Source organism: Sinohyriopsis cumingii, chromosome 14 (assembly GCF_028554795.1).
Source record: "Sinohyriopsis cumingii isolate HCF-2022 chromosome 14, ASM2855479v2, whole genome shotgun sequence".
NCBI classification, from domain to species: Eukaryota; Metazoa; Mollusca; class Bivalvia; order Unionida; family Unionidae; genus Sinohyriopsis; species Sinohyriopsis cumingii.
In genome coordinates, this window is record NC_142974.1 from 67,330,755 (window position 1) to 67,474,933 (window position 144,179).

At 35.4% G+C, this 144,179-nt stretch overlaps 1 protein-coding gene across 4 annotated transcripts; it reads left to right on the top strand.

Annotated features, from left to right (window-relative positions):
* The first annotated feature begins 15,316 nt into the window (after positions 1–15,316).
* On the top strand, positions 15,317–83,176 carry LOC149784054 (uncharacterized). 4 transcript variants are annotated; one of them, XM_089932150.1, is made up of 8 exons: positions 15,317–15,419; positions 49,427–49,502; positions 51,044–51,125; positions 56,223–56,314; positions 57,063–57,265; positions 69,980–70,045; positions 71,421–71,496; positions 79,137–83,176. In XM_089932150.1, the coding sequence occupies exons 2-8, from the start codon at positions 49,467–49,469 to the stop codon at positions 79,362–79,364; spliced, it is 783 nt and encodes a 260-aa protein (XP_089788276.1). In that variant the 5' UTR covers positions 15,317–15,419; positions 49,427–49,466; the 3' UTR covers positions 79,365–83,176. The 4 variants fall into 4 exon arrangements, with proteins under 4 accessions (XP_089788276.1, XP_089788277.1, XP_089788275.1 ...); XM_089932151.1 differs by lacking the exon at positions 15,317–15,419 and adding an exon at positions 37,800–37,912; XM_089932149.1 differs by lacking the exon at positions 15,317–15,419 and adding an exon at positions 37,825–37,975.
* The last annotated feature ends 61,003 nt before the right edge of the window (positions 83,177–144,179 follow it).

The following is a 144,179-nucleotide window of genomic DNA, read 5'->3' on the forward strand; positions in this document are numbered from 1 at the left end:
AACTATGTATCGTACACTTTGATCTACTCAGGTATCTTGCGAAAGTATATTTTTGTCAAGGCCCTTTGATGTTGTTATTGTTGTTGGTGGTGGTGGTGGTGCTGCTGCTGCTCTCTCTCTCTCTGTGTATTTGATGGCGCGTGTGATTTAATTATAAGGACGATACGTCAATGGCTTTTTTTACCAGTAAGAATTTATATTTAACAACGTTCGTTTTTGTATGACAAACAATCATTATATATCACATTTCTGTTTTTTTTTGAACGTGCTACCTGAACCGGGTATGGAGGCCGTATTGGGACAACCAAATTTTGTATCAAAATAATACAATGTGTCAGTAATCCTATCCGTGTTTAAATAGCCAACATGGACTAGAATCTTCCAACACACAAGTGCAGTGATGAGGTTTCTAACAAATACATCGATAATTTGATATGATATTGTTTTGTTGTCTTGTACTAAACCATCGCAGGAGATGACCGAAATAAATATTAGTTCATTCTCCTCCTGAAGGCTTAGTTTGCTGAACATCATATATAAATACACACGTGCAGTCAGTTTGCCTACTAATTTCAGACATAAGTGACATGATAAGTGACTTAAGTAATTCTTTGTAAGGTGAAGCTTGTCTAAGAAAATGTGGTCTCAGCTGGGTAGTACTTGCTTTTACAACAAACTCAATGAGACAAACTACTTGCTTATTCTCAGCATGTCGTGTCCTATATATGTTCACTTCTATTTTTTTATATATTTATCATCCGTATGTATGTTCGTCCGTCCATCCGTTCATCCATCCATCCATCTAGACAATTGCTTGCCTACATACCCACGTCTGTCCAGAATATATCAAATACTCTTCATAAAGTATCTTTTTAAACAAATTGTTTTTAATCACCTGAACAAATGCGTGCGTGATATAAAAATGTTATATTATTATACCAGATTATATATATATATATATATATATATATATATATATATATATATATATATATATATATATATATATATATATATATATATGTATGTGTGTGTGTGTGTGTGTGTGTGTTGAGATAGATATATAGATACTTTTAGCTTTGTATCACTACGATTGAGGCCATCATAAATAGCTATATAGTTTATGGACTCTTCATTAAAAATGGAGGGGTCTATTTATTCACGGTACACTTCCTTAAATTTGTCTTAGTGAGTATCTTCAAATAGTGACCAGCAGAGACTGGAATGAATACGGGCGTTTAAAAGCTAATCGATTTTTATTAGCAAATATAACCACTCTACCAAGTTGATCGTATATTCTCTTTTCCATTTTTTCTCATGAGATTTATTGGCAAGGCCATTTTTTAAATACTGGGGGTTTGCCATTCTCTCGCAAAGGTACTGTTATATATGACGTGTAGCCAGCACTTCTACTATATCATTGCGGAAAAAAGCGCAGTTACTCGTATTGGCCGATTGTCCACCGGTGTACATTAAGCGGTGAGAAAGCGCCGACAGCCGAACTGAACAATCAGAAGTTGTCTTTCTGTGTCGAAACGCTGTCGTACAAAATTTTTGTTCGAGTAAAAAAGTCCGCGATGCTTTTGTAAATTTTCAGATAAGTTTTGTATTTTTATGTTCAAACTTTATTTTAAACTTGCTCATCTCAATTTTTTTTTATTTCTATTTCTGTTTTTTTTTTTTTAAATTTCTATGTTGAAGCTTTCTTTTATGACTCCTATCTTAGGACTGTATATGAAGCTATATACACAGCGACATTTGTCTTTCTGTGTATCACGGCTGCAAAAAAAGAGGTCGCGAGTTCGAAACTATTATTATTTTTACTGTTTTTTAAAATTATTTTGTTTAAGCTTATTCAGGCTTTATTTTAAAGTCGCTGATCCCAATTTATTAATCATTTTTAAAAGTTTCGTTTTCATTTCCATCAAGGGACGGGTAATTAACCTACCCATATGTATCTTCCTTTCTATGTGTTCCAGCTTCCAAATAAGATATCGCAAATTCGAAACTCGCTGAGGCATCCCAATATCTTTTAATCCCTTTTGTATTTCTTTGATCAAACTTTCTTTTAAACTCGTTAGGTTGAATTGTTTAATTGTTTTTTACTATGTTCATTCCCGTCCATGAATAAATGCCCTGGTAAATGTAATAATAAACAACATTTATACATATATGCAGTAATGATTAATCGAAAGGCTCAGGTTTTTACCTGGCTAATGGGGTGCGTATTCGGAGGTCCGTTTACTTCAGCAGGTATGAATTAACACATATCAGTTAATCTTTACACCCCGATACATACCGTGAATGAGCAATTTCGAAACAGATCAACCATCTCAAATGACAGGTTCTCTCCTTTAATTTAAGACTGCTTTTTTTTGTAATGCATTTAATACCAACGCTCTTTTTCTGTAAAATAAAACATACAAATCGTCAAATATACACGTTACACCACATTGTAATTTTTAAGCTGATTATTGTTTCTGCTTATTTAAAGATTAACGGAATTATTTAAACGAGAAATGCCTACGGATTGAACGATAATGCAAATTAAAGATCTTAATTAGCTCTTTTAAATTAGTCAAAATATCAGTTATTTGGTGGTTATCTATGATTTTATTCACAGACGTCTTTATACTCCAACAGTTAGGACACTTTTCGTAGCAACAAAACAGCAAATCAATCGGGTGAATACTGTTCTAATCGTTTGATGACCAATTTACCCAACTTGCGTCATCGCCAAATGTGACGATATGACTTCACACTAGGAGAAACAGGGCCAATTAAGTTCGTTTAGGAGTCATTTTGAGTAAATCTGAGCATTAATGAAACGCAGAGAAATCTGAACAAATTATGTGGATGCACACACGAAGTTTCATCCCCATACATGCAACAGTGAATATGAAATTGTCTTTATTACACTGAATGGCCGCTTCTAGTTTAAACTAGTCTCATTTGAGATTACGTCAGCCCAAGAGTTTGTTAGAACAAGCTGACAGAGCAGCTCACAGGTGTCACGGATTGTATATGAGTTATATCAATACGTATATGTTGTCAACAATGTACTCGGTTTTCGTTGCCGTGTACAGCGTCACCCGAGCTTGGTATATTTCTTCGGCTGTAATTATTTCGAAATACTGAGCGAAACTAAAAAAAAAAAATCCATGCTGCACGTACAAATTGCCTCCAGCGGAAAGAAACCTAAGTACCTAGCTGCGCATATCTTTCACAGTTAGTGTACATATAGAGCAAATTCTCTATAAACGAATTACATTACGACGAGTCTTGTCAGGAAGCTTACTCCTTTACGGGAGCAAATCTCCAGCTGTAGAGGTAATGAAATTTAAGTATTCTTTATTACTATTCGTTTTTATATAATAATAATAATAATAATAATGAGGACTTCGTATAGCGCCTAATCTTTATAAGCCCTAAGCGCTTTATAACATTAGACAACACCTATAAGATGAAAAATGATATAATGATATGATTACAGAAACAAACACCATCAAATTAGAAAACATTAAAAAAACATGCTGAGAATATTGAAGGTAGGAAACATTATTAGGTCTTTAAAGGAGACTAGAAATCAAAATTTTCCTTCTACGTATGTAATTCTCTACAGATTTTAATTTGACTGACATGTTTATAAATTAAATATCGTAAGCGGGTAGTGATTTTATTGCATGGAAGATACCACGATTCCGTAAATTGCCGAGTTTTTCCGAGTTTTAATGAGACGACAGATCACGTGGTACCGTGACGCAATACTAGCCAGTCCTCGAATACAAACATAAACATTGGCGAGCGAGGCAGACGGAAGGAGACCACATTAGGGTTGCACATTCAAACCTTGAATCTGCAGTCTGATATAATAGTTTATGTACTGTACTGGTCAGTGTTAAAAGAATTTTTTTAGGCACAGGCCCCGGGCTGGTGACTTAAATAAACTCAAGCCCTGACTGAAATTCCACAAGCCCGGACAGTTCATACCTGTCAACTCTCAAGCCGGGAGAAAAACCTCCTGATTTTGGGGGTATTTCCTCATCTACATCCCGATCTCGTAATATCTCTAAATTTTTCGCAGCGAAGTCCCGATAATTACATTATGTCTGTCAATTTTCATTTGTCAGAAGAAGAAAAAACCAACCCCAAACCGTTTATAAATAGATATAACGTACGCAATCCACAGTCTAAGCTGCCACACTGCAGACATCGTAGTGATATGACTGAAAAATTGTTAAAGCTACATTAAAAATTCAAATCACACGTACACACGTCTAAATCCGGCACTGGACGAAATAATTAATATCACACAACAGTTTTTTTCTTCTTTTTTTTCTTCTTCAGTAAATAGAACGTGAAAATTAAACATTGTTAAAGTAAATTTCAGATGTTTTTAAACAACTACAACAGTACTATAGTATAACAAAATTAAAAGAATACAATTGTCACCAATTAGCTTAAATGAATGATCACTGTGAAATTTTCTCTGCAAACAGAAATCGCATCTCCATTTCCGCCAAAGAAACTCGGCCAGTTAACACCTGACATTCCTCGACCGTATATGTAAAGTTTAATTACCATAATTAAATTAAAAGGAATAAAACAAAATATACCATGCAGTATATGTGGCCCTAAAGAACTAATTCTGAATAAATATTTTGTTCAGCAAACAGTGTTAGATGCATTAAGACTTAAACCTGAAGTCCATGGCATCGTAAGTAACAACAAAATAGGCATCGTTTATTTTGGCAATCAATTGCTGGTGCTTACACACACACACACACTGTCGAACAGGGTTTCTTTGAAGTATGTCCGAAGGGCAGTCCTTTTCACAAGATCAATGCAAGGATGGAGTATGTTCATCAGTCACATCGGCTTTATTGTGATGTGATGTGATTTTGATTTTTAACGTAGCTTTAACAATTTTTCAGTCATATCGCTACGATGTCTGCAATGTGGCAGTTTATAGTGATGTCTAGCACTGGGGCATCATGCCACAGACATGTAGCATGATGTCCCACCCAGTCACATTATCCTGACACCAGGCCGACCAGTCCTAACACTAACCTCTTAATGCTGAACGCCAAGCGAGGCAGCTGTTAGTACCATTTTTAAAGTCTTTCGTATGACTCGGCCGGGGATCGAACCCACGATCTCCCGCATCTGAGGCGGACGCTCTAACCACTAGGCCACCGGAACGGTCACATCGGCTTTATTGTTTGCGTACTTAAATCAAAACTTTAGCTATTTTGCAATTTAGCCAGAGCTGACCAGAATATGCAAAATGGGCTTGTCCTGGGGGAATAATAAGGCGTATCACATGGAGAAAAGGTACGTCCCATGGGCGCTCGCACATTGGGGCAAGGGGTTGGGTCAATAGTCCCCCCCCAGTTTCTATTGTCAGCCATTTAATGTGAAACTTTGACCTCTTTTCTTTTAATCGCTGTTATTTAAACTGCCCAAGGAATAATTTTATATCAGTTCCAATCATTACAGATCACCGTTTATACATACTACATGTATACAATGATTTTTTTTTTAAATTTGTAATTTTTATAAGATTACTGAAAATTGTGTTTTCTCGAAACACGACAGGTTTAGGATATTATTTCTGGCAAGGCCTCCATTTGATTAAAATCAAATCTAAATTTCACCTTGGACAGTAGTGATTTGATTTAGATTGTGCCGTGTTAAGGCATGCATGTCAACATCTTGAAAATACATTTACTAATTTCACCAGCGCGATCAAAGTTTCCTCAGGCAAACAATTTTTGTTTCGACAAGCCTAACGGGCACCTCATTTTGAATACAGGATGGGCCGGAACTAAAACCAGAGGGACCCAGGGTGTCGGGCTATCCGATTTATTTTTAGCACTGCTGGTGTAAATAAAAGATCTGTGAATTGATTGTTGCATTTTGTGGTCACTTACTCGGCCTTCGGCCTATTTTCGTAACTCACACATTTAACACTTTTCCCAGGATTTAAAATATTCAACGTTATGTCTGGAACAGAGCCAACTTTTTGTCTAAGCCTAGCATTTGCGTATCCTTGAGCTGCCATTTTTTCAGAATCCCTCTCGTAACAGTTCTTTGAGAAATGTAACGAGCACATAGGGCTGTATGGTGTTGCTTTGAAATCGACTCGTTTGTAATAATGTATCCATTCTTTCAGTATGCCTTTATCTTTCGGAAAAGAAAAAAAAATGTTGTCCACTGGCTTTTCTTAATGTTTTATTACACCCGTAAGCAACGCAAAACGGTATTGTCTTTTACTCTGGCAACTCCCACTTGGGCTGCTGGAGTCGCTACTATGACGTCACATCCCGAAAGTAACCGAATAGGCGCGTAAATTTTGCATACGAGGTCACGGAAATTCAGCTCCTAGAAGATAGGCCAATATTTTAATATTGGCATTTCGGTCGCAAATGATACTTCAGAATAAGGTTTACTGCTATAGTACCTTTATTATTATCCAATATTTCCATTGGTTTCTGGTCTCCTTTAAGTTTGTTCTTGCAGTCGAAATAAGAGAGTTTTGAGAACCCTCTTGAATATGATCACTGTGTTTTAAGTTCAGTGGGCAATTCATTCCACGTCGCTGGGCCCTGGTATACAAAAGAACTTTGTTTTCATAGTGGGAATAATGAGTATACGATAGTCAGAAGAGGAGCGTAAGTATCTGCTGGTGTATACACATGGGTGAGATCGGATAGGTAAGTTGGACTAAGTGTCCAACAGTGCAACGTAGCACAGAGAAAAAACGTTTTGTTTGATTCTGGATCGATGGATAGCCAGTGTAGGGTACAGAGCAGTGAGGAGGCGTGCTCTGATCGTGATACTCTAAGTATGATCCGAAGCATCTGTGTTTTGAACTATCTGAAGTTTCTGGAGCGGATATTGTGATGAACCAGACATAATTGAGTTACAATAGTCCAGTCCTGAATGTACTAATGAACACACAAGTGTTTTAGTGGCATCAGCTTAAAGACATTTGCGAATTGAGCTAATGCGTCTCAGCTCAAGATATGCAGCCTTGCATATATTTATGAGGTGTTGGTGCAATGTGAGAGTACTGTCCAGAGTAACACCAAGGTTTCGTACTGAATGTGTGAATTAAATGTTGGTGTTGCTGATATTTATTGTTCGAGGTAAAGGATGTGAATGAGAGTCTGTGTTGTGATCAGACTGGCCTCAGTTTTATCATCATTCACCTGCAGCTTGTTACATGTCATCCATGATTTCGCATCAGAAATGCACCTCTCTACATCTTGGATGGTAGCGTCAACGTTAGTCGGGTGGCTAGATTTGTATATTTGAGTGTCATCAGCGTACATTTGGTGAGACACTGGATGATGATCTATGACACTTGAGAGTAATTTATCATGGTCTATTATGTCAAATGCTGCAGACAAATCAAGGAGGGTGAGGCCTGTAATCTTTCCGCTATCCAACGCAGAGAGAATGTCATTAACTACTTTTAGAAAAGTAGTTTCACTACTGTGGCAAGGGCGATAAGCAGATTGTAAATTGCTAATAAGACGTTTTGAATTTAGATGAGATACAATCTGGGATAGAACAACCTTTCCTAAGATTTTTTATATGAATGGGAGATTAGAAACTGGGCGGTAGTTCTTTAAATCGTTATGGTCTAGTTTTGGTTTCTTCAGCAGAGGCTTTACAATGGCAGTTTTGAAAAATGATGGAAAATTCCCTGGATGAGAGGCAGGTATTAATAACATCAGTTAGTGAAGGCAATACTGGATCTAAGTACTCAGATCTAAGCACTCTTCATCACCATTGTACGTACAAAATCCATAGAGACAGGTTCAAGTGCTGCTAATGGTTGCCGCTCAAATTCTTTATCCAAACTGTATGGTGACGACGAGTCAATTGAAATTGTGGTGTCAAGCTTATCTCTAATGGTTTGTACTTTGTCACGAAAGAAATCTGCAAACATGTCCGGAAGGTCGACTGGAGAGAAGGTAGTTGGAAGTGGTCTAGATTTGTTCATTGACATTAGCTTGTTAGTAATCTCGAACAGCTCTTTGCAGCTGAAACTTTCCATGATCATAGTAGTATAGTGGGCTGATTTCGCTGCAATGACTATATTTGACATTTTTCTTAACGGCTTCATAGATTTGCTTATTAAGAGTGAGTCTGGTGGAAAGCCAAAGCCTTTCAGCTTTACGGCGGTCTCTTTTATCAGTGCGAATCTGGTACCTAACACTGCTATACCAAGGAGAACACCTTTGAATTGATTTTCTGCACTTGGTAACTGGGGCATGTTTGTCAAGCAATGAATGCAAGCAGTTATCGAGTTGTTCTGCGGTAAGAGGTAAACAAGTTGCTAGGTTAGCTTGGATGTCGTGCATTAGTTTGGTTCTTTTTATCATACGGAGATTTCTCTTAGTAGCAGATAAAGGTAGAGGGTTAGGGACTGATACGTCCAGATGGCATATAATGCAGAGGTGATCTGATGCAAGGTCATGGGATACTAGGGAGGACCGTATAATGTTATCATCAGGTCTATGAAGAATCCAGTTTAAAATATGACCATGTTTATGGGTGGGTTGGTTAACGGACTATTTGAGGTTGAAAACATTAATGGAATCTATGAGTTTTGATGTATTTGAGTTTTCGGAACAAAGTGAAAGTTGAAATCTCCTAGAATAATCAGGTTGCCACCTATCGAATTTCCATAGTTCAGGAGATTCGGAAACTGCTCCAAAAAGAGAGATATGTCAGCCATATTGTTTTTCTACTAGGAGGAAGGCGGTATCGGCAGACTAAATGGACTGACCTTTGCTCAAGTGTGAGTGTGGTTTTTATTTGTTCAAACGATGTGTGGTCGAAATTGAATGTTGTGGTGTGGTTAAGACTTTTTGTCATGGAATTCCACCTCCTCGAGAATTACGGGGTGGGGGGGACGACTTGATGGAGTAACCAGTGGGTGTTAGATCCACACACTTGGGCTCATCCCTGATGTTTTTAGCCATGTTTCTGTCAGGAAAAAGACGTCAGTATTCTGGTCGTTGATAAAATTAACTATTCCTGTACACTTTTCCGGTGGTCCTACTGAATGGACATTGAATAATGCAATACGTAGAGGTATCTCTTGGATGGTTGACATAAAGGTTAACGAATTAATTGGGATTTGAATTAGGTTATCTAAATTAACGATCGAACATTTTTTTAAATTACTGAGCCGAAATAAGGGAGATAACTAGAATTATTCTTCCTGTTCTACGCCTGCCAACTTTGAAACAACGTTTCTTTTTTCGCTTCTCTTTACATTTACGTAATGATGACTGTAGTCCCAGTTAATTTAGTCTAGAACACAATGTAGTGTGGAGAGCCAAGGAGTGAAAATTTAGAGCAATTTATGAGGGTCCATCGTAGCATATATGGGTTGACTGGCGAGTATCACGTGATGGCGGTTTGTTCAAAAATAGTGGAGCAAGACAGCTGAGAGAAAATCTTAATTTTTCTCATTTCCAAAACAAGGAGATACAGAAACACATACGAATTTAACAGCCAATACATAATGAACACAATAACGTAGATGAAAACAGGCAAAAAGCACATCTAGCATGAAAACGGCACTAAAAAACGGAACCGCTGTTTCAAGCCGGTTAAGCGATAGTGACCATCTTGTTTGTACACCTAATGACAGAATTGTTTTATACTTTAGATGTTTTAGAATTTATTTTAAATTTTACAGAGAGTCAATACCTAGGTTATACAACACCATATTAGAAATACTATAGTCTGGTTCGAGTTAGCTATTTGTTGTAACTGAACAGACAAATTGAATTTAATTGTACGCTGCATGCATTGAGCGATTAATGTAATGGGTAACGAATTCATGTGCGCGCATGCGCAACATATAAAAATGCAGAAGTACTTGTACCGTGTCATATGTACTACACGGTTTAGTTATAATTTTAGCCGCCTTATACATGGTTTGATGTGGAGTCACAGAACTCTTTTGTGGTTTCTCGTGACGTATACGCTGTGTTTGGTGACGTTGGTTCGGAAGGATGTACTGGTTTTCTCGATGCGAGAGACCAGAGCTTCGCGACCATCGGGTCTGTGTTAAATTTGAGGGCTCTCGAGGGATCCTTCAACAGACCGAGAGAGGCGGACCGTGCGTGGGCGCTTTTCTGGCCATTGACTAGAACGAGTAGAACGGGAGTTACATCTTGGACGTCAAATGGGCGCCACGATAGTTAAATATATTGTGTTCCATGTTGTTATTTTCACTATTGTTATCTGAGCAAATTTACATACATTTCAATATCGTTATATGAACGATACATTCAAATTTACATGTATTTCGATATCGTTATATGATCGATAAATTCAAATTTACATGCATGTCAATATCATTATATGAAGCATACATTCAAGGCTTTGTTTATAATGGAGTGTAAATCATATACATTTATTTTGTTGATCGGTGATAGGACTTAGTTTACATTTGTTTGAAATTCCTTTTGTTAAATTCATGTTTTGAGTTTTCTCGTTGAGTTACTTGTTGTTGATAGTTACATGTTAGGAACTTTAAAATTTTCCTTATCTTTTTTGTTTATAATGGTGTCAGATTTGTTCATATTTAATTTGCGTTTATAAATAAACATCTTATTAACGCAGTTGCTTTACTAATCCAGTCCCAACCCGGCTTCATCTTGTGACAAAAGGCAATGAAGAAACACGTTTTTGTTTAATGGAAGATATATTCATTTATAGCACAATCATGGATGAGCAATACATGGCCCTAAATTTGGTAATGGGGAAGCTCAGTGGGAATGGTCATATGTACCATAAAGGAAAAATGTGAGTTTATGGAGAATAAACTGGAGAACTTCTGTAACGTGATCAGCTCAGATGGCATACTCATCAGTTCAGTATAGATCTCAGCAGTGACAGGGCTACTTGCTCCATCAAATACCAATGAGTATTGTTGCACCGTGAGTATGACCAGCTATCTTGGTAGATTCATCTCATATTTCTTCAATAATGCGAGCAATTATGGACCTGCTGAAATCAGACTCTGCCTGACATTGGGGTCCATACCAGGATCATAATATCAAGAAAGGCAAGGATCAGCTGAATCTACTCCAGCTTTAGCGTTGTACGACCATAGACGGCTGACAGTTGTGAACGCTGATGCTATCAGTTATAGTGCTGGTGATGTGATGTGATGTGATTTTGATTTTTAACGTAGCTTTAATAATTTTTCAGTCATATCGCTACGATGTCTGCAGTGTGACAGTTTACAGTGATGTCTAGCACTTGGGCGTCATGCCGCAGACATATAGCATGATGTCCCACCCAGTCACATTATCCTGATACCAGGCCGACCAGTCCTAACACTAACCTCTTTATGCTGAACGCCACGCGAGGCAGCTGTTAGTACCATTTTTTAAGTCTCTGGTATGACTCGGCCGGGGATCGAACCCACGACCTCCCGCATCCGAGGCGGACGCTCTAACCACTAGGCCACCGGGGCGGTAGTTATAGTGCTGGTAATGCATTATTCGAACAACATGACGACAAAACTCGAGCCTATATATTTTGTTCAGAAATACTCACACCTGGCGAAGTTTAATATGCACATGATAGAGACGGAGTGTTTCATGCGTGTGTGGGCCTCTGATATACTTTCACTATATTGTTCGACTTGATGTGCTCAGATTGCATGCAAACCATAAACATAAGCGCTGCTGATCAACATATATGTTTTAGAGATGATGTTTATGCGTTAGAGACTCTTGAACGCGAAGCCAGATTACGTAGTCGTGAAGCTGTTAGTGGTTCCAGATACCCTTTCTCTCAGACCTCTCCAAGGTCAGTAAGTCACACGTGAGGAGGAAATATAAGTTTATTGAAAAGATGGGAGTCATGCAGGTCAATTTCCAAACGGACGTCAGAGCAAATAAAAAAGGGTATATTAGTAATAACTGTCTGCAGACTGTAATGGCTTTCACCAGAAAGGGATTGCCAAATAAGACAAATAGCTGTGTTCCCTCCCCCAAACAACGTTCATATTTTGATGTTCAGTGATCTCTCCATTCAAAACAAGACAAAATAGAGATCTGTATATTTGGCCAGAGTAGTACGTCAGCACAGATGAATGAAGCTGTGAAGGAAATAAACCTCGTTGCCAGAAAGTCGATGGCAGTAAATTGTAAGAGAAGTTTAAGAAGTAAAAGAAGAAAGGTATCTGGCAGCAAAATGGCTACTTCTTATACTATTTAGAAATAATGCATCGAACACAAATAACCTCCCAACAAGTAACTGGAAAGCTTAAGGGCACGTTTTCATGATGGGGAAGCCTAGAAATCGTAGTAAACAATGGTTCCAATTCGCTTTTTCAGGTTTCAAGGACGTTGCTGACAAATACAACTTAAAACAAGCATTTATCAGTCCCTACAATCCATAAATAAACCGTACAGCAGAAAGTGGTGCCGAAATCGCAAACACAATACTTAAAGGAACGAAGCATTCTTGTTTGGATGTCTTATAGTTATAAGTAAAGCCCTGCTTACGAACAGCGTTCATGCTAGATTACGACCACGTTGCACATTATTGGAAAGAAATTAAACCCCAAGTGGTCAAACCGCAAACTCGTCAGACAGATAGACCTTAAGACAAAAGGGAGATATAAATTTCTTTAATAACAGTCGTCACTCCGTACATAGGCTACCAGGCTATTGTGAGGGAGACCGTATCAGAATCAAAATTCATGGGGATGATTGCGAGTAATATTAGTACCCCTACTGAGGGTACTTACAAGAGCTTGCGGGTATGAACAGAGCAGCCAAGCTTGATTTACATCCGGCGCATTTAGCTTTTTTCTAGCCTACTATAAAATTGTTTTCAACATGTTGTTTCCATATACTGAAAGAAATTAAATTGTCCTCTAGTCGATTAACATAATTGTTGCATATATATAAAAAGGTACACAAAGGGAGCCCCGAGTGGCCGAGTGGTCCAAAGCGCTCAACTTTACGGATCACGGCCATCTCACCTCTGTTTGTGAGAAAGCTTGTCAGTAGCCTCTTGTCGGTCGGTGGTTCTTTCCGGGGTTTTCCCAGGTTATTCCTCCACCATTAATACTGGCCGAGTGTGTGTGTGTGTGTGTTTAAATAGATATATAGATAATTTTAGCTTTGTATAACTGCGATAGAGGCCATTATAAATAGCTATATAGTTTATGGACTCTTCATTAAAAATGGAGGGGTCTATTTATTCACAGTACACTTCCTTAAATTTGTCTTAGTGAGTATCTTCAAATAGTGACCAGCAGAGACTGGAATGAATACGGGCGTTTAAAAGCTAATCGATTTTTATTAGCAAATATAACCACTCTACCAAGTTGATCGTATATTCTCTTTTCCATTTTTTCTCATGAGATTTATTGGTAAGGCCATTTTTTAAATACTGGAGGTTTGCCATTCTCTCGCAAAGGTACTGTTATATATGACGTGTAGCCAGCACTTCTACTATATCATTGCGGAAAAAAGCGCAGTTACTCGTATTCGCCGATTGTCGACCGGTGTACATTAAGCGGTGAGAAAGCGCCGACAGCCGAACTGAACAATCAGAAGTTGTCTTTCTGTGTCGAAACGCTATCGTACAAAATTTTTGTTCGAGTAAAAAAGTCCGCGATGCTCTTGTAAATTTTCAGATAAGTTTTGTATTTTTATGTTCAAACTTTCTTTTAAACTTGCTCATCTCAATTTTTTTATTTCTATTTCTGTTTTTTAAAAATTTCTATGTTGAACCTTTCTTTTATGACTCCTATCTTTGGACTGTATATGAAGCTATATAAACACCGACATTTGTCTTTCTGTGTATCACGGCTGGAAAAAAAGAGGTCGCGAGTTCGAAACTACTATTTATTTTTACTGTTTTTTAAAATTATTTTGTTTAAGCTTATTCAGGCTTTATTTTAAAGTCGCTGATCCCAATTTATTAATCATTTTTAAAAGTTTCGTTTTCATTTCCATCAAGGGACGGGTAATTAACCTACCCATATGTATCTTCCTTTCTATGTGTTCCAGTTTCCAAACAAGATGTCGCAAATTCGAAACTCGCTGAGGCATCCCAATATCTTATAATCCCTTTTGTATTTCTTTGATCAAACTTTCTTTTAAACTCGTTAGGTTGAATTGTTTACTTGTTTTTTACTATGTTCATTCCCGTCCATGAATAAATGTCCTGGTAAATGTAATAATAAACAACATATATACATATATGCAGTAATGATTAATCGAAAGGCTCAGGTTTTTACCTGGCTAATGGGGTGCGTATTCGGAGGTCCGTTTACTTTAGCAGGTATGAAATAACACATATCAGTTAATCTTTACACCCCGATACATACCGTGAATGAGCAATTTCGAAACAGATCAACCATCTCAAATGACAGGTTCTCTCCTTTAATTTAAGACTGCTTTTTTGTAATGCATTTAATACCAACGCTCTTTTTCTGTAAAATAAAACATATAAATCGTAAAATATACACGTTACACCACATTGTAATTTTTAAGCTGATTATTGTTTCTGCTTATTTAAAGATTAACGGAATTATTTAAACGAGAAATGCCTACGGATTGAACGATAATGCAAATTAAAGATCTTAATTAGCTCTTTTAAATTAGTCAAAATATCAGTTATTTGGTGGTTATCTATGATTTTATTCACAGACGTCTTTATACTCCAACAGTTAGGACACTTTTCGTAGCAACAAAACAGCAAATCAATCGGGTGAATACTGTTCTAATCGTTTGATGACCAATTTCCCAACTTGCGTCTTCGCCAAATGTGATGATATGACTTCACACTAGGAGAAACAGGGCCAATTAAGTTCGTTTAGGAGTCATTTTGAGCAAATCTGAGCATTAATGAAACGCAGAGAAATCTGAACAAATTATGTGGATGCACACACGAAGTTTCATCCCCATACATGCAACAGTGAATATGAAATTGTCTTTATTACACTGAATGGCCGCTTCTAGTTTAAACTAGTCTCATTTGAGATTACGTCAGCCCAAGAGTTTGTTAGAACAAGCTGACAGAGCAGCTCACAGGTGTCACGGATTGTATATGAGTTATATCAATACGTATATGTTGTCAACAATGTACTCGGTTTTCGTTGCCGTGTACAGCGTCACCCGAGCTTGGTATATTTCTTCGGCTGTAATTATTTCGAAATACTGAGCGAAACTGAAAAAAAAAATCCATGCTGCACGTACAAATTGCCTCCAGCGGAAAGAAACCTAAGTACCTAGCTGCGCATATCTTTCACAGTTAGTGTACATATAGAGCAAATTCTCTATAAACGAATTACATTACGACGAGTCTTGTCAGGAAGCTTACTCCTTTACGGGAGCAAATCTCCAGCTGTAGAGGTAATGAAATTTAAGTATTCTTTATTACTATTTGTTTTTATATAATAATAATAATAATAATGAGGACTTCGTATAGCGCCTAATCTTTATAAGCCCTAAGCGCTTTATAACATTAGACAACACCTATAAGATGAAAAATGATATAATGATATGATTACAGAAACAAACACCATCAAATTAGAAAACATTAAAAAAACATGCTGAGAATATTGAAGGTAGGAAACATTATTAGGTCTTTAAGTTTGTTCTTGCAGTCGAAATAAGAGAGTTTTGAGAACCCTCTTGAATATGATCACTGTGTTTTAAGTTCAGTGGGCAATTCATTCCACGTCGCTGGGCCCTGGTATACAAAAGAACTTTGTTTTCATAGTGGGAATAATGAGTATACGATAGTCAGAAGAGGAGCGTAAGTATCTGCTGGTGTATACACATGGGTGAGATCGGATAGGTAAGTTGGACTAAGTGTCCAACAGTGCAACGTAGCACAGAGAAAAAACGTTTTGTTTGATTCTGGATCGATGGATAGCCAGTGTAGGGTACAGAGCAGTGAGGAGGCTGCTCTGATCGTGATACTCTAAGTATGATCCGAAGCATCTGTGTTTTGAACTATCTGAAGTTTCTGGAGCGGATATTGTGATGAACCAGACATAATTGAGTTACAATAGTCCAGTCTTGAATGTACTAATGAACACACAAGTGTTTTAGTGGCATCAGCTTAAAGACATTTGCGAATTGAGCTAATGCGTCTCAGCTCAAGATATGCAGCCTTGCATATATTTATGAGGTGTTGGTACAATGTGAGAGTACTGTCCAGAGTAACACCAAGGTTTCGTACTGAATGTGTGAATTAAATGTTGGTGTTGCTGATATTTATTGTTCGAGGTAAAGGATGTGAATGAGAGTCTGTGTTGTGATCAGACTGGCCTCAGTTTTATCATCATTCACCTGCAGCTTGTTACATGTCATCCATGATTTCACATCAGAAATGCACCTCTCTACATCTTGGATGGTAGCGTCAACGTTAGTCGGGTGGCTAGATTTGTATATTTGAGTGTCATCAGCGTACATTTGGTGAGACACTGGATGATGATCTATGACACTTGAGAGTAATTTATCATGGTCTATTATGTCAAATGCTGCAGACAAATCAAGGAGGGTGAGGCCTGTAATCTTTCCGCTATCCAACGCAGAGAGAATGTCATTAACTACTTTTAGAAAAGTAGTTTCACTACTGTGGCAAGGGCGATAAGCAGATTGTAAATTGCTAATAAGACGTTTTGAATTTAGATGAGATACAATCTGGGATAGAACAACCTTTTCTAAGATTTTTTATATGAATGGGAGATTAGAAACTGGGCGGTAGTTCTTTAAATCGTTATGGTCTAGTGTTGGTTTCTTCAGCAGAGGCTTTACAATGGCAGTTTTGAAAATTGATGGAAAATTCCCTGGATGAGAGGCAGGTATTAATAACATCAGTTAGTGAAGGCAATACTGGATCTAAGTACTCAGATCTAAGCACTCTTCATCACCATTGTACGTACAAAATCCATAGAGACAGGTTCAAGTGCTGCTAATGGTTGCCGCTCAAATTCTGTATCCAAACTGTATGGTGACGACGAGTCAATTGAAATTGTGGTGTCAAGCTTATCTCTAATGGTTTGTACTTTGTCACGAAAGAAATCTGCAAACATGTCCGGAAGGTCGACTGGAGAGAAAGTAGTTGGAAGTGGTCTAGATTTGTTCATTGACATTAGCTTGTTAGTAATCTCGAACAGCTCTTTGCAGCTGAAACTTTCCATGATCATAGTAGTATAGTGGGCTGATTTCGCTGCAATGACTATATTTGACATTTTTCTTAACGGCTTCATAGATTTGCTTATTAAGAGTGAGTCTGGTGGAAAGCCAAAGCCTTTCAGCTTTACGGCGGTCTCTTTTATCAGTGCGAATCTGGTACCTAACACTGCTATACCAAGGAGAACACCTTTGAATTGATTTTCTGCACTTGGTAACTGGGGCATGTTTGTCAAGCAATGAATGCAGGCAGTTATCGAGTTGTTCTGCGGTAAGAGGTAAACAAGTTGCTAGGTTAGCTTGGATGTCGTGCATTAGTTTGGTTCTTTTTATCATACGGAGATTTCTCTTAGTAGCAGATAAAGGTAGAGGGTTAGGGACTGATACGTCCAGATGGCATATAATGCAGAGGTGATCTGATGCAAGGTCATGGGATACTAGGGAGGACCGTATAATGTTATCATCAGGTCTATGAAGAATCCAGTTTAAAATATGACCATGTTTATGGGTGGGTTGGTTAACGGACTATTTGAGGTTGAAAACATTAATGGAATCTATGAGTTTTGATGTATTTGAGTTTTCGGAACAAAGTGAAAGTTGAAATCTTCTAGAATAATCAGGTTGCCACCTATCGAATTTCCATAGTCCAGGAGATTCGGAAACTGCTCCAAAAAGAGAGATATGTCAGCCATATTGTTTTTCTACTAGGAGGAAGGCGGTATCGGCAGACTAAATGGACTGACCTTTGCTCAAGTGTGAGTGTGGTTTTTATTTGTTCAAACGATGTGTGGTCGAAATTGAATGTTGTGGTGTGGTTAAGACTTTTTGTCATGGAATTCCACCTCCGCGAGAATTACGGGGGTGGGGGGGACGACTTGATGGAGTAACCAGTGGGTGTTAGATCCACACACTTGGGCTCATCCCTGATGTTTTTAGCCATGTTTCTGTCAGGAAAAAGACGTCAGTATTCTGGTCGTTGAAAAAATTAACTATTCCTGTACACTTTTCCGGTGGTCCTACTGAATGGACATTGAATAATGCAATACGTAGAGGTATCTCTTGGATAGTTGACATAAAGGTTAACGAATTAATTGGGATTTGAATTAGGTTATCTAAATTAACGATCGAACATTTTTTTAAATTACTGAGCCGAAATAAGGGAGATAACTAGAATTATTCTTCCTGTTCTACGCCTGCCAACTTTGAAACAACGTTTCTTTTTTCGCTTCTCTTTACATTTACGTAATGATGACTGTAGTCCCAGTTAATTTAGTCTAGAACACAATGTAGTGTGGAGAGCCAAGGAGTGAAAATTTAGAGCAATTTATGAGGGTCCATCGTAGCATATATGGGTTGACTGGCGAGTATCACGTGATGGCGGTTTGTTCAAAAATAGTGGAGCAAGACAGCTGAGAGAAAATCTTAATTTTTCTCATTTCCAAAACAAGGAGATACAGAAACACATACGAATTTAACAGCCAATACATAATGAACACAATAACGTAGATGAAAACAGGCAAAAAGCACATCTAGCATGAAAACGGCACTAAAAAACGGAACCGCTGTTTCAAGCCGGTTAAGCGATAGTGACCATCTTGTTTGTACACCTAATGACAGAATTGTTTTATACTTTAGATGTTTTAGAATTTATTTTAAATTTTACAGAGAGTCAATACCTAGGTTATACAACACCATATTAGAAATACTATAGTCTGGTTCGAGTTAGCTATTTGTTGTAACTGAACAGACAAATTGAATTTAATTGTACGCTGCATGCATTGAGCGATTAATGTAATGGGTAACGAATTCATGTGCGCGCATGCGCAACATATAAAAATGCAGAAGTACTTGTACCGTGTCATATGTACTACACGGTTTAGTTATAATTTTAGCCGCCTTATACATGGTTTGATGTGGAGTCACAGAACTCTTTTGTGGTTTCTCGTGACGTATACGCTGTGTTTGGTGACGTTGGTTCGGAAGGATGTACTGGTTTTCTCGATGCGAGAGACCAGAGCTTCGCGACCATCGGGTCTGTGTTAAATTTGAGGGCTCTCGAGGGATCCTTCAACAGACCGAGAGAGGCGGACCGTGCGTGGGCGCTTTTCTGGCCATTGACTAGAACGAGTAGAACGGGAGTTACATCTTGGACGTCAAATGGGCGCCACGATAGTTAAATATATTGTGTTCCATGTTGTTATTTTCACTATTGTTATCTGAGCAAATTTACATACATTTCAATATCGTTATATGAACGATACATTCAAATTTACATGTATTTCGATATCGTTATATGATCGATAAATTCAAATTTACATGCATGTCAATATCATTATATGAAGCATACATTCAAGGCTTTGTTTATAATGGAGTGTAAATCATATACATTTATTTTGTTGATCGGTGATAGGACTTAGTTTACATTTGTTTGAAATTCCTTTTGTTAAATTCATGTTTTGAGTTTTCTCGTTGAGTTACTTGTTGTTGATAGTTACATGTTAGGAACTTTAAAATTTTCCTTATCTTTTTTGTTTATAATGGTGTCAGATTTGTTCATATTTAATTTGCGTTTATAAATAAACATCTTATTAACGCAATTGCTTTACTAATCCAGTCGCAACCCGGCTTCATCTTGTGACAACAGGCAATGAAGAAACACGTTTTTGTTTAATGGAAGATATATTCATTTATAGCACAATCATGGATGAGCAATACATGGCCCTAAATTTGGTAATGGGGAAGCTCAGTGGGAATGGTCATATGTACCATAAAGGAAAAATGTGAGTTTATGGAGAATAAACTGGAGAACTTCTGTAACGTGATCAGCTCAGATGGCATACTCATCAGTTCAGTATAGATCTCAGCAGTGACAGAGCTACTTGCTCCATCAAATACCAATGAGTATTGTTGCACCGTGAGTATGACCAGCTATCTTGGTAGATTCATCTCATATTTCTTCAATAATGCGAGCAATTATGAACCTGCTGAAATCAGACTCTGCCTGACATTGGGGTCCATACCAGGATCATAATATCAAGAAAGGCAAGGATCAGCTGAATCTACTCCAGCTTTAGCGTTGTACGACCATAGACGGCTGACAGTTGTGAACGCTGATGCTATCAGTTATAGTGCTGGTGATGTGATGTGATGTGATTTTGATTTTTAACGTAGCTTTAATAATTTTTCAGTCATATCGCTACGATGTCTGCAGTGTGACAGTTTACAGTGATGTCTAGCACTTGGGCGTCATGCCGCAGACATATAGCATGATGTCCCACCCAGTCACATTATCCTGATACCAGGCCGACCAGTCCTAACACTAACCTCTTTATGCTGAACGCCAAGCGAGGCAGCTGTTAGTACCATTTTTTAAATCTCTGGTATGAGTCGGCCGGAGATTGAACCCACGACCTCCCGCATCCGAGGCGGACGCTCTAACCACTAGGCCACCGGGGCGGTAGTTATAGTGCTGGTAATGCATTATTCGAACAACATGACGACAAAACTCGAGCCTATATATTTTGTTCAGAAATACTCACACCTGGCGAAGTTTAATATGCACATGATAGAGACGGAGTGTTTCATGCGTGTGTGGGCCTCTGATATACTTTCACTATATTGTTCGACTTGATGTGCTCAGATTGCATGCAAACCATAAACATAAGCGCCACTGATCAACATATATGTTTTAGAGATGATGTTTATGCGTTAGAGACTCTTGAACGCGAAGCCAGATTACGTATCCGTTAAGCTGTTAGTGGTTCCAGATACCCTTTCTCTCAGACCTCTCCAAGGTCAGTAAGTCACACGTGAGGAGGAAATATAAGTTTATTGAAAAGATGGGAGTCATGCAGGTCAATTTCCAAACGGACGTCAGAGCAAATAAAAAAGGGTATATTAGTAATAACTGTCTGCAGACTGTAATGGCTTTCACCAGAAAGGAATTGCCAAATAAGACAAATAGCTGTGTTCCCTCCCCCAAACAACGTTCATATTTTGATGTACAGTGATCTCTCCATTTAAAACAAGACAAAATAGAGATCTGTATATTTGGTCAGAGTAGTACGTCAGCATAGATGAATGAAGCTGTGAAGAAAATAAACCTCGTTGCCAGAAAGTCGATGGCAGTAAATTGTAAGAGAAGTTTAAGAAGTAAAAGAGGAAAGGTATCTGGCAGCAAAATGGCTACTTCTTACACTATTTGGAAATAATGCATCGAACACAAATAACCTCCCAACAAGTAACTGGAAAGCTTAAGGGCACGTTTTCATGATGGGGAAGCCTAGAAATCGTAGTAAACAATGGTTCCAATTCGCTTTTTCAGGTTTCAAGGACGTTGCTGACAAATACAACTTAAAACAAGCATTTATCAGTCCCTACAATCCATAAATAAACCGTACAGCAGAAAGTGGTGCCGAAATCGCAAACACAATACTTAAAGGAACGAAGCATTCTTGTTTGGATGTCTTATAGTTATAAGTAAAGCCCTGCTTACGAACAGCGTTCATGCTAGATTACGACCACGTTGCACATTATTGGAAAGAAATTAAACCCCAAGTGGTCAAACCGCAAACTCGTCAGACAGATAGACCTTAAGACAAAAGGGAGATATAAATTTCTTTAATAACAGTCGTCACTCCGTACATAGGCTACCAGGCTATGGTGAGGGAGACCGTATCAGAATCAAAATTCATGGGGATGATTGGGAGTAATATTAGTACCCCTACTGAGGGTACTTACAAGAGCTTGCGGGTATGAACAGAGCAGCCAAGCTTGATTTACATCCGGCGCATTTTGCTTTTTTCTAGCCTACTATAAAATTGTTTTCAACATGTTGTTTCCATATACTGAAAGAAATTAAATTGTCCTCTAGTCGATTAACATAATTGTTGCATATATATATAAAGGTACACAAAGGGAGCCCCGAGTGGCCGAGTGGTCCAAAGCGCTCTCCTTTACGGATCACGGCCATCTCACCTCTGTTTGTGAGAAAGCTTGTCAGTAGCCTCTTGTCGGTCGGTGGTTCTTTCCGGGGTTTTCCCAGGTTATTCCTCCACCATTAATACTGGCCGAGTGTGTGTGTGTGTTTAAATAGATATATAGATAATTTTAGCTTTGTATAACTGCGATAGAGGCCATTATAAATAGCTATATAGTTTATGGACTCTTCATTAAAAATGGAGGGGTCTATTTATTCACGGTACACTTCCTTAAATTTGTCTTAGTGAGTATCTTCAAATATTGACCAGCAGAGACTGGAATGAATAGGTGCGTTTAAGAACTAATCGATTTTATTAGCAAATATAACCACTCTACCAAGTTGATCGTCTATTGTCTTTTCCATTTTCTTCTCATCAGATTTATTGGTAAGGCCATTTTTTAAATACTGGAGGTTTGCCATTCTCTTGCAAAGGCACTGTTATCTATGACGTCTAGTCACCACTTCTACTATATTATTGCCGAAAAAGCGCAGTTACTTGCATTGACCGATTGTTCTGCCATTGTGGTTGTGTCAACACACTGGTGTACATTAAGCGGAGAGAAATCGTCCACATTCGAACTGAACAATCAGATGCCGTTTGTCTGTGTCGAAACGCTATCGTACAAATTTTTTTGTGTATTAATATTTTGATACGTTTTCTTATTTTTTATTTTTATGTTTAAACTTTCTTTTAAAGTTGCTCATTCCAATTTTTAAAATTACTTTTATTCTTTTTTGTATTTCTTTGTTGAAACGTTCTTGTATGACTCCCATCCTAGGACGGGCTATGAAGCTATATAAACACCCACATTTGTCTTTCCGTGTATCACGGCTGCAAAAAAAGAGGTCGCGAGTTCGAAACTATTATTGTTTTTTACTTTTTGTATTATTTTTGTTTAAGTTTATTCAAACTTTCTTTTTTAGCTAGCTGATCCCAATTCTTTAATTACTTTTAATATTTTCCTTTTAATTTCCGTCATGGGACGGGTAATTAACCTACCCATATTTATCATTCTTTCTTTGTGTTCCAGCTTCCAAACAAGAGCTCGCAAATTCGAAACACGCTGTGGCATCCCAATTGATTTTAATCCTTTTTTTATTTCTACGTTCAAACTTTCTTTAAACTTATTCAGTTGAACTGTTTAATTTTTTTTATATACTTTTTTCATTCCCGTCCTAGGCAAATGTCCTAGTAAATGTAATAATAAACAACATATATACATATATGCAATAATGATTTATCGAAAGACTCAGGCTTTTAACTGGCTATAGAGGTGAGTATTAGGAGTTCGGTGTACTTCAGCAGGTATGAAGTAACATATATCAATTAATCTTTACACCCCAACATATGCCGTGAATGACAAATTTCGAAACAGGTCAACCATTTCAAATGACAGGTTCTCTCTTTTAATTTAAGACTGCTTTTTTATAATGCAGTTAATACCAGCGCTCGTTTTCTGTAAAATAAAACATACAAATAATCAAATATACACTTGCACCACATTGTAATTTTAAGTTGATTATTCGTTTCCGCTTATCTAAAGATTAACGGAATTATTTAAACGAGGAAAGCCTGCGCATTGAACGATAATGCAAATTAAAGATCCTAATTAGCTTTTTTTAAATAATTAAACTAAACCTCAGTTATTCTATGGTTATCTATGATTTTATTCATAGCCGTCTTTACTCCAATAGTTAGGACACGTTTCATAGCAACAAAACAGCAAATCGAATACCGTTTTAATCGATTGATAACCAATATATGCTAGAAATCGTTGTGGTAAACAATTGGTCCAATTTGCTTCTTCCGGCTTCAAGGACGTTGCTGACAAATACAACTTAAAGCAAGCATTTACCAGTCCCTACAATCCACAAATAAACCGTACAGCAGAAAGTGGTGCCGAAATCGCAAACACAATACTTAAACGGAACAAAGCATTCTTGTTTGGATGTCTTATAGTTATAAGTAACGCCCTACTTACGAACAGCGTCCATGCTAGATTACGACCACCTTGCACATTACTGGAAAGAAATTAAACCCCAAGTGGTCAAACCTCAAACTCGTGAGACAGATAGACCTTAAGACAAAAGGGAGATGTAAATTCCTTTAACAACAGTCGTCACTCCGTACATAAGCCACCAGGCTATGTTGAAGGAGACCGTATCAGAATCACAAATCATCATCATCATCTGTCTCATGACCAAGTGTGGTCGTCGAGGCACTGTGCTGCTGAACATCTGACCAGTTCCCTCCACTTGTCTCGATCATGTGCCAATGCCTGTGTCTCTGCAAAACTTTTCCTGGTCCATTCTGTGATGTTGTCAGTCCACTTTTTTATCTGTCTACCTCTCCTTCTGCCACCCTGGACGCTGAACTGTTGTGGATAGACTGTTGGCTCTAGTAACATGGTCATACCATTTCAGCTTTCTCTTTTGACGGTAGTGAGGAGGTCCTCATATTGGCCTACTTCGCGCCTGATGGTGTTACGCACTTCTTCATTTGTGATGTGGTCCATGTAAGAGATGCCAAGGATGGTTCTGTACCATCTCATTTCAAGTGACTGGATTCTTCGTTGTAATTATGCTGCCAGGGTCCAGGCCTCACACGAGTACAAAAAGACTGAGATGACTAGAGCTCGCAATAGTCTGATTTTAGTTTTCAGACAGATATATTTGTCTCTCCAGATGGGTCTTAGCTTTGACATAGCTGCCATTGTTTGTGCTGCTCTTGACAGAATTTCTACTCTTGATCCCTCTTCAGTGATTATGGAACCAAGATATTTGAACTGGCTCACTGTTTCCAGTTCATGTCCTCTGACTTTAATCTTGGCTGAGATTTGTTTGCCACTATTTGTCATCAACTTTGTCTTCTCAGCGCTTATCTCCTTATAAAATCTGGAAGATGTTTCATCCAGGTTATTCACTAAGGTGGCAAGCTAGTCTTCACTGTCTGCCAGCCCATCAATGTCGTTTGCAAAGAGGAGGTTGGTGATGTTAAGCCCTCGAATGCTGACTGTCTCACAGTGGTTTTCCAGGGCTTCGCTCATGATGCGCTCTAAGTAGATGTTGAAAAGCGTGGGTGACAGGAAACAGCCTTGAAGCACTCCCACTGTTGTCTGGAACCAGTCCCCCACATAACCTTGGGCAATTACTGCACTGGTAGACTAGGCATACAGCTGCTTGATGGTATTGGTTAACTTTTGACCCATGTTATACTTCTTCAATGTGGCCCACAATGCCTCATGCCACACTCTGTCAAAGGCCTTTTTGAAATCTATGAACACATGATAGATGTCTTGTTGGTGTTGCGAGTCCTTTTCGCACAGAACCCTGAGATTGAATATTTGTTTTGTTGTGCTTCTTCCACTCCGGAACCCGGCGTTTTCTTCAGCGATTATTTCTTCTGCTTGTGGTTTCAGTCTGTTTAAGATGATCTTCAGCATTACCTTACTAGCATGGCTGATCAAACTGATAGTTCTGTAATTTTGGCACAGCTGGAGATTGCCTTTTTTGGGAAGTGTTATAATCAGTGAAGTGTTATAATCAGTGACTGGGTCCACTGTGTTGGCCATTCACCTGTCTGCCAGATCTTGTTGCAGATTTTTGTTAGTAGCTCTATCACTGATTCTCCCCCATTCTTGATAAGTTCAGCTGGGATGTTGTCTACTCCAGCTGCCTTTCCATTCTTCAGTGATCTTATTGCTGACTCCGCCTCTTCTTTGAGAATGGGGAAGTCATCATCATTTGTTTGGAACTCCAAACACCTCTGAGTCTCCTGTGGACTGATGGTTGTAGAGTTCTTTGCAATACTCAGTCCATCTTTCTGCAATGTCACTCGCTTCAGTGAGGCATTTTCCATCTTTGTCTTGAATGGTACTGACTCTTGGTTGTTTCTGTCTGGTGAGGTCTTTCACAATTTGGAACGCCTTTTTGCTGTTATTCTTTATCAAATTGTTCTACATTTCTGTGCACTTATGTCCAATTCAGTTTTATTTTGCTTTGCTCAAGTTTTGTTCTGATATTCTTGTTTATTTCTCGGTACTCCATTGCCCCTGTTGTATGTCTGGTGTTTTTGAGTTCTCTTCGGGCATCATACAACTTCAGAATCTCTTCTGTAACCCAGGGTTTTTTCTTCGGGCGATGGATGCCAATGATGTCCTTGGCAGCTGCTGTCATGACTGTGTTGAAGGTGTATGTCATCTCATTGACATCACCATCCATCACAAGAAGTGGAGCAAATTTTCTCCAATTGTGGCTTGGAATGACTTGCAGATGATAATGTCTTTCAGTTGTTCAGGGTTGAATTTGAGCCTGATGTTCTTTGGCTTGTTAATTTTCGTCAGCCTCACTCGGAAGTTCATAATCACGAGGCCGTGATCACTTCCAACATCAGCACCTGGGAATGTCCTTGTTTTTACTCTGTTGATGCCAGATCGGTAACGGTTTTGAACCAGTATGTAGTCAATCTGATTGTGGTGGGTTCCATTAGGTGAATGCCATGTCCAGCATCGTGAAGCTTTATTTTGTCCCAGGGTGTTGGCTAGTACCAAGTAAGAGTTTAACGTTGTTTTTTTTCTGAGTTTATAGTAGTATAAACTGTCAGTTGCTGATTCACACAGCAAATAACGCTCAAAGGGCGTTATGTAAGCTGTGTGAGTCGGCAACTGGCAGTTTATACCACCATAAACTCAGAAAAAACAACGTTAAACTCTTATAATTTAAATTTTAATTATGCGTTATGTTATTTTGTTTGCATCATTAAGAAATATAAATCTTAATTGAGCGTAGTAATACATGTTTGGGGTTTTCCTGTTACGTAGCTATATATAGCACTTGGGATTGTCCTGCCTGATCGTAATAACGTCATCATAAAACCAGTCCTTCAACCAATGGAAGCCAAATTTATTCAATTATTTTTAAAAACAAATGTAAGAATGTTGTTTTCCTTTAATGCATACTTCGTGTCTACCTTCAATGGCAGTATTTATCTTATGCAGTACACGTGACTCTATTTATAGAAGTGGAAAAGTAGTTCTCCTTACGGTTCATACAGAAATGAACGCAATTCATTTTGATCACGTGGTAACATTCTGACCAATGAAAATGTTACTTTCCTGTCATAGCTACTGCCATTGCAATCATGTTGTTGTAGCTTGCGAACTCGAGCAGCCGTGTCCCTCTTTCACTGGTAAGCTCATTGCAAGAAGGTCCACAATTTACTTCCTAGTCTTTTAGAGCATCTTTGCCAACTTGGCATTCCAGTCTCCTTGGACGATGAGGATGTCTTTTTTACAGACCATGTGTAGAATACCCTGTAGTTTGTTGTAAAACTCCTCTATTTCTTCATCATCGTGATCGGTAGTTGGAGCATATACTTGGATAATTGTGATGTTAAAGGGAAACGCTTTCATACGAATGGAAATGATTCTGCTTGATATAGAGTGGGCAGTGGCAGATGCCTTATCTGCTCGGGAAATGGACGCACCCGCCCATCCACGAGTCTCCTGCTGCCTTGCAGGTCGGCTTTGGTTAGCCAAATGCTAAGGGAGTAAACCCTATAAGAAAATCCGGAATGGAGACCCTAAGGCAGCTGGACGATGTACTACATCCTCTTCTGGCAACTCCTTGGTCTGGACAGGGATGGGCTCCGCCAGACGACTTTTGCCCAAGACACACTGATAATGCTGGACAAATTTGAGCTTACAATACCGGATCGGTCGTAGCCCGGGTCAACAAGGACCGCGCCTGCCGTTGTCCACCAAGACGGCGGTGACAAGTGTGCTACTGGTACTATGCATAAAATCAGAGCGAGAGACAACATTGCCATTGCCACCTGGAACATTAGAACTCTGGCGCAAATTGGAAGACTCTAAGAGTTGACACATGAGCTGGAACACTTCACATGGTACATTCTGGGACTCTGTGAAGTTAGATGGAAATCCCTAGGAGAACGCCAAACCGAAGATGGGCATATATTATACTATAGTAGAGAGTGTGACAAGTCCATAAATGGAGTAGGCTTCCTTGTAAACAAAGCCATCAAGGGAGCTGTGCTTGAATGCTGCCCTATATCTAGTAAAATCATAAAGGCATGGGGATGATTAGTAGGGTACTTACAAGAGCCTGCAGGTATGAACAGAGCAGCCAGGCTTGATTTACATCCGGCGCATTTTGCTTTTTTTTTCCTCCAGCCTACTATAAAAAAATTTCAACATGTTGTTTACTGAAAGAAATTAAATAGTCCTCTAGTTGATTATCATAATTGTTGTATATCATAATATAGAATATCAGTTACCATCTTTATTCGATATTTTCGTTTGCATCGTCTACCATATTAGTTCAACTGATAAATATTTCCGTTCTTAGTCTGTAATTTTCGAGTGCCATATCAGGGCGTTGCTGCCTTATATGGAACCGTACACAAATCGCATTAAATATGTTATGCATTGAATAACGAATCGCAGCAAATCCAAAGATGACATAGCAATCCTTATTTGGAAACCGAATTCCTGCGAGAATCTCGTATTATCTGTCATAGTGGAGAAAACACAGTTAGCGTAAACATACCAATCTAATTTATTTGATATAGGCTTAATAACTTTATCGTTTGCCAAACTTCCTCAGAAGCATAATTCTACTTAGGCAGTATATTTTAACTACAGTCATATTTTTGCCTTTGAACATAGTTTTATTTGCTCCCTTGTAAGGTACATAATTAAAAATGTAGACGTTACGCCATCGTATCTAGGAAATGATAAGAAGTTGTCAACATATGCCATAGTTACTCATACCGAAAAAGACCGGAAAACTTACTTACACAAAAGGGGGCCCCGAGTGGCCGAGTGTTCTAAAGCGCTCTTCGTTACGGATCACGGTCATATCACCTCTGTGTGCGTGGGTTTGAGTCTCGGATTCGGCCAATGGGGGTATGTAAGGCAGCTTGGTAGTAGCTTCTCGTCGGTCGGTGGTTCTTTACGGGGTTTTCCCATGTTCTTCCTCAACCATTAATACTGGCCGCCATGTATAGCCTATCGTGTGCTGACAAATGGCGTTAAACGTTACAACAACAACAACAACCACATCAACACCTTACACAAAGGCTTCCAAAGGGACCAACAAGTGCAATCAAATCCATGTTCAGAGGCCGTGAAGCCCTGATAATCCACTTCCAGTCAATAAAACTCGTCTACAGACTGTACAACAAAGTTCCCACATTTCTCATTTAGAGTCCAACACAAAATATCTCGGTAACATGGATACCGTGCCACCTTCGGATGATTTGAGTCAAGCATGGCCCATTGCAGCCCATTCCCTTTCAAGCCAGCTGCATTCAGTGGACACAACAACACAGACCCACCAGTACAGATGCTCAGTGTGAAAATTGTATGAAAACCAGCCAGATTAAGCGATTTTATCTAGTAAGCTGACTTTCACAAACACTCAAACGCTTAGATAATTTATCATTAGTTTTATAATCAACCTATTTTTCCAAGTTTACATAAGCTTGTAGAAAATTAATTACCTCGAATTCATTCAATTATTAATTAAGATACAAAATAATTCAATTCATCGCTTATTCGTTTCATGTTTCATATTGGTGGAATGTGTGTGTGTGTGTGTGTGTGTGTCTTTCCCTGCCATGTATGTTATTATACTAATCTCAATAGAGGGCAGACCTGTGGTATATCGTTTACATGATTATCCACATTAATAAAATTTCCCGTATTATCTTAAATACGGACCGCTCCCTGAGATATAGGAGCCGCCGCAATTTAGCATATGAGCGAATAAACCCGGTGTAATATAAGTGTGGGACTTCTTCCTTTCCATGACATCCTGCTACTTGTAAATAATAAAAGAAGCAAACGTTCAATAGAGCGCGAAAGTGCACGTGGGTCTCACTTTTACCCACATGTACCTTTTGCCGGTAGTGATTTCAAACGTGAAGACACCCGTCTGTCAGATTTCATTAATGTATATGCACGCGAATATACATATATATGTATATAAAATACACGTGATCTCTATGGCTTACCTTTGCCTATACTTTCTAGTATCGACCAAGGAGAACGTACCATTAAGTGATAACTCTACTGGGATAGGTAAGCTATCACTTGAAGTTCGCACATACGATGCAATAGAGTCCTTTGTATCTACTCACCAAATATTTTTTGGCATACCTTGCCAAAGTAATCATGATTGCTGAATTAAAGTATTTAAAACACAGTATGCCGGGATTAGTCACTGCCATGTACATGTAATAAATAACAGAGTCCATGCCTGAAAAGATCCTAGTTACTGACCATAATTTGCCAAAATAACAGGCAAAATACGGTCAAATGAAATACCTTTTCAACTGTTCAAGAATGTAGACGTTATTATTTGTCGATTTTCTTACAGTGTCTCAATTATATTTAAAATAAAAATATTTGTAGAATGCATTGATTTTAGATAGACAAACCGTTTTCCGCTTTTCTTATTTTGTTGGCAAAGTTTTTTTGTTTTTTTTAGTGTAACACATAACACATCTATATATCTGAAAACGAAACATATTTTTTATGAAATATGTATTCCACATTGCTGGCTTTAATTTGCATGAACTGATATCCTTGAAGAAAAAAATATTGGCTTATATCAAAAGGGAGTGAGTATTGAGCCAATGATCAACTGACAGTAGTATTATATACAGGGCCGTAGAGAGCAATCACGGGCCCTGGGGTAAGAAACAACCGGGCGGCTCCAAGTTCTTCTTCAAACACAAGTTTTCTTTCAAAATATTTAAAAGTTTTGTTCGTAGGTCAGGGCCACATCCCCGTTTGTCCCCCCCCCCACTTCCTTCTCGGTCGTTTGAGCGGAAGCTTTTGTTCATTCCTCTAGTCAATTTGGCAAAGGCACTACTTTAAAATTCATGCGTGAGATGGATGTCCGAGGAGCAGATAAGAAGAATTATTTGAAGCAAATTACTGTTATTTTCTTATTATATCAGACGTTTGTTTCAGTTTCTGTTTAACGTATAGGTAGAACTTCTCAATAGTAATACTCATCATCATTGTGGTAGTAGTAATAGTAAAAAGAACACGACAGTGGCAATGCCCCTTTATCGCTTGAGTGGCGATATCACTTTTTGCCCATTGATATATATATATATATATATATATATATATATATATATATATATATATATTCAAATTTAAACATATTTCATCATTATCAGCAGCAGTAGCAGCAGCAGCTTCGTCTTCTTCCTCTTCTTTTTCTTTGATGTTTTTGTTGTAATCATCATCATCTTCTTTTCCCTCTCCTCTCCCCACCCCAAGCTAGAGTAACAAAATTGTGAAATGTGTCATGGTTGGGTATCGACTATTTAGCGTGTATGTTTTCAATGCGGAGGCTTCATGAAGGACCTTCAATATACAAAAAGTAGGCTTTAATTAGTAAATAATTTCTACTTAGGTTTACGCACGCATCATGCAAATTGACAGTTACTCAAATGACATGATTTTTGGGGCTTTTCGATCTGTCACAATATCGTGTGCATATTACACTATTGCACTCTATGGCAAAACATTCAAATAGTAGGTCATTTCAATTACAACCGCAATTTATTTTTATGGGTAACTGTACAAGGTGATTCCTTATAGTAAGTGCCTACACATCTGTTACATTATAATCTCTCTCTCTCTCTCTCTCTCTCTATATATATATATATATATATATATATTCATTGCTTTATTAGCAGTAGGCTATTAAGCAAATTTAGAGAATTATTGAAAAGAAAATGCGTCGGCTGCAAAAAATAATTTTATTTGTGTATGGTTGTCTTTTTCTAGTCTTTTGGTTTAAACCGCTTGGTTTCAATGCTCTAAGATTTCTTTTCTTTCCTAGTTTGGGAACTCCAGATCGGGTTGTGAGCAATCGCAGTAAGTGTTGTATCACTGCAAGTGTGGCCCGGAAAGGACAAGTGTTTTGCGAACGGGCTTCTGTACAGCTTCTTTGTCATCCAAACATATATATGAAGGTTGATTCTTTTGTGTAGCTTTTCAGTTTCTCCTACATACTGAAGGATACAGATCTTACATGTGATGAGATAAATGACATCTGTTTTGCACGTTTTTTTTTGGACCATGTATATTTAGTTATTCTCTAGTCACTGTGCTAGAAAATGTCCTGGTCTTTGTCATATGTTGACAGGTTTTGTACCTTTTTATGCCACAAGGGCCAGATTGACTAGGTTGGCCTTGATTAGTGATTGACGTTAGTTTCGCCCTGACTAGGATGTCCTTGTTTTTTGGTCTCCGGTAGGCTGCTACGTTTGTTAGCAGGGATTAACTCCGTTCGATGATTTCACTATGGGTCTGTGTTTCCGATGATTTTGCCTACTTTGAGGTTGTCTGGATGGTAGGTCATGATAAATAGTGTCTTATCAGTCTTTTTCTTTTTACCATATTTGACTAGGTCTTCGCGGTTTGTTTGTTTAGCTCTTTGGGTTGCCTCCGTAATCAGGTCTTTTGTCGTAGCCTCGGTAAATTAAATGTTTCGATAGCTCATGAGACCTTTTTAGAAATGCTGCATCGTCAGAGCAAATTCTGTGTATCCTCAGTGCCTGGCTATATGGGATGTTCCTAATGCAGTGTTTTGGATGACAACTGCTTGGGAAATACTGGTTTTTGTTGGTTGGTTTAGAGTAGATGTCTGCTGTATAGAGTTTGCTTTCTACCAGTCTGGTTGTTGTGTCCAGGAAGACTTGATTTGAGTGATATATATATATATGTATATTATATATGTATATATGTATATATATATGTATATATGTATATTATATATGTATATATGTATATATATATATATATATATATATATATATATATATATATATATATATATATATATATATATATATATATATATATATGATGTTTTGCAACTTCTTTCTGTGTAAGTATTGCCACTAATTTTAGCTCCTAACATTTATTATGAACAGTTGCCCCCAAAACGTCCGTTTTCGAGTTGCCAATCCCACTCTATCCAGTCAAACCTATTAAATGCTTGGTGTTATGTGAGCGGTATAATTCCATGTTTGCCTTCAGAAAGTTGTCAAAGGAGCAGTTAAGATAGGTTATTTGTAGCAAATTATCAATTTCTTTTTAGATCATGTAGTTTGCTTTTACGACAAGCTTTTCACGATTCCTTGTATCCTACTTCTTCTGAAAAATCCTTTTAGAAAATGCGAAACGGAGATATGACGTCATCGATAGAAAAAAAGAGATTTTTCACGTGTACATACATTTTATATGGAACGTGCCGGGTAAACAATTCTTTTATTGGAGTTAGCTAATCTTGTTTAAGGATTAAAACAAATATTCCAGGGAAGAAGTAAAATCAGTCCCAAAAATCTTAACGTAACAATCTAAATTTGGTACTCAAACATTATTTTAGCAACATGAATAAAGCTACTACGAATTACCTTGATAATCTTTTTCTTTTGCGCCGTCTAATCGAAGGATAACTGAGCAGCCATACAAGTAACAAAACATCGCCGACTACATTAAATCTAAAATTTGTTTCTTTTTTACTACGTGTACATAATGTGTTTGAGACTACAGAACACGTGCCTCAGATACCCCACCCACCCCTAACAACACACCGTGTTAGTACTGTCAGACTGTTTTCAAATTACATGAGAAAAAAAAAAAAAAACAGAATATGAAGAACTAAAAAATATGTTGGCATACCTGGAGGTACAACAGATGTATACCTAGATCTTAAAATACAGTAGATGCATACCTAGAAGTGACATGACAGCAAATGCATACCTAGAATTTACAATACAGTAGATGCATACCTAGAGGTGACAGTACAGTAAATGCTTACCCAGAGCTTACAATACAGTAAATGCATACATAGAAGTGACAGGACAGTAAACGCATACCTAGAGCATACAATACATTAAATACATACCTAAAAGTGACAAGACAGTAAATACATATCTAGAAGTGACAAGACAGTAAATGCATATCTAGAAGTGACATGACAGTAAATGTATGCCTAGAAGTGACAGTACAGCAAATGCATACATAGAGCTTACAATACAGTAGATGCATACCTAGAAGTGACAGTACAGCAAATGCATACATAGAGCTTACAATACAGTAAATGCATACATAGAAGTGACAGGACAGTAAACGCATACCTACAACATACACTACAGTAAATGCATACCTAGAGGTGACAGTATAGTAAATGCTTACCTAGAGCTTACAATACAGTAAATGCATACATAGAAGCGACAGGACAGTAAACGCATACCTAGAGCATACAATACATTAAATACATACCTAAAAGTGACAAGACAGTAAATACATATCTAGAAGTGACAAGACAGTAAATGCATATCTAGAAGTGACATGACAGTAAATGTATGCCTAGAAGTGACAGTACAGCAAATGCATACATAGAGCTTACAATACAGTAGATGCATACCTAGAAGTGACAGTACAGTAAATGCATACATAGAGCTTACAATACAGTAAATGCATACCTAGAAGTAACAGTACAGTAAATGCATACATAGAGCTTACAATTCAGTAAATGCATACCTAGAAGTAACAGTACAGTAAATGCATACATGGAGCTTACAATACAGTAAATGCATACATAGAAGTGACAGGACAGTAAATGCATACACAGAGTTTGCAATATAGTAAAAGAATACCTAGAGATGATAATAGAGTAAATGCATACCTAAAATATATGATGGTACAGTGTATGCATTCCTAGAGCTGGTATTGCCGTAAATACATGTCTAGAGGTTACAGTACAGTAAATGCATACATATAAGTGACAGTACAGTAACTGCATACATAGAGCTTGCAATACAGTAAATGCATACCTAGAAGTGACAGTACAGTAAATGCATTTGTACAGGTTGCAATAAGTAAATGCATGCCTGGTGTTTACAATACAGTAAATGCATACCTAGAAGTGACAGTACAGTAAACACATTTCTACAGGTTACAATACGTAAATGCATGCATGGAGGTTACAATACAGTAAATGCATACTTAGAAGTGACAGTACATTAAATGCATACATAGAGATTGCAATACAGTAAATGCATACCTAGAAGCGACAGTACAGTAAATACCTTTCTATAGGTTACAATAAGTAAATGCATGCCTGGAGGTTACAATACAGTAAATCCATACCTAGAAGTAACAGTACAGTAAATGCATTTCTAGAGGTTACAATACAGTTAATGCATGCCTAGAAGTGATAGTACAGTAAATGCATACCTAGAGATGACAGTACAGTAAATGCATACCTAGAAGTGACAGTACAGTAAATGCATTCCTAGAACTGGTAAGTCGGTAAATGCATGACTTGAGGTTACATTACAGTAAATACATGCATATAGATGACTGTACAGTACCTAGATACGCATAGGTGACTGTAAATTAAATTATGATAAGAGGTGAAAGTTGGGACTGTCAACGACTTTATATGAAGATTTTAAACAAAACGAAGCATCAAACAACCAAACAATAAATTTATCGACTGGGTTTTATATTTTGCAAGACATAACTTTGACTAAACGGTAAGATGTAGGTACGATCCCGGGAGCATATGCGAAGCTGACGTCAACGACGTTAACGAACCTTTTCTTGAATATAAAAGTTCTTGAACGTCATATGACATATATCAAATTGTATTGTCATTCGAGAAACAATAATACACTGAACCTTTCTCCTCAAGCTATCCGTTTCTTTTCTGTTTTGGTTTCGCCTTTTATATTTCAGCTCAGATTATTAAATTTTAGGCCTCACGGGGTAATTTCTAAGGTAGGAAGCATCAACCTAATTATCACACGCCTAGCATTTATGAATTCACACATAAGCTAAATATGTAATGTGGTTGAGATTTACTTTGAGTTAGGCTTGGAAATAGGTTGGCTTGTTGGTGACTGCCTGTCACAGCTAGATGTGCATTGGAGATCAAATGCGTAACTTGGGCTGCAAATGAGCTGTCGACTTGGCTTATGTGTGTCTGCTACAGAGGTAAATATCTAAAAATCTAGAGGGTTGAGGGGTGATGAAAATTATGCTAATTTATTATAGTACAAAGGAACTTTATTCAAGCATAAGGCACATAATGATTATTTTAGCTGCCTTGTCACAGGCAAATATTCAAAATAGCGAATTCCTGTCAAAAATGAATGTAAAATTTAGGGGTTGATGGCAGTGTTGCTTTCGTATAAAAAACCACCAGTTGCATCAGGAATTAACCTGATTGCTGCAGTCAAAATCTCATATGTATGCTTTTTACAAAGATCATTAATTTGTTTTCAGTTGTATCTTCAGTGTAAAATTATTCTCATTTTTCTGCAATAGGTCATTGTTCGATGAAAATTCACCAGATAATCTGTCCAGTGAGACCTTAATGTTACACTATTCAATATGAATCCATAAACTGACCTATCAGAATCTATCTCAATAATTTTAAAAGCTCTGAAAATACGAAGATTAAAATAGTCGGTATTTAAATAGTGGATTAAAAGAGACCTTACAGATCGGACAAGGTCAGAACGTAACATTATTCTGCATTAAATGATAAATCAAATGTACGCATTCCAATACAAAGTCACGGATTCTGTACGGATGTTTTTTAAGCGTCGACATTATAGAGAATAACGTTGCAAATACGTGCTTAATTTACTTCATTAGAATCGTGTCAAGAATTCGCTGTTTCTGACTTTTGAACTTGACAAAGTACACAGTGTTTGACTATTAAAAGTGTGATGATATACACAACTTAATTGTTATGTATAATATTGATAAAATATTTTCTTTAAAAATGGTTAAGAAAGGAACACAGAAGCTAAAATTGCATTTAACATTCAGAATGTAACATAGCGGGCCAGATCACAACACATATTGGGGGCCGAGTTTTGTTCCCAAAAGGGTCCTGACTTTCCTCGAAAAGGCATCAGAGCAAACATTTGTGTGTCTATTTACTCAAAGTGTGCAAATAATACCCAATAAATGTGCGCACAATAAAACGAAGATCAAATTTCAAGGGAAAAGGGATTGTACGTTTGTGTGTGGGTGTGAACGTTTTATTTTTGTTTTGCTTAACGGGGGGTGGGTGGTCAGGTCCCCGATACGGCCCTGACACACATTATTTGAATCTTGGGTATTCCATCTCATTGGCATAATTTGTAATTTTACTATAAGAAATTGCACATACTTTTAAGATCAATGCTTCTATTCCTCTCATTAAAGAGCAAACTTACTACATGCTTATTGTGTGTGTGAGTATGTGTGTGTGTTTGTGTGCGAGAGAGAGAGAGAGAGAGAGAGAGAGTTTAGCATCCAGGCTAATAACTGGAACTTTCTGAAAAGTACTTTTAACGATGATTGTGTAATACCCGAACAACGTTAACCTTTAGCGTCACGGAATAGTCCATTTGATTTAATGGAAATCAGATACGTTTTGTCAAAACAAGGACATCTTCACACAGTACAGTATGCAGGTCATAATATTTACATGTGTATTTTCGTGACCGCTCATTTTTATTATCACCAGACACAATTTATAGAACGAGTCGCCCACATAAACAGGTCAGATGTTTTACCCTTCATTGTAGCACAAACTGGAATATACAAAGCGGTTGGATCTAGGAGACACTGAAGAGCACTGGATCATATTATACTTCGTCAAAGAGGTTAGAAAGGCATTGTAAACTCTCATATTTACAAAGTGATGCAGCTTCAAGTTAGCTAGTAAGGTATGGTTTATATATATATAGTGTGCTATACAATTTACTATGTGGTATGTATAAAAAAATTCGGCGCTTAAAATTTTTGATGAAAAAAGGGGATGCAGATGGTAACTGATACTAGTAAATAGGTTGTTTACTTTGTACAAAGGTAGTTGTAAGTACCTATTAAGCGTAACTAGATCTTTTGTTTATACTGTTACTGTGTAGGTCTAGTTGAGACAATTTAAAAAACATTATCGTACATTTGAACAGACAAATACGAATATATATATATATATATATATATATATATATATATATATATATATATATATATATATATATATATATATATATATATATATATATATAAGAGATATATAGATAGACACGCAAGCATTGCTCTCTGAATATTAAATTATGTATGTATGCATAGTCACGTTTGTTGTCGCTACCCATGCTGGTAGTAGTCGACCTTGTACTTTTGTATGCGAACAATAATTGATATAGGAACCTCATCAATTTCTTTTAGAGCTGCAGCGGCCATGAATACATGCATGTCTTAATTAAAGTTAATTAGATTTCTAAACATATTATTTATACCTAAAATAGATTGTTTAATTAGAATTATGTATTAAGTCTTATATATGCAAGCCAAATTGTTTGGAAAATCTCGCAGTGTGTGTGTGTGTGTGTGTGTGTGTGTGTGTGTGGATAACTGAGGATAATTCACCGGACGATTTATGTTAAGATAATTTAGTGTAGCGTTTATGGCACATCAAACAAATAGGCTATTTAGTGCCAGGGTTATTAAAGTGCTATATCCAAGGACAGCCCATGGTAGTAAAACTAGTCTACGCAGATGGTGGGGTTCGAAAACACACCATCATGGACCATGTACCCCAGATAAGATGTTATAAACATGGGATTCGAAAACATATGTGTGGCTGTACGTGTGTGCATGTGTGTGCGTCTGTGTTCGTTTGCTTAATATGTGTATGTGTGCCTGTGTGTATCTGTGTTGTGTTTTGTGGGTTTGTTCCTTACACAAACACATTTTTATAGCATGGATGTACTTATATGATCTAACACGAGGGCTCTTCTTAAACGAAGTTTGTGTCTTCTAAAACGAAGTTTGTGAAACTTGCAGAATAATTTCGACCTTTGGCGAGCTAAGGCGATTACTTATTCGACACGTTTCTTACATTTATTATGAAATCAGAACAAGCGTTAATTAAATTTATCGCGTAACCAATATTACTTCCGCTCCCCAGCTTTTACTACCCATAAAGGTCGGAAAACTATGGACCTGTGACTGATGAATAGTAGCTTTACGGACGTTGCTGTCTAACAGATACAATAGAGAAATTCGTGACGTATGGTCATTGGGTGATTAAAGCTAAATTATTTGAACTGTTTCAATGTGTGGGACCCTTTCCGTTGACAAAGACTGTTGCACTGAAGTCCTTGGAAATATGAGAAAACATGGACTTTTAAGCCAATCTCACGCAGGTGTTTGGTTTGCTTGATATAAGCCCATTAGCTTGCAGCGGTATGAAAAAAACGACATTTAGGGACCTTTACAAGAATATCTAATAAGGAAAAGTACAATCCTATCACAGGATGTATAAAATGGCACTTAGGGCAATTTAGAATGATATATAAAGAGGACAAATATCTTCCTTTAAAAAAATTGGTCAATGAGGTAAACTTGTTTTGATTTGCTATAGGTTCAATGTTATAATTTCATCCTGTTGCAACGAAGAAATTAAGTTAAGCGATGTAGGAGCACATTTTAAGTTTAAACAATTAATACTTTTTGCACGATGTATTTCTTTCTCTTTATGCTAAATCATATAGAACAGACATAAATAACTAGCAAATGTAAACAAGTAAAGTTTATTATGTGACACTGAGTTGAATGTATGTACACAGAAATATCGTCATTGAAGGTATAACGTGACAATTGGATATATAAGTAAGGTCAATGAAGGCATTGCGCCACAATATTGTCTGTAGATAAAATTGTTTTGTTGAAATGTTTTAGTTGATATGTGCCACGAGAATCATTGTTTAATTATAGATTGATGATAATGTGTAATTTTCTGTGTTATCGACAATATTTATAGGTTACTGCATTTGAATGGGAAAATATGAACGAGTTTTTCGGATGGAAATACTGCACGACCCTGGTAGTTAAGTATATCCATCTGACAAAACGACTTCTTGTTTTCCCATACAAATGCAGTAATCTTTTTATTATATGCTGATTGTCGTATTCTACCTAAGGCTTAATTATAATAATACAAATACACTACAAGAAACAACGTAATTGAATGCATGCCATATTCCAAATTAAGTACAAACTAAATACACAGACGCAGATTCATCATTATACAACAACAACATTATTAATTTGCACACAACTCCGCCCAAATAAATTTGAATTAATCGCGCTAGACATAAATTTCGAAAGAAAATGGCGTTTTAGTCTACTTAAAATTGAAATTTGGAGTCATATTGTGAATGAATGCGCATTGCACCAACTTTTCCATTTGATCTGGAATGAATATTATTTGGTATTTTGGTCGATTCTACGACATTTCCTAATTATAGACTGGATTTATCTGTGCCGATTCTACGTGAAATAAATCGGATTGAACCAGCGAGAGAGAAGCATGTTGAGATCGCAAGCGTGTTTCTGTTCTGTCATTGGATATTTGAAATCTTAATGTGGGGAAAATATGAAGTCTTTCAATTGCAATAATCAAAAAGACTCTATTGAATATAATGTTTATTTCATTTTGAGTGCAGTACAGAGAATGAAATTGCACATGGAATATAGTCGAATTTACAGTACAATTTCGAAAAGTATAATCAAGCTTGAGATCCCATGACATGGATCAAGTAATCTGGATTTGCAAAACTAACAAAGTACATTATGAGAGAATTCAGGATGTAAAAGTGTAAGTATATATTTTTGCTATTCTTATTACCAGCTAAAGAAGACAGTTTATGCCATGTCAATTGCATGTTATTTCTAGGTACCGATCAATTTTATGAAATCTTGCGTATATCGTCCGCCTAAATCCGAAACATTATATCAAAAACAATAATTAAAAAAAAAAAGTTAACGCGGAATGTAGCAAAGCAGCTGGTATGTAGCTGTCCACCAAACATCTGCTTTAGTTCATTCAGAAACAAATTTAATCAGCCAAAACGTTAAGCGCCTACTACGTGAGTGTACATGATTGGTTTAAAAATCAAACGTGCTAGCGTCTGCGTCCATTGTTTGTTTACAGTATAATGTAGTTCCTTTATGAGTGCAATATGAAGTGGGCGCGAGTTCAATATCGTAAAATATTGAACGATTCTGAAATTGTAAAGTTAACGAAGATAAAAAAGAGCATAGAACAAACTCCAGATACGAAATTCTACTGTCTAGTGATTCTGAAGTTGTTTATTCTTGACATGTTGACGTTAGTAACAGACTAGTTTATGATTATGTCTATGCTTATAAAGAGAAAAAATCAAGTTATACCTGCGACCAATTGCGATGAACGTGACCCAGTCTAATAAATCATATCAGTATGACCACTTTGTTTATCAGACTCGGAATGTTGAATTAGACTGCTAGAACCTCATATCGGCTAGCTAACGTGTATAACGTATAGATGAATAAGTCGTGTTGCCGTAATGTCTTCTGTTTACCGTTTTTTTTTCTGCAATGCACAGTAAACATGAGTAGTAATTAAACTGTGTTGCTTAATTCAAAGTATAAAAAAACCCACACATAAAAACAAAATTGAAAATAAATTAAGTAAATTGTGGGATTTGAGCGTGTACTTGTGTAAGACATGTCACCATGTTTTCCAGTTCGAACATCTTTCGTCCAACTCCGCCAGGTTCGTAAATAATCTTGGATGTAGTTGTAGGAACATATACAAATCTGATGGTTTGGGGATTCGCCTCCGCTGATGTGCACCATACATGTTTCAACAGAAAAGGCCGTCAATATTCCGATTGCGATTTTGTCTCCTTCAGTCGCCTTATTGTACCGCATGAAGAAAAAAAAAATGTTGGCTAACATAGTTCTCAATACCGGCGAGTTACATTTAAATGAGGGTGTTTTGTTAACTTGACGGAAAGGGCCGGGGATGTTTCGATTTCATGTTTTCTTGACCAAGCAATTAATACCATCGCAGATGTAATTTTTTGGGAATATTGTTATCGATTTTTATTGACTGGAGTAAAATAGAATAAAGTGATACGAATCGATTTTATTTCTGTTTGTAAATCCACTAATGCACCTACTAGCGTAAAATGAATGGGAATATTAATGCAAATAAGACAATGAATGTGATAAAACACGTCTACTTATATAGCGTCAGTATAGTTCGACTCGATCGCTGGCATAGAAATTCAAAATAGTAATGGATTATGAAATCTTTTGATTATTCGTAAAAAAACCAGTTGGATTAAGGAATATTTGCATGGAGAAGCTTTAGCTGATTTCAGCTGTCTTGTGCCCTGTTAGTTGTTTTTCTGTGTTGTCTTGTGTCCTGCTAGTTGCCTTACGGTAGTATCGTCTTTTGACCCACTATCTGCCTTGCTGTTAACGCTCCTTTAGCTCCTTTTAGATCTTCACATTTCCGATATGTGACATACATACATACATACATACATACATACATACATACATACATATATACATGCATAGATACATACATAAATACATACATGTACGCACGCATGCACACACACACACACACACACACACACACACACACACACACACATTATATAATAAAATAAACAAAATGAACACGTAGAATATGTGACCGGTTTCGCTTTATTGCTTCCTCAGACTAAATTCGAACTGAATTAAGTATCATTGCTTACGCCATTAAATATGTATAGGTTACTGCATTTGTATGGGGAAATCTGAACGAGTTTTTCGGATGGAATACTACACGATCTTGGGAGTACAGTATATCCTTCCGACAAAATGAGTTCGTATTTTCCCACACAAATGCAGTAACATTTTGATTATATGCTCATTTTTTATTCTACCTAAGGCTTAATTATATAATCAAAATACACTACAAAAACAAAGTAACTGAATGTATGCCATATTCCAAAACTAAATACACAAGAGCAGATACCATTACACAACAACAACATTATTAATGCGCACTTAACTCCGTCCAGATAAATTTGAACTTAGATTGAAATTTAGATCCATATTGTTAACGAATGAGCATTGCAACAACTTTTCCGTTTGATCTGGAATGAATAGAATTTAGTATTTTTGTCAATTCTATGAAATTTCGTGATTGTTGACTGGATTCATCTGTGCAGATTCTACATGAAATACATCAGATTGAAGTAGCGAGGGAGAAGCATGTTGATATATACAAGTGTTTCTTTTCTGTCATTGAATATTTGAATTCATAATGTGGGAAAAATAAGAAGTCTTTCAATAGCAATAATCAAAAAGACGCTATGGAATGTCATGTTTATTTCATTTTGAGTGCAGTAAGGAGGATGTAGTTGCACTTGGAATATAATCTAAATTACAGTACAATTTCGAAATGTGTAATCAAGTTTGGAACCCATGACATGGTTCATGTAATTCGGATTTGCAGAACTAAGAAAGGAAATTCAGGATGTAAAACTGAAAGTATATTTTTTGCCATTCTTATTACCAGCTAAAGAAGACAGTTCATGCCTCGTCACTTGCATGTTATTTGTAGGTACCCAGCAATATTATGAAATCCGGCATCTTCCGCCTAAATCCGAAACATTGTATCAAAAAAGCTAACGCGGAATTCAACAAAGCAGCTGATGTGTAGCAGTCCACGAAACAGCTGCTTTAGTTCATTCAGAAACAAATGTAGTCATCCAAAAGGTAAACGATGTGAGTGTACATGATTTGTTTACAAAAAGTGCTGGCCATCTTCGTCCAATGTTTGTTTACAATAGAAAGTAGTTCCTTTATAAGTGCAATATGAAGTTGCCAGCGAGTTCAGTATAATAAAATACTGAACGATTCTGACAATGCAAAGTTAACGGAGAAACATAAAATGAGCATATCATAATTATAGGTTACTGGATTTGTATGGGAAAATATGAACGAGTGTTTCGGATGGAATACTGCTCGACCTTGTGAGTGCAGTATATCCATCCGACAAAACGAGATCATATGTTCCGTTACAAATGCAGTAACCATTTTTTAATATGCTCATTTTCTTATTCTCACTAAAGCTTACTAATATAAACAAAATACACTACAAGAAACAAAGTAATTGAATGTATGCCGTATTCCAAACTAAATACTCAAGAGCAGATTCATCATTACACAACAGCAACATTATTAATGCGCACATAACTCCGCACAAACAAATTTGAACTTAGTCGTGCGCTAGACATAAGTTACGAAAGAAAATGGCCTTTTTGTCTGCTTAAAATTAAAATTTGGAGTCATATTATGAATGAATGCGCATTGTAACAACTTTTCCATTTGATCTGGAATGAATAGATTTTGCTATTTTTGTCGATTCTACCAAATGTCGTGATAATGGACTGGATTCTTCTGTGCAAATTGTACATTAAATACATCGGATTGAAGCATCTAGAGAGAAGCGTGTTGACATCTGTATGTGTGTTCTGTCTTTGACTATTTGAAATAATAATGTGGGAAAATATGACGTCTTTCAATTGCATTAATCAAAAAGAGGGCAGCAAGGAGGATGTAACTGCATTTTGAATATAGTAGAAATTACAGTACAATTTCGAAATGTGTAATCAAGCTTGAGAACCCATGACATGGCTCATGTAATTCGGATTTGCAGAACTAAGAAAGTACATTTTGAGGAAATTCAGGATGTAAAACTGTAAGTATATTTTTGCCATTCTTATTACCAACTAATGGAGACAGTTTTTGCCTTGTAACTTGTATGTAATTTGTATGTACCCAGCAATTTTATGAAATCTGGCGTCTATCGCCGAAATCCGAAACATTGAATTAAAAAAAAGTTAATTTCGGAATGTAACAAAAGCAGCTTGTATGTGGCAGTCCATTAAACATCTGCTTTAGTTCATTCAGAAACAAATTTAATCAACCAAAACGTAAAGCGTCTGCTACACGAGTGTACATGATTTGTTTACAGAGTAGTTCCTAATACACTGTTGAGCACACGTGCCCTGCACGTGAGTGCAATATGAAGGTGTGCAATATGGTAAAATACTGAACGATTCTAACAATGCAAAAGTTAACGTAGAAAATAAATGAGCATATAATAAATTCTATTTCTAAGTTATCATTGATATAAACAATATGAAATAAACAAGCCAACATTATAGCTTACATTTTTGACCTAATTGTCTTATTCTTTAACGAATAATTGACATGGAGATATGCATGTACAGCACAGATTAATGCTATTTTAATACATAAAAATACATAAAACTGGATCTTAAAGATACATATATCTCTATTGGTAAATATCTCTAAAATCTAGGAATAAATAGAGATAAACAGTTTTATCAATATTTTTATTATGCATAAGGCACATTAAAAAAATATAAAAATATATGAAAAAATAAAATAAATTTTTCATATCTTTACATATTACTGACGAATGTTCAATATTTCATCAGAATTCAATTTATATAATAAAACAAGTATGGTGTGCATAGTACTTATAATCAAGTATTTTATAAATAATTAATCATAATGTATTGTTGTTGCTGTTGTTGTTGTTGTTGTTGTTATTGTTGTAAGGTTTAAGGCCCATATTCAGCACACGATATGCTATACATGGCGGCCAGTAATAATGGTGGAGGAAGAACCCGGGAAAAACCACGGAAAGAACCACCGACCCACGAGAAGCTAGTGGCTAGCTTTCACACATACCCACACTGGCTGAATCTTAGACTCGAACTCACGCAGACAAAGTTGAGATGGCAGTGATCCGTAACGGAGAGCGTTTCAGACCACTCGGCCACTCGTGGCCCCTCATAATGTATTGAGGATTAATTTAAAAATGCACTTTAGTTTTTAAAGAATTAGTAAACTTCTTTTTTATGATATTATTTTACACTTTCCCTAGTTAAGTTATTCTGTAAATTAGTATAATATAAAAAGTCTTAACTAATTGTAAACAATGGACATAATTCGAGAAAACAAATGATTAATGAAGTCGAATAGTGTTTTGGAATGTAGACCTTTTGGATATAACGTATTAAGACAGCGAATCCGATAGGTTGGTTCCTTTAGCAGACGCTCCATCCCAGAATCATCTATATCAATAGGTTGAAAGAAGAATTCTTGCAAAGTATGGGTACTATTGTTAAAATGTGCGGCAATATGAGATGAGAATGATTGATCGATATAAATTTTTTTTAAAGTCTGATCTATCTTGGTTCATACGTTTAGATATTTTTTGACTGTTTTTTCCAATATATTGGATGCCACCTGTTTTGCATGTGATCGAATACATAACATTTGATGTTGCACAGTTAGTATCAAAACGCATGTTAAAGGCTTCTTTCGCATTATTACTATTGAAAGAAGTGTTTTCATTAATAAAATAACAGTTGAAACATCTAGATCTAATACATTTTGTTGATGATCCTTTTTATATGATGTTTCTACCTTATAATTGGTTCTTCTAATTTTTAATTAGTTAGGAAATCTTTAAGAATTTTAGTCCTTTTATAAGCAAGTGTGGGGTTTGCTTTCGTGTAACGATTTAACACTTGCTTTGCATGATAATTTTAATAAATCCCAATATTTATTGATAATCTTACCTATATTAGGCAAACTTGGATTATATTCAATAACAAAAGGAATGATATCTTCATTTCTATTTTTCATTTTATATTGTAAAAATTCAAGTTGTGTAAGAAACGATACTTTATGGAAAGCAATATTAATGACGTCATTAGGATAATATCTGATTAAAAATGCTGACCTAACTCTGTCTAAGATGATTTAAAAACAGTGTCATCCGAAATAATTCTTCTAAGTCTTTTTCCTTGACTATATGGTATCCCGTTTTTAACATGATTTAGGATGGCATGAAGAATAATTCAATATATTGATTCACAACTTGAATCATTTTAGATAGCCGGTATAACCAGTGAGGAAAACCTGGGGAATTCTTTTCTTTAAAAATCTAACATCTGTGCAAAATACAAAACTGTACAGCACCACCATAGCGTTTGACATTGCATGTAAGTCATATTCGAATTTTTAAAAAAAAGAAAGATAACTCGAACATGTCTGATGCTGTGGTAAGAGATAATATCACTCCTTTTGGTTCTGCTTTTCTGTTGGGTAGTTTGCACACAGTTTGGTTGTACGAGAAGAATTTCCCAAGTTTTCATCACTGGTAATTCTGCTTGTTTTCTCTTTTAAAAATGAACATTGTATATCTTGGGTATTTTGGTATATGATTGATGGTTTCAGTGTGGGTTAAAGAACATAGCATTACTTCAGATATTCCCATATCAAAGGCGGCAAGCTCTGGTAGGTAATTGTCACTTCAAGGACTTTGAGAAAATTAGAAGCAGCAAAAGAGCAATAACAAATATAAATAAAATAAAAAACATTAATATAAAAGAGTAGATAACCTTTTCAGTTCTTATATATTGCATAATTCATATGTTGCACTTTCAAAAGATCCAACAAATGATGACCGTGTAACTCTGTGAACCCTATATTTTATGCAATTTAAAAACTGAAGAAAAACAAATGGCACGTGCATGTATCTAATTCATAATGACGTATTTCTTCTTTGGAGTTTGCACTTGTCTGATTTTTTCATGCTGGATGAAGATAGATAATTGCCCCATTATTGTTAGACATTTTGATCGTATGCAAGCTTGTACTGAAGGGAGCTACGCGAAAGTTTTGGCTGAGCTGGAACACGAAGAGCTAACCACTGATACTGAAGAAAACTATTCAGACTGGTTCTGATATTTAATATTAGTCCCAGGTAAATTAGATGTAACATTGTCAGTCAGTCAAACTCTAAAGTGCACGCTACATACGACACAGAAACCTTGTGATGACGCAGTAAAAAACCAATTTCAATGATAATGTCAATCGTATTAAAGCTGTTACTGATCTGGTGACCTTTGTAATTACCTTTCCAGGTATTTATGAAGTGCGATAAATCACCCACACACCTCATTGATATTGACAGGCGGTTTAGGGGTCGATATTGCCTATTCATTAAAACCTACACAAGTCTGCAGACAGTCTCACACAATAGTGTACATGTTATACATTTACCCGTGTTTCTCGCAGCGTTTGAGCTACCGTCTTCTGACGAGCTGCTTGGGAGATATGTGCATAAAAATCAAGACGAAGTCCTATGTTTGGCGATTTGTAGATCCACGTGGAATTGAACAACCGTCTGTGATGCGGTCAGTTTGAATTTCGCGCCAGATATGGCTATTGCCAAACTAATATTAAGTGTCTAAACTCTGCTCAGGTGTGTTTTGGAAAGATTTGCATGCAGCAAAATTACAGGTTTTGATAAACAGGTGATACCAGACTTACATATCTTTCATCAGAACCCACACATATTTATTTTGTTTGGAGTTGATTTACTCGACTAGTAATTTAGAAACCTATCAGATAAAGTGTTGTACTGTCGTGTTAGCAACCACACCATTGTTTACTTCAAGCATTAAAAATCCACACCCCCACCCAGAATAAAAAACCCCAACTAACGAAATACAACTCTTCATACCCCAGTTTGATATTTGTAAAACAAAGGTTCAACAGAACATGATCTCGCATAGGCGCAAGCCATATTTACGTATTGGCAACAATTCGAGTTGAATTAGAAAGATGTCAATGACGTTTCATAGATTGTTGTTGATTCCGTGCCATTAGCAAAAAAAAAAATGTACTGGCTCAAGCTGATTTAACTTCGCACTAGAATTTATCGTCTAAATACTTGCCACACAGTTAATCGTGTATGGACATTTCCATTCATATGACCTAGACTTATCATTAAAGATCGCTTACACAAAAAGGCAACCATATGTTTCAGCATGATATCTCTTATAGTGAAACATATTATTTATGCCAAACGTTTGAACCATTTGCACATATCAAAGCTGATACGAAACAACCATTTAATAGAACACACACAACCACACTCAATAATACACGCACTTACGTACAAGGATTTCCTTGCTATCGCTTGGAAAACCAAGTGTTTGGACATTCCCGTCTTCCAGGGCGTTCTGTGTAGCATATTTCAGCACTTTTGGACCTGTAAATGCATTTATCTGCTGTCGCTGGGCACTTTTTATGTACATACAATAATGTTTTATAATCTGCACAACTAAAATCAAGATTTAGGCTTGAAGATTAATTTAAGGTTGAAGATAATCCATTACTTTGATTAAACACGCTCTTTAAAAATTTAAATTTAATTTTACATATGCTTTCAGACTTATTTAAGCTGTTGGAGACAGCTGGATAACAAATTTAATGGAAATGCCACTAGAGAAAGAAGAAGGTTTACAGGTGAGCAACCCTTGTTAGAAGGACCCCTTGTCAATTAGGACCTTGTGATAAATGATACCTTTCTTAGCAAATTTATAAGAAGATATGGTTAACTTGTTTTCTAATAGTACTAATATAGTGTTCAGGTTTTCATCTTTGCAAAACGATGCGTAATTAAAATACATTTGTACTTTGATTTAGTTCATATAGTACTCATGTTTTCATATACTAATTTGCTATCTTAATTAATCGCTACCTTTAAAATGTTCTGTTAGTATACTATACAATATTTCTGAAATTTGCGCATGGCTTGGTGAAGGTGAAGATTCCAGTTACAGTTTTATATTCATAATTCAAACGTAAGAGATAACATCAAAAGGGGGACAACCCCTCCTTTATGTGCATGAGAAACGCTCTTACAGTAACAAAAACATAATCTATTCCCAATCCATGTGGCGAAAGGTTAGCAGAATATTAAAATACGCTAGGGTGACCTAAAATGTCTATGAATTAGTAAATTGTTTCCTTATTGAAGCTTAATCAGTTGTGTCCTTGATTAACAATAGACTCATTAATAGTTAAAATCAGGGATAATTCAGAACAATATTTATTGAGATAAAACGATATTAAGAAAAAATAGAAATATGTTTCTCAAAGACTTTTGCAACGCTGAAGTTTTCCATCTTGTCTCTCTCTCTCGCTGTGTGTGTGTGTGTGTGTGTGTGTGTGTGTGTGCATATATATATATATATATATATATATATATATATATATATATATATATATATATATATATATTAATATTATTTTTTTTAGAAATATTTTCTTATAGAGTGAAATCTAGCTTGCATTGGGAGAACGTGACTTTAGACATGTATATATAATCTACGTTATTAATTCGAATTCTGGTTCTACCGGAATTGCGCAGTAGCGGATTTAATAGCGATGTTTTGAGAAATAATTTGAGTCGGGCTTTTAAAACATATAGAAGTCAATATGTTCTTTTCTGTTGTGACCAGTTGGAGTTAAATTTTAATTTTCTTCAAATTATTTGGAATTTAAGAAATTAATTATTTTCCCGCGTAAAAGTTAAGTGATTATATAAAATTCTTGGACAAATACATTTAATGAATTTTTTTTTCGGAATTAAAAACTGGAATATTATTATCTTTGGTTCAACAAGGAACTGTTGACACTGTACTGACTACAGTATACGTCTTCGCCTTCCACTTCGGATGTTCGTCGGGACTCGAACTAAAACATATTAAAACACTGTATTACTAGGACTTCTAATTTGTAATTCTGAGATTATTCTTGGATTCATTTTGGATTTGATTCTTAAAACAGTAAGTTCTTTTCCTCATTTTTACCTTGTTTTCTAGGGAAATAAATTATTTGTTTAATTTTACAAAGCTTGCCGTCTTCACTTTTTTCTTGTTCGGGTTCTTCCTCCATCATTAATAATGGCCGCCATGAAAAATGGCGTTAAGCTCTACAACATTATTATTATTATTATTATTATTATTATTATTATTAAACATTGTGTTATGTTTGTCATGTAGGTAAATAGAGGGCAGTTGAGTGCTGCGAATGGAACGCTTCCATGTGTACGGATCTCTGAAGATGCAGACGCTGACGAACACGGTAACGCTAGTTGCATTATATATTATTATCACACAAGTTTGATCAAAAGGTTAAATCTTTATATTATGGTCTGGTCATGGTGGTAACATGCAAATCCTTTCAGAATTTATGTTCCTTCAACCACAAGCAACATAAATAGATTCCAACTGCATTCCAGGACCCTAACAGCTGCCTCGCCAGGCACTCAACATTAAGCGGTTATTGTTAGGACTTTTAGGCCTGGTGTCAGGACAACGTGACTAGGTGGGACTTCATGCTATATGTCTGCGGCATCATACTTCAGTGCTAGACATCACTATAAACTTCCACACTGCATATATCGTAGCGTTATGACTGAAAAATATTTAAAGCTACATAAAACACACACACACACACACACACACACACACACACGGACCATCCATATTTTAGAATACTGCACACAGTAGGGGTGGAATCGGTTCTTAATTAATTACTAGTGTCATAGTGATTGATCAATACACACATTTAATTCCACAACATTCTTATCAAAAGGGGTCCTCTTTTTCAATGAGAGTGTTCTTTACATTATGTCCATTGATTGGTGTGTCTGAGAGAGATAATGTGTGTTTTGGATTTTAAACGTAGCTTTAACAATTTTCCAGTCACATCGCTGGGACATCTTACCGCAGACATGTAGCATCATGTCCCACCAATACGCATTAACCTGAGACCAAGCTGACAAGTCCTAACACTAAGTCTTTAATATTGAGAGCCAAAGCGAGGTAGATGCAAGTATCATTTTCTTATAAGCTTTTGGTATGTCTCTGCCGAGGTTCGAACCAGCAACCTCCATCGTTCGAGGCAGACGCTCTAACAACTAGGCCATCGGAGCGGTCTTCAGATACTTAAAAACACTCATTAAAGAAAACAAAAGAAAATCGCTTAACATTTCAACTTTCTTCATACAAATTTCTCTTCTCACAAACCTAATTTCATTTTTTATTAACAGTTGATTTGCATATGAATATCAGTTTTAATAATGGAGTTTTATAAAATCGTTACTATGACTGCTAATAACACGAGTTCATCGACGCATGGGAGTAGCAGACTCGCATCTGTTATTTACAGTTATTGGACCGTTGTCACATTTTGCAACAGGAATGATATTTCCAGCTGAATAACTAAGAAAAGTTATATTCGAGGCTGGGATGATAGCGTTTGAAATGTTAGAAGCGTGACTTTGTGAGAGGCTTTGATGGAGATTTGGTATGGGAAGGACAACATTATTTTGATAACTGCTTGCAGCGGGATTTGACTTATTATTCAAGATATCAGATTTGTTAAAGAGAAGTTTAATTATTTGTAAGTCAAGTGACGCTACGGCTTAGTTAATCACGCTTGTTCCGTTGTAACCAGTAAACAAGGACGGAAAAGTAGTTGCAGTAGCCTTTGAGAGTATGGTAATAAGTAATAATGATAAGATCGTTTTCCTATTTTGGGTAATTGACGGCAAGAAATTTTGTCATTTCTGAGTAGAAAATTAATACGCATATAAAAAAATTCCAATAGCATCTGAGTGTTCCGCAGGAGTACTATAATGTGTTAAAGGCGTCGAATAATAATAAAGACAGTTTTGACGTGCAGAGAGCATCGAACCGTGCTCTGACTGCAAGCCAACTAATTTTGACTCCTCAAGCTTATCTTTCTAATCCGGACCAATTAAAACTGTTTGTAAACGCATATGCTTTGCATCATGCACATTTTCACTGTGTTGCAGCATGAACACCTTTGAAAGATTTTTCTAAATATTTTCTTTACTAATTGTTTGTTTAATTGGCCGACATACGTGTCGTTATACTGATACTTAGATTTAATAAATACAATCATAATTTTAAACTATCACGAGTTTATGGTATTCACTGACAAGCTTCAGGAATTTCGGAATAGATTGGAAATCTGGTTAACTGGCAGACAGTTAAATCAAAGCCCATGACTCAAAAAGAAGTCACGGAATATCAAATTACGCAATACGGTGATGATGTTTGAAAAAAGGAAAAAATGATTTTATTTGGCAATTAGATTTAACCCAAGGAGTCAGTGGATAGGTGTATATCTCTAACATGGAAACAACTATATGACACGTAAGAGTGTAAACTTATTGGAGTTAAAAAACTCGCTTCTGTTCAAAGAAGAATGTAAACATAAATCAGTCTCCAAACTTATAGAAAAATTATCCAGTCACAGCGTTTTCACGCGGTAAAATAGCTCAGTCACCGAACTGACATACAAATTATCCAATCACAGCGTTTTTAGGCGATAAAATATCTTAGTTTTTGAACTGACAGAAAAATTATCCAGTCACAGCGTTTTCACGCGATAAAATAGCTCAGTCTCTGAACTAACAGAACAGTTATCCAGCCAAAGCGTTTTTAGGAGACAAAATAGTTCAGTCTCTAAACTGACAGAAAAATCTGAATTGACATAAAAATTATCCAGTTACAGCGTTGTTAGGCGGTAAAAAAGTTCAGTCTCTGAAGTGACAGAAAAGTTATCCAGTCACAGCGTTTTTAGGCGGTAAGATAGCTCAGTCTCTGAACTGACTTAACAATTATCCAGTCACAGCGTTTTTAGGCGGTAAAATAGCTCAGTCTCTGAACTGACATAACAATTATCCAGTCACAGCGTTTTTAGGCGGTAAAATAGCTCAGTCTCTGAACTGACATAACAATTATCCAGTCACAGCGGTTTTAGGTGGTAAATTTACTCATACGATCCTTATTAGGTAACGTTAATCTGAATCTAAAAAATGTGTCAATGTCTATTTGTACAGTAATGTTTTATATCAAATAATACACATATCTGTTCACTTACACATTTCAGTCCATCTTGAATCCAGTTATCGTCCACTCATATGAATATTCAACCCATAGGTTGCTTAGCAGTGACAAACTTTATGTGGAAACATGAAAACATTCTCATTGATGTATACGGCTCGTCTATCCTAACCTAAGACTATGTGATATCACACGGAATTTCCATTGGACATTCTGTGTTGAAAGAAAGGTGTTGTCTGTGTCAAATGTTCTTAATATGGAAAGGAGAGTTGCAATTGAATTATAATTTGTAGAAAATCTTCCTTGAAATGTTACTGGTCATAGAACTGCGCATTAATAATTAGACTAGCATCTGGGACTATTTTCTTCGCGCAACAAATTAATTGTGCATCATCTGCATCAGAATGAACACGAACTATTTCTTCTTCTTTCTCTCTGAAACGTTTTCATTATAATACAACCATGTGATAAGTAGAATATCAAATTGGTAATGACTTAATATTGAATATATTACCTACCAAAGTATTTCATAACTGTGATGAATTTAATCGCTCTGCAAGGACGACAATCTGCGGCCCGTCTTTCGAACGATAAACGATCTTAAGGCATATTTGTTTTCGCCCATCGCTTGCTAAAATGCGTGCAGTTTTGTTCGTGTGAATTATGTTTTAGCATATTTTATCATTTTATCAAACGACGTTGATTTTCTTCGAGGAAACTGCATAAATAATGTAGTGAAATTATTGCAAAAACACATTCGGATGTTTCAGTAGTCTCGACTCAGCAATCCATGACCTCATCAGGTCGTTTGTGTTATGTCACGAGGTTGTGTGTCTGTGTTGAAGTCTATAACATGAGTCATAGACCTTGACTTTTGGTGAATATTGTATGTTTGCTTTTAATCGCGCTTGGTTCATAAAGTATTATTGATTTTATGTACCACAAGCATAGTTTGTCTACGTTTCAAGAGTACTGATCCAATATTGACACAATTTCTACGTCATCGTGAGAACATTTATTCATATTGTTTGATATATAATGAATCCAATTAGTGTTTTAAGTTTTTGTATACGAAGTTCTAAGGCGAATAAAGCTGCTGAGCAGATAGTTCTCTATTATTTTCTGTTTTATATACATGCTCATATACACAGTCATCAAATTTGAAGAATTTACTATGTAAATATTATTTTTTCTTACCCATGCGACAGAGAAATCTAGCTGTTTTGCTAACCTTACTTTTCTTATCTCAGTTTAGTCATATCAGACCAGTCGTCTCAGACAAGGTGTCCACGCGCTCAGAACTACTTAAAAAAAGAAACCATTGTTGTCTTCGGCCCTGCTTGACGTAGTTGTACTAAAATCAAACAACAACAACATCAACAAATCTATAACAAAAATATAGTATCTTAAGGTAAATCCATCTTTGAGAACACACCATAAAAGACATTTCGAGAGAGACAGAGACACAAACGCATACGATGTTGAAATGTTTGGTATTATGCTATTTCGTTCCACACAGCATGGTCAATTTTATCCTATATGCAGGCCTAGCTCAGCACATTTTTAAATCAGCGTCATTAAATATAGCTAAAGCTACTTGACTAGTTTTAAATGCTTTGTGTGAAACAAATTATATACTGTTAGCTACATTTAATGACGCTGACCTGAAAAATGACTGTGCTACAGATAGGATAAAATTCTCAATGCTTTGTGGAATGAACTATAAGAGAAAGCACTGATCCATGCACATATACTAGAGACCTATACTCTTCATAGCCTCCCAACTCTCTTAACAACTACGGAAAGCTTTGTAACAGTCATAAAAGTGTTATATTAAACATGCTTTATCTAATTTTGTTAAGCATCACCATTGTGTACCTGTTGAATCAAAAATATGCCTACACTATTTAATGACAAATAATGCACTTACCAACCAGAAGGAATCATTTATCCGTCAACACATTAATCCATAAGCGAATTTCAATGTTGCACTTGCCATATTGGGCAAGCCGCTTGGGGAGACAAATAATATAAACCCTTAACTTCGATGTCCTTTACAAATTTTAATTTGATTAGATTAGCATCAAAAGTGTGAAAATTAGAAAATAACAGATTTATGTTGATTTGCATAAGGGACCTAGGATAGTCTCACAGATGCTGCCTCATTTTAAAAGATAAAATTCATTCAAAGTAACTTTTCTGTTCCTTTTTTCTTTCTTTTCAATGATAATATTTTTTAATCATCATTAAATCATATGAAATATTTATTGCCATCATTTATGATGACTAAATTTTTATATAGGGGAATTAGGACCTCCCAAAGATTCTGTTAGTGAGGAAAAGCGACCATTAGTGAGTGACAATGAAATCTCGCTACAGATGGATCAAGAATTGGTAAGCTGAACACATATTTGAGAGTGAATCTTTTATTATCGAGCGAAGATCATTCGATCTAAAACTGGCCACAGAATGTTGTCAAGACAGAAACTTCAACTAGTTACATTTACGTTATCATTTATAGATATAGTCAAAACTAAGAAAGACATTACAGACTAGTCTTCTCATTTTCTTAAGAATTTTCATTTCAAAGAAAGGAACTTTATATCCATTGGCAATACTATGTTCTTTGGTGTGAATTTTATCGATATCCTTCAAGCAGATGGAATGCGCAAGCGTACTTTACATGCTGACTGTAATGTATGCAAGGACACCACCCACATATATACAGTTCAATACTGTTTGAGTTATCCCCCTTTTATGGACTGTTAATGGAAGGACATGTACCAGTGTTTCCACATGTTAATACCTTGACAAAAACAACAAACAAACCGACCCCCTACCCCACCACTCCCCAACAAAACAAATACGCGATATTAGGTTATAAATTGCTCTTTTAGCAATACATGTGATCATTGGTTCTATTTTTGTAAGGTGTTGAAGGAGTTTTCTCGACCTTGATATTAAGTTATAGCGGAAATAAAATTTAAAAAAAGAAAATGAAATGAAATAAAATAAAATAAAATAAAATATAAATGATAATAACGATTGACAAAGAAATTTCATTTTATAAATTTGCAGGTTTGTTATCAAATGTTTAAAGTATCTTTAATTACAGATATTATTTGATTGTTCTCGTTTGTAGCAAAAGGATGGACGACGTGACATGGATCATTGCATGCACAACAGAGAAATATTTAATGAACCAAAAGTTACGTCAGACCCCAATGCACACCTACTTGCGCACAGAGAGGGATTTCTTGACAGAAGCTCCATTATAGGTCCACTAAAAATACTTGCATGTTCCCCAACTCCACCTGCCATGGAAAGTCACGATTTCTGTGACAGGTAATGTAATGTGGCTTTTATATATACCAGTTGCAATGATAATATTAGAAATATAGTGAACATATTTTTGTTCAATTTATCGAGGTAAAGATGATACGTAAAAAACAGAATGTGTTTTCTTTGTAAATACGTGTTTGATGCTTCTACAAAAATTACTTTTTCGACCGGAAATTCACAGGAGCCACTTATCGTCATTTTCGTGGTTAACATAATACCGCGATGACTATGGGGTCAACTGACTCATTAAAAGTTTCCCATTCATATGTTTCGCATTCCCATGTTTCAAAGTCATATTTTGTTTACCATTCATACGTTTCCTATTCACGTGTTTCAAATGTATATGCTGCTACCCATTGATACCTTTCCCATTCATATGTTTCATACGTTTCCCATTCATATGTTTCCTACATTTCCCATTCATATGTCTCCTACGTTTCCCATTCATATGTTTCATACGTTTCCCATTCATATGTTTCATACGTTTCCCATTCACATGTTTCTGATTCATGTGTTGTTTCTCAGTCATACGTTTCCCTTTCACATTTGTCAAGTTCATATGTTGTTTCACATTCATACGTTTCCCATTCACATGTTTTCCATTCAGATGTTATTTCCCTTGGGCACTGGTACAGGTACATTGGATCCTTACGGGATTGAATACCACGCTCACTCCCCCACCAGTCTCCAAACTATGGGTACAATAGTGTGATGATTGCACAGGATTACTGGTCGGAAGTATTCGTCGATGAAGTCAACGGCCAGGTTGAAATGGCTCCAAGATGAGCTCAGCGACCATGTGCTCAGGGCCAGAGCGTGCCACACTATATCAGTGAATTTCAGATCAGGTAATCCAGTCTGGAGAGGAATGGGCCTCACCAGGCTGTATCTTGCTCTTGACACACCACATGAAGACAACTAACAATTCTTTCATACCGGAATGGTCGCAGCCCTGGTCAGCAAAGACCGTGCCTTTCGCTGCATACCAGGACGGAGGTGACAATTATAATACTGGTACCCCCACTACAAAGATCCGTGGGAGAGGCAACATTGTCATCGCTACATGGAAAGTTAGGACACTGATGTGGTAAAGTTGAAAGAACTTACACATGAGCTGGAGAGGTACAGCTAAATCACTATTGGTCTCTGCGAAGTGCGCTGGAAAAACATCGGCGAAATAACAACAGATGAAAGGCATATGCTCTACTTTTCAGAAGAGGGGACAAACACAATCATGGCGTTGGATTTCGTGCCCACAAAGGCACTGTGAACAGCATTATGGGCTGCTGCCCATTCTCAAGCAGCAAGCAGACTTATTACCATCCGCCTGAGGGCGACTCCCTTCAACATCACAATTATACAGGCATATGCATCCACATCTAACTATGATGGCAACGAACTGGATAATGTTTACAAAATACTGTAAAATGTCATTGACAACTCTGATAACTCACACAAGCAGAAGGGCATTCTATTTGTACAAGGAGACTTGAATGCAGAGGTGGGAGTTGATTCACAGACAAACTGGCAAAGCACATGTGCACCCTTCTTCAATGCAGAAAGAAATGAAAGAGGACACAGGCTCTTCGAGTTTGCTGCCTGTGGCAATCTTGTGCTAGCCAACACGTTTGGCCCTCACAAAGCATTCAGAAGATGGCCCTGGTACATACCAGATGGACAACATCACAACCAGATTGACTTCATCGTGGTGAAAAAACGATTCTGCACAGGACTGAATATTGCCAGAATACGAAGTTTTCCAGGAGCAGATATTGGAAGTGACCATGATTTATTAGTTACAACGTTTTGCCTCCACATGAAGATAATCACAAAGCATAACCAATCAAGAATCAAACTTGACTTTAAAAAATGTAATGTTCCAAAAGTTGCAGAAGCCATCCTAGTAATCATAATTGGTAAATTTGCACCTTTGATAACGCTTGACAGCCAAGACATTGACACCGATTCCTTGACAACCACATTCAACAAAGCTGTGACTAGCACAGCTAGCAAGATCATTGGCAAATATCGTCGAAGAAAGAAACATTGGATCACAACAGATGTTCTTGAACTATGCGACAAAAGAATAGAACAGAAAAAGGGGAAAAAGACATCACGAAGGAGCTAGAAAATACAGAGAAAGAAGCAACATGATCAGGAAAAGCACAATAAAGGCAAGGAAATCATGGATATAAATATATGGCTGCAATCGAAGACAGTCTGAGTAGAAATGATAGCAAACTGGCATATCAACTGGTGCAAGATCTCACAACCCATACATAAGGGAAAACTACCACCATCCAAGACAAATCAGGAAAATGCCTCAAAGAAGATCAAGAAATCCTCAAGCGATGGAAAAAATACTGCTCAGAATTGTACAATCATAAGACCCAAGGAGATACAGCAGTACTAAATTGCCCTCAGGCAGAATAAGCTGATGATAACCCATTATTTGTGAAGAAGTAGAAATTGCAGTTAGATTACAAAATAAACGAATGTCAGCTGGCGTTGACAAAAGATGCCAGCAGAGTTAATTCAAGCAGGTGGAGAAGATATATCCACAGTCCTGACAACACTCTGCAACAAGATATGGCAGGCAGGAGAATGGCCCACCACATGGACTCAACCCGTGGTCATCGTGCTCCCCAAAAAAGAAAACCTACAGCTATGCCAAAACAACAAAACCATCAGTCTGATAAGTCACCAGAGCAAAGTCATGCTGAAGATAATTCTGAACAGACTAGAGCCTCAAGCAGAGAAAAGCTGAAGAGTATGCAGTTTCCGAGCAGAAATGAATATCACAAAACAAATTTTCAATCTCAGACTCCTTTGCGATAAATACCTTCAGCATCAGCAAAATCTATACCATGTTTTTATAGATTTCAAAAAGGGTATGGCATGCGGCCTTATGGGTAACTATGAGGAAGTACAACGTCATCTCAAACCTAGTGCATCTTTATGACAAAGCCACCAGTGCTGTCCTCAGCAACGGCATCAGATGATATTGATTTCGAACAACATTTATATTTTGACAGGGATGTATACTGTCACCTACACTCTTCACAATTGTCCTGAAAAGGCTCATGGAGGATGCCTTGCATGGCCACAAGGGCTTTGTCAGCATCGGAAGAAGAACAATCACCAACATTCGCTTCGCATATGATATTGGTGGTTTAGCAGGAGATGAAAAAGTACTGGATGACTTGGTTGACCGCATCGACGGAAACTCTACAGCATACTGTATGGAGATTAGCGCCGAAAAAACCAAACTGATGACAAATAACACCAACGGCATCAGTGCAGAAATAAAGTTCAGTGGACAGAAGCTGAAAAGAGTCACAAAGTACAATAGATCAGTTATCATAGATGAGGGCTCCAAACCAGAACTACTTTGCAGGATGGTCAAGACAATAGCAGTAAAAGCAATGTTGTGACCAATATGGAAAGATAACAAGATTGTGTTGGTTCCAAAATAAGGCTGATGCGCTAAATGGTCATATCCATATTTCTATACGCTTGTGAAACATGGATTCTCACATCAGGTCTACACAGAAGGATTCAAACCTTCGAAAGGAGATGCAACCGCAAGATCTTGGGCATCTCATACATTGGCCATGTAACCAACGAAGACGTCCACAACAAGATCCAAACGAGCCACCAAATCCTATGAAGATCTCTTGGCCACTGTAAAAAAGCGTAAACTGAAGTAGTACGGCCATGTCTCAAGATCATCTGCACTGGCAAATACAATCTTGCAAGGCAATTGCGATGGTACAGAAGAAGAGGCAGACAGGATAAGAGGCGGTAAGACATCATTGAGGAGTGGACAGGCGACATTTGTTTTTGTTTTCACTCAAATTTCTCCAATGGATGAAGACCATCATGCATGTTAAACATAACATATATGCGTAGCATTTAGACCCATTTATAACATTTTTCGTTAGAAATTATCCACCATGTACAAGATTCTCCACCTTTTCTGCAGATTGCATTTTCTCATTCTCTTAGCTAGTGTTAAAGTGTTCGGTTTTACTATAATTCTATAGGGGCCCCGAGTGGCCGAGTGGTCTAAAGCGCTCACCGTTCCGGATCACTGCCATCTCACCTCTGTCTGCGTATGTTCGAGTCCAAGGCTCGGTTAGCGTGGGTACGTGGGAAAGCCTGCCAGTAGCTTCTCGTGGGTCGGTGGTTCTTTCCTGGGTTTTCCAGGGTTCTTCCTCCACCAGTTATACTGGCCGCCATATATGGCCTATCTTGTGCTGAAAAAATGGCGTTAAACCCTAGAACAACAACAACTATAATTCTATATGAAGTAAATCTACAATAGCATTGACTTTTTCCTGTTTGCACAAAGGACCGTCTGAATAATACCAATGTCGCAGGATCATTTTATTACAACAATCATCCATGGTTGTTTAAATTTCTTCGTAAAATCCAAATCCGTATCTTCAGCTAATACCTTCTAAGTTACATCAGTGTCCCCTTTGCATTCATGATTATAGACTATTATTTCCCAGTACAGCTATGATTTTAGACTAATACTCTCAATTCCAACCAGGATCTTAGACTAACCTTATTCATTCAAGCTAGGATCTTAGACTGGTATCTCAAACAGGATCTTAAATTGATGACCCTAATTCCAATCAGAAATTCAGACCAATGACGCTCATTGCAACCAGGATCTCTTAATAATCTTCGTTACAATCAGGACCCCAGACTAATGCTCCCATCCCAATCTGGATCTCATAATAATGCTCCTTATTATATATGTCATAGTGCGAACTAAACCTACATCGGTGGTAGACAAATTATATCGTCACAGTGGCCATATCACGTCTGTAACTACTTTTTCCCCATTGAGGAAATATATCTTCCTTTATGTAGGTTTTTCAAATTTGTATTTCCATATTCAGACATGCATTTTCTTCTTCTGTTCTGTCTATCACTCCCTCTACATCGGATGTTTAGATCGTAACACGTGTCATAGGTATAACGTCTAGTTACAAAATTGTAAACACTGAGAGGCCATCAATACATGTCTAAAACCAAACTTAAAGACTTGAAGTATTAATTTTTCTTATAGTTAGTTTTTTAAAATATATATAACATGAATCATGGAAACTGTAAGTGACTGAACTTATACGACCTGTTACTATGCATCACTCAGACAGTATTGTATACCTGAAATACTCCATGACATACGGTGCATATATTTATTCTTAGCAAAATAAAACTCTTGATTAAATATAGTGATACAATTTTAAGGAACAATTATAACTCGCTTCATCTTGGTGTTTGAAAGTGTTGATCAATTGGGTTTTCTGAAGTATTGATAAATTGGGTGTTTCAAGGTATTGATACATAGGATGTTTGGAAGTATTGATAAATTAGATGTTGACTAGTGCTGACTTGTTGAAAACCGAAACTAAGCGACAATCGAAAATTAGATGCAACGTCTGCTACCTTGACAGACTGCAGGCATGACAAAGGCCACGCACAACCTCACGTATAAACGTAGAAATAAACAAAATAAAGAACACAAACCATTACAAATAAACTCAAAATCATTACAATATTTTGTTTAAAGACGTTACACTCAGAAGTCTGTCATGTACAACCGTTACATACAATTTCATTATTATCCTACGCAATCAGTATCAATCAGTGCAATAATAGGCTTAAAACAAAAATCTCTTCAGTTTCATGCAATAGGGTCATCAATGTGGCAAATTCGATGATATGTTTAAGCCAAAGTTTTAAAGATCACTGTCCTAATGTGTAAAATTCAGGTATTTCTTTTTATCGCTGTAATAATGCAGCTATCAATCGCACTGGCATACAACCGAGCAAATACATGCTGGTCGACGGGTGTCATTAACAAATATATACCTAAAAGAAAATCTACGTTTCTTTTGAGTAGGTAAAAGAAAATATCCCATTCTTGAAGTGGAAACATTTTGTGTTTCTTCAGTGGCTTCTCTACTCTTGAAACACAATGTTTCCACCTTGCCCGTGAAATACTTCGGCATATCTTCTCTAAAATGCGCAAATGTTTTCTATTTATTGCAACCAGAATCTGATAATAATGTTTTGAGTAACGATCAGGGTCCAAGCAAGACGATATACAACTTTTTCCCATTTTAAATATAATGTCAGCCTAACGTTTCCTATTCCAAGCAATATGTAAGTACCTTTTCGCATCCAAACAGGATCTCAACTTTTATGGCCTAAATCCTAAGCAAAATGTGAGACTACGTATTCCCATTCTTAACAAGATCTAAGACTATTATCCATTATTCCAGTTAGGACCTATGACTAATATTCTCGATTCCAGTTAAGAGGATATACTACCTTTTGCCATTCAAAACATAGTCTCAGACTAATATTGCCCTTTCAAATCATAAACTTAGACTAATGGTTCTAATTACAAGAATTTAAGACTAATATTCTGCATTACAAAAAGGATCCTTGACTGACATTCCTTATTCTAATCAGGATCTCACACTATTGTTCCTTCTTGCAACTCTGATCTCAGACTATCATTCCTCTAATTGAACTGAGATAAAAAAAGTGATGTCCCTCGTTGCGATTCGGATCATATACTAATGTTCCCAATTCCAAAGACCTCAGGTTAATATTCCTAGTTACAATCAAAGTCTTATACTAATGTTTCCAGTTCCATCTAGGATCTCTGACTAACTATTCTCATTATCTGACAAATATTTCCCATTCCAATCAGAATCATAGATACATGCTCCCCATTCCAGGCAGGATATCTTACCCTTTGCCCCATGCTAATCAGGAACACACCCTAATTGTCCCATTCCAGACATAATTTCTGCCTAATGTTCTACATTCCAATTAAGATCACAGTCTAATTTCTCTAAATGCAAAGATATGTGACAAAGTTTACCCATTCCTGATTGGACTTCAGTATAGTGTTCCTCCATCCTATCAGGATCTGAGACTCCTGATCCTCATTCCAATCAAAATCGCATATTAATAATTGAAATGAGACTCGAAGACTAATGTTCTCCATTAGAACCAGGGACTCAAACTAATATTTGCCTTTATAGACATGACCTCAGCTTAATGTTCCTAAATATAATCAGGATCTAATGCTAATGTTGCCAATTCAATACGTATCTCAGATCAAGGTTACCCATTCAGTCAGTATCTCCGACTAATGTTTCCCATTCAGTCTGTATGTCAGACCAATGTTCCCCGTTCAATCAATATCTCAGTATAATGTTCTCCATTTAAATCAGGATCTTTAACTAATGATACTAACTACAAGGATTTAAAGATTGCATTTTCCGTTCATAGTGTTATGCCAGAATAATCTTCCGCATTGAAATCATGACCTAAAACTAATGTTCCTCATTACAACCACGGTCTCAGACTAGTGCCCTTCACTGTATTTATTGACCCGGACTAAGAAGCTTTGTTTATATTCAGTGTTATAATAGTACGACATAATTATTTTTCTCACATGCTGCACAAATTTCAAGGCAACATTAACTATTTTATGCATAATTTGTGAAGCGGAATTCGAAACCGTAAAAAACCCAATAAAAAAGCAAATAATTTGTTTGGAATCCTTTTCCAAAACCATTTTTGCTTTCATTTAGATTATGAACTGGCTTTTTGTAGCGCTTAATTTTATTAAATGACTGTATTCCCAACAAAGTCAACCTAGTCCACTTTGTTAAGCTTGTTTAGTTCCCAGGAGATTCTCTGTTACGGAATTCATATGATCAAGTAGTGACGTGCAGGTTTAAAATTGTGTTTAAATTACACTTTTTGAAGGAAAATACATTTTGGGTCGAGCGCAAATTTACGAGTTATTGAGAGCACCTGCTGTACCTTTTGTTTTGCCAACCCTTACGTTAGTTACTTATTGGCTGTGTAAGCACCATATTGTGAAACAAATGTTACGGTTTCAAGGTGAAAGAAGGACATGATGCATATCAAAGTGAGGCCAATAAGTGACCTCACTTTGATATAAAGTCCTCCTGTGGGCATAGTGCAGGAGATGAGACTTGCAAAGAGTGAAACTTGCATTAATAGTGGAATATAGTAGTTTATAGTTGAATGGCATGGCGAGTACAGTTTTGTTTTTGGGAAAAGTGTTGAACTCCAATTTGCGTGCGGCAAACGTCTTTTAGAAGAAAAATTCATCAGGCATTAGCGGTAGATGGTAGACGCACGATTTTAAAAAAGGTCTAAAAAGTTGGTAGACATTAATTAATAACTGACGAAACAAGTCGACGTGGAGATAAAATTCAAGCTGGCTAAGAATGATTGGCACGGTCGGATCTACAAATATCTTCTTTAGTATGTGGTGTGGGGGTTAGCTAAACAAGTGGTTTGTTGGACAGAACCCTTGATGCTTAGCTCAGGAGGGAAGGCTCCCTGAATTTACGGGATTTTAATAATCTCAATTAACAGTCAAACTGAATGAAACATTCTCTAGGAGACTCCCCAGACTCGTTAGCAGCTTTCTTTAGGATGGATGGGTTGGATTGAGTGCAGGCTTGGGCAACTCATTGCTCTCCCACTCCCTGGATCCGTTATTGACAAATCTGGCTAGAAAAGCATATATTTTTTGCCTTCATGTTTATAAGCAAGTTGATGAATAGACCTAATATAAAGGTACCCTAGAAAGTTTAGGTTTTCTGAGTACATGATTTATGTGCCACACATTCGTGCAAAATTGACAGTAACATATGAAAATAATTATTATTTCCAAGCCAGAGGAAACTTGCTTTAACAGTCCACCACTATATGCGCACACATGGACACGCACTGACACTCTGGCAACTTCTGAGTTTTTAATGAGCTTTTATAGAAGCTACACGTATATTTTATTTTATCCTAGTACGAATATAAATATTCAAGAAGAGATGAAACTAAAAAATCTGGCAAGGATGAGAATAGATAACAAAAATTTTACAATAAATATTAAATCGTTTTTACATTTTTTTAAAACCTGTATTGAAACCAATTGGCGGTAAAAGGCACTTGTTCACTGTCCCCGTCTTGTGATTTTACTCCCTCTAATTATCATATTGAGCGCCTATTATACCATCCACACCAGTCCATGCATTGAAACTCCAAGGAGTGAACCACGTTTTAATTGGCTTAATATTAAAATGAAACAGGACATGTGTGAAAGACAACTTATATCACACATTTTGAGATGTATGATCCCTATTTGATGTAGATATTTTTGCCCTAAATTTCGAACTTCTTAAATATTACCCAGGCCAGTTTCGTTAAATTTGACCGAGTTATGGTTTCTCATTGACAGAGTAATAGTTTCTGTTTGACAGAGTTATAATTCCAGTTTGAATGAAAAGTTTGCTTTGCACATTAAACCAAGTAAGCTTCTGTTACGCCATGCATGCAGGGACACCCGTTGTATCAAAGTATATTTTTAATCTATTTTATCATTTCTATTCCCAGCGTTATTAGTGAAGAAAAGGAAATATGGAAATAAACATTTAAAAAAAATATTGGGACCGCTACGGCGGCTAAGTGATTAGATCGTCTACCTCTTATGCGGGAGGTCGTGGGGTTTTGAACCCGGCCGACTCATATCAAAGACATCTAAAGATGGCACAAGCAGCTGCCTCGTTAGGCGCTCAGCATGAAAAAGTTAGTGTTAGGACTGATTAGTCTGGTGTCAAGATAATGTTAATGGGAGTGACGCCCCAGACATCGCAGTGATATGACTGAATTGTTTTCAAGCTACATTAAAAATCCAGATGTCACATCCACCCATATACACATACATAACTATTGGTTTACAATCCATACACTGATTTTGTAATCAGTCACACATATTAAGTATGAGGAATTATTTCATGTGAGTTATGTTTTGTTTCACCAGTTCACAATGTCATATCCACCAACTTAATCAGATCATAATGTCATATCCACCAACTCAACCAATCACAATGGCCTATCCACCAACTCAACCAGTCACATTGGCCTATCCACTAACTCAACCAGTCACAATTGCCTATCCACTAACTCAGCCAATCACAATTGCCTATCCACCAACTCAAACAATCGCAATGGAATATTTACCAATTCAACCATTCGCAAAGGCTTATCAACCAACTTAACCAATTACAAAGGCCTATCCACGAATCAATATGAATACAATCAGATCTCCGCTGTTACACATACAGTCCTGAAAGCGATCGCCCAGCGGTCATGTTCTGGTAACCTATGTTATTACCATAACTGCTAATTTTATCAACCAATCATATGAAATCTTATATATTCGCGTTTGCAGACTGGGTAGTGTAGATTAAAAACATGAATGTGTACCGAACGATTTGATTCACTGTCATATTTGTGAAATCTCCATTTCCAATCGCTAATTAAAAGCTCACTAGAACATGACCTTTAAGGGGTCGTCGTCAGATCTTCACGTAGGACAGCGGAGATCTGGTTTTAGTCAGATTGATTCACAATGGTCCATCCTCCAACTCAACCAATACCAATGGCTTATCCATCATCTCAACCAATTACAGTGGCATATCCACGAACATAATCAGATCGCAATGTCCATTCACCAACTCAACCAATAACAACGGTTCATTCACCGACTCATCCAATTACAATGGCAAATCCACCAATTCAACCAATAACAATGACTCCTTCATCAACTCAGTCAATCACAATGGCCAATACACCAACTCAACTAATAACAACGGTTCATTCTCCAATGCAACTAATCTTCCATCCACTACATTTATACAGTATCTAGGAGGATATACAGACAGACATAAAACGTGTGTGTGTATTTTAGAAAACACTAGCAATTAGGTCTCACTGGACAGTTTATCTGGTGAATTTCATCCGACAATGACCAATTACAGAAAAATGAGAATAATATTACACTGAAGATACAAATAAAAACAAACTAATGATTTTTATAGAAAGCATACATGTGAGATTTTGACTGCAGTAATCAGGTTAATTCCTGATGCAACTGGTGGTTTTTATGCTGAACCAACACTGCCACCAACCACTAAATTTTACATTCATTTTTGACAAGAAATAGCTATTTTTAATATTTTTATGTGACAAGGCAGCTAAAAGAATCAGTATGTGCCTTATGCATGAATAAAGTTCACTAGTACTATAACAAATTAGCATACTTTTCATCACCCCTCAACCATCTAGATTTTTAGATGTTTACCTCTGTAGGAGACACACATAAATACTTAAGCCAAGTCGACAGCTCATTTGCAGCCCAAGTTACGCATTTGATCTCCAATGCTCATCTAACTGTGACAGGCAGTCACCAACAAGCCAACCTGTTTCCAAGCCTAACTCAAAGTAAATCTAAACCGCATTATATATTCAGCTTATGTGTGAATTTATAAATGCTAGGATTGTGATAAATAGGTTCATGCCTTCTACCTTAAAAATTAGGAGGTGTCAAAATCCGAAACTATCCAGTGAGACCTTAAGAGATGCCACGAGCAAAATAACTTAACATTTAAATGACCTTATCTCAAACTCTAAAATAATCTGTCCGTCTATGTCTGCCTGTCTCGGTCTCTCGTTATCTCTCTGTCTGTGTTTCTTTCTCTCTCTCTTTATATATATATATATATATATATATATATATATATATATATATATATATATATATATATATATATATATATATAAATGAAGAAATTAAAATGCATGGCACACCTTTGTATCTTTTATCAATGCATTCATATGCTACAATTAGCACACCGTACACATGTACAAATATCTTCGAAGATTTACGTGCCAAAGAAAACTTCATACATTTGCAAATCAGTTCACATGACACAATTTAAATAAGTTGGTATACATGCATAAATAAGTAAATCTCTACATTTATAAAGACTATTAACAGTGATTTCTATATTGCTTTTTCCGTGCTTCCATTCCTGTCAGACAGTGTTTATTACAGCAATGAACAATAACCCATTTACATGTACGAAATATGCACACCAAGTGTATATATGTGCATGTGCAAATACACATGCCTATACATTAATACTGTGTGAACATGTGCATCTCTACTGATATGCAAATCAGAAGTGGGTGTGGTTTAATCCAGGGATAATTTCATATTTGGGTGTATCAAACCTATGTTAGTGGACTGGAAACAATGTGGTGTTTTTCTCTAGTAGAGTTGGGAAATAATAGAAACAGAATGACGTAATTAGAAAATGTTTTCAGAAGACATGAACGCTGTTACCAATATAGTGAATCTGAATATATTGGTTCTAGATGTAAAGGCAAAATTCTATGCCAAATAGCAACAAATTGTCAGTAAGAGATTAAAATGTACCATGGTCATAATGTATATTAGGGCCACACCAATTATGACTTATATTATTCAGTAAATCACGAGTTGTGGAGAGAACACGAAATTCATAAAGTATTTTCCAGTGAGAACGTAGAGAGATGCCTCTGGATCCTACTGTTGGATAACGGCTAACTGTAGGAAGAAAACATGGATGAGTTGATCACAGTCTGATGACATTAGATGTCTAAGTGTTGACGGTATGTTCGTCATACCCATTCGTTTGAGGTTAAGGTTATTCTTTTCATAGAAAATCATAATTTACAGCTTTCTCCGAAACTGTTTTTTTTCTCCAATCTATTATAAATGTATGGTAGATGACCCAGCTTTGAATTTCTTACTTTCAGAATTACGACTTTGCAGAAGCAACAAAATACTGCATATTTCTGTGAACTTCAAAGAATGAATGCGACGTAAGTTTCAATATAAATTTAATATTTTATTGTTTTCTTTGATTTATTTATAGCTTGTCACAAGTTATGTTTCGTTTAGGAATTTTATATAATTTTATCAGGATTATTCTGGATTCACTTCATAATACTGTAAGTTCGTCTTACATCTTCATTTTTAACGTTGATAATAACAATGTTTTTTAAGTTTTAGAACTCCTTTTTGGCTTTGCTTCCTTCTGTTATTTAGTTTGTGACCATATAATCGAAACAACACTAATATATTAAAGATTACACTAATATGTAATCCATAACAGTTACACTAACACGTAAAATCTTACACTCCACAGTAAAAGGTACACAAATATGTTAAAGCTTACACTAATATCTTGAAGTTCACACTAATATATTAAAGCTTACACTAATGTGTTAAAGCGCACACTAATATGTTAAAGTTCAAATTAATTTCTAGCAGCTACACTAATACATTAAAATTGACACTACTCTGTAAAAGATACATAAAAGCTTACACTCCTCTGTAAATTTACATAAAAGCTGACACTCCTCTGTAAAAGTTATATAAAAGCTGACTCTCCTCTGTAAAAGTTACATAAAAGCTGACACTCCTCTGCAAAAGTTATATAAAAGCTGACTCTCCTCTGTAAAAGTTACATAAAAGCTGACACTCCTCTGTAAAAGTTACATAAAAGCTTACACTCCTCTGTAAAAGATAAAAGCTTGCACTCGTGCAAAAGCGTAAAATCCTTTGTAAAGGTTGCACTGATATGTCCAAGCTTGTAAAACAGACACTTGTCTGTAAAAGCTAAACTAATTTGTGGTTTTAAGTTTAAAGCCATTTCTCAGCGCTACAGGTGGAGGAAGAACTTGGGAAAACCACAGTAAGAACATGTTAAAGCTCACACTTATATGTTAAATATCAAACTAATATATATATATATATATATATATATATATATATATATATATATATATATATATATATATATATATATATATGCCGTTTAATATATCGGGTGGTCTCTTTGTTTTGGCGTATGGTCATAAGCCACATATCAGAAGAACTAGCCCGCCCAAGGTATCAGATTGTCGGCACGCAACTCTTTCAATATTAGTGTAAATAATTTTCTTAAGTTCTTAAGCTGTCGCAATATTAGTGATATACTTTTCAGAATTTGTCAGGCTCTTTCAATATTAGTATCAACCCGTTTCAGAACTTGTCAAGCTGTTTCACTATTAGTATCAACGTTTTTCAGAATTTATCAAGCTCTTTCAATATTAGTACCAACGTTTTTCAGAATTTATAAAGCTCTTTCAATATTAGTACCAACGGTTTTCAGAATTTGTCAAGCTGTTTCAATATTAGTATCAACTTTTCCAGAATTTGTGAAGCCGTTTATAATAGAAGGGGTAAAAGCCGTAAGGAATTGACTCTTGATAAAGGAGATATTTTGCAGGTCAGTGCTTACTTTTTATGATTTTTGCCCATTTTCATCTAATTTTGTCCCACTATTTCTCAGTGAAGAACCTTGCGTTGTGTTTTTGATGATACTTTGAAAAAAAACTGGGAATTTTGTTTGCGGGAGAAAAGGTAGAAGGGAAGAGGTGTAGTTCTAATGGAATATCTACCCTTCTCGAATAAAATATTGCATATACAGCGGCGGATCAACACCCCTTGATCTGCCCAGACCGAAATGGAAGGGGTAAGGATGGGTTAGGTCTCACAATGACAAAATCAGTACCCATCCTGTTTGACAATTTACCTAAATATTTTAAATAATAACATCCGTAGAACACAACCTCGGATTAATTAGTACATCCTACGCCTATGAGGCCACTTTGTTTTCGAGTTGAGTTTGCAGGATATGGAGTGACGAGACCACTGTTCCAATGGATTAGGCTCCTTCAGTGTAATTATATATATATATATATATATATATATATATATATATATATATATATATATATATATATATATATATATATATATATATCTGACTAGACATGTTAAAAATGATATCCTGGTTTAAATAGTTTCACAAAAATTTTAATATCATTATATCAAAATGTTAGTAATGGAAGAAACCATCTTAGAGATTGCAATACACGACATAAATATTTATCCTTTCGCAAAGCAAAAAAAAAAAAAAAAAATTACTCGACGTGGAGACAAAGTTTCATCCCAGGTAGATAACATCATAGCTTGTCACTATATAGGCAATATATAATTTTTGTTACTTCTTTCAAGGGTGTGGAGAAAATAATTGTGCTGATACTTGCGGGAGCATAAGAAGTTGCATGTTTTGATCTTTAAGCCTTGTTAACATGTTATCTGCATCATAATAGGGTTAAATAATGGTCTAAGGTAGCAGTTTTGGAACCGAGAAATATAATTATTATGCAGTGACTTTTGCTAAGATCATTTGCAACTTAAGTTGCGAATACCGCATTACAATCGTAACTCTTGTGGGCTGCGTACATTACAGTGAACAATTATGTCTCCATCCAATCCATGTCGTAACCAGCAAAAACTCCGAAGAAGTGTCATCTGTACGGTAAGAAAATGGTGTCTTACACGGAATAGAAATTAGTACAGCCCATCTAAACCAGATACAACAAGATTCAGCACAGAACTATTGCTTTGTCTGCATCAGTATATTTGGCGAATGTAAAAGTACGAGAGCGCTACTTGATTAGAGAAAGTAATTATCGATGGCTAGAGTGCAATAAAGTAGTGATTAATTCAAGCCCCGCGATCAAATGTAAACGCTACCTGTTCTACATAGGCTGCTATTGTCAATCACAAAATCATTGAGTGTGCTTGCCGCTCGATTCCCAGTATGGAAAGACTAATGTTGTAAAGTCGGATGATAAAGTTAAGAAATCGTCGACAGTTAACGTAATGGTCGAGTTCACAAGTAGGCTCAAATATGGACTTCATAGTGCATATTTAGTGTTGTGCTCGGCTCGACAGGTCAATGAAAGGCAGGATACATTGTATCTGGCTGTAATTTTGAAAGGTCCGTATCGGCAGGTTCCTGAAAAGACGACAGCTATATAAAGGGGTCTGACCGACGTCCTTGAAAGCGATTTGCACCATAAGTATTACAGAGCTAGTCTGGTCTTCTAGGTCGTCAACGGCGATAAGGGGAATCGTTGCTTCAAGTTGGACATCCGAAAAGGCGTTTAATTTATCTTGCTATCCTAAGGAAATGCAAGATACTCTTTCTGAAGGAGGTTTTCTTGAGATTAACGTCCTACTATAAGATTTATTTACAAGACCGACGATTTGTGATTAAACTTGTATAGAGTGAAATCGAAATAGATGCCCTATGGAAAAGGTAGGACAGAGACGCAATACAAAAGCGCAACGCGTGAAAGGGATAGAGAGCAAAGAGTTCTTGTCTACAGACAAAAATAGAGCAACAGCGACACAGAAACTCAGGAACGAAGTGAAGCGCCTTGCAGGGAAGATTGAACGACATAGTCAAAATAAGTAAAAATGACTATTGCCGAGATGGAATGTGACGTACTAGATTTTATTACTTTTTCTTGAGAAGAGGCACATCAGACGAGAATGCTCAGGTTATGAGTTAGACTCATTCTGACCAAAAAGAAAAATAAAGCAATTTCAGCTAGTCCGAAAACTAATGATGTTATAACTATACACATGTTGTGTAAATTTACGCCCAGAGACTTAAGACTGTACGTTCCGGTTGAACCTAATGGTGCCAAGAACGATTTCATCACACATATATATATATATATTCGCATTAGTCAGCATAATGTCCTACAGACAACCACAGTCTAAGGTAGTTACGACTGGCAGTTGCAAAGATGCTTTCAAAACGCATGTTTTGCATTGATCTCAGTGGTGTGTCAAGGTACAGGAAGTAGACGTAGCAGTTATAACAATAAATGGTACAATTGCACTTTACTATCTGATGGAAAACAATGTGTGCATCTGAGTTTAGAAAACAGAATTTGCCGTTAAAAGATGAATATATAAAGATGGATGATATGAATAATGTATTCTCGAATTCTAATGCGAACATGGAAGAATCGGTGCCAAATCTGAGTTAAAAGATTCTTTCCGATCGTTTACAGCCAAATGCTGTATTGAGACAGTTGCCACTTTACCGTAGGATTGAACCATCCAAGACATTTATAACCAAAACACAAACATTGGTCAGAAGGTTTTGTCAGGCAGTGGAAGATACATGTACCAATAATGTTCCTCGGAGGTTAAGATATTTAATTGACAAGCCAATTGACATTTAAAAGAACATTGTAGCCAGAGGTTTTAAACTTACTAATATATACATTTAAGAGAGGAACCGCCGACGAAAAATGGCTGCATCTGTTTGAAAACACCCTTTGACTCCATTAAAGCAGGACACCTATTGCCTTTTGCACTCACAATTACAATCTGCACAATAACAAATACATTGTGTTTGTAAACTCTATGCCAAGGTCGATAATAATTGAGGTGGTTTTAAATTAGTTAGGCATGAGACAAATTCGCGAGGCGCCCAACCCATCGAACAGCAGCTTGGAAGAGTTTGGTTACTTTCAAAGCGGAAATCAATCAGCAAGTATACCTTTGAGTAAGTATTGTTTCATGATATGTTGGTGCAATGTGAGAGTACTGTCCAGAGTAACACCTAGGTGTCGTACTGATTGTGTGACGTTAATGTTGGTGTTGCTGATATTTATTGTTTGAGGTGAAGGATGTGAATGAGAAAGTCTTTGTGTCGTAATCAGAATGGCTTCAGTTTTATCATCATTCATCTGCAGCTTGTTACATGTCATCCACGATTTCACATCAGATCCGCTGGCCAGACACCATCAGCAACACCAACCTGTGGCAGAGAACCTCCCAGCTTCCAGTAGAGGACGAGATCAAGAAGAGAAGGTGGGGTTGGATAGGATACGTAAGCCGTTAACCAACATTACCATACAGGTATTGAAATAGAATCCTCAAGGCAAGCGAGAAGGGGACAACCAAGCAACACCTGGCGACGCGACCTTGAGGCGGACATCACTAAGATGGGTCACACCTGGAGTCAGCTTGAATGGATGGCACAGGCCAGAAGCCTCTGGCGACCTTTTGTGGGCGGCCTAAACCCTGGTATGGGTGACGGGCGAAACTAACTAACTAACTAATGATTTCACACCAGAAATGCACCCCTCTACACCTTGGATGGTAGCATCAACTTCAGTTGGGTGGCTAGATTTTTATATTTGGGTGTTATCAGCGTACAGTTGGTGAGACACTGGATGATGATCTATGACACTTGAGAGCGGCTGAGTGTATATAATGAAGAGAACAGGTCCAAGAACAGACCCTTGTAACACCACAACATAGATCAACTGGGCTGGAGTATATTCCATTTGCAGACACAATTTGTGTCCATTTGACCAAGTACTACTTAAACCACAGTAAGGCTGTATCATGAATGCCAAATACATGCTGGAGACGGTGAAATAAAATATATCATGGTCTATTGTGTCAAATGCTGCAGACAAATCAAGGAGGGTGAGGACTGTAATCTTTCCGCTATGCAACGCAGAGAGAATGTCATTAACTACATTTAGAAGAGTAGTTTCAGTGTTGTGGGCGATATGCAGATTGTACATTGCTAAAAAGACTGAATTCAGATGAGACACAAGCTGGGATAGAACAACCTTTTCTAAGATATTTGTATATGAATGGGATATTAGAAACTGGACAGTAGTTCTTTAAATCGCTATGGTCTAGTGTTGGCTTCTTCAGTAGAGGCTCAACAATGACAGTTTAAAAAATGATGTGAATTACCCTGATGAGAGAGAGGTATTAATAGCATCATTTAGTGAAGACAATACTGGATCTAATCACTCAAGCAGCAGTGATGTTAGAATTAGATCAAGTTCACATGCCTTCAACAGGATTGTACATACGAAATCTATAGAGACAGGTTCAAATGCTGCTAATGGTTGCCGCTCACATTCTGTATCCCAACTGTATGGTGACGACGAGTCACTTGAAAATTGTGATGTCAATTTTATCTCCAATAGTTTGTACTTTGTCACGAAAGAAATCTGCAAACATGTCCGGAAGGTCGACTGGAGAGAAGGTAGTTGGAAGTTGTGTAGATTGGTTCATTGACATTAGCTTGTTAGTAATCTCGTAGAGCTCTTTGCAGCTGGAACTTTCCATGATCTTAGTAGTGTAGTGGGCTGATTTCGCTGCATGGACTATATTTGTGACATTCTTCTTCTCGGCTTCATAGATTTGCTTATGAATAATGAGTCTGGTGGAAAGCCAAAGCCTTTCAGCTTTACGGCGGTCTCTTTTAGCAGTGCGAATCTGGTCCCTAACACTGTTATACCATGGAGAACACTTTTGAAATGATACTCTGCACTTGGTGGCTGGGGCATGTTTGTCGAGCAATGAACGCAGGCAGTTATCGAGTTGTTCTGCTGTAGGAGGTAAGCAAGTTGTTAGGTTTTCTTGGATGTCATGCATTAGTTTGGTTCTATTTATCATACGGAGGTTTCTCTTAGCAGCAGATAAAGGTGGAGGGTTAGAGACTGATAAGTCAGGACGGCATATAATGCAGACGTGATCTGATGCAAGTTCATGGGATACCAGGGAGGACCGTATAATGTTATCATCAGGTCTAGGAAGAATGCAGTCTAAAATGTAAAGACGTTTGTGGGTGGGTTGGTTAACTGACTGTTGGAGGTTGAAAACATTAATGTAATCTATGAGGTTTGATGTGTTTGGGTTTCCGGGACAGTCAATCAGATTGCCACCTATCGAATTTCCATACTCCAGGAGATTCGGAAACTGCTCCAAAAAGAGAGATTCAGTCAGCTTGTTTTTTTTTCTACTAGGAGGAGGGCGGCAGAAAAAATGGACTGACCTTTGCTCCATTGTGAGTGTGGTTTGGACTAGTTCAAACGATGTGTGGTCGAAATTGAATGTTGTGGTGTGGTTAAGACGTTTGATCATGGAGTTCTTTGTGATGACAACAATTCCACCTTCGCGAGAGTTACGGGAGAACGACTATATATTAACTAATTATATTAATTATATTAGTTGGAAAAGATAAGAATTTCCTTTAGGTGCAGGGAAATTAATATCCTGCTTTGAAAAAATTCGCCCGCGCCCGAAATAAAAAAAATGATTTGCTGTTTATATCTTAGACCGTTATCTACAAGCCCTAACATGCTTTGTAAGTGTGCAAGCTGCATTCCCCTACAGTACATACTTTGTTCAGTTAACTTTACATATTCTGCATCTAAGAATTGGGATGATTTTTACCTTTAGATTCATATTCCTACACAATAAATAGTTTTCAAAAAAGAGGTAATTTTTTTTCTTCTTTTTATTCAGATGTATCCAAACTGAAAATAGTGATAACATACCGTCATGTTATTTATCTATTATATGTCTGAATTATTGTAAGGTATTAAAAATATTTATGTATGTGATATCACTTAACGAACGTTACGTATTATTGCATTGCTTTCGTTTAGTGTGTTCATGTTGCAATATCATATTCTGCATAAACTGTGATCATCTCCGAAATTTGCTATATTTTATTTCTTCGCTGTATGTAATATTGTTCGCCTACTCTTTCATGCTATAAAATGCCATGCTGTGATTGTTTAGAAAGTCGTATGTGTGCATGTAAGTTTTACATCTTTCTATTTGTAATGCCTGCTAGTTGTAATCAGACCAGTAATTAGGCACTACATCAGAATTAGAATGTCAAGTGGGGAAAATCCTACGCTTTGAAAACCACATCACACGCAATTCACACTGCATTTCTGCGATCTTTTTTTATCAATTGGCTTAGGGCAGAATATGAAGATTTTAGCTAATACATAGGATGAAAAATTATTTGCTGAGATTGATCACATGGCGGGCGACGCTACAAGGCAGCAACCAGCAGACGTCACTATATTCCTATAATGTCATAATGAAGAACCTCTGAACAACCTTACAGACTCTGGTTTTAACATTGTTTTACTTTTAAAATTTCAGTCTGTAGTAATAGATATAACGAAGGATCTAGTTCACGTGCTACTGTATTAATGAGCCAAGACAATTTATGCAGCTTTAGACAACCTTCCGGCACGAACATATTCGAAATGAGTATGAGCTCTGGGGAGGCGGGTAAATTGAAAGTGAAACAGGGAGTAGAAAACGGAAAACGAAGGGTCTTAATGTGGACCACTGTGCAGATCATAAGCGTTTACCCTACGAATTTCGCTTTCGTGCAGAGTATACGCGTTACCCTACAAATTTCGCTTTCGTGCAGATTATAAGCGTTATCCTAAGAATTTAGCTTTCGTGCAGATTATACGCGTTACCTTACGAATTTCGCTTTTGTGCAGATCATAAGCGTTACGCTACGAATCTCGCTTCTGCATAAAAATTTTGCAACTCGACAAACCGTGAGTCTGTACTTAGTACACAAAAGGGGCACAATTTGTCCGGTATACTCCAGTAAAATATAGCACGTTTAAAGTACATTATTCATATGATCAAATTTATCACAGATGCACAAGTAGTGCTGACTAATTTTAGGGTATGAATATTTTATTATTCGGACAGAAAAGGAAAGAAAGAAATGCGCAATACATATAGGTAGTAACTGTACAGATCCGTACCAGACCTTCGGGCACAACAAGGTTCGAAGAGGCACGCGAGAGTCTTGTGGTTGAATGATAGTATGTTTTATTTACTAACAAGCAGTGGCAAATCATTGTAAATCTTGTACAGAAACAGAAGACTGGCAAGGAAGCTGCTTTTATTTATTACTTAGCTGATAAGGACTCAGAAAATAACTATTGCCATAAAAGCTCGATTCTCCTACCCGGATTAAAAATGGACAATTATGTTCAGTACATTTTACTTACTAATTAAATAAAAACGTGTTATATTCATTTAAATGAAATAATGTAAAACATGGATTTAACAGATGGCAGTAATGGTGATTTTATTGTCTAAAGCGTATCATGAAATTTGCATCTGTAATTTTGGGATTTCATTTACATTAAATAAACATTGAACTGTGCTATCTAACCTAACCTATTTTTTCAGTTACTGGACTCCCGTGGTGACTGGTGGAAGCTGAAAAATCACAAGGGAGAAGTCGGCCATGCTCCATACATAATTCTTCAGGTAGTTCATGGTCCGGACATGGAACAGAAAACTAAACGTTATTTCAGTAGAAGAAAACATCTTATTGTCATTGTCATTTCTGTTGCTATTATTGTTTTCATCGTCATTATTGGAGTGATGCAAATCAAGAGGCCTCCTATTGTGTGATAAAAATGACAAGGCCACCTATTGTGTGATACAAATGACAAGGTCTCCTATTGTCTGATAAAAATGATAAGGCCCCCTATTCTGTTGTAAAAAGGTGACGAAGCCTCTAAATTACGGGACAACGTGTTTAAACCAATGTTTCGTTGTAAGAAAAAGTAGTCTTCCATAATGTTATAACATCTGACGGAGCTTGTTCAACGAAGTGCGTAACGACAGCAACAACAAGAACAAAACAAAATAAAAGATTATTATTATTATTATTATTATTATTATTATCAGAGAACAGATTCTAAAGAATGTTGATATTAAGATTAAACTATGAACGTTGAATGTTCAAGCAGCCTCGAAAGTTAAAATGTAAGTACAACCTTTAAACTAGAAATTAAAATGTAACATCAAATCTATTCTTATCTCAAATTATAATACTAAGATCTACCCTTATCCAGACCTGATTTCTACAAATGAATTTATATAACTTTCTAATTACCCCACCCCAGATACATACATTCTCAAACCTAAACCCTAAAATGACATTGGGTACTTTGCCATAATTTTATAAGTGATAAATAAATATCACGAAGGCCATTGGAAGATAAGAAATAAATACGAAATCATCACTTCAATGTCGAAAAATGTATTTTGTTCATACGTTTGTAAATTATAGTAAAAGTGTTATTCTTGACGATCCAAAACAAATTTCTTTGTGCCAGCATCCTTTGTTTATCGATTAGAATTATGCCTTGAATATTGTTTGCGATCAAATAAGCAATTATGTTGTAAAGATGAATGCATTACAAATCATGATTCATTGGTTAATAATGTATTACAAATCATGATTCATTGGTTAATAATGTATTACAAATCATGATTCATTGGTTAATAATGTATTACAAATCATGATTCATTGGTTAATAATGTATTACAAATCATGATTCATTGGTTAATAATGTATTACAAATCATGATTCATTGGTTAATAATGTATTACAAATCATGATTCATTGGTTAATAATGCATTACAAATCATGATTCATTGGTTAATAATGATATTAGAATGGCTTTAATTGCGAATCACTGTATGTGTTTTATCAACTCTGTATTTGATACAGTCGTTCCGATTGTCCTTTGCATCAGTAATCACCATATACACTCCCTCATATGCGCTTAAGATATGGATCGATGCAGTTAGTTAGGAGTAATCAGCAGAACAGAGGACATATATCCTGATCTGTCAGCGTATTATGCAGCTGCAGATCATGGTCTAGGTTGATTACTGTTTGACCCAACTTATATTGTATTTTCCTAATGTAACTACTATTACTTGCAATCAATATGAACTTTTTTTGCAGTCAATATATTGCAAAATTTTATTGGATTGGGACTAGACACTTTCAAATAGTACACAAATTTGAATTTATCATATTTTAAAGAACGAACCTATATTGAATAATTATTTTCTAACGTTATTTTTCTTATGTGTTTTTTCTACGAATTAGCAGATTAAAAATCACAGGTTACCAATGGAAAAAGAGAGCTGAAGAAAAATACTGAAAGAATCGAATATATGTGTCTGTCATATGAAAGGGAGATGTATTGCTTTTTATATTTCAATGTATTTTCTTTACAGAACAACGTAGTTCATATATTGTAAATACTAAATTTAGTGAAAACGTTAACATATTTGTCAAGCCTCAAATGCATTTACTCATAGAAAATCGTGATCAACTACATCATGTAAATATTCTATTTTGCATAAACATGCAATAATTATATGTCATCCTAAGTCTACTTGCAACAGAGAGAGAGAGAGAGAGAGAGAGAGAGAGAGAGAGAGAACTAAAGTTATTTTCTTTTCTTAAACGCTTGCGCTTAACCATTTGCATTGTTTGATTTAAAACCCATTATGGATATGAAATGCAAACTTTTGACAACAGCCGTACACGGAATGGCTGATGTAAACCCGCCTCTGATGATTCATACTTATATTCTCAAAAATAAGTAGGTGGATTTTCTTGTTTTCATTTTCACATTTTCAACCACTTTCCCACTGTGTAGAACGTCTCTATATATGTAAGCTCTTCACCTGTGAAAACAGTAATAGTCTGTTAGTCCACAATTTTTGATCGGCAGTTTGACGGTGTTTCGTCAGAGACTCGACAGTTTGGCAGATATTTGTAACTTTGAATTGATTTTGAATGTAATTTTATGCCATGTTGGAAACTCTATTTCTCAACAGTATGTCATACTATCTTGATAGAATGTTGAGTCTAGGTGCACCACTAGTTATCTAGCTGAAGTGAAAAGCAGTATGTTTGCGTGAACTGTCGGACGATACTAACTGGATTATTCTTTATCTCCATGATCCGAATTTCCGTTTTGATTTTGTTTTGTTATTCTATGCAATGCAGTTTAATTTATTTTCGTTGACCTGTGCAGTTATTGTTTTCAACAAACGCCGCAGGTTCTAGACATAATTATGTTGGAGAGTCGTTACATCAATTGAAAACACCGCTATATCAATGAAAGCCAATCCCCTAGCTCAGACTACAGACACGAACATTTTACTATTTAACTGTAAATTCGCTACAGCTGCATATCAGATTTTGAAAAAAGTTTGGCATATTTTACCCCTCGCTATGTGTATTCATGGAAAGTAAGTATACAAATTATTGGTCGTTTATTTTAAAAAGAGGTGATTTTTGAGAAGATGCAGACTCTGTATATAGAATAAAGAAAAGGGACATCAGACCCTGATGTTATGAGAAATGCTTTTCATTAAGGAAGGTGACCAGTAAGGCAGGTTGCGCTGTAATTAGACTGTATATAGTTACAAAGAGGAATTTATAATTTAGTGATGTGCGTGACGCAAATTTTATTTTTTTGTTTTCATGAATCAGCCGTAAGCATAAAGTTGTAATACTTTAATACTTACAATTACCAAGTACAACTTTTTTAAAATCAAGACAATGTAGCAAGCATTTATGTTGGTTAAAATGGCATCATGTAACGTAGAAAACATAATGTTAATGGTTCATAACACCAGAAAAAAAACTTTTTGTATTCACGCAAACTTTTGGTGTGGTTTGACAACATTTGTAAACAATGCTTTATTAATTTATTATGTTCGATTTATTATTCTTTTTACAAAATGTATTTGTAGATATAAGAACTGAACTTCGTATTTCAGAATCTAATATATTATGGATCACACACTATGCATGAACGTCCGTAGCTTGAAAATGGATTACACACTGTGCATGAACGGTCGTAACTTGAAAATGGATTACATACCGTGCATGAACGGCTGTAGCTTGAAAATGGATTACACACTATGCGTGAACGGTCGTAACTTGAAAATGAATAACACACTATGCATGTACGGCCTTAGCGTGAAAATGGATTACACACTCTGCATTAAAATAACTTAAAAATTCATAATATAATATTTATGAACGGCCGTATTAAAGCAGTGTGTAATCGATATTCCTGCTTGATGACGTTATGAATCCTGTCAAATATAATGAACAGTTTTTAAGTGAATGTAATATAATGGTAAAATGTTAAACAGATAATCGATGTAGTTAAAGCTACACATATTGCAGAAAAGTTTTAAAGAAAACGTATAATTACTACTATTTAAATGTAATTTTTAATTGTATACAGAGTTTATAACGACGTACCGTGTGTGTGGTTACGATAAATTACTATTGTTTTCGTTGTATTTATAGGTCCAACAACACGCACACACGCACGCACACAGATTATTACGTATATGTACGTTATGAAGAAATAAAATTGATAAATCAAATACAATGACTTTATCTCGATTCTCATAAGAAACAATAACAAAGGTAAAATGCATAAAAATATATTACAAATATTGTAGTTTATTCAAGTTGCAGGAAGCCAAATATCATTGAAACTGTCGTGTTCCTACATTAAACGATTTTAATGTCTTTGTCCACATTCATATCGAATGAGCATCAGCAGGTTTCATGCAATGCATCTAATTACGTGTAATTTACATCACACTATGCTAAGAAGGTCTGTATACCGGAGTATGTGTAACGTATAATACACTATCCTAAGAAAGTCAGTAACAGAGTATGATGTGTACCGGAGTATGTATAACGTATAATACACTATGCTAAGAAGGTCAATAACAGAGTACGCTGTATACCGGAGTATGTGTAACGTATAATGCACTATGCTAAGAAAGTCAATAATAGAGTATGCTGTATACCGGAGTATGTGTAATATATAATACACTATGCTAAAAAGGTCAATAACAGAGTACGCTGTATACCGGAGTATGTGTAACGTATAATACACTATCCTAAGAAAGTCAGTAACAGAGTATGATGTGTACCGGAGTATGTATAACGTATAATACACTATGCTAAGAAGATCAATAACACATGTATAGCGGAGTATGTGTATTGTAATCGCACTTTATTTGTAATGTAAATCACACTATACAAAGTTAATATTAGAGAATGCTGCATAACGGATTACATACATTCTATGAATTCATTATAAAATGCGTGTAGCTCCTTTCGGCCATGATACAAGTGCAAAGAGTTTCCATAATTAATACTGTAAGTATCCTAGGCGGACGAAACTAAAGCGTAGGTCTATGGAGGTAGGATTCATGAATTAGAGCGTAAGTCTCTTCTAGTAGGATCCTGGAACTCGAACGTAGGTTTCTGGTGGTAGAATTCAGGATCTACAGAGATAAATACAGATGGATAAATAAGTGCATAAAGAAAATGAAAATAAGTTTTATTTTTTTAAAGAATAATTATGCTAAATTAAAATTGTCATTTGACAGTCATATATTTGTTTATTAGAACTGATATTTTCACCTGCGTGGACAATAATAATAATAATAAAAATAATAATAATAATAATAATAATAATAATCGAACCAACCAATGACTACACATTCGCTAAACCATTATTGCATTCTTGTATATTATTTCTTCTTTCGAATTCGCATTGTGACTGCTCCTGTGGCATAGTAGTTAGAGCGTTCGCCTCGGATGCGGGTGGTCGCGGGTTTGCACTCCGACCGAGTCTTACCAAAGATTTATAACAATGGAACTAGCAGCTACCTCATTTGGCGCCCATCAGTAAGATGTTAGTATTAGGAGTGGTCGGCCCTCTGTTAGGATAATGTGACTGGGTGGGACATGATGCTATATGTCTGCGGCATGATGCTCCAGTGCTAGACATCACAACAAACTGTCCCACTGCAGACGTAGTGGCGATATGACTGAATTTTTTTAAAGCTACGTTAAAAGTCCCCTCCCCCTTCATATTATTTATCAATACGCGTTTCGAAGTCGTAGGTCGGTATTTAGTGTCATGCAATACTAGCATGACCCAAACACATTATACAATGAGTTCATCCTCAAATAACCAAAATACCAATACGTAAGAAAATCATAAGATATCCCATTCTTGATAAAAATTAGAGGGGATCATTACAAGAAACTAATCCAAAATACTTTCATGTTATGACATCTGTACTAGTAAGTGGTTATTTATTCTGTTTAAGAAATACTCCCGATAATTAAACAAATGATCACAAGAATCCTAAACAAAAATTACAAACGGTGACGTAAATACACATAACACAAACCCTAGGTCTATTACGTTACCCACACCTCCGAAAAGCACTCGAACAGAGTTATCACAAATGACAAGCCTGTGGTAATAAATCCAAACTAATTTGATCACTCAGAATCAACCAACAACCATATTGGTGATTCTCAAACATGATGACAGTAAGACAGGAAAATGACTCAACAAATCAAGCGATCAGCCATCTGACTCGTCACCCCCATCAAACTGAAAATAATAATTTGACGCCTTAATAATAGACAGGAAAAGATCTTAAACTAAATTAAGTTAATTTAAACATAACATTGTATGGACTCAGTTCTCAAGGCTGCAGACGTTTATCAATAACATGTTTCAAAAGTCATTTCTGCATCTTCTTAAGCAGACTCGATTAAAAAAAAAGAATGTCATATCAGGGTTACTGGGATGTCTTACTAGCTGATCGAGAGTTTACCAAAGTGAAATGAAGTAAAATGAGTGTTTATCTTTGATGACACAACTGTACTACATCGAAGATCTCATGCAAAACCAGAAAGTCGCCAAATGATTGGCCAAACACGCACGCATATCCTTCTACCACATCGTACCTACAAGCAACCAAATTCGCATTAACATGGCAACAAAGAAACCTGGCGCTTTCAAACTAAACAATGCATTTCAATACCTTCAGACTGTGTCAGGTGATTCCTCTGCCAACACTTTAAGCTCACTCAAACCTAACAGCTTTCTCAAGATGTTAACGTCTTTCAACACCTTCCTCAAAAACAATGGTGACGATGATTTACGTAAAGATAGTTCGAAAGAGAGTCTGAAAGACGAACCGCAGAACATGAAGTAATTGGGCGGTTGAACCAATAAGCCTTACGCCAGGGAGCACAGACAGAGCAATATCAAAACAATGACTAAACTTAACCAAGAATATGTAGCAAGACTTGCTACTGAGCACAAATAAGCCAGTTCTAAACATGAGTTTGCGACGATCCAAATATGAATCTTTTTAGTAAGAGTAGTCGTTCAGGAATTCCACACTTACCATTGACCATCACAAGCTGATTATTTGAATCTTTGCATCAACGAAGTCATTATCAGACAATAACTATAAGATAGGCGTACCAAGTATGAGCCTCATATCGGGTATTGGAAGGAAGGGAAAAATATACCTGCTCCAGACAATATAACTGACACCACTATATTACAGACAACCAGATACAAAAATAAGCTACAGCTAACTTTTCAATAATCAGATTACTTGCTATATACAGGTAAAATCATGAGTAAAGCGAGGAGAAGATTGATACAAACAGTAACACACCAAAACCCCTGACTTCGGCAAGGAGCAAGAAGAACCAATCATCTGAGGAACGGGATGACTGAGGATCATGTCATTAGGATATATTATCGTCTGGAACATGTCGAACTGATCATCGGCTGAGCAAGAACACCTTGTTTCCCTTAAATTAAGTCAGGGATATATTATAAAATTAAGAAACATAGTAAGAAGAAATAACACATAGGATAACTCAGTTTATATAATAAATAAATAGGAATTATACGTAGGAAATAATCAAAATAGTGACAGATTGATAGCAGTTACAACAGCAATAATTAATATTTATTACCTTCTATTTCTTTCTTAATCCAAAGATAGAACAACCTGGCGTACATGTATAAGATGTGCTCAAGGTGGATATAACCCAAACCAGTAAGCATGGCTATACAAAAGGGCAGATATTTATAGTCATAGCGATACTATTCTTTGTATCACAATAGAAGTCCCCAAAACTTGGCAAAATAACGTGGTCATAACGTCAGGACCATCATCCCATGCCAGTTAGAGATAATATCTACAACATAAATCAACAACTTGAAACCTGTTCAGGCAAGCTTCCTTCAACCTATGGTGAAGTTGCGTACATTGCTTTACCAAGGAAGGAAAATATGGTTGCCATTATCCGGTGCTGGACCTGTACGGATAACAAAGTAATAATGAATCTGGTTCAGAATAGATTATATTTTCTAAAATTATTGAGTATTAAAAATGTGTTAAATGCAGTCTTAAATATATTTGTTACATTTTTATAAAAACGTAATTTGCGCATTGATCCTATGAAACTAGTCTTTCGTCTCTACACCTATATCGGGTACATTCAGTTAAGAACCTGGATATTTGCCCAGGCTAGCCATGGAGCTATGTACAGTTTAACCTTAAAATAAATGGTAAGAAAATAGGTGCCAATTGATAGGAAGGAAAAGTTGATCCAGGGGCCAATATTCCTTGCGAAGGGTAATAATAAGGAAAAGTGGTGAGATAGCTGTAGAAAATACTGCCTGATATAGCCAATTATACATAAATGTCTCCTTTTCGTTGAATGGGATTATTATGTCAACATATTCAAAAAGACTGCATTCTGAGGAATATGTCGATACTTTATTCATGTCAGTCAAAGAGCTATGAACAATCCAATGACCCAAGACCTCTATCTTAAAAGGTAATTATCTCATGGTACCTGGGTTGATTACGAATGCGAAAACAAACGCCGTGAAAAAAAGTGAAACAGACCTTACACTTGACTGATTGTGACTGCAAAGCTATAATAGATACTACGTATCCATTTAAAGGTCAGAACCCACAGTTTAGTACAAACCAATGGGTATACAGAGGACTGTTTTCATACAGTAGTGGTTGTTTTAAACGACTTCATAAATCAGATGAATGAAGTGTCAAGGGCAGTTTGTCACTGCAACTAAGTATTAATAATTTATAGCGATATCAGCTATTAGATGATAGTCTTTAATATCCAGTCGAAAGGAGATTGAAACATCAATGTATACAAACTTGTCATTCTCTTGTTTTCGATACGTATATAAGGATAAATTACTGGACTTTTTTAAAACTAAAGTTTTCAGTTTTGAACCCTATTTCACAAGTAATGAGAAAAATTGTCTAACGAGTTTTAGTAAAATCCAAACAAGGATTCAGTGAAACCGGAAGTTGGCAAAATTGCATGTATCTAAACAAAATGGTAATTTTGCTTCTCACAAGGTACATGTATCTCCTTATGTTTGTATATTGTTCATTATCAGTATATTGCAGGAATATTAAATTAATACGCAAGAAAGAAGTGTCTTACAATGTTAGTACATTAGATTATGCAAACAGCTAAATCTCTGAGTTTTGAACCCTATCTCCCAAGCATGCAGAAACATTATTGAACAAGTGTTAGAAACTTACAAACATTGATACCTTACTTTCCCACTGAAGGTTGAATGTAACAAAAGTTTTATATATCTGAAAGTATATGTTAATTCGGCCACTCGTACGGTACTTTTGTCAAGTCTTTGGAATAGTGTTCATTGTCATTATATTGTATAAATATACTGCTATTTAAACCATTCTTTTCCTTTTATTGGTGCGGTCCCTCTCAGAATCATCACAGCGAGGACCCGCTATTGCTGAAAGGTGAAATGTTTTTATGTCTGTATTTTGTTCCATTAGGTGTGACATTTTGCATTGTAAACATAATATATAATTTTGATTACAGTTTATGAAATTTTGATTAGGGTTTGTGCACCGCCCTAAACTAATGTTTTATATAGACTCATTTAGCTGACATAGGCTGGTTTACTGAGCCTTTCTTTAATTAGTGATCTTTGCCATAGATCGATGTTGTTCAGTGTTTGCTATATGTGTATTGATGTATTGTTGTGTACGTTATATTATTGTTTGGATGGCATTGCAAGAGATCAAATCTTTGTTCAAGTTTTATTTATTTAGAGGGCTATCTCGAAAATAAAAGAAATGGTCTGGTAGGGGATAAAGCTCTCACAATTGGGAGTTTATTTTCCACTACCAATTTCGATCCATTTCTTAGGTTGTTGTAGAGAGTATAGTAGAACATTAGAAGAAAAAAGAAGAAACAAACAACAAAACAATCAAAGTTAAAATACATTAAGTGAGTGTATGTTATGTATGTGTTTACCATCTCCTAGTTTGTTAGCAATGTTTCCTATGTCCCCCAATGTTGTTGTGTTCGTTATGTTCTTTATTATAGACCGCCCCTTTGGGGAGATCAGGTGTGACCGGTATTATCTCGCGTTAGCCACATAACAATGATATCACACCATCACGTGCTCCTTACTCGGTTCGGTCAATATGCCGTCCCAATTGTGTTTATTAATATACCTATCACTGTTTAGATTTAAAATGTTCTACGAGAGAGTAATATTAATAATTAGTGTTCTTAACTCAAGTATGGTCTGCCTGGATGAGAGGAGGAGGATGTATTTAAATAAATATAATGAATAATCAAATTTGTTTATCGTTTAGTCTAAATAAATTTTTCTCATTTAGCAGAGGTTGGGATGACGTGAATGACTTTGGGAGGGCGTGAAGGATTGGATCCGGCCTGCACTCAGCTGGAATTAGTCCATTCTTTTTAAATTGAATCTTCTAGTACATGGACGTATTATTCTATATCAAGAATATATTTTGATTTCAATCCATTCCTATATAAATTACAAATGATAAAACTTTGAGCTGTTCATACTAGTGTGACAACAGTATAAAATAATCTTACTGTAACTTTAGGTCCTTATATATATATGGGGCCCCGAGTGGCCGAGTGGTCTAAAGCGCTGTCCGTTACGGATCACTGCCATCTTACCTCTGTCTGCGTGGGTTCGAGTCTCGGATTCGGCCAATGTAGGTATGTGAGAAAGCTTGCCAGTAGCTTCTCGAGGGTCGGTGGTTCTTTCCGGGGTTTTCCCGGGTTCTTCCTCCACCATTAATACTGGCCGCTGATATACATATCAGGGCACGATACGTTTTGTGTATTATGTCGCTAACAAAATATATAAAGCGCGACGAAAAGTTTTGTGTATATTGTAAATAAAATATGATGAAACGTTTTCGTCTTCCTAGGTTTTCTCTGCATCGTGTTCTTTTGAAACAAACATTGACATTTAGACATTTGCTTTTTCATACATTACGTCAACGGTCTATCTCTCATGACACTAGAGAAAAAAGTATCAAGCCTGCTATATCTATTGTCATGAAATTGAGATAAATATTACTGCTTTATTGTCTCTGTTTTTTCTTGTTCTTTCATAATTCTTCTGACGTATGCAAATACATAACTTGTATCTTGTTTAGTATATAATCACAATGTCTTAACGCAGTTCATATTAAGGATATACACTTGAGGCATGTTGAATTAGGAAACATAAATGCTAACACATAAACAACATGGATTTAGTTTTACCTATTGGTGAGCAGCGAAGCTTGTCGATGCCTTTATATTTGTTGCTCCAGACCAACTTATTATCTTTCTTCAGCAAGCAGCAGGCAGCTTACTGCCGTTGAGAGACATAAAATTGTATTGAGATCAAATTCAAGCATTGTTTTGAATAGATTCAAACATATTATAAAAGTCTTTGCTATCAACGAAACGCTTCTGTCATACATAGAAAGTATGTTACTCTTGGCAACCAGGTGGATTATGTTTGGGACAACAATTGGTGAGTCAATCGTTTTCATTGCAAAATATTGTTATTTTGTTGCATAACCTAAAACAATACCTGAAACTACAATAATAAAGTTGTCTTTGACGTCTTTCAATTTGGTTACCGTCCACAGATTCCAAACATTTTGTGTCACTGTAGATGCTGCGTTCGGCAAGTATGTTATGATTCGATTCTTACGAATTAGATGCTCCCAGCTCTCCTGTTAAAACGTTTTATGACTATTAATATTACCATATATCTCTATAAAGTTGTACTTTATAGTTGAAAGTTTTACCTGCATGTATAAAGGTTCTTTAGAATTGGAAACTATTTTATCTCATCAACCCGTGTTGATATACAACGACGAATACAATAAAAACTGAAGGTAACATTTACTCATTAGATGACATTGTGAACAATGCACACTTTTGGTTAATCCTGTTCAATACCCTGATAATATAATGAATAATATGGGACTTAATTGTAAGGAAATTAATGGGGTATCTATACTAAAAGCTATATTAAATGACAAATGTGTATCAACAATGCTGAGGATAAGAAAAATATTTATCCGGATTTCCGATTTAATTCTGGTTTACTTATTTGAAGACTACTTCGTCAGACAAATCGTTCTATGGAAGAAAGTCAAACATTAGAAATATATCTGAAAACATGTTGAAAAAATTCAAAAGGAACGACAAACAAGTTTGTTTGCAATGAAACTTGAATCATACCTTCATCGATGCTAGGTGAGTGTCCGGACGTTACCCCCGCTCTGTTTCGAACGGTTGACTGAATAAAACCCCAGCATTAATACGTTCATGAACATTGAATATATATCTCGTTTGGTACAGATGAAATATTAATTCAATGCTGTTTTAAACAAATTAATAATTGCAAGATACCTTTTACTGTATAATATTGGCATTCATATCAATACAAACTCGTATACAATAAATGCTGTTCTGTGGCTTTTAGCAAGTGCCAACGTATTGAGACAGATGAAATTCTTAATTCATAATTTAAGATTATATTGCTACGCAAACTTTACACGAGATTGATGACTTTGAATATTGCACATATAACTATTGGGAGTGCTCATTAATTATAGCACATAGAAACAAACTAATATTCAAACACAATAAGGTCAATGCATTTAAACTTCTGTCGTAAATTATTCTTTACATTAACTATTATTTACCAAATCAGGATTTACGTTAGGGAGTATTACTGGGATATATTTCTAGTTTACGCTGAAGATCCATCTCAACCATTAAGCGTGACATAACACATTTAGTGTTTGATTTGGGTAAATTTGGGAATACACGTGTTAACCGTGACATAACACATTTAGTGTTTGATTTGGGTAAATTTGGGAATACACGTGTTGTATCGATTGACATGATCATAAGGTAATCATAATTGATACCTTGGATCTTTTCACTCAGGTAAACATGATAATAGTTCTTGTCAATCAAGAACTATATAAACAACTCAAGGTTGTAAAAACAATCACAATAGCTGGATATCACGTCGCGTCTCCCTATTCGGGCTTTACAATGTCGGTTGTGCTGAAATATCGATAACGTCCAACCAACCATTAGCAAAGGTCGCGCATTTTAGAGAAACGAGCGTCCATGTGTGAGTTTGATAACTCTACATTGTGTTGGACTATTTTGAAACGTAACGGTAATAACTGTTTACGTTATGCCAAGAAACGCAAAATGAAACAACCAGTCAAATAACTGGCCAGGCTGGTGCCAACCAGAGATGTGTTCACTTCCATAGTCAGGTAGAAAATTACACTTATCAGTTAAGCATTATTTTGTTCTCAAACCATGTTTCTTAGTGACAAAATCAAACATTATTTATCTTGACCTTATTTGACCTCAGGATTTATCTGAGTCGAGCGTTTATGTAAATTATCGATTATCTTAGATGTAAAAGCATCGCTTCGTAAATTATTTATAGGGAGAAGTTATATATATCAGAAAGAACATTTCACCCAGTATTATATAAATCTATCCTCTATCATAAAAGAACTTCCACTAGAGCAAGATATCACAGTAACAGTTACGAACGTACGTATAGCATGAACAGAACACTTTGTGCGCCACTTGTGTCGAGGTTCTCGATTCGTAACCTTTAAAAGGACAATGTCTTCCTACTAACTCAAATGACTTATAAGTAATATCTAGTGTTTCCTTGGTGTTGTGTCCCAAGGCTCCAATAGTATTTTGATTTATAATTAATATCTAGGGGTTCCTTGGTGTTGTGTCCCAAGGCTTAATAGTAGTTTGTTCTGACTGAGGATAAAGATCAGAAATACTGTTGGATTATTACCATTCATCACAGACCCACATTGCCTCGCGTAGAAAGTATATCACTTTAAAACATTGTGAATTATTATTATCTTTGCTTTAGTGTTTCTGTTATTCACTTTTCTTGTTCGTAGCCACACGCATTTACCACAATCATCAAGTTCTACCAACACTATCTACTGTATTAAATCAACTTGTTTAATCTTGTCTGGGAAAGCTAACTTGGATCCTATGGTGAAGGTTACAAAATTCATTAAAATAAATTCATTAAAATATTTCATTAACAACATTCATAAAAAACCCCATTAGACAGGTGATGACTGCAATGCAGTGATCAAAACAATTCGGCCAGTTAAATATCAAAACCAACACTTTGGTGAGAAACATGAGCATACAGAGACAGTTTTCGTAAACAGTGTTCTTGTTTTTAAAAACTACTTGACGAATCGAGCGAATTGAAATCTGACGACAAGGGAAATTGTTTCGGTAACCATATCTGTTAATACGTTATGGTTGTCTCAGATATTCAATTCTGACATTGTGTTTAGAGAACTGTCTAAATGGGACTTAGAAATCAATATATACAAACTTAGCATTCTAGCATTTAGAAATCTATAAAGTAGAAGTTGTTGCACATTTCGTAAAATACGTATATCAATCTCGATCCCATTTTCACAAGTGCACAACATGAATATCGATCAATTATAAGACAATTCCAAACATGGATAAATTTGGTTCCCACTGAAACAGGGAGGAGGGAACGGTTTGATATACCTGAAGATAAAAGTTAATTTTGCTACTCGCACGGTACATATGTCACATATTTGTGTATTTTTGTCATTGTCAATATCCTACAAGAATAATAGAATACTATAAAATTTCATTGTCTTTCAAAAATATTCATAGATAAATATCAAAATGCACAAATATTGACATATATTTTCATATTTGATAATTCAAACACTGTCATATAAATCATTCTTTTCCAGTGGAAACTTGTAAAGGTTATGTATATTTTCCTTCTACTCGTTGCATCATCTATATCACATATATTTATCACAATATTTGTCTTTCTACCGGTGTCTTTGTTTCCGTTCTGAAACCAACATCATTGATTTTTACTTGCACAGAATCAAATGTCTTTTAAGACTGATATAGCTATAATTTGTGTTCTATCCTGCTAAATAAAAACGCTGGTGATGAAGGGCTGTAATGTTTTGGAAATATGTTCTTTTAACCTTCATCACCTATCATATTAATGAAGATGGTATTCTCTTTGGAAGGAAGGACAGGTAAGTTTCAGAACATGTATATTATTGGGCTGTACTCTGATAATGGAAGCGTTATCAATGTTTGTTTCCAGAGACGGTTCAATGATATGGCAAACACTCTAAAACATACAGTGTTATTTATGATCAATGACAATTTATTTAAAGAGGTCAAATCTATTAAATTCTGCTATTTCGTTTGTACGTTATGGTCCAACATTACAGAGAAAGGCAGAAAAGGTGTTAGTTTGGAAGGATGATGGAAATAAAGAAGTTTAGATATGGGACATAATCTTTTCCATTTGTGAAAACCATGGACACAACGAAAGTTGGCTACATCTTAGTTTGTGACACAGCGGTTATCGGATTTCCAGATCACAACATAAATTTACGATCAGTAGGGCATTAAACTTGGTATGGCTTTTACTGCCTTGCTCTCTCTCGTATTGGTCTTGGTTTAAGATGTTTTTTGTTCTGAAACAGAAATATTGTTGTCTCCAAAGACTGATTAGTATTTATGTTTTGAATTGAATATACATATGCGGACCTGGTCCCCAACCCTGAAGCCGCTGTATATGTCCCAGATCACAAAAATGATATTCTAATAAATCACCTTATACACAGTTGGATGCGTGTGTGATTTGAAACGTTAACGTAGCCTTAACAATTTTACAGTGTGACAGGTTATAGTGATGTCTAGCACCGTTGCATCATGCCACAGACATGTTGCATTATGTAGCACACAGTCACATTATTCTGATACCAGGTTGACCAGTCCTAACACTAACCGTTTAATGACGAGAGTCAAGCGAGGCAGCTGTTATTACCATTTTTATAAGTCTTTAGTATGACTCGTCCGGGGTTCTAACCCGCGACCTCCATCATCCAAAGCGGACACTGTAACCATTTGGCCAAATGATGGGTCTTACCGTTTGATATAGAGGCCCCGAAATATGGGATATATGTAGCATTAGAAGACAATATTCAAAACGATCTTAATATTCCTTTTTCAACACTAACATTGTGACAATTTTAAAATTGAAATGTTAAAGAATATTATCATAATGTGTGTTTAACAGCATTTGATACGATGAAAATCTTTCACATCAGATGAAACGACTGATACCAATCTGTACAAATTGCATGACGCTGCTATTACCGTAGTGATGTGGAGCAGGCGAGCTATTGTAGATATGTTATATGTATCCAAAACATGTGTAACCTGTGATTTTTATGTGTTACCAAAATGTGGTAGGGATTTACATGTATGGTGTTTTCTTATTCTTCTATCCAAAGACGTTTTATGATGTTTAGGTTGTGTTGCCAACCATTGTAGTAGGCTATTCGTGTCCCATTAACTTATTTATTGTTTGAAAACAAGGTTGCAGTATACTGAATTACATTATTGGCATTGCATTTTCATTGCATATCAACCTATCACACTATATTAGACTAGTCCCACATAATACCCAACACAGAATATGTGTATATCCTTATATTTTTCATGACATTACATATAATACGTGCTGATAATGTAACAAATACGACAAGGCAAGTATAAAGAAATAAGTATGATTTCACTATGAAGGACGAAAGGGGAAACTTTTAAGGCGGGGATTCTGCTGGTATGGAATGTACGATACTAAACGATTCTGGAAGTGGACAGAGGAGATTGCAAATGTTATGAAATAGTTAACAAAAAATCCTGTTATTAAACATACCGAAAGTTGCGTGTAATCTCAGTGTTCGAACATATTGTATAAATCTCAACTACATATATATCAATATGTATGATTTTCAGCTCAGACTTGTTTGTGTTATACAGAAGTGCCAAATGGAAAAGTGACGTCATCGTGCTCACGTCAGCATGGGAGTTTATGCAGTTTCACATATTACTCTGGCTACACGCCGGCGGCAGGTGTCAAGAGTATAGCGTGTGGAAATGACGGAAGTTGGACCTTTACCTCTACCGCTTGTATAGGTAAGTCAGCCTCAATTCGAACCTTTTCACAAGCATATATTATATGGTTATGAAATCTCGTAATTTCCAAAGATGCATATTGTAATTCGCTTATGATTTGAGATTTTTCAGGTTCTTGTAAACCCTTTAGCTAGCTTCTTTTTATATTAGACCTATGTGATATTTCGGCTTAGAACACAACGTCTAAAAACAACAAAATTATTATCTTATCCTATAATAACATGTTTCACATGTCTAGTAACAGAAGAAGATGATCCTTCTAACCCACATAATGACATGTCTCAGGTGCATACCAAGATGATCCCTCTGACCCGTATAATGACATGTCTCAGGTGCATAACAAGAGGATCTTTCTGACCCGTACAATGAAAAGTCTCACGTGTATACCAAGATGATGTTGCTGGCCCGTATAATGATTTGATACTGAAGATGATCCTGATGACGAGTATAATAAAAGGTTTACAGTAGAAATCTGCTGACCCCTATAATGAAAGTTCTCATATTTAGAAGGACAGAAACAATTCATTTCCGAATAATAACAGGTCTCGTGCTCAATTTTCAAAAGGGTTATTACGAACATTTTATGCTTTTATTTTATTGTTAAACCATTACAATATAAGTAATATTTTTAACGCATTTGTCTGTAGGAACGTATGTTCTTTTACTTAACACAAACATATATTCATCTTTCAAGATGTTGTTGTTGAACTTGCCATATGATTAGTCTGTGGAGTGTAGACTTGCACTCAGGTATTCCAATTTTTGGAGATCCCAGGTGCCCCAGGAGATCTGTAGAACTAAGTTTGAGTCAAAGATAGTACATTAAATTATCTTTTCCATCCATCTTGATTATGCTTTCCATTTTGCTTTATTGACATATGTCTGGAGTGACTGAAGACATATCATGCATATAACGTGTTATTAACTGATCGCACCACTAAATATTGGACAAGGGCGACAGATGCGCCAAGCGCATCTAGAAAAAGCACAACGAAAAGATATTTAGGGATTGGACGAATAATCGATTTTTCAATGTTAATATATCAAAATAATAAAATTAATATCTTCATTTGATCTACATATAATTCATACCTGCTTTCAATCCTTCGAGTTTTAGAATATATTTCACCATTGAATATCACTTTATTCTCAGCATTTCCATATGACTCTTTATGCTGAATCGGTCTGCACCTAATAATATAGCATCGCAGAAAGATTTCATACGATATTCTCTCCATTTGACATTAAGTACAGGATATCAAGAATTTTTTTTTATTTTGTTGGCAGCTATATAATATAAATTGACGTTTAGTGGAAGGATACTGGAAACAAAAATCTAATTTCAAAACAATTGGAAGTATCTCAAAATAGCCAGTACTCATCGTTTTTATTCCCCCACTGGTACATCAGGTCTCTGAAATGTAAGTACTGGTCTGAAACCTAAAGCGAACATTAATTAAATACATTGTTTGAACACTGAAAACCCCAGACAAGAAGTATACTAATTTGGTGAGGTTTCTAAGCATATACAATGATGCTAGTCGACACTTATACAATGCAAACAGATGATAAGTATAAACGTTGCTTTGCATGACGCATTTTGAATATTCATACGTAATAACTGTATAAATGCAGGGATTTTAGTAGTTTGCCTCATATGTTTCTTAATACCCTTTGTGTCTGACATAACTGTGTGTATACATGAAATATGCACCAATGGGCATAATGTAATAAAAGGTGTACAATTGTACAGCCTATTGCTTTCATCAATATCTGGTGAGAAGATAATATTTTGGATGCCTGAAATATTCTAACATATATATTTAATTTTATTAAATAACCTATTAAGACGTGTGTATGCCAGCTAAGTGGTTCAGTTTGCTTTGCATCATTTATCATATGAGAAACGTATGAGAGTATGGGTTGGTAGCCAATGGCAGCTCCCTAGATGGAAATAAATTATATATAGTGCAATCTAAAATTATACTAGTACAATGTAAATACTGTACTAACGCTTTGAATCTCAACTGATACACTGCAGCCATATTCCAAAATTATCAAAATAGAAAAAATAAAGAAACGGAAAACCAAACTTTCTGTAAATACTTCCATATAGGACCAGGAGATATAAAATGTAACAGGTAGGAAAGAATTTACAGCAGGGCATGACAAGAGTAAAAGCAAAGGGACGTTTGGAGGGAAAGTACAATATTGCTGAAACTTGAGGAACATATATATACATTATTATTCAGTCTTGCAAGGAAAATCATTTTGATTCATTTGCGTGTACTGATTCTTGAAGTAAACTAGTAACAATACAAAAAGAATTGAAAACAAAAACTTATTAACAAAAACCAAACAAACTATGAATGATAAGAAGAAATTAACCAAAAATAAGGCTAACAGAATATTGCACAAGAGATCATTTATCCTTTGAGAAGGGATCTTCAAGCAGTTCCTAATTGTAGTTAAAATTCGGAAAATGTATGTGCCATTTTAAACTTCGAAGATATTATCTAGGGGAGGTAGTCCATACAATCCATCTCGTTCCTTTGCAGATTGAATTATAAATTAGATCAGAAAGTAAACGTTTATAAAGAACCTTGCAAAACCAGATGAATATATGACAAATGCTGTGTACAATGCAAAAGGGTAAGACATTATTAAATATTATGCAAGATTCTGTGATATGAACCGATGCAGGCAAGACGCGGCAACGACCTTGAATGAAACAATAAAGGGGGACTTATTAGAAATTTGATACATAACATAGCATCGGCAATTTATTGTAATATGCGCAATAACACAGTCAGGTCAGTAATCACTCAGCAGAATAATATAAACAGTTCCTTGGTTTTCACTGCCTATGACTAATGCACTTGTTTTCTGCCGTTAAGGCCCCAATTGCGTATATGTACGCACGGAGCACCGGCGCATTTCAATTCGCCGTTCGATTTTATCTATGCCAATGGTATTATACAAGACAGACATCCACTATACATTGTTATTATGTAAGCCTTTTTAATCAGATAACTTACAGTGTCAAAATATTCGTTATTTTTCTATACTGAACTTATTAATTTTGCACGACAATTGCTTCTTAAAATAGTATAGTGTATTAGGATCTACTTTGAAATAGAGGATTTTTTAAAAGTTTATTATATGTGTTAGATATTAACTAAAAAGAGCTGTTTCGTCTATTTGAACGTAGAAGTAATAAAGAGAACAATGTGGATGAGTTTACTGATTCACAAATGATGCTTGCAAAGTAGAAATATAATGGGCGTGGTATCCGCAATGTCCACAACACATGTAATAGGCACAGTCTTGATATATCATTCTGATACTTTAAACAGTTTTTATGAGCAATATTCGTAAATGGCATGGTTCAGACTATGACCATTGCTCTCTGCGTATTAAACAATAGCACAAAAAAGAAACCTGAGGCCGAGAGTTATCCTATTGATCAGAGACGTACCATTTTATACGTCAAAAGTACTAAATTAGTGGGAGAAAAGCAAATGAAGGTAGAAAAGTAATGGCGTCAGAGCCAAAAAGTTGTTGTTGTTGTTGTCGGGTTTAACGCCATTTTTCAGCACACGATAGGCTATACATGGCGGCCAGTATTAATGGTGGAGGAAGAGTCCGGGAAAACCCCGGAAAGAACCACCGACCCTCGAGAAGCTACTGGCAAGCTTTCTCACATACCCACATTGGCTGAATCTTAGACTCGAACCGCCGCAGACAGAGGTGAGATGGCAGTGATCCTTAACGAAGAGCGCTTTAGACCACTGGGCCACTCGGGGCCCCAGAGCCAAAAAGCGACGACGACTAGGAAATATTGTTTCAACTGGCTGAATGGACTTTCACATAGCAGCGACTTTGCAACATTACAAGTCAAAACACGTATCACCCTGCTCTAACCGTATGTACTTCACGTGTAACTGACACACCTAAATCCAGTCTATAATCAGAGGAATTGATTAAAATGGACAAAACAAACCAAAATATTAACTATAAACCAAGTGGACAAGTTGTGGCATTTTGCATACATTCACAATTTGGCTCTAAATTAAAATTTTAGTAGACGCAAAACGACATTTCGTTTTGAAACTAATGTCCAGTGCGCGACATAGTTCAAAAGTATATGGGCGTGCTATGTGCGTAATAATACTATTAATGTTTATTGATGAATCTAATTTATGGGGAATACATAATAAATTCCATTTTTTTTGTTGTACATTTGTTATAATTAAGCCTTCAGTTGAATAAGAAAATGAATATACAAGAAAAGTTTGCTGCATTTGTATAAGAAAATGTGGACTCGTTTTCCCGGAATAATACTTCACTCCCAAAGTTCGTGCAGTATTATTCCCAAAAAATGTTCATATATTCCAATACAAATGCAGTAACCTTTAGAAGTACAACAGCGTCAACGTAAACGAAACAAAGTATGAGAGATAAGAACAAATTAATCGATAAAAATACGGTTGACTTGATATTACACAAAATAGCATTTATCCTGAGAGAAAGGAATACCCATGTCGTTCCTAGTGGTAACTAAGCATCGGAAAATACATGTGCAATTGTAAACGTCTGATTATCTAGGGAAGGTAGCCCATACACTTCATCTTGTACCTTGGCAGAGTGAATTGTCAGTTAAGTTAGAAAGTAACAGTTTATAAAATACCATGCAAAAAAGATATGGCATATGTTACTTTCAATGTGACAAGAAAAGAAATACAATATTCAACCTTATGTCAGCTTTAGCTAATTGTTTGAGAGCTGTTACAAAACAAATATTTGGCAATATGCGCAATATCACAGGTAAATTTTAGCAGTTGGGAAAACACAGTATATACTTCAACTCAGTCATGTTACGTCCCACATAAGTGCGAGAGCCCGTGTTGATCCTCGCGCAAAATAATCACCAACTGGTGACCCTAAGCGAGCTTATTACGAGTCCTATCAGTCAGGTCCAAACACCGCATGGCAGAATAATATAAACTCGAAAACAGTTACTTGATTTTCACTGCCTATCAACAAGTTATATTTTATGTCGCTAAGACCCGGTTGCATATATATGCACGGAGCACGATCTAATTTGAATTTCCGCTAACACGGTTTAAAACTTAGCCATGCCAATGGTTCTATCAAAAATAGACATCAAATACACCGTGACAGTTTAAACAAGAATGCTCTGTACCACTGCGGGAAGATCCAAATGATCAAATACTATTGAATGTAACATATATAAAATAATTTTTGCTAGCCAAACCAGCTGCACTTGATATAAACCAACAGCAAGTCCAAATGTAGTACGTATATAAATTTGTGGTCACAATTTCAGCAACACCTTGGCTAACAATGGTCGCTGATGTGATGCAGCAAATATTATACAGAAACCAAAAACGCGCGTTATTATTTCATGAGCAAGAACGATTTCTTGACGAGCTCATCTTGGAAGTGTTGGTCAACTTCGATTTTTTTTTTCTTGACCGTAACATTTAGGGCCTATCATAGATTCAGTTAATGGCGGGATGGACAAGAGTCATTGCTGGACAAACCGACCTCTCCGGGTGCAACACACACACGCATTTCTTACCAAATAATTTTGTTTTACTTCTGCATTTGTCAAGCAATCATAACACATATTTGCTTGGGAAGCACTTGTCTGCCACGTTTTGACACAATTGGTGCGGCCTAGTACCATATTCACTTATAGCTATAAGTGTTGCATTGAATATTGTCAAAATGATTGTTTTCATTTTCATCCAAGAACTGTTACACGGTGTGTGTATGTGTGTGGTTTGGATTTGTAACGTAGCTTTAACAATTTTTCAGTCATATCGCTACGATGTCTGCAATGTGACAGTTTATAGTGAAGTCTAGCACTGGGGCATCATGCAGCAGACATGTAGCATGATATACCACCCAGTCACATTATTTTGACACCATGCCGACCAGTCCTAACACTAAACACTTAATGCTGAGCGCCAAGCGAGGCAGCTGTTAGTACCATTTTTATAAGTCTTTGGTATGACTCGGCCGGGGATCGAACCCACGACCTCCCGCATCTCAGGCCGACGCTCTAACTACTAGGCCACCGGAGCGGTTGACTGTTTGAATTTACTGTTACACGGACAAGTAAGTCCTGGTTCTATACCAGTCAAGATTCGAAATATGGTCCATTTCGTTCATAATGTACAACACAAATGCAGCCTGGGTGAATTTGTCGGTGAATTAGTCTTCTTCGTTCGAGAGACATTCCCTGAATGCGTTCGCTTTCTCGCGTGCTAATGCAATCGGTGCTGAGTTGACTCTCACTTGGCAATATTAATCACTTGTCGCATGTTCTACTTCGACCAGAACAATTTTGAATTCCAGTGAATACGATATTTTACTACCGCCACGAATTAACGTAGGCATTAGTTCACAAGTGGAATGATTGGCTATTAAATGTCAGCATCCGATAACAAGCAGTCCATCACCACATCCAAAATTCCACGGTTGCACTACGACTTTCAGAAGCTATGAATTCATGTAATAATAAACACAAACACGAAAGCCAGTCTAGTGTCCCTACTAAAAGTTGTAGAATAATTCAAAATGAGTCAAAAGGTGCGAGTCAAAATGCAATATATATCGAGGAGATACCTTGTATATGTCCCAATGAGTCCCAAGTCACCTAGCTAATTCCCGGTTAATGATGCCGGTTTCATAATTGCAATAATCATGGCTTTGAGTTCGACCCGGGTAAATATACCTTGGAAAGTTTTGACTGATTTTGTTATAACCAGTATTTTAAGTTAGTCAATGGACCCATTGCCTCACCAACGTCGAGGCCGCAACTGAATATAGCTCGAGAACCATTGGTTTCTACCAGTAGTCCAAGCCATTTTCCATTGTATACGTTCTCAAACCGCATTTGTCAGAGCCATACTATATGTATTTGCAAAAGCATCTAACGCAATTGCTTTTGAACTAGTGGGAGCCGTAGCCACTAATAACGCTGGAAAGAATGCGAGGAAATATAATATTCTACCGGCCATTTGCATTGGATAATTTGCTGAGGTCATCTCTAGTTTGGATGCATTAGTGATATAACACTTTATTTAGTTGTATTGTTCAATTGCATTAATTATCCATAGCCGCGTTACTGACACATTTTGCAGCTTAAGCCATTAAACAGCAGAAACGTAACGAAGAGGATATCAGGAATACATGTATAACCAGGGTCATTGTCAGAGGCTCATCCTAAACTTGCTATGATGTATATGTCCACCAATCTGGTTCCGATTCTCGAAATAAACGTGCTAAATCTGATACAGCCAAGTAATATCTTACCATTAAATGAACAAGCTGTTGTCAGTATTTTGGTCTTAGTGTATTACAATACTAGATAAAAGCGAAGTGATTTTCGTAAACGTTTAGGACACTGTCTTGGTGGGTTGTATAACCTCTGTGAAACATCAGTCACTGCTCGTTGTTCAGATACCATCATTCTTTCCAGCTTGGTGTTCAGATTGACGATGACTTGATAAATGATACTAAAACGAGACTGTGTGCATTTTCACCTCGCTGTGTACTGTTTATTACAAAAAGTAGCACTGATTTGCACTGAATCTGTCACTGTCGCAAATACGGAAATCAATGCGTATTTCGCCAGGCTATACCAATACTATTAAACGTGCTTATGTGACCGTAAATAGCTCACTGATGACACCCAACGGGAAAATGGAAAGTGCAAGCTTACCTTCTCCTGCGGTTTATCACTCCAAATAAAGTCATTGTCGTTGCACTTACCATTCAAATGAGTTGGATTTAGCCCCAAAACAACTCTTCGGAATCTGCTACAAAACGGAATCTGTGTGAAAGTGTGATGGAGCATGCATATTCCTCCACGGGCGTTATGTTGTAGTGCGATGAAAACTCCTCTGATCGCAACAGTATTGGCGGAGTCAACGGTGAATTAGCACCATAAAAAAGACAAGTGTATCTTTGACAAAAATAATGAACAGGCCAACAGACCTTGCGTATTAGATACTGAAATGGGGTAGATTGCGAATATTTATTGTGACGTCGACGTCTTAAATAATTTCGAATTTCTTACCTTTCATGCGATAACGTGTGCTACTGAACAATGTTGTGCTGCCATTGTTGACAAATGTAACAATATGACTTTCACCATGTAACATATTTTGTTTTCATTCAAGAGTTTCTTTGATTCCCAAGAAGACATCGAAGGATAAAAATATCAAGATCTGTCATAATCCTGATATTAATCTGGCAATTTCGCGTCTGTCTTCTTACTCTAATATGCACAGATATTGGTACTTCTGCTTGCTTTGATCTCGCAAAACAGCCGCGTTCATATCGAAACGAGTCATGATTTGTACATATAGTCTAGTTTAATTAATTTGTGCGAGATGGACGTAATCCGTTTTTCATTGCAAGGTTTTTGTTATACGTTTATGAGCGGCTTCATTTGTAGTTCTTCTAACCGTGCTGGTATTGATGCTATCAAGTGAACTGGAACGCCAACCCCTTTTTGTTGTCGAAGAATTAATGGTCGTAATCTACGTTAGGTCGATCGAAGCGCCTGGAATCCGAGATTTTTTGTGATACTTTCGTTTACTCGTATATATTGATATTGTGAGTTAGGTAAACGTTTAGTTACCAGCGGCTTTAAGGAATCGAAAAGTAATTGTAAAACGAGCCTCGCCTAGCGCTATTATATAGCTAACTAGTTTGTCCGTGATACAATGGAAAATCGGCCACAAGTCAATACACAGCATCTAAGCCAGGCAGAACGTCAAGTAATTTTGGGGCTTACGCTGATTGATGCATTCAATGCTGTTGCGACTACTAGCATAATCAGATGGCCATTCAACACATGCCACTTATGAAGCAGCACATTGGTGTTTGTTTAACCGTGCTAAATCCAGAACGGCAGGTTGCATATGATGCGTAGGCTCCTTTGTACGTGGTAGAGATTGTACAGTGAATGAGAACTTTGACATTATTCACAATGGGACCATCCAACAATTAGTGACATTGGTAAACCCACGAATGTCATCATTGGTCACAATCATGTCTGTGGGAGAGGAACCGTTGTCTAGTCTGTTTCTCTGTTACGTCGATCGCTTTAACAAATACCCGGATCGATTCCTGGCTTCGATCGAACCTTCTTGGCTATAACGCCCTGTCGCATATAGTTTTGTCTCTGGTAGTGATTTCTTAATTTGGAGTAGGGGAGCTCAAGGTAACATATTTGTACCTGGGATCTTGACCGATTATTACACTGAAATTTATATTCCTGCTTAAATCTAAAAATTTTTTCGAACCAGCATCTGGCCAAAGCATTGCCCACTGACCGGAATGAATAAATATGCCAATTTGTCATTTACACCCACTTGTTCAACTACATCTGATGATTTCAAATATCTTACACTGTTAGTATATTGACATCATAGTTTTTTAATCAATGCAAATTTATCTTTGTTTTGTAAACATCTAGATATAACGTCTGCCGTTTTAACAATTCAGTGATTGGTTTATCCCATACTTATTCGTAAGTACTGTTGGTAGTTCCTGGTATTATTGTAGACTCAATGACCACAAACCAAACGTTAGAAAGAAACAAAACCAATACATTTTGAAAAATGTAATGAAATATATAATTATCAAAGTCATAAATAAAAATAAGAGACCTAATTACATTATTATTAGGTGAATCCTAAGTAATCCTGATAAAGTTCTATGAAAGTCCTAATGAATGAAAAGTTCCGTATACCTTGCAAAACCGGAAACCTACCAGAGTATTAACAATATCTAAGTTCAATTTAACACTCGTCTGTAGACTTACAACGGTAACACTTCAAAATTAGAACGATTCATTTCAATATTCGCTTGGTCAAAAGTGTCGTTACTAATCATTTCTTTATTTCCTCTGGGTGGCATTTTCAGTCTTGATTTCATACGTTCTGCATTTACAAAATGTGATTATTGTATATTAGCATAGCTTGACTATTGGAGAGGATAATTACCGTTCCAAGTTTATCTAGATCAGAGCACAACGACAACCTAGCTAACAAAACTAAAACGAGAACCTTAGTGGAACTGACAGAGCAGGAACCTGAACATGTTACTGGTAATTGCGTAAAAAAATATGTTATACAACCTAAGTGTGAGTTGTCTATGTCAAACCGTTGAATTGGAAAGAACATAGCTGCACTTTCATTATATCCTACTGTGATAATAACCACTCTAACGTTAAATAGAGTATCTATTTTCAGATTGATGCAGTACAATGATATTAATAATGACTTTTATTGCATTAGACCACATCAAATATGTCAGAATAAAGTCCATCACATAATAACAGTTTGATCTGACTTTGGCGATTGGATATAATTTTAAAACCAAGATAGCTAGCAAATGAAAATTGTCATTGACGGCGAGAGTTTCGCATCAAAGCATCTTAGTCATCAACATTATGGCATAATCATTGCTGTAGTGAGAGTTTTTCGGATACACTGAACATCTGTAAGCAATTTTTACAGATATGTTTTGTCCGTGATGGGAAGTTATATGCGATAACACATAATTTTAAATTAATTTAAAAGTAATGATTTTTTACATTATTATAATTATTGGGAAGTGCACATTCAAATATAATTATAATGTTGACATATATTTGTCCGTTTTATTCAATTTCTCTCAGTGCATAGATGTATTTGTTCTATGGGAACATTTCATACAAATTTGCAGACATTTCAAATCTACTGTAAATTTATTTTCAACAAAGTCGTCCATTTTGACAGGAATAATTTGAACCACGTTGCCGATGTACACTAAATATTATGTACCTGTTACATCAGATGATACTACATTGTGATACGTGAACCTCAGTCGAAACAGTATAATAAGGATGTATTTATAACGTATAATATCGTGGTGTCCTACAGTGGATGGTGATAAAGCGAAATATGATCTCTGTTTTCCCATATATATCTGAACTACTCCAGAGTTATAATATATGTGCATTCTGAGTTTGATATATTGTACATCTTCATATCTCCGCTGCATTGCAACAGATTGTTTTTGAAAAAAAGTTGGAAACATAAACTTATACTTTATAGTTCAAATAACAATCGTTCCATATGCTCTAAATCCTAGAGATTGGGTTTATTAGAGCAAATCCTCTATGGTTATTAAAAACACTTTATAAACTAGCATGAAACTAATATTATCGTTTCCGGGAACAACGGGTTAGTTTATCAAAAGTAAATACAATAAGGAAAACAAATCCACGTGAACAGTTTTGTCCTCTATCTTTGACGTCTATGAAGGTTATTATAATTTAAAAAAGGAAAAAGAGGAGTGAGCAATGTATTATAATCGTTTTTTGTGCGTTGCACTAACTTTTGAAATATCACGTTTTAATTCAAGATCGTAAATGAGTTGAATTTGAGAGAATATCGCAAGGACTGTTTCCACTTTCTTCTCTGTCACATAAAGACGTTATAATCACCAACAGCTGTCCAAATTTCGAATAATTCGTGCTTCATTGGACAAACCTGGAACGTAATAATTGTTTTTCAGTTTTATTGTGCGTGCTATGTCTGTCTCTGATAGGTAGGCCATTCCTACGTTGCTGTATTATGTACAGTTGTTTTTCGGCTTGTACAATCATCTTTCCATTGCGCCATTGTAATCTTTTAATGTTTCGGTATTTGCTGGATTATAAATAATCGTTATAGTTAAGGGTACTGTGAAATCACAGTTAATGTAAAAGTGATACTTTATGACCGCCTGCCAAAAATGTGCATCTTTTGTGTACATTGAATATATTCTTTTTCAGAGAAAGAGCCGGGTTTGATAATTACGTCTACTAAACATATATATACACTAACTATTACTCCGGAGGGAACGCCCAGCCAGGAATACAACCGGTCATATAGCTTTCCAAAAAACGCACTGTTTGTAAGCGTAACTGGAGACTACACATTACAACACGCATACATGCACGATTACTACACACATGCCATATACATGGATACCAACTTCTCTTTAGATTTATATGTAGACAATGCATTGACGATTTTTCATAGAGGACTTTCGAGTGGTTATGTCAATTTGGCGGTGGACTGGATCAGCCATAATATGTATTGGACAGACCCACAATACAAGTGGATATTGGTTAAATCCCTTCAAGGCAATGACACATCCATGCATAGTGTTCTTATTCATGAGAATCTAGAGGGACCTCGTGCATTGGCTCTTGACCCGATGGATGGGTAAGTCCGTATATTGTCAGGTTATTAGATTTTCAATGTGTTCATACCGTCAGGGACGTATTGACTTTATTACATGACGCGTCTCCTAAACTGCGGATTAGTAGAGAAAGCATATGTTTGTTCAGAAAATGTTATATCTATGCATATAAGTCAGAGATAGAGAAGAAAGGTTTCCTACGTTTTATTATTTACAATTCTTAGTTCCTATATCAAGTTTCTATATCTAATTGTTCACAACGTCCATAACGTAAGCTTTGCCTCATCAAAAACGAATCTAAACAACAGAGTTCACATAGATGCCTTGGTAACTATACTAATTACAAAACTGAGGAACATGTGACACTGATTTTGCATGAGCAAAGGCATTATGCTCGTTAAATAAAGGTTATTAATATACTTATTATCATTATCATTATTATTATTGGTATTATTATTATTATTATTATTAAGAATTCGAGTGCATTTGTAATTAAAATCGAAATGCCCAACAAACGTGGAAATGATGGACCACGGAGCATTTTTGATTACAAAGATAATGTTTACATGCGTCTACTTAGCACTGAGGCTCTGGGAAGTAACAATGGCGAAGCGAACACAAAAGGTTTTAATATAGAGATAATAATATTTAATGATTTTGACATGAAAGCAACAGTATTGGTATAATGAGATATGGTATATTTGTATTGAAGTTTGGATGAACAATGTTTGGTCAGAGCGAATCGTATACAAATGTGCCCTCTAAACATAAACGTTAATTTGTCCAATTCTAACATAGTACTGCATTGTGTCAATGCTGCTAAAAAGAAGTGGAATTGCTGTATATTTGTCACTATGACAACTTTTAAACAGTCAGCGTAAAAACTCATAACACTATGATTAAAACAGTCCCTTATACACACGGAAAAATTCATAATGTGTTCACAAACTTTCGTATTCGGTTACATTTATAGTGGATTTCCGCGATCTCTTTAACTGTACAAGCACAACTAGAATGACACGAATATATACGAAAGTTGCATTTAAAGAAAAATGTTAACTGTGCGAGGCCAAAATATAATTTGAACAGGTGGAACATATTATTTTGATATCTCCCTTTCTTTTTAACATGTGGATGGTTATTTTAAATTGTCATTTGGCTATATTAAAATGACGGAAAAAGGGGAATGATCTGGTGAGAGGGACTGAACTCTAGCAATGTGTTAAGGCGCAATAAAAGAAGTAAGAGAAAATTTGAACTGGGTGGATGTTAGCACGGAAATAGTCTCAGGTGCTTTTCATATTATAGCCATTGGATTATATATTGCGTAATACTACTGGTATATATTTTCCTGAGGATTTTACAAGCTTGGTGTTTGTGTCTGAGCTGAAGATGGAAATACGATTCACTCTGGAATTATTGCTTAGTTCTCACCTTATATTAAAACTAATGATAAAGTTTTACCTTTGTAACTACATTTGTATTGTTCTAATCAGGAACAAAACAATTCTGATGGTAAAGATATTACATTTTAATAACCTTCGTCTGCTTTGCTTCCTTGTTTTCCATTACATTGATAAGTATAACAGCTTTTAGACATAAATTAATGAATATCATAACAATTGATACAATTTAAAAATATTATGATTTACATTGTATCTCTTACAATGTCTTCCGTGAAAGGTAATGTTAAAGATCATGCGTAGTAGTAAATCAGTAATAACTGTGAGAAGTTCTAGAGTCTTATGCACACCTTAAGCAAACCCTGAAACAGAAACAGAAACAGTACCCTACCTATACTTATAACTGAATTAAACTGTAAAGATAACTGCCCAAAATCTAGCCGTATAACAATTGTGGGTCGTTCTGTCATTTTAGTGTCTGGTGTTTTGAACACTTGCTTACAAAAACGTGTTAACACCTAAATGTATAAATTTTTGGTGAATTGTGATTTGAAAAATGTTTAGGCGGGAAAAGTATTGTCCACAATTGATTAGTATCTTTCAAACAGAGTTATAGCGAATAAGAATTTGAAAACAAAAAATCAAACGAATGTCTGGATATATTACACGTTTATAAGTTCTAACGTTCCAAAGTTTATAATTCATTACGTTGACATTTTACATTTATTAATTACATTATATTGAAGATGATATTTGTCTATTTTATACTCAACAGAGAGTAAAATTATAACATGTCGACACGAAATGTTAGATAAAAGTTAAATGCTGGATCTGATTTGTAGCTTAGAATCTCATACTTATCCACTGATGACTCTCCATCCTTCTGTGCGACCTATAGCAGTTAGGCTTTCATGCAAAATATTGATTCATAATTCACATACGTTCGTCAAACTTAGTTGAATTGCGACAAAGAAACCCTATCATATATTTAACTGTTTCACATTATGGAACAATGCGATTGGAGAAAGACAAATCTTTTCACTCACTGGAAATATAATTACATCCCCGTTTGTAACGGGTGTGGATTGATCAAAGGATCTGAAGTTCACTTGTCAAGCTCAATGTGATAATTTGAAACGATGTTAAAATGAAATAGGAGTTTTACTAAGAATTTATTTCCAAGCGATGGATGTAAGTTCCTCTGCAGGACAGCAATAACTCGTTTGATTGAGCTTTTAATATAAATGATTTCTACGGTCACTGGGATCCGACATTGCATGATTTGCATTGCAAAGACTACGTAAATCAAAATACATACTGCAAGCACCTGAAGGTCGTTGATCCTATAAGAGACTAATAATCTATCTATCTATCTATCTATCTATCTATCTATCTATCTATCTGAGATCAAAAGGAAAGGTCATTGAGGTCGAAAATACCAAGGTAATTCTGTTGCAGCAACTTTACAATTTTGCATCAACCTTTGTCGATGGTTTCTGTACGAGATCAACAATACGTTTGTTATCGGTTTGTTCAGATATTCGGAGAAGGTCACGATATTATTTCCGTGCAGCAAGAAGAATTTTCATAAACTCACTTTTGCCACATATCCTGTTGGCTACATATAAGCAACATCAGCAATTGTCACTCACGTGTGTCGTAGCAAAGCGAGGTATATTATCTTGACAAGACCATGGGAAAGCATAATACAATTATTTTGTCAAAGGAGTTAAGAGTGTCAAGCCATGGATACAATAAACAGCTATCACATGTTGATGCATTGACACAACTCAAATATTATCGAGTTTTGTTCTTTTCGTGGATCTTCCAGAGGGTCTGATAGCAGGGACTGTGATTAGTGTAATCGATAAGCATCCTATATGCCAGAAATATTCATCTGTAATTATTTAGTCAGATGGTAATGATACATGTGCAAATACGTTCGTTCTACTACCGACATAATTAATCCTACAATCAGATACGGAGATGTAAGACACATTTTATATGGACCGGGAGGGACAATTCGATGCAGAAAAGCTTGAAAATACAAAATATATAAATTGTTATTATATAGATAATACAAGCATGTATGACATTCTCATATGCGGACATTTGGCTGTCATGAATTAAATATTATCCAACCCAAGCTGCAGGCCAATGCAATGTATTTTTGTGCTAATGCTATTGACTACGTATTAACAACGGTGAAGACCACAGTCATCTGACGAATAAAATATGGTACATCATGACGGTTTCTCAAAAGTAATAAACTAATGTTGCCTTTGTTACGGTAAAGATGCATATAGTCTACTACCTACGTCACCTCGATCTTGAATGAGCTAAGTATGTGGCTTATAGTCATCGTTTGCGGGTCCCTTGTTTAGGTTTGAAGAGCGTCAGAAAGCAAAACAAGTTAACATTTATGAAGGTTTTATCTTCACTGATGCTGAAGTTTGAATATAGCTCTTGATATTAGGAATCGTCAAAACGGGACAGGTTAATGTTGGTTGGTCAGAGAGAGAGAGAGAGAGAGATAGAGAGAAAGAGAGAGAGAGACAGTGACAGAGAGAGATACAGAGTGAGAGACAAAGAGAGAGAGAGACAAAGAGAGAAGGAGGGGTGGGAGACAGATAGTTGCACATAGTTCTAAACTCGTATATGACAGATTGATTATTTAAGACGAAGACTAACATACTCGCTGGAGAAGGGGTCTCTATGACATTACAACAGCAGTAATAACACCCGCGCATACATTCTTTTGTGTTTAAGGGCTGGCTTGGGATGGATACGGCAGAAACGTGTACTGGATAGAGGAGAACACAGGCTCCATTTGGAGACGCTCAAGAGAAACTGAGATCGAAGAAATGTTCCTACAAGGTCTTGAAAAACCTTGTGATGTCATTATCCTGCCCCATGAGCGGTACGTATTTAGACATTTTGATGTTAACGATATATATATATATATATATATATATATATATATATATATATATATATATATATATATATATATATATATATATATATATATAATACTAGGTACATAAATCATTGAAACGGATTGGACATAATATCAAGTTATGTCCCAAAAAGACGAACGACTGTACAAGTATATGTAGGAAATTTTTGAGGTGAACATAGATAGTTGGTAAAATGTATGCCTGTCACTCATAATATCTCTTAAAGACACATATATCTACAAATGTTGAGACATACGTTTTTTCTCATTTTACGCTTTGTGTTTATAATTATTTCCGATTGTTCAAAGACGTCATTTCCTGAATTTATATTCCTACGAATTTTATCTGTTTGTTAAAGAAATTTAAACGAATTATTGATAAAGAAATTCGATACGAAAAAGTTCATTATTTGTTGAACCTCACAGCCTGGTGTATTGGATATCAGACAGGAAAGGGAGTAAAATAGAGTCATCCAATATAGATGGCAGTAACCATCAGATTGTCCTGGACTCTGAAAAATTGGTGGACCCAAAATCACTTAGCAATGACCCGTATAAAAAGAGGTAAATAAAAAAGATGCCGTTTTTATACGACCACCTACAATTTTCATTGAGGCCTGTCTCTTTCAATGCCAGCTTAATCAGCTGATGGTGTAATTTTCGTGCATAAAAGGAAGAGTGGTTGATGATAATTTTAATGAACTGTTGACAACGTTCTTTTGTCTGATATATATATATATATATATATATATATATATATATATATATATATATATATATATATATATATATATATATATATATATATATATATATATATATATATTCAATGTGGCTCTATGTTACAGATATATGAAAAGCGATCATTCCAAGGATACCAAAGCTTGTTATAGCCGCACTTGGCTGTGAAATTAAACGTTAAAATATATACGCCCTTCGGTAACTCGCTGAAACCATATTTTGTCACCTAAGGAAAATTGAAGTCTTCGATTGTTTCTAATATAATTGCTTTACGTTTACAAATGCAACACAAATTACGTGCTCGGCTCTGTTTTGTTCATCAATATCGTTTAAGTAGCAGATTGTACTGTAACAAATAGATATGTCTTTATTGCTCACTGGCATACTTTCATATTTGTAGATTTCTACATCTCACGTAGGAATGTGAAGACATTTCAAAGAATGATGCTGTATATTCATGTCTTGTTTGCTGGAACTCTGACTTCTTATTGACTGAAGCTAATAGTACCCGTTCCATATGTCGCACTTGTTGGCGGAAAATAATGTTAATAAAAAGACCAGTCAACGGCTTATACCATATGCTTCAAGATTACCTCTATATTGGTCATATGGTTTAGTAAAGAGATATTTTCGAATTGTTTATAAAATTTTCATTTCTTATGTTCTCTTTAGGAATAAAATTTACAATGTTTCAAGAAATTCGTTTTGTTGGTGACGCTGAAAATCATATGTAACACATGCTGTCCTCTCTTTGATGAGGCATTATCGTGTATGTGCATACACGTCGCAAAGTAAATCACCATGTGTTTATTGAATGGTTATGTGACATTCAAGTGTATTATGCACCTGCGTTATGCCTCTTTCTAACATTGAACCTAGTAAACATGTAATTGTTTCATAATGGCCTTGTCAATAAGTTTATATTAACAACAGTGATGTCATTTAAATCTTATTTAATTTTGCTAACAATTTCCTTCGGTGATATTATGTTTTTGTCTGGTGCATTATTAACAGTCTGCAACTGATCACACATCTTTCATAGCATACTATGGTGTCTCTATCACGTAGTACAGTGTTGTCCAACCTTTTGGACACCATGGGCCACTGAAAAATATTTTACAAAATCTGAACGTGTAAGAAACAACAATAACTGTGTAAAACATAACATGATGCCAACATAATTGTATTAAAAATACAACCTTTCAAATAAAATAAGTTGGTTTAGCCGCATTAGGCATTTTTATCATTTTAATAATAAACAAAGAAGGCTATGTTTTTAAATCTGATGAAATGAAAATCATGATAGAGACTCTAACGATAAACAACTTTAAATAACAGGATGCTACCTATGTACATGCACATTCAGGCTAAGCCTGAAATTGGTCCAAGGTTATTCGAGCTGTCAGGGAAATTAATAACAACAGTTAATTACAAGCATATGTCGAGGGATACAAAGACCGTATTAACTCGGTTTGCTATGCAGCTCAAAACCCTGCTATTATCCATGCGTACAGCAGACATTCGATGAAGTTATTTAGTTTGTAGATATGTCCACCATCCAATATTGATAAGGGAGAAATTGCAATACTGTCTATCTTATATTTGTTAAGTAATATCCAGTTGGCTCATTAATATTCGCGAATTTTCATCGTTAAATTATTCAACACCAGGCCAAATGGATACTTTAATTTACTAAAGATTATTAAACTTATTGGGCTGATAAAAACATTCCAATGTCCGGCAAACAAACGTCGATTGAAACGAGAAATATAATAAGCGGAATCTATCGTAGAACATGACTATTTTCTCTTAAGATAGCATGCAACATGCTTTGAAAACAAACTGAGGAGAACAGGTGGCACGCTGTGCATACTGGGTTTTATAAACTTTGTAATACTATGCATTCCAGTTGTTTGTTTCAGCCATTGAACAATTGACTGTGTCGTAGTACACGAAGTTTTTCTGACCAAAATTGGACTACTCAGTAGACAGCATATTGTTTGTCTCAGTATAAATAACTACACATTCGGAGCAAGCTTGGGTATATGTGGATAATATTTGAGACCTTCTGTCCAAATAATAGTTATATGTTTTCGTTACAAGAAAACTAAAGAAAAAATTTTACAGTCATAAAGCATGTCGATGAACCTTTAGCCTATCCTTCAGTGGATTGGGCACAATTCATTCGGAAAATTCGGTCAATACGCGCAATGCATACCAAAGGTACAATTCATTATTACAGATGTAAAATATAGTGCTTGTGTAATTTATCCACAAAACAATGGGATTAAAATACACCAGGTCAATTCTTCGATATAATGTCAATTTGACTGTAGTTAACCCTATGCATTAAGGCAAATCACGATGAAGGAACAAGACTAACTGACAATACATTTAATGCTTTCGATGTTGTTAATTTCAGGTCACATAAAATGCAATATCAAATTAAATTTATCTGACAAAGTCGAACATTATGCAAGTGTTAGAAAGAAATGCAGCGTATCCTATGAAATTTAAATGTAAAATAATCTCTAATGGAAAAATTGTTAGGTACGATGAATATAGCAACAGCTGGACTGTAACTGCACAAACTTCGATCGGAGCATTTAATCATGAGGGCTTGGTGCATTTTTGGGCACAGTTAAGATCTATTTGAAAAACTTCAAGAAGATATTTTTTCACCTCCTATCTTGACTTGATTCTGTGTGTGATTAATATACCATGTTGACTTAACCTCGAATTCCACACTAAAGCGTGATTTGCGTATTTGTATCCATATAGTATAGTACAGTTTTCCAAATCTCTTTTTCCTGCTGTGTATGTATGATGTATCACATTAAGTTCCCCTTTAATTTCACTCACAATCATGTATTATATCCGTGGAACAACAATACATCATGTGGATTTAGTTTCTCATTCCTACCAAACAAAAACATTACTTGCTTCCCTGTATCCATGGGAACTCATGTTAACGTCCCCTCTTTTCTACTCCAAAACGTGTCTTGCGTCTGCATATCTATGTTGTATCATGTTGACAGCACCTTGCATTTCACAGCAAACCATCATACAATTATGTACATCAATGCAGAATCATACATATTTCACCTCTTTTGCCACTCTGAAATCCCTATTCAGTTTGCATATCCATGCGGTGTAATGTGACCTTTTTGCATGTTCCACGACAAAACATCAAGGACGTTTCAGTGTGTTAGCAGTTCATGTTTTACACCAGATATATATATATATATATATATATATATATATATATATATATATATATATATATATATATATATATATATATATATATATATATATAAAGACTTGGATCATTAGCTAGTGATCTTGCACTATTAAAGTTGTAATGACATAATATAAATGTAGATAGGTTCGAGTTTGCTGGTTAGAGTGACCTAACACAGTATTAAGGCATTTTATAATCATTGTACCTCTTAATCCACTCTACTGGAATGTTGCCAATTATAAACTAAATCTGTATATCTGAGGAGGTGGACACTCCTGTTGAATCAAAATAATGTAAAGTACAGAATGAAGTTGTTCATTGCTTGTTTGTCATTCATTCTTGGTTCATTAATAAATACCTGTGTGCACATATGAAAAGGATAAGATAACATTGGAAAACGTTTGAATTATTGTTTAAACTTTATGTGATCATTTTGATTTTTATTGTAGAATCTATTTCCTGGACACGTATAATAAAGTCCTTAACTCTGTAGTCTCCTGCAAACTTGATGGCTCCAACCTCGAACATTTCTTGTCAACAGATAAAAGCCTTGAAAAGCTTGAAATATACAAGGTAATTATTTAATCATTTTTAGCATGTGTATTATGAATGATGATAATAATAATACCAATAATAATAATAATAATCATAATAGTAATACTAATAATTATCATACAATTATTATTATTAATATTATTATTATTATTATTATTATTATTATTATTATCATTATTATTATTATTATTATTATTATTATTGTTGTTGTTATAAGCTATGCAAATATATTCTCGAATATTTTAGATAAATTAAAGCGTTAGGCGTTTCTCGCATATGGCTTCTCTTCATCAGAAAAAAATATATATATTTCTAGAAAATAATGTTTATTTCTGTCCATTCTTTAATTTGATTTTGCAAAATGTAATTAGTCGCAATGCTCTTGACTGATGTTTGTCTGTCTTAACCGCCTTTAAGCATGTTTCTCTGTATTCTCTTTTATTGAGAAGTTATTGTGCTACTTCTCATCTCGTCATATTTTAGGGACACTTGCTGGTGACAGCCAGAGATGCCAGCGAAACATTGATTATGTCTTATAGACACTGGGACAGATACGACATCTGGTGCATTCCCTGGCACAGGAAATATTTCAGCTATAAAGATTTTTGATGAAAACGTTCGTCAAAATGAAACAGGCAAAATACAATAATTTTGTTGCTTCATATTACTTTAATCAGTGCATCCCTTAATTTAATATATCCATTTAATGCGATTACACTTTTATTATTTTGAATTCATAATTGGAGCCATACAGGTTGCAAGTCTACTTTGATTTTTAACCAAAGGGTCTTCAGAAAAGTAAAATATTCAATTTACATCAATAATATATCAATGTTCATTTCTTCCACTTAATCCTGGTGAGAATCAGGTACCAACTTTATGTTGCTTGGTTACCGCATCATAAGCAAAGACACAGCTAGTAGCGTCCTGCAAATTCCGCAACATCATTAGCCAACATTTATTTACTCTTTCAATGCCCAAGGTGCAGTAGATCGGCATTTATTAATTTTGTGTCATTTTGGGTCATCGACTTAAACATGATATTTTAGTACATTTCATTATACCAGGAGATTTTAATTTCTTCTTTGTCAAACTAGTATTCAGAAAATATTTATTTCCGTCAAACCAGCATTTGAATTTATTGTGATTTCAGAAAAAAACAACCTCACAATGAAATCACTGTATCATGCGTTGAAAGATCATTTAAGCAGCACTTTAATAATCTACGGATTGATCAACATGTTTTCTCTTCATTTTGATTCACAGTCTGAATGCTACACGGTTATAACTTTTAATACATCTTTGGAGTCAGAAAATTCGCAAGTTTATTTTAACTTCCAGTAACAGGCCTTCAAAAAATATTATGATCGATTTACATTGACCATTTTCAATATCAATATTCATTTCTACTACTTAATAATGATGATACATATTTACCTGCTTTCTGCTGCTTCGCTGTATACAGTGGCAGGATACATCAGCACAACGATATGGGTGCTCAATCAGCCCAGTGGGACACTAGTTTGAAACCATGTTTCAATGTTAACCTCTATCTAATTGCTTAGTTTAATGCTATTTCAGGGCCGTGCTTTACTTTGAATGGAGAGTGTGAGGACATTTGTATATCAAACGGAAAGTCAAGGATATGTAACTGCCGCTTTGGCTTTAGGCTGACACACAACGGAGAAAATTGTACGTCAGGTAAGTACAATTAAAAGCAAATTTGACAGATTTACAGAGAGACATACATTAAGTTTGTAAAATAGAGCTTCACGAGATGCTAAGAAACATTAAAAGACAGGTGGGAGGTGATGCCATACAATTAAAGGAAGATCTTAATAGTAACATTTTAGTGCACATTTCATATTTAGTTTGCTATTTGTGAATTTCGTTCCGAATGTCTCATGAACAAAAGACCTGTTTAAAACCACTAAACAATTTGGTTTAGAAATCTATCAATATTGACAGCTACATAATTATTAACAACATAAAGGTTCTGAAATTCGATGAAAACATATCCCTGCATTCCCAAATAACCATAACTCTATACCCGTAGTAATGAGAACATTATATTTCCCAGTCAACGAGTTAAGCGGTTAACAAGCGCTGAATATTGCGACTTAAATTCAACTTATTCAATGAATTTCGTAAAATGTTTTATACAAATAACATTAGAAAGACAAAGTCGCACAAACGTGACCTAAAGTTTAAAGTAAAGTGTAGCTTACGAAACTGAACGGATCAAGTTTAAATTAAAACTAAACTTTCAACCAATCATCTATCTGGATGTAAAACTTAGTGTTAGTTTCCTTTACATAGTTTGTTTGTTGAAATTCAGGCATGTTAAGACAACATTTTATGTCACGGAATTCATTTTTCACTATTAAGACCCTATCAGGGAAGACTTCATGCTGGTTGTCGACTACGGATGGTACCGTGTACCAAATCAGCCTCATGGATCAGTTCGTGCAGGGAATCAGCGTGACATCAGCAAACTCTGTGACTGGAGTTACATACAACCCCACTGAGGATGTGCTTATATGGGGCACAAAGTCTGAATTGTCTCTCATACACCTTAACGGCACAATGAAAACAGTTTGTCCAGTCTGTACGTATTATTATAAATATTAGAAATAAAAATACCGAGGATAAAATCCATACCGTGCAAAATAAATACTGCAATAAACAAAAAAAGTTGAGCAAATCCATATTTGGATTTTTAGCAAAACGTCTTCATAAAACTTAACGATTTATATGTTGATTAAACTAACAATTCATTTCTAATGGTTTAAGGTTAATTATAACAACAATTTCCTTTATGCCAGAAGGAAAATGTATATTGCTAAAAACAAATAATAAATGGCATAACTTAATGAATTATGCCGCATTCAGAACAAGTCGTTAAACATAAAGCACTTGAAAAGAAAGAAATTTAATGGAATTCGTTACACATTTCATTGGTTTTCCTACAAATGTTGTTCCCCTGTGTCACCGACTGTTTGTCAAACGCTAAAAATTATACCGGAGCCGGATATCCTCTCAAGAACTTGGATAACACATTTTGAACACACGAGTGTTCCAGTGTATAATAAATGTAATGCATATTTAATTTTGGTGCAACAAATGCTTGATTTAGAAAACATTTTAGATATCTAGCAAGAAAACAATGACGCTCCTTCAGAATATTTCACATTTTTTTCAGTACACTCTGACGACAATTATCTTACCCTCAATCGATTTGCCGTGGACTATTCAACTGGAACATTTACTACACAGTGGACAACACCATCAGAGAAAACCAGAGCTACATAAGTGTTCTATCTCCAAACGGGAAAGAACAATCTCTGGTTACTGGCTTGAGGGATCCCACTGGTCTAGTCATCTATCCTTCAAAGGGGTAGGTGGATCTTTAACGGTGCCTTACAGATGAATCATACATCATATTGGCTGAAACGAGAATTTTATAGCAGAACAAAAGTGCATAACACCGAGTACCTGATAATATCGTCCTTTGCATTATGTTTTTGTTTTGCTTGTATAAATTATAAGCCAGGATAACATGTTTTATTGTATAAGATTACACTCTGCTTCAACATTAATCGGAGCGTTTACAAACGGTATAATCTCAAAGAAGCGTCAATTGTTTCGTTTCAGATTGTTGTTTTATACTGAAGGTAGTTACAACAGGTATCTTGGCAGGGCGAACATGGATGACAGTCAATCATCAGTTCTCTTGAACCTTAATGACGAATATCCCACCGACCTCACCATCGATTACAAAAGTAATTGCCTTTAAGTTTGTCAAGTATTTCAACTTCACATGGGAACATAATGTGCAACAATACAAAATAAACTACACATTCCTACGTGTTTTCAACTAACATGACGGACAATTGGTACCTCATATGTAATAATGGATATAATTGGTATTTATATATAATTAGCCGTAGGAAGATAATGAGAGAGAGAGCAATAAAGGTTTCGTTTATAGAATATATTGGCGCAATACTACTGTACAACATTGTACGTTTAAATGTATTATAACAGTAGTGTGCTTGAAAAAATTCATAGTAAAATGCACTAATGTTACATTACTCACAGGCTCTGAACCTGTTGTATCTGGTAGAAAATAAATCACTGGTAGTGTACATTACGATGCATTACGCTACGGTTTTAGGTGACAGAATTTACTACATCGAGAGGAACATATAAAGTGTCAAATACTGCAAGGTGGACGGAACAAATTACAAGACACTGATTCAGTATAATGAAACTATTATTATGGTTATATTGCCCTACCAGGATGATATGTTTATCTCCACCACGACACATTGTAAGTATTGTATACACATTAACTCCGGCGTCAACTACAGTCATATTCTTTCATATAAGTATTGTTCTTGATCTGATGGCCAAATTGAACTGTATTCCTATGTTTAATATGCTCAATGATTATATTGGCTTTTCATGCATCAGATATAATATTACTAAAAAGAACTAAAAAATATTGTTCCAATGTGCCAGTTATGTTCATTTATTTTCAATGTTTGCTTCTCTCAATGCAAATCATTCGAGAAAGATATCATCACATCTTATGATATCTGTAATACAGTTAAAATAACCAAATCTTACAGTTTACAACCCATTGTTAAAATATCTACTAGGTATATCTGTTTTCGATGTTTCGTCTTAGTATGTTCGTAATACAGTTATAATAACAAGGTCTTGCAATATAACACTTTCTCTAATAGGTTTTATATGAGCATTATTATAAGCCATGAAATACCCATATACCTTCTTTAAGATTCATTTACAAAATGCCATGTCGTCACTGTTTTAATATTGATTTCGTTGTTTCCACGAACTTTCCTCAATGTTTAGTCCTTGGTTCCTAATGTTCTTTGTTTCAATTACTAAAGGTGTTTCGTATCAAACACAACCTTTTCGTATTCGTATTTTTGACGAGCGACGCCGTTAGTCATCAGTAGAAAAACAGAACTGAAAATACATGCAAATTGTTTTATTTGTAATGAACAGGGGTATTATTAAACTGAATATATCCAACCCGAATGAAACGACGAAGTTTGCTGATCACGGTGAGCTTGGGAATATTAATTACATCAGCATTTATTCATCCAAAGTCCTGAACAGTTAGTAGACATACGTAAAAAAGAAATTTCATTATACATCTATATTTGAGAAAATTATATAATTACTTATTTGCGTTTGTAATGCTTTATACCAACTTTTAAGATTATCTTATTGTAAGGAGCGTGCATCTAACATTTTGTTATGGATAAATAATAATAATATATGAGTGTGACAATACTAATTTACTTAAATACGCTTTGCAATATAAAATATAAATATCTAAATAAAAACACTGCACCAATCAACGAAATAACTTATATTAAATTAATGTTCTGTACCTAATGATCGGGTTGACCCTCAATAATCTATATGATCCGTTTTTCAGAAAATGCATTCTGTTCTGCTGGTAATGGAGGTTGTTCCACGTTTTGCTTCCCAATCCCGGGTGGTGGTATATGCGGTTGTGAAAATGGTATAGCACTTAGGGAAGGAAGTGATAAAGTATGTTCAAACAGTAAGTACTTCCTTTCAAAATGTGAAAGAAAGCAATTGTAAATTTACTTGCAAGCACGGTTTTAAAGCGAGAGTTGTTGTAGATCAGGTGCGCTTTAATGGTAGAATATAGACTCCTTCAGATGCTTGCCAAGGTGTTTATGTCCGTCTATGTTTCTTTTGGAATGTGTTTCGTTATTGAAAAAGGTTAGGTCCACTGGTGAAACCACGATTATTTTTTTTGGATTAGGCAGGTAACAATTTTCTTCCTGACTAATCGTTATCAGGGGGAAAGAGAGTAGTGAGTGACATATCCACACAACTGTTTTGTTCGCTATTTATTCCCATACACTTGAGTGTCTCCTGTTTCTCCATGAGATTGTTATCGTAACTGCATATGTTAAAATACACTAAAAGAAGGATATTCACATTTTCTCACCTTTATTTTACAATATCTCTCCATGAGAACTTTCCGCTTAAACAAAAGGAAAATATAAAAAATTTCACATTATGTGCTCCTACATATTTCATCATCCATGATGGGTTAAATAAGTTTGTGTGCAACATAGTATACCTTGACTTTGTTATGGATAAATAACAATAATATATGAGCGTGACAATACTAATTTACTTATATGTGCTTTGCAATATAAAATATAAATATCTAAATAAAATATATATATAATGCAATTAAAGGGTTCTATCTAATGCGACTGATTAGTGTTGGAGATTAATTTTGGAGATAACATTACTTCCATACTTAACATATTTATCCTTCCTTACATTTATACCTGCAGTTGTCTGAATATGACAGCGAAGTTTACCGGCGTGTGGTAGCTACCCATTACTTCAGCAAGGTGCTGTCTATAGTTTTAAGAGTTTTGAGATAATGTTGTTTAAAGATTTGCACTCTTTGCATAATTGATACAAGTAATATCTGTACATGTTTTGTGTGGCTCGTACAAGTGTAATAAATGGCTTAATATGTATATTGAGACACCCATATGCTATGAAGTTATGCTTATCTTTCTTTCATAACACCTTGATGCATACACATAATATTTTTAATTTTTCGAGCACCAATGTTCTATGCTGCATATTCAACTTTATACTTACATATAACTTACTAAACATACCATGTTATTGTGAAATGGACCCAATTGAATTCAATAAATGATCGACGAAGAAAGCATGATATGCGTTTATTTTCTACGACAAATATATATATATATATATATATATATATATATATATATATATATATATATATATATATATATATATATATGTATGTATGTATGTATGTGTGTGTGTATATATGTATGTGTTTGTCTATATATAGAGATATATAAATAGATGGATAAACAGTCAGACAGAAGTACAAAACATACATGTAGTTCGATGGATATATATATATATATATATATATATATATATATATATATATATATATATGTATATATATGTATATATATAAACGTTAAATATATGTATAGTATGTGCATTGTATTAATGATATACCACTAGATATATAAATTGTTCATTAAAAAGAAACGACGCTTGCCGAGTTTCCTTTTAATGAAAAAGTTATACGAGTGGTATATCATTGATAAAGCGCAAATGCTGTACATATATTTTGTTTATATCATATACCAATACACATATCTGCCCATTAAACGGAGTTAAGTTTTACAACAGGCAGCTAAGTACTGACCGAGTGAATAAACTCGTCATATCGCGCTACAAGATCTAGTTCTATGCCTTTTGTGAATAATCACATTTACATTTGCATATTGATAAGTTAATTGTTTTGATTTTAGTTCTATTATTCTGCACACTCATTAAATCAATATAGTACACACTTATAATTTAAACATGAAAGATGGTTTCAATGATTAAACTAGAGCACTACAAACAAAAGTTTGACTATGCCATTCACACGAACCAGCGAATGGAAATTAATGTATAATAAAAACTGAGTGAAATGACGAGCCAGCTAGAGGTAACGGAAATATTTTAATATATGTACAGTTGATATAAGTAGTTATTCTGCTTTAGTAAGAGTATCAGCGACCAAACTCTCTTTCTCTCTGTGGTCGGTTTGACGTAACCTTTACCATATTTCGTAAGTCCAGAAACATCGTGGCACGACCCAAACGAAAATCAGCTATGCGATTCATGTCATCGAGAGAGAGAGCGAGAGAGTAAGAGAGAGAGAGAGAGAGAGAGAGAGAGAGAGAGAGAGAGAGAGAGAGAGAGAGAAACGGATTTACATTTTCATTTTTAATTGCAATAATCAATTTTAGAACATTGTTATGTTTAAGAAACAACAAAAGCAACAAGACGAGAAATACACCACAGTATGCGTAGCACGTAACCGAGATATTTACCTTGTTATGTCGGCATGGTTTGCAACTTTGCATCATTGGCAAACACTGTAGACAGATCCCAAGGAAAGTGTACACATATCGTTTCGGTGAACCATATTATTGTAGGTTAACTGGTGTAATTTCTATTTCAAGGTTTTAATCTAGCCCAAATTTCTTTTCTCTCTCACTATACATGTGTGCGTACATCGTACATTATTCATGAAATGGGAGGGAAACATAAAAAACACAAAGAATTGTGCTTCATATTAAATTCATTTAGAAAACGTGCATTATTAATGCTTCCGATCGTTATATTCATAAGTCACTAATGGTTAATATGTGGTAATCGATCATTTATATATAATCAACTGCAGACGCTTGCGAGAATGTTTAGATATCTGCATTTATATATATATATATATATATATATATATATATATATATATATATATATATATATATATATATATATATATATATATATATATATTGTAGAGATGTTTACTGAATAATATGGGTATAGTCTTTTCTACTGTAAAATTCTTTGACTTGTCTCCCGAAACACCTCTTAATAATGGTCTCCCGAAACACCTCTTAATAATGGCCTCCGATTCGAAATGACAATAAGCAAATGGATTTGATGACTTCCACTACGAAGCTAGGAATTATGTACCTAGGCCATACACTGTGGCTGATAATCAACAACCATCGCCCTTTACCGTTGTAGGGATACGTCGACATGATACTTATATGTTCGGAATGCAGCTATAACGAATAAACAAGTAATATACATGTAGTACTGTTTACGAAATTGAAAAGTGTCACACTGTTAGAGGTTTAAAGTTCCCCAAGCGACCATCTCACTGAGCATGTCAAGGGAAACCCCTGCTTGGCATAATGAATGAACATAAACATGACCTTGTCCAGTTTAGATGTGCAATGTATGGCGGAGTGTACTGGTAGTGACAGGTAAAATGCCTGCCGTTTGAATGGATTTAATGTGAGTTAAATATCCGGAACTCTTTCCCTTTTAAATCCCAAAGGCAACATCAAAACTGAGGACGCATGTACACCACATTTCACAAATTGTCATTGAAACTGTATTAAATCTTAAGTTATTGTCGAATATGGCCAAACACGATAATTACCTTCTTTATCTACGCTACAAAATTGTTTTTCGTGATCAAATGCAAATTAAAGTTATGAATGAATTCGTAATAATAAAAAGCAAATATCTTATGTTAATGAGACTTTAGAAAATGCAGTTCTTTTTCATAGGAGCACAGTCAAAGTACGGACATTGTGCCTGTTGTAGTGGAATGGAAAACAAATTCAGATCATTTTGGAAAAATTGTACATGCAGCAGTACAGCAACTGGATTAAGTTACATTGCCAACACAATACATGTGTATATAAAATATAGACAACACTTTTGACCAATATATCATCCTGGCACATATGGTTTTATTGAGACGATTAAACAAGAGCTAAACTAGAGTCAGTTTGAATACGTTAGCTCAGAAAGGCACAGTAGCTACGCCTAATGCTTTTGCATGCATCAAATTTGACCATTCCCGAGCGCATCAAAAATAGTCGCATTCCTGTGTCACGATGACATAATACTTATTATATCATTGACTAAGCCGATGTTTGCGACTGTGAAAAATGTTGACATTACTTCAGTAGGAGTTTCTGCTGTTGTGCGTCATCCCTTTAAACAAAACATTTACAAGCCTTTACATTAAGCGTCGCTCTACATGGAGTGATTATCTTTGGTTCTATTTCTATACAGAGGAAAACAAGTATAAGACTTGATTTCTACACACGATTTGTATCTATATGACACAGAATCTCCGATCAGTTGACATCCAGGAACGGGTACACACACGTGTATCGGTTCGACAATTTGTTTTTATTCGCTGCTTTTGGACTATGAATGGAAGAACACTGATGAACTTCACAGTAGTGATCACTGTTCAATCTCTCTTAGGAATATTAACTGTACAATTGATGAAGCTATTCCACAATACAGTGAAAGAAGACCGACTGGGTCACGTTTTGAAACCTTTGTTAAACAAGGCTTAACAAGAATACAGTTTAAAACGCGAATAACCCTATTCAACATTTTATTCTGTTCTAAAATAGATTTCTGAAAAATCCTAACAAAACATGAAAAGAAACCCCCAAATCTTGGTTCACTGAACAGTATAAAGAAGCCGTTAGACAACGCCGAGAAGCACTGCGAAACTGTAATAATTGTCAGATGCCCGAAATTTTAAATATGTACCGTATTCTCCGGGATAAAGTTCCCGTGCATCAAAGGGAGTAAAAGAGCGTAATGGAAAATAATGGAAAGGGAAAACACAATTCTTTCTGACATCTTACATTAAACAATAATAATTTCAACTCCAACATGACATGTCAAATATACTTGCAAATGGTTGGTTTATGCTTTCCGCATCGTCTAATTATTCAGAAGCCTTCCGAAGATTAAAAGGTCGCAAATAACAAGACGCTGAAATTTACATTTAATAACTCAGAAAGCTATACGCAACCATTTTCATTATTGGAGCGAACCGAAGCTTTGAAGAAGTCAAATGATATATCTACAGAGCCTGAAAAAATACATTACCAGTTTTTATAACACTTAACAGAACCACCACTGATAGCTCTTCTCGAAATCTTCAATAATTTATCGATTACTGGTATTGTATCAAAAGGTCAGAAAGAAGAAGCATTAATACTAATTTCCAAACTAGGTGAAGATCACAGATCCTTCCAACTATCGCCACATTGCACTGACGAGCTGTGTGTCAACAAATGGAACGAATGCTCTATTCTCGGCATGTATGGTACTTGGAAACCTCAAATGTAGTATCACCTTTACTAAAAGGACTCGAACGATAACTGCATGAGAGCTTTAGACTGACATACAATAGTATACATACATACATAATATATACATGCATACATACGTGTAAAGGCTCTCTAGTTCCTCCACTAGATCACATGGCGTTGTAAAAATGTCTTCTGTACATTCTTTGTCTGGGCGTTGTGTGTTAATTAAAACTTTCCTTAGGAAGGCCAGCTGCTCGTTGTGATTCTCAATACTTGTGTCACGTTTCATAAGTACATTACACTGCAAGTCTGTAAGAGATTTATGATACCATATGCATCCGTTTTGAAAGATCAAAATTGTTAATATTAATACCATGTAAAAATCTGTACAGTGTACATGGGTTTAACAATGAAAAATATTTATGCAATGAAATGTGTGCTCTTTGTACAATTTATTTGAAAGGAAATAAAACTTTCTGTCAATGAAATACCGTATTTTTGTTTTACTCAATAGACGTGTTGTTTCACTAATGGTGTCTGTAAAGTTTGCATTCATGATTTTGGCATCCAAGATGACAATGGTGTACTTAAGAAAGGAAAATAAAAATCCCAGTGGAAGGAATGATGAACAGAGTAGACATATCAATGCCAAAAGGAATCCATTGTAAATAATGTTTATTTGTACAATTATGTCTTGTACAATATGTTCTATGATCTATACTTTAACTAACTACACATCTCACAATGTTCAGAAAAAACAATGTCTAAGCAACAAAAACCTATTCTTTCATGTCACAATCTTCCATTTCCAAACACATTTTTGATGTTGACTCAATGTATATGACCTTAGTATTGAGCAGTAATATTTATATTGTCTAAAAGATAACAAGATTATTACAGCTGAAGTGACAACACAACCATGAGTCTGATGTGCACTGAAACATAAACGTTTTGTGATGCTGCCAATCGCATTTTTATTTTACTGCCGCAAATTACTCAACATTTTATAGCACAAAACAATTATATCAGCTTGGAATATAAATAAATTCATGAATACATATGACTTACTCATATTTAGGGAGTATTAAATACAATAAGAGATTATTTACAGGTCAACATCGGTGTTACTGGTTTCATTATTCTCATGTACATTTTCCCCCATCATCATCATCAAACCTGTGACAATAAATGTAAAAACCCTGAAAATATATAATAGCAAATAAAAGCCAGCATACCCATCATTTGTTACATCGTACAGAGAGTCCCTGTAGCTAAACTGATACAGCACTGGACTCGTAATACAAGGATCGCAGGTTAGATACCTGCCAATGTCATATCCCTCTAAGCATCCCTGGTAAAGGCAAATTTAAGTCCCTCAGTATGATACAGTGAAGAATATACTAACCGTGCTATCATAACGATCTAAAAGATCTATATATCATTAATATCAACAACAAATAATTGTTACACTCTTTCATATGTAATTGTTCCACAATTCATTGAAATGATATTGATTTTGTTTTTGTTTTAAATAGCTTGAAATACATTAGAGCATGTTTCTACATCTGGAACACATATACAAATAATATATATGTAACATTATTAAAAGGTACTTGCAAATATCCATACCTAACCATTATTTTCAATCCATGACTTGGAAGAAACTTCAACTGTCTTTCTTCAAGGAATTATATCACATACTATCCTATGTCGCTCATCCTGTTTGAAAAATAATGATACAATTTGTAAAACACTCTGATACAAAATGCTGCTTCCCTGACTCACAATCTTCAACCGACTTTCTTAAGTGATATTAATGTTAAAAATTAGGAATGTATTAAGTTTGCACACTACATGCACACTTCATGCAAGCAATTAAAAATCTATTGATAAAATATAGTCATTTCAAGCCAAAAATATGTTTACCAAAACAAAAAACATTCTTAAAATAACACACCTTGTTAGCTTATATATGTACTGATGTTTAATAATAATTTTGGTGAGCAATGCCCATTGGCCACCATAGTGGCTTTCCTCTCCTGGCACCTTTTAGGAACATTTGCATGTGAGGATATCTTTCATGAACGTGACATATTTCAGCGCTGTGCGCAGGAACAGTAGCTATGATCTCTCATACATTCGCAAAGCAGATTTCTGTTTTGCTGTTCATCCCCTTCATTTGTAACATCAACGACGCCACAACATGAATAATGGCTGATTATGGAAACATTATCAGACTTCTCAACTGAGACTGTAAATGGTATCAAAATTATCTAGCTCCCTAAACCTCTTAACTAGTGGATTTTTCCCAGACCGAACCATTCTCTTCAATTGATAAGTAGTTTTCAAAGCGGAAAGCACTACATTTATCTATACTGACATACACTTCCACGTCTTAAGCAAGATGAATCATGCTGTACACATTGTAAACTGGAAATTCTTGTCCATATAAATTACGCCATTTACAACAAAATACTTCAACAATTCATATGCATATTCACTGTGATGATTTGCAAGTCTTGGGCAAACAACAACCAAAATTGCCACACTGAATGTTAGAAAATGTACAAACAAATCTGGTCCTAGAATGCCGTTTGGAACAATTTTTCCAGAATACAGAAGAAACTGTTTGTACTGTTGCCTTCCATCGATGAATGTCAACCAGACTTATGGGTTTTCGAGCAAAGCTAGCTAGGATGCATCTCCGAAGTTCAGCTAATCTCCTGCCAACCAATTGAACCTGTCCAGTAGAAGATTTTAACTTCCTTCTTTCCTCGCAGCGATATTAACAGTCTCTTCATAACCCCCATACATGACTGGTGCATGTAATCAATTGGAAAATGCTTAATCATATCAATTGGAAGATTGCAGAAAGATGACAATCCGTGGTGGTGCTCTTCCTGAGCTTCGGTTCTGAATAGCAAATCTCTTCTAAGAACTACATCGTCAGCATCTTGATAGGTATGTCTTCCCATTAACATTCCTTTCTGGGTTTATCTGCCACAACCATTATGTCCTTCAATATGGCTCTTGCCGGTGCATCACAAACAATGCACCTTAACCTGACCTGTATAACCTTTGTCACCATACTGCAAATCATGCTGTACGAGTTGGTTCATATCTCTAATAGTGTCATGTAGAAATTCTAAATTTATTGACTTTTGTTACCAAATGTTTGTGCAATGGGATCTTTTAAATTGGTTTTATATCAGTTGCACACAAAACTGGCCACAATGATTTATTTGTGCTATGAAATAGGGGAAGACCATGAATGCTTAGCGAAATATCAAAAACATTTACTTTTACTCTATTTTCTAATAGATATTTTCGAAAAATGTGCTGAATTTCATCTTGTAATCAAAAGTAAATGTACTCCATACAAGATTTTTCTCTACATTTCTGACAATCTTAAATAATGTCTTGTTTGTTGCTGGCAGGATAACCCGCCCATATTTCTGTAACAGCTTGAGTAAAGGATCTCCCACATTATGCTTCACCTGAAACTGATTAGCCCCAACTACCAAATCACAAGTCAGTGAAATGCGTGAAGCAGTTTCACTTTCCAATTCACTATCAGAATCTGAAGAAGACGTTAGCATGACCATTATAATCAATTAAGTCCCAAATATCTCCATCAAAATCATCATCAAAATCGCGTTCTTTATCAACAATGTTAGTTTAACATGGATTAGGTAATTCATTCATCGTCCAAGCATTGCCACCATCATTCGATTGAAAACCCACGTTATGACTAGGACCTATAATATCTAGATTTGTTTTCCTCTTAACTTCATTAATTTTGTAATAAGTAATAAATATGTCAGATAACATGCAAATCATGCTTCCACTTCTACAGTCTTTTATATTTACTTTCAAGTGACAATATTAATCATCTCCAATCTTCATCATCTGTCTTTAAGAAGCTTTGTCTTGTACAGTTGAAGTCTTATATTCTAAAAATGTACTTGTCGTTTAATGATTATTGTAATCATGCTATGTAGCAAGGCATATATGTAATTCTTATCAAAACATTCACATTGTACTTAAAATGTAATATCCTTTTATCGCAATAGTAAAGTCAGTTATGTATTATTTTATTGCCAGAGTGACATGCACTATAATCTTATTTCACCTAAAATGAGTCAATTATTTTCTTCAAAATGTATCTAAGTTAGGCTCCTGATATGGGATCATAATTCCTGACAATATGAGAAAGGCAAATTAAGTAATCTTTTGATCTGGTAGTATATGTATTATGTAGGATTAACTGACTTTTATGCTCAGTCTCAGAACCTTTTCGTCATTTTTATACCTCATAATTATTTGATTTTTGTAAAACAAAATTAAATAGAGGACGATTTTCAGGTAACTTAAAATCTTTACTTAAAAATACGCTCTCCGCAATTATTTTTTTGCAGTATCAACTTTATTTAGTAATAAGTCCATGTACACAACAGTCAATTTAGAATTTAACAAATAAAACAATATAGGGCTTGCAAAATGACGCACACTTTTGTGCACATTTTTTGTTGAATATTCTACATAATTATGTACATACAAATGACAGTCAACTTCCAATGTAAACAAGTTATTCCATCTTATTAATTAGTAAATATACCGAATAGCTGATGACAGATGTTATTCGTATGTGCCGTATGTATTATTCACAAAAGCTCATGTGCATAATTATCACTATATAAGTGCCAGCATTAGATTATTTACAACCAATTATAACTCATTTCTGTAATTATCAAAATGTATTTTTAAAAAGCATTGTCTCTTTTCACATCTATGTATATCAGCATATCTATACATATGTGTAAACATAAATTAATTTAAAGTTCACTTGTGCTTAATTTCAATTTATATTGCTTGCTATTTAAAAATATTTTGGTCAAGAACGACAAATCATACACTCTCGAGCTAAGGACGCTTAACTGGAAATGTAAGCCTAACGTAAAGCATTTTACCACCGTAACCTATCCTATGTTTTATAGTTTTCTTTCCAAAAATATACCAGTGCAACAATATAATTTACTTAATACGCGTCGGATTAAAGTCAAAGAAATGTCAAACATTATGAATGAAACATGTTGGCAGACAGTCCCATTGTCTTTGTCTGAAAATGCAATTGCAGCCATGGCACTGCCTCGCACCTACATCAGAACAGTTTACATGTGCAAGATTTCATCAACACACATCAAATAATAAATGAAGGTTAAAAACCACAAAAATAGTAAATGAAAATTCACATTAAGTATTTTATGCTTATACATTGGATGTTGAAAATAATCGGAAACATTAAATATTTCTTGCCACAAATGCGATTCCTTAAATACAGATGTCTTGAATTCGCTGCTTTGATAGGTAAAATAGTATCAAGGCAACGACAGTACGTCATATTTGTAATACAAAAAGCTAATGAGTAAAATATTTTTCTACAAAAGTTACAACCTTCTTTTAGTTATTGGTTTTGGAAATAAAAATTGATAAACTATGAAACTATGATTATTACCCCTCACAATGTTAAGTTAACCACACCATTGGTACAACGTTGTAAAGACGTTATATTCTATATTTATAAAATCTATAACTTGTCCATACTATTAGATCAATGAACATACATGTCATTTGTAATTTATTATATCTTTTAGATCATATGACTATTTAAGATCATATTCATGTGTAACGTTTTAGATACGTTGCCAGAACGTTATTTTACATCCTAATCAAAATACAACCATATAGCAACGTTGTGAAAACGTGTGTTTGCTGGGATGTCGTTAAAAGATTATATCAGACAAGCGACGTTTTATGTATTATGTACTTAAATTATGATTAGAGGTTTTCTTCTCCCTAACTGAACATTTGTTTTTTAATACATTACTCAAACGTTGTAGTGGACTAATCTAGGACTTTGCAGGGTCATTAATGGGTACGGATACTAAAATCTATTAAGTGTAACAATATATCAAGGTAGAAGAAAATTACAATTAATCAGGATTTTCGACTGAATTATTTTGTACTCATTTGAAAATTACTTTTTCAAACAAGTATTTCCAGGGTAGATAGTCATATTTGAGAACAATAGCTGAAAAGATGTTGATGAAATAGAAACGGAAAAACAAATGGGTTTGTCTGCGATGACGTTTGATCTATAATTACATGAATCCTAGTGAGTGTCCGGGCATGATACCAACTTTGTGGCGAGCACTAGTTTGCACTAAACCAGAAATAATACCTCCATGAACTTTCACTAAATCGATCTCACGTTTCACTCGCTAAGGAATAAAGATTAATTCACAGAGTAATTTTGTATAAAATATATCTGCATATCAATAACAACACGTATATAATAAATGCTGGTCTGTGGCTGTCATCGGTCATGTCAACCGCTTATTATATCCCTAAATAATATTTTAACATATAGGAACTGGCAAACTCATTTCACTATTCGACCATACTTAAGACACTGCAATTAAATTTCTTGGGGGAAATATCTTTCACATTTAGTTATTATTTCTTTCTTAAATCAAAGATACACGTTGAGGATAACCACGGGATATACGACTAGTCTACGATGAAAATCGAGTGATTAAGCGTGATATAACACATTTAGGAAAATGCTGATACCAAAAGACAATTAAAAAACAATTGTTTTACTTCTTATCACTCCAGTAGTTATTTATTGAATCAAAACCTATCTTAAAAGGTGATTATCTGATGAGACACCATAAAAAAGCGCGACAGATTCTTCACTTGACTGGATATAATGCAAGACTATCATCAAAACGACTTTGCTACTTAAAGGTCAGAACCCACAGTTTGGAACAAACCAAAGGTTATACGGTAAATTGTTTACATAAACTTCGTGGTTGTTTTAAACTACTTGATAAATCAGACAAATTAAAAGCTTGTGACCTTCGCTGAAGAGGGCAGTGTGTCTGTATGTGTGTGATTTGCATTTTCAAAGTAGCTTTAATAGTTTTTCAGTTATTTTGTACGATGTCTGCAGTGTAACAATTTAAAGCGATGTCTAACACTGGGGCATAATGCCACAAACATGTAGCATTATGTGCGACCCAGTAACATTATCCTGACACAGGACAGACCAGTCCTAACACTAACCTTTTAATGCTGAGCGCCAAGCGAGGCAGCTGTTAGTACTATTTTTGTACGTCTTTGGTATGACTCGACCGGGGACCGAACCCACGACCTCCCGCATCCAGTATGTCTGTAAAAAACATTAAAAATAGCGTATAGCTATATCAGTTATTCAACTCAGATGTCTGAATTTAGAACGAAGTCAAATGGAGATATACAAATGAATATTCACAAATTTGTCATTCTGGTGTTTTTAATTCCTTTACAAGCAGAAATTACCAGACATTTTTTATAACTTAATCTTTCAGTTTTAAACATTGTTTCACAAGTATGCAACAAAATTATCGAACCGTTGTTAGAATGTTTTAAACATGGATTCATTGTTTTCCCACTGAAAATGAAAGGTGGCGAAAAGTTTAGAAAACTGAAAGAAACTTTTAATTTTGCTACTCGTTCGTTACATGTGTCACTTTCGTTTGTATATTCTTTATATAAGGAATACATTTTGATCTGAATCCATTCATATATAAATAGCAAATAATGAAACACAGGGGTGTTCATACTTGTATTACAACAGTATCAAATAATCCCACAGTAAAATGAGCACCTTATATATATACAAAAACATGAGACGTTTTGTATATTATTATAACGCTGAAGAAACATATCCAGCAAGAGTAGTTTTTCGTATAATTGTAAGTAAAATGTAATTAATTAATGTAATTAGATGTTTTCTTATTAGTTTGTTCTATGAGGCAAGTTCTTTTGAAATAAATATTGATCTTGAAACATTTGCCTTTTTCAATAATTATACAAACGTTGTACTGAAATGATAAAGGAATTAATTGCAAGGTCATTAATGGATATTTAGACAAAAAATATTAAATCATAAGATTTTATCAAAATGTTCAGAAGAAGAATATGAACCAAAGATGATTTGCGATTTAAATATTCTTTACTTTTTTGATGATTACTTGTTCATGCAATTCTTTCCATGACGGATATTAATACTCGAGAAACATAAATAGAAACATATCGACGACACGAAACGGAAAAAACAACAAACATGTTTGTTTGCCAAAACATTTGAACACGAGCTTCATGGGTCATACGTGAGTGACTGGACGTGATCCTCGTTGCGTGACAAACTCCAGTCTAAAATAAATATGCAATAATAAGATCATGAACCTTCGCTAAAATGAACTCATTCCTCCCTCGGTACGGATGAAAAATTAATTAAATTATTCTTTAAACGAATGAAATAATCGGGACAGATAATCAAATTTGTATAATACCGATCAGTAACCACTCGTATGTAATAAATGCTGGTCATTAGCTACTATAAATAGCATCCATGGCAATAGCTACTTGTATCCCTAAACAACTTATTAACAGAGAGGAATAATCAAACTCCACATCTGCATCTTTTTCCCTAACTATTGATCCGAATGTTAATGAAACATGAAACAGGGCGCGGCCCACTATTCTGGATTAGCAAAGGTGGTTGATAATCCAGTCCAATCCATTACCCGCTGTTTAGATGCTTTCATTGGACACGACGCTAGCTACTTTGACTTTAATGAAATAGAGTCAAAATTCTGCTAATATTATCACTAAAACCTGCCCTTCGATGACAACAAGGGTATTAACTTCCTTTTCGTCAAGTTTATGTATATATAACTGAAAACACTCAACCAACCATTGACAAAGGTAACTCTCTTTAGCAATGGCAACAAACGTATTCAAGTCTGAGCTTGAAAACTCTACATTGCTTTAAGACATATGAAACGGATAATTTTGATGCGCGACCATTATAACTGTTCTGGTTATGAGAAGATATGCTACTGAAGCAATCGGTCAGGTAACTGCGCAGTCAAGTGCCAAACAGAAATATGTCGATTTCCAGTCATGAAGACAATAACACTAATCAGTTTATATTGTTTTTGTTCCAAAACCACGTGTCTGATTCAAAATATCCAGCAAGCTTATTATTTAAATTACATGACCATCTCGATGTCAAAATTGATTTATGAGAATTGGCCATTTTTGGTAGCACATACCCCTGCCAAATTATTAAATAACTATTAACATGTCATCATACATTGCAAGGTCATTTATTTAAATACATACGTGCATATTACTGATTGTCTTACATTCAAAAGTATTCCTACGTAATGTATTCCTAAGAAGAGGTTAAATCATATGTCATTCTTCACTTCACAGCTACGTTGTAAACTGGGTATAATATTTATTAATAAATTCCCTTATATTTGACTATTTCAAAAGAAAACTTTTCACCCAGTATTATATTAATATATCATATATTATATGATTACTGCCATTAGAGCATGGTATGATAGTAATACATTCACTAAAGTAGGTCTAGTCTAGTTATCAACAAAACACGTTTTAAGCCACTTATTCTCTTCCTACTACCTCTAAACGATTACGGTCAGTCGGGTATAGGTATTTACATGGGGTGAAGTAATTTCCCCCTTTAATGTTCCTTGAGATTGGTCTGATGGTAGAAATCAGAATTACTGTTTGATTAGTACCATTCATCCTAGACTGACGCTACCTCCTCTCAAAAATATGTCATGTTACAATCGTTTTTGAATGATATAGATTCCAGCTTTTTTCTTTCTCTCCATTTTCTTCTTTTCTTGTTCGTCAGCGCACTCTTGTACCACAATTATCAAAGGTAAGCGTACTATCTAGACGATAAAATGTTAATGCAGGCTTCCTTAAACCTATGGTCATGGTGCATATATTTCCATGGAAGGAAATTATTGTCGGCATTAAGAATTGGTGACCAAGTACCGTTAACAACGTCTTAAAAAACAGGTTCAGAAGGGATTTTAGTTTCTAAAATCATTTAGTATTGCACAAGTTCCTGATTATAATATAAAGGGAGCTTGTCCTACAACAGAAACATTGGTGCGGGGTCTATACCATTTGTCAAATGCAGATGTAAAGAAGGTCATTTAAGCAGGTTCTACCACAGGCTTCATCTAGATATCATCTTTTACCATATTTCCTTCTCTCATATAATGATATATTCATATTTGTCACGGCTAGTAATGTCAGATAAAATGGTAAGGAACATTGGTGCAGAATGATAGGAAGGATAATTTGATAATGACATAGCTGTAAAAGTGCCTGATATCGCCAAGCATACCTAAATATTTCCTTCTCATTGGATTAGTATCTTCGAATAATTTATACAAGAACTCTATCGTAAAAGATGATTATAACTCTGGACTAAGGTTTATTTCCAGGGGGAAGTCAAGCGCCATGAAAAAGTACAACATATACTTCACCTGACATGTTATGGCCGCATGATGATCAAACCAATTTGACCAGTTAAAGGTTACCACTCACAGTTTGGTATTAAACGATGAGTATACACTGATTGTTTTCATAAACATAGTGGTTGTTTTAAACAAATCGGATGATTTAAATGTTCATGAATGTCGGTATCAATCGCAGTTTATGTGTAAACAAACGTATTCATTATTTATGGTTATATCAGTTATTCGCCTTTTGAACATTATCTTTAATTAAAAGAATGCGATTTAACAATGAATATATACAAACTGATTTGGATCTCTATAAACGCAGAAACTGCTTAACATTTTTTGGGACTAAATATATTAGTGTTTTGAACCCTATTTCAGAAATATGCATCATAAACCTTTTGACATTTGTGTAGAACTTAAGTTTTGAGTTTTGAACCCTAATTCACAAGTATGCAGATACAGTATCGAACAAATTTTAGAAATTTCCAAACATTGATACATTACATTCTCATTGAAGGTTGAAAGTGGCAAAAGGTTTATATATTTGAAAGTAAATGTTAGTTCTGCTTCTCCCACGGTACCTTTGTTAAGTTTTTGTATAGTCGTCATATTCATTATACTGCAGAGAAAATAAATTAATATTCTGCTATTTAAGCCATTCTTTTACAATGGAAACTTCTAGTACATGGACGTATTGTTTTACATAAAAATATATTTGATTAAATCCATTCCTTTATAAGTTACGAATGATAAAACATTTTAGCTTTTCATACTAGTCTTACAACCATATCAAATATTATTATATGCTCATGTTTTTCTCCGTTAACTTTACATTGTCAGAATCGTTCAGTAATGTACGATTTTGCACGCGTTCATATTGCATTCACGTGTATAAAGGAATTACTTTCTATTGTGAATAAACAATGGACGCAGTCGCAAGCACTTTTGATTTTTAAGCAGATCATGTACACTCGCGTAGTAGGCGCTTTACGTTTTGGTTGATTAAAATTGTTTGATACAATGTTTCCGACTTAGGCTAGCTATACATTATACACCAGAAAGCGTCCGGGTAAATAACATACAAGTGACAAGGCATAAACGTCGTCTTTAGCTGGTAATTAGAATGGCAAAAATATACATTCAGTTTTACATCCTCAATTTCCACAAAATGTACTTTCATAGTTCTGCAAATCCGAATTACATGAGCCATGTCTTAAGTTCTCAATCGTGATTACACATTTCGAAATTGCGCTGTAATTTCGAATATTAGAGCAATTACACCACCTTAGAGCACTCAAAATGAAATAAGCATTAAATTCCATAGCGCCTTTTTGATAATTGGAATTGAAAGAGACTTGTTATGTTTCACACATTATGATTGAAAACATTCAATGACAGAAACAGAAACACGTTGCAGATGTGAAAACGCTTCTTCCTCGCTTCTTCAATCCGATGTATTTTTTGTATAATTGTCACATATATCTCCAGTCCATAATCACGACATTTCGTATAATTGATAAAAAATACCGTAATCTATTCATTCCAGATCCAATAGAGAAGTTATTGCAATGCGCATTTATTCACAATATGACTCCAAATTTCAATTTTAACTAGACACGCCATTTTCTTTCGAAGTTCTGTTGAGCATGCGACTTAGTTCAAATTTATCTGGGCGGAGTTATGTGCGCAGTAATAATATTGTTTTGTGTAATGATGAATCTGCGCTTGTGTATTTAGTTTGGAATATGACACTCAGTCAGTTACTTTGTTTCTTGCAGTGCATTTTGCTAATATAATTAAGCATTAGTAAAATAATAAAATTAGCATATAATAAAAAGGTTACTACATTTTCGTGGGAAATATGGACTTGTTTTGTCGGGTGGATAAATAAAGGTCCCAAGGTCGTGCAGCATTTACATCCAACAATCTCGTTCATATTTTCCCATACAAATGCAGTAACCTTATAAGTACAACAATAACACAGACCTTTACTATAAGTGTAGATCTTGAGAAGTTTTGTGGAATATTTAGGTAAAATATGATTAAAGGTCTTCGTCGCCGTAGTTTATTCTCTGCATCGTGTTCTTTTAAAACAATCGTTGTTATCTTGAATTTGCGTTTTTGTATATTACGCAAAAGGTGTGTTTCTCATGTCACCATAGAAAAATGTATCAAACCTGCTATATATTAGATTGAGATAAAGATTATAGCTTCATTATCTGTTTTCGCTTACTCTTTCAGAATGCCGCTTGTGTAGATAAATACATTCTTTGTATCTGTATCTCATTTATTATATAATCACAATGTATTAACTCAGTTCACATTAAGGTTATAAACGTGTTGAATTTGAAAACCTGAATGCTACCACATAAACAACACGGATTTAGTTTACCTACTGGTGAGCAGCGGAGTGTGTCGATGTCGCTATATTTGTTGCTCCAGATCGCCTTATTACATTTCTGCAGCTAGCAACGGGCGGCTTACTGTCCTTGTGGAGAATACATTTCTACTGAGATCGAATTCAATCATTTCTTTGGATAGATTCGAATACATTATAAACGTCTTTACAATCAACGTGATGCTTCTGGTATACATAGAAAATATGTTCCTCTTGGCAACCTGGTTGATCATGTTTGGGACAACACTCGGTGAGTCGATCATTTTCATTGATTCTTGTTGTCTATATTAAAACAAGACATATAACTGCTATAATAAAGTTGTCTTTGATGTCTTGCAATTCGATTACACAGAATCCAAATACATTTTGTCAAAGCAAATGCTGCTTTCTGCAAATGCGTTATTATTTGATTCTTGTGAGGCCCACATCACTTCTGTTAGCAAATGTGTATCACTATTACTTTTATGTTATATTTTTATAAATATGAACTTTATAGTTGACAGCTGTTACCTGCATATAAAACTTTTTTTTTCTGAATTGGCAAATATTGTATTACATCAACCCATGTCGATATACAACAACGATTAAAATATGATAAAATTCACTGACTGGATGACATAATGAACAATTCACTTTTTATGCTTAATCCTTTTCAATAATTAGAATAAGCAATAAGTTATATGGGACATACTTTGAAGGATATGAATGGGTATCCAGACTAAAAACTATATTGAATAATGCAAGTTTATCAACAATTCTGACTGTTAGGATAACATTACTCCAGATTTGCTATTTAATTATTCTTCACTTATTCTTATTCTAAGACTACTTCGTCAGAAAAATCCTTCCATTGTAGAAAGCCATATCTGAAAACATACTGAAGAAATTCTAACGGGAAAACAAACTACTTTGTTTGCCATGAAGGTTGAACATTATCTTCATGGATGCTGGTTTGTATCAGGACGTGATCCCAACTCCGTGACGAAAGGTTAACTTAAAAAACCCCATCAATAATACAGTCATGGGCTTTTAGTACATTGATCTCATTTCGCGTTTGGTACGAATGAAATATCAGTTCAGTTTTGTTTTAAACAAATGAATACTCGCAAAAGACAATTGATTTGTATAATACAGATATACCTATTAATACCAACCCGTATATAGTAAATGTTGTTATGTGGCTATTATCAATTGCCATTCTATTAAGACAGATGAACTTTTTCCATAATTTAAAATTATAATGCTAAGCAAACTTAAAACCAGATGGATGACTTTGAATATTGCACATGCAATTACAGTGCTAACTAATTCTCGCATATATAACCATACTAATATTCAAGCACAATAATGTCATTACGCTTAAATAGCTGTGTTAAATGTTCCTTAAAATTAACTATTCCTTATGAAATCAGATATATACCTTGAGTATACTTACTGGGATGAGGATCCATCTTAACCATGAAGCGTGACATAACACATGCAGTATTCATTGGATAAATTTGGGAATATACGTGCTCTATCGATTGACATGACCATAACGTGGTCACAATTGATAGTATGGATCCTTCCATCAACAACTATATAGACAACTAAAAGCTGCAGTTCATGTCTCCATATATGGATACAACATCGCGCCTACCTGTTCCGGTTTTACAATGTCGGTTGTGCTGTAAAAATCAATAATGCCTAACTAATCATTAACAAAGGTTGCTCACTTTAGAGAAAAGCGCCTGAAGAGTAGAGTTTGATAATTCTACTTTGTGGTAGATTATTTTGAAACGTAACGTTTTTATCTGTTTAGGTTATGCTAAGATATCCTTATGAAGCAATCAATCTAATAACTGATCAGGCTTTTGCCGACCGGATATATGTCCACTTCCACAGACAGGTAGAAAATTACACTAATGAGTTAAACATTAGTTTGTTCTCCAATCCTGTTTCTTATTTTAAAGAAATCTAGCTTTCGATATCTTGGAATTATCTGACCTCAGTAGTTATAAGAATCGTCCGTAATTGTCAATACCTACCCCTGTCAAATAGTTTTTAATATCATCTTACTTTGCGGAGTTACCTATTGAAGCGCATACATACACATTATCAATTATTTAGATGTAAAACCATCCACCGATACGTAATTTACTAGGAAGAAAATTGTGTACAATATATATATATATATATATATATATATATATATATATATATATATATATATATATATATATATATATATATATATATATATATATATATATATATATATATATATATATATATATATATATATATATATATATATATATATATATATATATATATATATACATACATACATACATACATACATACATATATATATATATATATATATATATATATATATATATATATATATATATATATATATATATATATATATATATATATATATATATATATATATATATATATATAAACATTTCATTAAAAAAATCATTCAAAAAATCCTTATTAGACAAGCGGTAACTGCGATGCTATAATTAAAACAATTCGGCCAATTAAAAGTCAAAACCGACACTTTGATGAGAAAGAATGGGGATACAGAGATAGTTTTCATAAACATTTTCTTTTAAACTGCTTGTTAAATAAGTTGTATTGCAATCTTGCTACTTTCTTTGTTTGTTATGATAGCCATATCCATTATTAATTTATTGTAATCTTAGATATTCAGTTCTGACGATTGTTTTTAGAAAACTGTTTAAATTAAACTTAATATCGTTATATTCAAACTTCGCATTCTAGACGTCGGATATATTTAAAGTAGAACTTCTGTACATTTCTTAAAAGACGTATTTCAATCTTGAACCCCTTTTCACAACTATCCAATATAAAATCGCGAGCTTTTTATGACAGTTCCAAACATGGATAAATTGGTTTGCCACCGAAACAGGGAGATGTCAACGGTTTGATATAAGTTAACTATGATACTCGCACGGTACACATGTCACATGTTTTGTATATTTGTCATTGTCAGTATATTGCTGGAATAATAAAATAATATATAAGTTCGAATTCTTTAAAATTAATGATAGATAAATATAAAAATGCACAAATGTTGACATACATAATTTTATTTAATAATTAAAACCATGATATTTAAATAATTCTTTTCAAATGGAAACTTGTAAACGTTATATATATTTTCCTTCTAATCTTTGCATCATATATATCACATATACTTATCATAATATCTGTCTTTCTGTCGTTGTCTTCGTGACCTTTCTGAAACCAAAACCATTGATAATTTCTGTTTCCACTGACGCACTAGTCATTTGTTAGACTGATATAGTTATAATTTGTGTTCTATCCTG

What these genes read in the sequence shown, in the direction of transcription:
- LOC149784054 (XM_089932150.1), top strand. Translation starts at nt 49,467, where the DNA reads ATGGAAATGCCACTAGAGAAAGAAGAAGGTTTACAG. An exon ending in TACAGATGGATCAAGAATTG is followed by an intron (nt 56,315 to 57,062) that starts GTAAGCTGAACA and finishes TCTCGTTTGTAG; the next exon opens with CAAAAGGATGGACGACGTGA. An exon ending in AGTCACGATTTCTGTGACAG is followed by an intron (nt 57,266 to 69,979) that starts GTAATGTAATGT and finishes TCTTACTTTCAG; the next exon opens with AATTACGACTTTGCAGAAGC.